Source organism: Podarcis liolepis, assembly GCF_965112155.1.
Source record: "Podarcis liolepis genome assembly, chromosome: 9".
NCBI classification, from domain to species: Eukaryota; Metazoa; Chordata; class Lepidosauria; order Squamata; family Lacertidae; genus Podarcis; species Podarcis liolepis.
In genome coordinates, this window is record NC_139564.1 from 25074506 (window position 1) to 25218684 (window position 144179).

General features: G+C 43.9%; 1 protein-coding gene and 1 long non-coding RNA gene across 5 annotated transcripts; both read right to left on the reverse strand.

Annotated features, from left to right (window-relative positions):
• Positions 1-15345: 15345 nt before the first annotated feature.
• Positions 15346-18300, reverse strand: LOC310686498. Its single transcript, XR_014515960.1, has 3 exons — positions 18251-18300; positions 17442-17522; positions 15346-16215 (listed from the first exon to the last, which is right to left on the reverse strand). It is a non-coding gene; the product is annotated as an uncharacterized lncRNA (long non-coding RNA).
• Positions 18301-19992: 1692 nt separating this feature from the next.
• PITX2 (paired like homeodomain 2) lies at positions 19993-54671 on the reverse strand. 4 transcript variants are annotated; one of them, XM_083459337.1, is made up of 6 exons: positions 54192-54671; positions 48795-48850; positions 47754-47891; positions 28311-28595; positions 25649-25854; positions 19993-21492 (listed from the first exon to the last, which is right to left on the reverse strand). In XM_083459337.1, exons 2-6 carry the CDS (start codon positions 48838-48840, stop codon positions 20929-20931), a joined length of 1239 nt encoding a protein of 412 aa, XP_083315463.1. In that variant the 5' UTR covers positions 48841-48850; positions 54192-54671; the 3' UTR covers positions 19993-20928. The 4 variants fall into 4 exon arrangements, with proteins under 4 accessions (XP_083315463.1, XP_083315460.1, XP_083315461.1 ...); XM_083459334.1 differs by lacking the exon at positions 28311-28595 and having other exon boundaries at positions 54192-54668; XM_083459335.1 differs by lacking the exon at positions 28311-28595 and having other exon boundaries at positions 47754-47852; positions 54192-54667.
• Between the last annotated feature and the right edge of the window lie 89508 nt (positions 54672-144179).

Below are 144179 nucleotides of genomic sequence, written 5' to 3' on the forward strand. Positions count from 1 at the left end.
TTTCTAAGGTTGGTTGAAAGCATATGAATGTGAACCAAAGTTATTTCAAGGGATGCCCAAACCTTCAAGTTAAAACTGGGCTATCTGCTTCACTGCTTCAGTGGATTTGCAGTATGCTTGAAAAAAACTTATTTTCCATGAAGATCATGCAGAGGGGGGGGGGGGGAACAGTTTTATCTTACCAACATTTTGCTAAAGTCCATCTTCTAGGCCACTGTTCTATCTTTTGTACTTATTGGCAGGGGCTCCAAATGTGCAGGGATGCAAAATCTGGGCATGAAAGTGAGATCTGATCTCTAGTAAGTCCCTTCTGTAATATTAATCTACAAAAAAGACTAGAGGTCATATGCTAAGCGAGCCATAAATGCCATGCTTTGTTTCAGTTTTGGAGCCTTTTGCTGGTCAGAAAGAAAGAAACCCTCCATTAAAAAGATGAGTAAGGACAATGCAACCCAAAGGAGGCTTAAAGACATGTGTTCTAGATGTGATCATACTGCATACCACCTAACTTTTTTGTTTGCTTGTTTAAAACTTTAAATGATGGCGCATTCAATGGGAGTTTCCCTTCTTTCCCTCTGCTTCTCACATGCCCTCAAAATCTACTCCTCGAGCTACTCCAAAGTAGGTTGCAGGATAGGGAGCCGAAGGCGAAAGGAAAGGAAGGGGTGCTCTCATTGAGCCAGCAGAAGTCTAGTCATGTAATGTGAGATTTCACCCATATGCTGGAGAAATTAAGCTTTTATTGGAAAACTCCCAAACTTGCTACATTTCTACCAAATGTTTTGACAGCAAAATCAGTAGAAAACCTTAAAGTACACGATTGATCGGTGAGCTATAAGAAGCATACAAAAGGCTTTGTGTGCTAAAACTTACAATTTACGCTCTCCCAGATAAAGGGAGCAATCTGGTGCACCAGAAGCTGGTGTAAATGAAGCTAAAGCTACATCCAGATCAAACTCTGCTCAGCAGCCGAGCTGCTTATATTCTGCCCAAACCTGGCAGAGGGAAAGCAAGCCTTTAAAATAGTCTTATGACAGATTGCCTGGTTACAATATCAAGCTGAATGGGTTTAGGATCTAGCCTAAGTACCCCCACTCTGGTCGCACCCATGCCACACACCCCAGAATGCCCATTTTGGAGGACTTCCACTGGCTTCCACTCAGCCGGTTGAAGCCCAGCTGAGCAAGTTATGCTGCGTATCTTGGGCTGAGCCAGAGTTAGGGCAGAGGAAAATTTAAGGGAGTGGGAGTGGTTCACCTGCACTGGGTGCCGAGCCAAGAGGGCACCACAAGGGCACTGCAACAATGATGAACAACGAAAGGTGAGAGGCAGGGGTGCGCTGAATTTTGGCACCACACAGGGTGCCGCAGAAATTCTAAAGCCCAAAGGCCACACTGGTTAGGGACTTAACACCAGCTGAGCCAGAGATCTGTTGCGTCCAAAGCTACTCATCCCAGAAGATCTCTTCATAAGATTGGCCCCTAAATTTCCCATTTTGGAACATAAAAGCATGCAGATAACAGGATCAATAGAGCGCAATGCCACTCTTTCAATCTCTGGATGGAGATTGACCAACCAAGACCACAAGATCAATCCCAGAACAAAAGCTGGACTGAAAGGACACTGGGGAACTCATGGCTTCCCAGCATACTTAAATGGGGTGGATAGAGACAGTTGCTCCTTTTATCAACCTTTCCCACACAAGGAAGTTGAGAAAAATATAGCTGCTTTTTAGCAGGCTATGGTAGAGGGGCTGTGATTTCCCTATACGTATTAGAATTCAGAAGTGCAATTTATTGACATCATTCAATATCCCCCGCCCAATCACTCTTTCCCATAACTAAGTGGCAAGAGACTACGTCCAAAAATAACACTTCAAAATAATGGATTTAGGATCCACATATTTTTCCAATGATTCAAATCCTTATTCTGAGCAAAGAGCCTCCAAAAGAAGTTTCTGCTTTCTGGGGGAAACCAAACCATCATGTTGTGCATGATATTTATGTCAGATAGATCTGAATTATGACTTGGATGAGGTACTAATCAGTAAGGACAGACATCTGACAACATAAATTATGGAGAAAGGCACGTTCCAGTCACGAAGGAACAACTGAAAACACAAGCCTGCATTTGGTGAATATAACTCATTGTTGTGCCCAAATGCATCGTACTTCACTGTAAGATCACGTAAATGGACTCCTTTGGTGTGAGAGCGATCAGTTATTTTGGAAGAGTCTTTTGGGAATGCTGCCAAAAGCAAGCAGTTTCACTCTTTCCTATTCAAAATTGCTGTGCTTTCCCCCATTTCTGGACTGTGGTTTCGTCACCAGTGAACCCTTGCATGCCCCCCTCCAAACAAAGTGACAAGGAAGTGACACCTATCTCAGATGGTTGGTCCCAACAACAAACCCCTCGGAACCATTTAGAAGAAGTCCTACCATACATCTCTGGCTATAGACCTGAGAAAGTATTATGCATGGCACTCCATTGATTCAGATTGCAATGCCTTTAGAACTGTGGACCATGGCACTACTGCCAGTGCCAATATGAGTCCAAGCTATCAGTTCTACCAGTAGGATTTATTGCCACATAATAGGCACAATCCAAATAATGTTAACTGAGCATTGCAATCCCGTTTATTTCCATGGGAACTTCTGGGTCTCATTCATTAGTCCATGTGCATATGGGACTTTTATTGCTAGGGGAGTGGGCCTCTAGTAATAACCATTCCCACAGATGCTGTTGAGTCCATTTCCACTGCTCCTGACAATGAGGAAATCCAGCTTGCATGGATGGAGCTCAAGTGCTGGACCATGGCCACAGCAGAAGGTATTCACTTTCTCTGTTTGTGCATGTTGAACATTCTATGTGTGCAAACATATCCCAGTCCCGTTCCCATTACAAAATGTGCATAACCCTCACAGTGCATCCAGCCTCCTGTATGGGTGAAAATAATTATCTGGTCTTTGTGCTTTGGTAACATCCAGGCTTGATGACTGCAATGTGTTATGCATAGGCTTGCCTCTGTTTGGAAACCTCAACGGTTTCACAAACTGGCAGTCTGCTTGTCGCCTCGCCAATACTTGTGCTTGCTCTTTTCACTTCTTTACAGCAAAATTATATCATACTAACGCTAAAACTTGTGGACATTCAATGAAGCCAAATGCTGCAAAATTCAATCTACACAAAAGAAAGCAGCAATGAAGCATATAAGAGGAAGAAAGGTGGTTGAGTGGAAAGGCTGATTCAAAGCTGAGTTGGAGAAGAATGTTTGGGTCTGTAACCCTAGCCTCATATTTGGGGTGAGCATTAGTGAGCTGCCAACATGTGTATTTCTGAGCCCGGAGTATTGCAAAGTGCCAGCATAAGCTGACTATAGCTGCTGTAAATCAGAGGGATGCAAAACTTATTCACTTCTGATGCATATCTGCTCTGAAGAAAGCCCCACCCAGCATCAAGGGGCTTACACCCAGGCAAGGGTAAAGGATCGGAGGGCAGTTCCATTCAAGCTGTCATTATACAGTACTTATAAAAACAACTCATTCTTTTCTTTTCATATGCTGGCTACATACCTTCTAAAGCGTGTTTGCTTTTGCAGAAAGGTTGCAGTAGCATTGTTTGTTTAAATCTCAGACCATTTTAGGCACTGTATACTCTAGCAACAAAGAATAAAACTACTGAAGAGGACTTTTGTGGGCTGTGTGGATAAAGTGTTATGCATAGAATGCATTTTGATAGTCCATGCTGGCTACTGACCTGTGTCGTGGAGTTTTCATCTGTAGGGTTAATCAGCCCTTACTAGGGTGTCAAGTAAAATATACTTAATATGGATTAAGAGAGCCTGTTTTGGGTTGAGCCAGTCTTAACCTTGTTTGAATAAGAGTCAAATGCAGTATGTTCACATTACTTTTGATCAGTGCTAAAACGGTCTGAATAGCCTTAAAATGGGCTAGCTAACCTAGATTAGCTAAACATAGCTTAATTACTCGTGGTGGTGGGCAAACCTTCCCTATAGACAAACCCTCTAATTATTAACTTAAAATGTGCATTAAATAGGCATTACTTAACCTACCAGAGCTAATTAACCTCCTGAGCTCAGAAAGTTAAGCTCCTAACCTTTGCTCAAAATAATCCTAGAGCGGGAAAGCAATGGAGGCTGTAACTCAAACTGGACCATATAAATACAGAGGAGGAAGCTAGTATTTGTTTGGGTTCTTTAAAAGCAAAATCTGCTTGCTTGCTTGCTTGCTTGGGGTCAAAATAAGAGCCTCTTTCACAACAGCTGCTGGAGAAATGCTCTTTTCTATAAGGAAGAGGACAAAGAGTGCTCTTATTCCTACTCTTCCTAGCAAAACAACGCCTCCTGGTTTTCCTACCTGTGGGTGGTCATCACCACATGACTGCTGCTTATTCCAAAGCAGGGGTGGATGCCAGAGAGAGCCAGGACCGTACATCCAGACCTAATAAACACACCAATTGTCTGTAGTTATAACACAGGTAGTAACCACTAATTAGATTCTATACTCTCCTGTCAGGAATGTTTATACAACCAAGCTCTGCACTCATTCATAGCCATTATAGTCTGTTAAAAAAATACTACCGTTTCTTATATACGTCATTGGTTTCAGTGAGCGAATCAACCCCTTGTTCATGGGGGATTATATAACACCTTTTTTTCATTATGACATTTTGTTTTTATTTTATTTATTTGTGTGTGGAGGGGGGTTTCTTTCATTACTAACCACTGTGGGATCATCTGGATGAATGATGAGATATAGGGAGAAAACTCTAAATTAATAAACTGTTGGTAAATATACATACCAATTAATGAAATTATTATATTGTTGGTAAATATGCAAGCCAGTGCTGCTAATGTGAATTCCACCTCTTTGATTTCATTCCTGTAAGAGGAGGCAAGGCTGTCACAATCTGTTTTTCTTTCCATGAAGACTTTATGCCTCTAAAAGCTCTGTGGCAGGTAGAAATTACACACAAGTGGGTGAAATTGTTCTCGCTTCTGCAATACATCTACTAAAATTGGGACAATTCAGGAAAAGCAAGAATGGCATACAATCAGGTAGCTCTCCCATCATCTAACTATTGAACACCTAGGAGAGCCTTGACAGAGGGATGCGCACAAGCAAATTTCTGTGTTATCCTCACTATTCTTTTTTAAGACCATTATTCATTTGCTAGTAGCAAGAGTGCTGAGCGTCAGGTAGTGTAGCTCTGTAGCAGAGCATATGTCTTGCATTTCAAAGACCCCAGAATTAATCCCTCCAGATCTACACTCCGGGTAGGGTAAAGAAAGTCCCCTGCTCGAAACCCCCCCCCCCCAGCTGCTGCCAGTCAGCGAAGATGCTGCCGAGCCAGGCAGGCCAATAGTCTACGGTAATTCCGTTTCTTGCGTGGAATGTAACCAATTTATTCACTGAAGGGGGGAATAAATAATAAAAGGAGGCAGGTTTGTATTTCCTGCTATCACCGTATTGGTGATTGGGTCATCTGCAGAAGATGCTTCTTCTGGAAAAAGAATGATGATGTGGGTATGCATACAAATACGAAGGAAGGAAGGAAGGAGCGAGCGAACCCGTCCATGGTGAAGGAATGAAGACAAGTTCCACGGAGGAACCAGCCACGCGGATAACTCTTACCTTGAACCAGGCTAGATTCTTAGCGGAAAGGTTTAGTCGAGCGATCCCGGGGAAGGATCAGGCCTTGCAGATGCAGGGGGCGGGTTGAGGAGGGAGACTTTCCTAATCCTAGCAATTTTAAGGAAGATCGGTCCGAGCTGTTGCAAAAAGAGGGAGAAGTTCCCCCATCTTCCGCCGGTTTCGCGCTGCAACTTTTTTCGCCGGGTGTGCGCGTGTGCGCGCGCCGGCGCTGAGTTCCCCTTTTCATGAATGGGTGGGCAAGTTCATGATAGAACGCTGGGGATAATTAATAAGGATGATGAAAAGAACGCGCCGCCCGGCAGTCAGCGCGAGCAGAGGAAACTTTCCCGGTCTCTTAAGGAAATGGAACTGCCCTTCCAAGTTCAGTTGATCGGCGGTCCAGCCAGACAGGATCGCTGGAGAAATCTGCTTTGTCCTTTGCCTGCTTAGGCTACAGCCCCATATCCACTTACTCGGGAATAAGCTCTGTCGGAAATCCGCAGGACTTACTTTCGAGTAGGCGTGTTTCGGATCGGATGGCGCCGTTACAAGCCTGTAATTCTTGAACGTCTTTTTCAAACGTGTCAGCGCCGATTACATCCCTAACTAACCTTGGGCTTTTAGAAGCTTGTTTTTCTCAGATGCGATGGGAGAAAACAGCTGGGAGGAATTTTACCGCTGAGTGTTATGCAGTAAATCTCGTTTTGTCCAAATAAATTGTGGATAGGATTGCGGTCCTCGGCGTGAGTGGGTCATTTTTAGGGAAAGGATGCGAGCATAGCAGATTTCTGAGCCCTGGCAGTAAAACCGAATTCCTCCGCGCAACGCAATCCTATGCAACTCAAAAATAATCCTCATGGTTTTGAATGGAACTTACTACCAGGTACTTACATCTGCACAGGAGCGCACCCTTGGTGTCCGTTTGCAATCCTATGCACACTGATTTGGGAGTAATCCCAAATGCAGAGCAAGCATTCATAGGATGCGAGTGGGTTGCAGCAAGACCCCATTCCCTAACTGCCTGATTAGAAGCACAAGTTTTCAGAGATGGAAGAGCCTCTGGGAGATCAGAAAGTCCACCTTTGGCTCCATGCAGGAGTCATCTGAAATATACAGTTCTTCAACTCTATATTCTGAGGTGAGCAGTCTTAACAAAAGTCAGTTTAGCTACTCTAGGAGAACCAATAATTTGAATCCAAGCTTTTTACGTTCATTCACAGAAGATGAAGGAATGATTCGCTCCCCCCGCCCAGGTCCCTGCAGACGAATCAGCAGTAATTCTTCTGAGTTAGGCAAAAGGCAATTCTGTGCGGGTTTATTCCGAATTAAAGTTCCCCCGAATTCAGCGCAATAAACCGGGCAGAGTTATGCACACTTGCAGGAGTGCAAGCCACAATCAACGGAGTGGGATTTGCTTCTGAGCAAACAGTTACAAGCGTTCACAGTTCATCCGGATTGCGAGTACGGGATCTTATGGAAGTACCCCGAAACAAAAGGGATGGGGGTTAGCAGAGAGAACTTTCCAAAAGGAATGGGGGGCAGACATTGAAATATTTGACGCCTTATGGTGCAGTTGTCTAGAACTGAAGCCACTACTATTACTCCAGAGGAACGAATTGGAGGAAAGGAAGGACACACTCCTTCTAAAGTGGTGGTGGTGAGTAGTCAGATGTGGACTGCCCTGTCTGCCTACTCTAGAGTAGCCCCAGGATCCTCTCTAGCCCATAATCCACTTCAATGCAATTCTCCGTCAGCATCGCTATGGTCCTCTGGGGTTTTAAATTTCATTTCCAGCTTATTGACTGTTGAGAAGCCTCCGTAAGACTTTTGTGCGTCTAAACGGAGCTGTGGTAGCGTTACTAGTGGTAATACTGATGGTGTCATTCAGCTATTGTGGCCTTAGTGGGACAAAACAACCTCAGACAGTCGTTTAATAGCGAGCAGCAACAGCAGCTTTCTTGTTTTTCGGGTGCAAATATTTAGTGGAAACGTAAGAAGTCAAGTCGAAAGGATTAAGTGCATACCAAGATTTATAGAGCTACTTTTATGGGACCTTTTACGAGAAACTTAGAGATGATTCATTTTTATATGTAACATTTTACACCGCAATGCAGCTCCCAGGCTGTTAATGTTCAACAGAGTTTGGGGGCTGGAGAGGAGCTCCGACGCACACGCGCGCGCGCGCGCACACACACACACACACTTTTTCTTTTCTTTTTTTACAGGTCGGCTTTTATTTCGCCTTGGAAACCATTTCAACTATCGGACTCCAGGAAAGGGTTAAGGGGTTAGCAAGACTGTGTTTTTCTTTTCCTCCCCCTGTGTTTACATGGCTGGCGGGTCCCCTCAAAGAGGAATTATGAAAAAGAAAATAGTTTCCACCTGTAAGCCTGAAGGCTGATCCTAAGGCTGCGGTCCCTGCGCACAAGAGAGGGAAGGGGGGTTCCACTGGGCTCTGAAGATTTCCTTCCTACTAAATATAGAAGCCTAGGATCTCATTGCGCGGCAATGTGAAATTAACGGGACACGCATTTTTTGCAGCTTCAGCCGTTGCGTGCTTACTCAATGCATTCAATAGGACTTACTTCTGAGTAGACATGCATAGGTTTTCAAGGCCTGTTGTAAGCCGTAGTGAGCGCAAGTGGGCTTACTTCCGAGTAGACACTCAAAGGAGCGGCTATAATTAGGAGTGTCCTTCTGCGCGGGTTCAAGTCCAATTGGAGGCGGGGGCACTTCGAAGTTAGGGCGCTTAGTAACATCAACTGACTTCGAAAGTAAGTTCCAGTGAAATTAAAGTGGCTTCGTCCCCAGGAACACGGCCAGGGTACAAAATGAGAAGTCAGTCTCTCCACCCAGTTCCGTAGGTGCTAGGGCGTCAGTCCCCCTGAATTCTCTGGGGCTTAACTTCTGAAGGCTGGATTGGTCTGACGGCTGCCAACCACTTTAAGCGACTTCTCTTTGAAACCAATGTCGGGGGTAAACAGATTATGATCGAGCTTAATTGGGAAACGCAATCCTTGGCGTGCATTATTGAGACTGTCCCATTAAATACTCTGGATTTGCCATAGAATCAGCATCCATTAAAATCCCAGTTGAGGGCGCCGGACGCCAGATGATTAAACCACGCGGTTGTATCATATGATTCCAGGTGCACGTTTACTTGGAAGTAAGTCCCGCTGCGTTCAGTGAGGCTTACTTCCAGGTAAGCCCAAACATTTATCTAATCAGAAACCAGCCTCGTTATTTTCATTAGGAGTTACTTGCCCAACTCAGCCCGATCCTATGTTTACTCGGAAGTAAGTTCCAATAAATACTCCGGGACTGCTTTCTAAGACACTTTGGGTAGGTTTGCAGCCTGCGCAATCCTATGCATGAGTACTCAGGAAGAAACCCCGTTGTGTTCGACGAGACTTACTTATAGGCAAATGTCCGTACAATCGCTGCCTTAGGTTAACCAAGCAAAATCGGTGCGTTAGATCCATTTGGTTGTTAGGGCTTCGATAGGACTGCGTACCTTTCCTGTCTCAGGCGATGGGAATGGGGTGGAAAGATTTACATTCCCCGAGAAAAATGACAGAAATCTGGCCAAACGTTTCACTCCAGGTCCACTCAGGAAACAATGTTCAGAAGAAAGTAACGTTAGACTCCGGCTACTACTATTGGAGCTACTACTATTGGAGCTACTACTATTGGAGCACATACTACTATTGGAGCACATTTTCTGGAATTAAATCGTAGCCTAGGCAAAGTCAGACAACTCTGAAGTAACATTATATCCCGCTGCTATGGCTATGGAGCAACTACAGACATAGCGCATAATTCGCGGGGAAGGTCTCCTGCGCAAGGCCCGTTGAAGTCCACGTGAACTGCCCAAGAAGTTCACACGTACGAAGAGCCTGCTGGATCGGGCCAATGGCCCATCTAGTCCAGCATCCTCTTCGCGGAGTGGCCAGCTAGACAGCACGTGGCGTCCACCGCTTACCTGGCTGCAGAGACAGAAATAATGTGGAAAGTTTTAATTTATTCCAGACAGAGCGTTGGAAACCTGAAGTCCCATTTGCCTCCCGATACAAACATTTAAATCTCCGCGGCTCTAATGGATTCCCTTCCCCATGAAAAGGCGCAGCTGGTCCGTACACATATACCAAACCCCGCAGAAAAAGGGGTGGGGTGGGGCGCGTTTAAGCCAATGTATTGCAATCGAGTTCCAGAATCACACCCCGAACTTGTGAGATCCAGGGGACGTTGATCTCAATGGAAAGATCAACTTGCAAGTTCAACAAAACACCGTAGGATTGCAACTTAACTGCGTAGTAAATTCCAGTAACTCCCTGGAGACTTACGTCGCAATCCTATGCATAGCTACTCAGTCTTAAGTCCTGCTAAGTACGATGAGACTGCCTGTGGATAGGACAGTAGCTTTACTCTTTGGTAAGTGCATTTAGGATTGCTGGCTGTGACTCATGCATTGGGAATTCGGCTGATAAGCTGTCTTGCTCCTCTGGAAACTTTTTTTAAAAACACCCCCCCCCAAAAAAAAAAACCACATCACCCTGTCAGTTTGGAAGAGGAGGAGGGCGGGAACGCAGAGGCGCCTCTTGGGCGGTCAAGAGATCGAGGCAAAAAGTCATTTCTGCTATGGGACTCGGTGTTTTGATTCTGGCGGAAGAAAGACGACCTGACTGCCGTCAAGACTAGGGTAATTCTGCACAAGACAGTCTTCAAATGTTAGGTACCCCCTTCCTTTCAGCTTAGGCAACAAGCTCTCGCTCGGAGTCTCTTTCTCTCTTCAAAGGCTTTCCCCTAAATTCTACTGGGCAAGAGAACCAAGTGTAGACCTCACATTTGGGGGGACTTGGGCTGTATTCCTATGCACGCGCAGTAGGGCCTGCTTCAGAGTAGATATGTAATGCAATGCATAGGAAAGCACACCATATAGCAACGGGATTTCTTGGTAAAAGCCCTCCAGTCTCAGGACTATCAGAGTCTGGACAGGGACCCAAATCCAGTGCAGCCCCGGCAGGCAACCTCAGGTTTCTGGCTAAATATAAGCCTCCAAGCCTCTCTAGCCAGCCCTCTGGAGATTTCTCAGGCCACACCCGCTGTTCGAGTCACACTTGTTTTTCCCTGCTGCACCTCACCAGCAGCAGAGACAGCCCTGCTCCAAGGCTCCTTGAGTGTTTTGGCCTGGCTGGAATGTGTCCTTGAACTGTGATAAAGCCTCTTGTTTACTTGGATGGAGAGAGGTGTTTGTAAAACACACACACACAGAGAGAGAGACTTTTGCATGGCTGGAATGCAGTCTGTTGTACAAAGGCACATCTGTTGCCCCACCCACTTTGCCTCTGGCCCCACCCACTGCTGGCAGGTACCTCCTCCCAAGAATGAGGCAATGCAGCCAGTGGATTCCATGCCCCTGCCATATAGTATGCCCCAAACTCACCAGCAACAATGCAATCTTTTACATTTCTATGCAGAAGGAAGTCCCATTGAATTCAGTAGAACTTACTCCCAGGCAAGGGGTAGTAGGATTGCACCATCTGTGTGCTAGGTGGTTGCTGTAGACAGCAGAAATGCCATGGCTCTGAGGTTTAAGATAAAAGACTGAAGAGTGCTCAGGAGTAGGTGAATGGAGTGTGGGGCAGAGGAAATTAGGGCCTATAGACATAACATCTGCCCAGAAGTAATAATGGAAACTATAGCTCTATAAGGGGGGATGGTAAGGGAACAGAGAAGTCTCCAAACTTTCATCAAACCATAGTATTCAAGGTTCTTCCTCAATGTGGCATAAACCTAGTATGTATAAGTTTGTGGTCTGCAGAGAGATGTGATACAGAAGTTGTTTAGGAAAGTCTTTCTTCAAGGGATTGCTCCTGAGAACTTAGAGCAGAAAACAGACACAGATGTATTAGTGGAAAAGAAGAGTATACTCTTGACATATGAGTTAAGGAGCTGGGAATCACAAGAGGGGAGCACTGTTGTGCTCATGGTTCTGCTTGATGGTTTCCCATAGGCATCTGATTGGCCACTGTGAGGACAGGATGCTGGACTAGACGAGCCTTTGGCCTGATCTAGCAGGGTTCTTCTTCTGTTCTTATGACTGAAGTCTCAGGGACAAACACCCATGGGTGAAAAGAGGGCAAGGAAGCATGGCAGTGGGAGGGATTTGGGAGAAATTTATGGAGGGAGGTTGCAAGAAGACCTCAGGTAAAAAGGTAAAGGAGAGGTAGAGTGCTTGCTATTAGTTATAGCAGGATAGTCAACATGGTGCCCTCCATATGTTATTGGACTCCACTTCCCATCATCTTTGACCACTGGCTATGCTGACTGGGGTTGATAGGAGTTGGATTCTAACAGCATCTAAAAGACACTGTGTTGGCTACCCAAATGCTATGCTTCTAAGCATGTTTAAAGCTGTAGTCTATACTTGCTTACCCAGAGTAAGACTCAGACTCAGCATTAGCCATTGGATTTGCAGCAGTCTTACTCCTGTTGTGAAGTCAAGTGGGAAGAGAAAATTGGTCCTGAGAAATGGCTTAAAGGTAAAGGTAAAGGGACCCCTGACCGTTAGGTCTAGTCGCGGGCGACTCTAAGGTTGTGGCGCTCATCTCACTTTACTGACCGAGGGAGCCAGCGTACAGCTTCCGGGTCATGTGGCCAGCATGACTAAGCCGCTTCTGGTGAACCAGAGCAGCGCACGGAAACGCCGTTTACCTTCCCGGAGCGGTACCTATTTATCTACTTGCACTTTGTGGTTTTGAACTGCTAGGTTGGCAGGAGCTGGGACCGAGCAACTGGAGCTCAACCCATCGTGGGGATTCGAACTGCCGACCTTCTGATTGGCAAGCCCGAGGCTCTATGGTTTAACCCACAGCGTCACCCATGTCCCAAGAAATAGCTTAGGTGTTTCCTATTCCATCCAGAATTGTTCCTGAATATCCCTACTTCCTCCAAACTCAACATTTCACCCTTCAGCTCACTACCTACTCTACAAAACCCTATTTCAATAAACAAGATCACTGATTTGTTTACAGGGCCATTGTTCTGCCCTTTGGCTTCAGGTTAGCCAAAGGAGACTCTATCTACTGGTTACTCAGAGATATGCTCATCATTTGTACAATTGAACCCAGGAAGAAACATCTTCTTGTTTGTACACCACATCAGAGGGCCTAAGCGATCAAGGGGCCACAGGACAATGTTCTTTACACCATGTAGGGCAAAGGTCTCCTCCTGGCAAGGCAAAGCAACTGGGAAGAACAATAGCAAGAAGAAAGAGGGGAAGGAGTAGGCATCAAATTTTTCTGTTTCAGTTGTCACAGTAGATTTTCTGATGGGGATCAGGGCCAGGCAGACTTCAGGCTTGTGGAAACTACTTTAAACACCCCCACACCCACCAGAGATCCACTAACTCTTAAGCCATACACACTGGTACAAAACAGTAGCTTAGGAGAGTGGCCAACATAATCTTAGAATAAGGAACTCGGTGCTCAGAATCAGTTTCCAAAACTGAGAGCTCCCAGTCTGTCACTCAAAAATCCACTCCTGGTTCTCCTCACCCCAACCTTTTTCATCTCAGCCACCTGATTTGGTGGAGAGAGGTGATTTGTTGCTGCTGCTCCTTGCTGTTCTACTTCAAACCACAGACTACCAGTAGATTCCAATCTACCTTCTGCCTAGGGCCTTTTAGATACGTGTACATAAAGCTCCTTTATTTCCATGGGACCAAAATGTCACATAGGTAGGGCATATGCAAAAGAGGAAAGGGCTCCTACCTCTTTCTGTGTTTTCTTGCGAGCTGGTAGTTTCTCTTCTCTATCACTACATCAGGTGCAGGAGCCCTGTTCATTTTTGCACCTGGCTACCTCAGTTCCATTCACAGTGGCAGTCAAATATTTGGATTTAACTCAATTTGATTTCACTCCAGATGTCCTTTTTATTGCCCAGTCATGATAATTTGTGCTCATGATGGTGAGTTTCCAGTTGTTGCATATCCACAACTTCTAAATGAAATCCTGTAATTTTTCATACCACATATGTTCCTTGGTTTTGTGCCACTTTTGCTGTATTGTAGCGCAAGAGGGCAATAATCCGGTAACATAGGGAAAGCATAGCAGAACAAAGACATCAATGGGATGGAGCGTGGACAATCTAGTCAAGATCCTCCATTACTATACTATTCCTGCATTAATGGTATGTTTCAGAATAGACTCACATGGAAAAGCACTGACAGCGAGGGGCCGCCCTAGATCCCATGGGTAGTACCTCATTCTTAACCTTTCTTTAACTTGAAAGAAAGTGCCATGAGTTCTAAGGGGGCTTACATCAGACTGTTAAAAGTTGCAGTCCCATGAATCTGGGAGGAAGTTGACAGAAATCATTATTACTTCTGAGTAAGCACTCATGCTTGGAGGGCTGGGCGGCTGACCCCCCCCTTTGTTCGCTTATTTGATACTAAATTGGCTTATCAGTGGTACTTACCTGCAGGTAAACGTGCATAGGATTGGGCTGCAAGGCAGCTAGCCTAAGTAGCTTCCTCTCTGGTATCTCCTTTATTACCTACCGGCTACGCCTTGACGTGAGTGGTCAGCGGGACTTATCTCCAGTAAACCTGGAAATAAATTTCATTGAAAGAAGATGTGGTGGGTGGGGTACAGCTCTACTTGGATTAAAATGGGAGAGGGGTGAGGCTAGATGTTTGCAATTTTTGTAGGAAAAGGACATACTTATTGGCATTGGGCAGTGATTGTCAACCTACGATTTAAAATCTGCTGCACTTAATTTGCGGACTGGGGAGGTGAGTGTTTGCAATGACTGGGCATTGCCGATTCATAATCGATCGATTCAAGTCATCCGCTTGAAGCCTCTCAGAGCTAAACCACCAGTCCACCTCCATCGGCTGAAGCGGGGTTGTTCGGTGGATCCCACACAGTGGCCGGCGTGTGAAATGCATTTTAGACAAAAGCGTAGGACAATCCGATCGTGCGCCTGTTTACTTAGTAACAAGACCAGCCGAGTTCAACGTGACTTAGTACACTGGCTTGGGACAGAAGGCTCCGATGTGAGAATAGGTAACCCTTATCTAAGCTGATTTGTGTCTTTTCACTTTAAGGAGTCTCAGTTCGCTTTAAGGAGTCTCAGTTCGCTTTAAATCTCTCTCCCTCTGTGTGTGTGAGTTTTGAGACTCACTGATTGGGACAGGAATGGTGCGTGTGTGTTCGGTAAGTGTTCTTGCTCACCCCGTGGGAGGGTGAGGAGGTTCAGCAATCTAATTAGCCGAGTCTTCGTACGGATCTGGAAAAGAGTAAATCTTTCCTGGTTCGTGGAAGATTAACTGTCCCGGCCTACCGGGGGCGACTATTGAGAGTTACGTCTGTCTAGTCTGCGTATCAAACCAGGCATTTAGCAAGCCAAATCATATGCCCTTAAAATATTTAACTATCACTGCATTAAATGCACCTTTAAAGTCAGTTTGCACAGCTGTGAATAGAAATTAGATTAAAGATTGGACACATATTTCTCCGGACATATATTTCTAATTGGGGTGGGAAGATTCTGCTAATAAGAATTGTATTTCGAGAGATACTCAGGTATGCATCCTGTATGTCTGTGTGTAGACATTGTGTGTGCCATGCACTGTTAAAGCTGACGTGAAAAGGTAATAAAACACAAAACCGCACATTCTTCTTCAGCGATATTCACTGACCGTCAATGAGATAACACAATTTGGGAACAATTCAGAGATTATATACGTACTTCATTTCCCGTGTCCAAAATTTGGAATTCTTGTAGATAGAGCTGGATAAAATATAGTTAAAGTTGTTGCCTGGTGAAACCTCCAGCGGGTGGGTGTGTATATCGTGGGAATGCAATGCACAATTTACATTTTTAATCCATTTAACAACCCAATGAAAAGTTCTCCTCGTCCCTCCCCTAATCCTTGCAAGTACGTTTTGTCCTTCGTAAAATAAATTCCCTGGCTTTCGCGGACTCTGTTCCTCTGGTTTTTCTTCCCTTTATTATCTGTTAGCTCTTAAAGCTCACTTTGACGTTTTACCTTCCGTTAAGTGCAGACTGTTAAAATGCCGAAGAACCGAAGCTGTAAAACAACAGCGAACAATAACACCGCTAAATTGTGAAGTGTGTTTCCAGGAACGTAATCCTAACAGTTTTACGGGCGAGGGACAAAGAGAGACCCAAAACTGGTTTCTCTTCGTGCTTTAGGATGCCTGAAGTGTGCCCCGATCCTAAGCACGTTTCCTCGGAGATAAGCCCCCTGTGTTCAACGAAGCTAACACCCCCTCCCAAGTGTGTGTACATACAAGCTTTAAAATATGATCTTAGTTTATTGATCCAGTAATCCAAGAAGGAGAGGAGGCGATCTTTCTTTCTTTCCGTCGTCAGGAGCAGGCGAATGCCAGGGAAGATGGAGGAATAGGCAGCCGCTCGCCGTTTGCCGCTGCAGAAACATCAAGAAGCCACCCAAGTCTCTTGGCTTTTTTTCTCCTTCCAGCTTTTAATTCCTTCCCCGACGAAACGTGCTGGGTTCAGCCGAGCCGAGCTCCTGAAGGCAATCAATAGCCCGTCTATATTCATAAAACTTTCAAAACATCCGCTCTTCTTACAGGCCCACTTCTGTCCATCCACACACGCACGCGGGGGGGGGGGCGTGCCAAGATCTCCCTTCAAACGCTGCCTGCCTACTTTACAGGGAAACCAGCGGGGGGGGGGCGGAGCGGGGAGCAGCGCGGAAAGTGACGCCCCTCGACGGGAAGGGAGGGGAAAGGAGTCGGGCTTCTTTTTTTGTGGATTGCGATGTGGATTCCTAGCCAGACAGCCCTGTTTGCTCGCACCCGCCTTTGGGGTCAGCCGCTCGAATCTCTCGCCGGCATTTCTAATAGAGTCCTCAAGAGAGAGAGAGAGAGAGAGAGAGAGAGAGAGAGAGAGAGAGAGATGCCACAAGTCCAGCCGGTTAATTTATGGCTTTGGGGCTTTAAGACCTGCAACTTGGGAAAGCGATGTTTTCTTCTTTTGAGCCAGCTTTCTTCTCTGGCCTTGCATATTCTCATTCTCTCTCTCTCTCTCTCTCTCTCTCACACACACACACACACACACACACACCCACACACCCACACACACACACACACACACACACCACGTCGTTTCTCGGTCTTACCTTTTGGGGTTTTTTTGTGGTGGTGGTTATTTTTTGGTTTTTGGTTTTGCTTTGAAACGTCAGAAACACAACCACCGGACGTCCAAGGCCCCCCTGTGATTTACTGCCTACTCCAAATATAATCTCATTATTATTATTTTCCTTTCTCAGGAAAAAACGAGCCCCCTCCCCGCTTTCCCTCGGGCTTTTATCTTATTAGACGGGGCAGAAGGAAGAGAAGAAATTCCACTCCCTCTCGGGAAGGGATTTAATTCAGGGGTTTTCTGGGATAGGCAAGGGGTACTTTCTCCCCCGATTTCTGGCTGAGCTGAGGAGCGCCAGAGGCTCCTGAGAGGGGAGATGTCGCTTGATGCGTGATGTGTTGTTGTTTTTTTTGTGTGGGGGGGAAATAACCACAGTAAAGGGTGTTGTGGAGAACGAGGGCATTTTCCCTTTCTGCCTAACAGTGGGGGGGCCCCGAGAAAGTGAGGGGGGCAGAAAATAAGTCTGGTGCGGTTCTCGCCAAGCTTACCTGGGGATTCAATGGGGCTTACTTCGAAGTAAACGTATGCAGAGTCCCCTTCTCTCCTCCCCCCCCCACACTCCCAAAGCAGAAGCAATTAAAAGGAACTTACTTCCGAGTAGTTCCGTGCGTAGCTCCAGAGATGACCCGATTTTCATCGTCAATCGGCCCGCCCGGAAATGAGATACGAAGTCTGTGGTCACGAAAATATTTTTGAATGCATGAACTGGCTAAAGAAAGGGCGAGAGCTCCGTCGGTTATCAAATGCAAGCTGGTAGTCGTTGAGAACAATTGGCTTAATAATTACCATTCGTTTAAACACAAAGGCGCACAAGCACGCACAGACACACACGGAGAAATGCCGCCAGGCTCCTCTCACGCTCCGGTCGGAAGTGTTGACCCGAGGAGAAGGACGATCGATTGAAAAACCTGGCCTTGGGTCAAGGACCTTGGCATGTTCGAAAGGCCCTTCGGCCCTCGCAAAGGAGGGAACAGGGGTTCCTTGGGCCTTGCAGGAAAGTCCTTATTTTGAGGGACTCCTTGGGCTTCTCTCTCTAAGAGAGAGAAGTAAGGAGACTGAGACGAATCCATTCCCTTCCCCGCCCCCCTTTTTTTGGAGGGGGGGGACATGAAAACAGATTGCTAAGATCCCAGTGTGGTTTAGAGGACAGCAGATAATTTGGGTGGTCTCCAGCTAAATCTTACTCGGATTAAACCCATCGAAATGAATACGCCTAATTTAGTCATGGGTCTACTCTGAGAAAAACTTAGTTGGCTTCCACCCTCTACTTCTGTTGGGTTTCAGTGGAACTGAACTTCCAAGTCAACCAGCCTGGTGGTGCAGTGAAAGCGTGCTTGGATCTTGTCCCCACGCTGCCATGAAGCTCACAGGGTGACCTCGGGCCTCTCACCCTATCCTACCTCATAGGGTCTTTGTGAGGATAAAATGGAGTTGAGGGAGAACCAGGAACTCTACCCTGAGCTGCTTGGAAAGAAGGTGCTGTTTGAATGAATAAGGCAAAATGTTTGGAGTCGCCTTGGATGCTTTAGTTGAGATTCCTGCATTGCAGAGGGTCAGACTAGATGACCCTCGGAGTCCCTTCCAGCTCTACGATCCTATGATTCTGTAAGTGAATTCAGGTGCACAGGCTCTTCCGAGTCCTCTTGACCCTTCCTTTATTACCTCTCTCTTCTCTGCAGTCTCCATGGGGTGGGGGCCTTTTGTAGACTTGAGGGATCTAGTGTAACGCCCTCTGCCCCCCAAAAGGAGAAAAGGGGGAGGGACGGAAAGGGGGAAAAAAGTTAATCTGCAGCTCCTGGCAACCATAAATTAAACGCATTATCTGGTATCTACGTTTTGAAACCGGGAAAACAAAGGCGCATTTGTGTGTTCTACCTATTGGTAAGGTTACAGCAGGGCGGGGGGGGGGGCGGGAGAGGAAGAGAGACAGAGAGACAGAGACTTGGGGAACGAGTGGGAGGGGGAAGAGGGTGGCCAGTAGCTTAACTCCTGAGATGCGCACCTAAGGAACCCTTTCCCACTCTTTTTAAACCATCTCTCCTCTCCCTCTCTACTGCTGCTGCCCGCTCCGGGCGCGCGCCGTAATTCATCTTGATTTGCTTACCCCCCACCCGCAGACTTGCAAAACTATAATCCCGTATCGTTTGGCGAACAAGCAGTTTGAGAATGAATGGGTCAATATCTCTACGCGCCCAACACAAAGAGCGCGACCTTTCCCCCTCGGCTACAGATTGCAGGACAAGCCTTCTGAAAGGAGCTGCTCCAGAACCAGCGACCCTCTCCCGGATTCCTCTGGCGGAGCTGGACGCGAGGCGCGGCGGCGCTTTTAGACACAGCAGGCTCTGGTTTCTCGGTTTCTGCAGGAGGGGTGGGGGTGATCCGTACAGGTTTAAGGAAAGAATTTCTGTTGGTTTGGTTTTTTTTAACTCTCAGAAAGGAACAGATGAGAGAAAGAGCGGTAGGAGCAGACAATGGAGAGACAGATAAGAAGATAACCTGGCCGTTTTATTGATTCAGTTGTTATTATTCGGCACAAATAAGGCAAAGTTAAACAAAGTTTAAGTCCCAGTGATTTCACTTGGATTTAAGAGCGTCGTTTAGAACTCTCCAGGAGAAGCTCTGAAGAGCAGTTGCCGGCCAGTACTGACGCAGCAATGGTCTGTCTCAGTATTCGGCAGCCACCTACGTAGGGCCTTAAGTCAACAGGGCTCAGAACAGAGGTGGATCGCGTTCGTGATCAGTTAGGTTAGGGCAGTAACAGCAGAACCCAGCTCCTTGGGAGGAGAACGATCACCTTATGGGGACGACCCTTGTAGAGATTGAACTTCTCACCCCCTTCCTACCTTCCTTTACACCGCCATCGACATATTTGGGCTGCAATCCTGTGCACAGCTCCATTTAACTCAGCTGGGCTTCCGTCTGAGTAGACATACATAGGACTGCACCAACAAGACTAAAAATGAAAGGCGTAGAAGACGTATTTGCTAGTAACAATGGACTTTTGTGGTTGTATACGAGCGAGGTGAGCAGGCAGGTTTCCTCCGCACTCACCAGAAGGGAGGCTGGAGATCAGCAGCCGGACAATATGTGGGGATATCCCTCTATGCGCTTCAACGGATTTAAAAAAAATTCCAGACCAAACTGTATGCAGTATATTTTACTCCCATGAAAGAAAACACATTTTTTTCCAATGTTGTCAGAAAAGGAAAACACTATTATACGAAATGTTATACACAGGGTATGTTTACATTGCAGTTTCAGCGTCGCCATTGCATCCACCAGAGGTACTATTCTAAAACCGATATTCACACAATGGGACTTCTTTTTTTTAATAATAATAATTAATAATATGTTAGAAACATACAGTCTCGCATTTAGTATATACATTCCCTTGCTCGCAAGCGGAAAAAAGAAAAAGAAAAGAAATCCCTAATGTCTTGTGTAACATGCTTTATTTTAAAGCCTAACTTTTAAAAACACTGTGGATATTTACTAAGAACTGCTTTTATAAAATTAATTTGACATTTCGATATATATATACATCCTTTCCCGTCATTTTTTTATTTTAATGTTAACAATGCTAAACATAAAAAATAACAAGCTTATAGGAACATTAAAATGTCATAGTATAGCGATTCAAACGTTTGTCCGTATTTTATATATATTTATAATATATGTCCTTGTAGATGTTGGAAATACTTTTTTCTTCTTCAGTGAAAGGTAGCAGGAGAATATCCTTTGAAAACAAAGGGACTCGCTAGTTTCAGTGGTATCTCTTGTGCCTCTCCCTAACCCTTCTCCTTCTGGTTTACATTTTGTCTCAATTCCGAAGTCACTCCGCTGTTTCCATCTCCCGTTCCCTTAGTGCCCATTTACTTTGGATTCGAACGTTCAAGTCCTTTGATTGCGGAAGCGAGGCCTCCTCCCTCGTCCATTCAGAATTGTGCGCCTGCTTGTTCCTGTGTCTCTGGGTTTGTTTGTTTTTTTAATGGGTGGGGGGGAGTTGTTTGTTTTCTGAACGCAACCACAACAACAACAAAACAAGGGACGAAAGGCGGCAGGCCTTGCTGTCTCTCTCTCACACGGGCCTGTCCACGGCGTACTGGCAGGCGCTCAGATTGGAGGCCGGGTTCTGGACGCTGGCGTAGCCGAAGCTGGAGTGCTGCTTAGCTTTGAGTCTCAGGCTCGCCAGGCTAGAGTTACACGTGTCCCGGTAAACGTAAGGAGGGGTCGGCGGGGCGTACGGGCAGGCGGGTGTGGGCACGGCCGAGTTGAGGGAGGGGTTGCTCAGGTTGTTCAAGTTGTTCAGGCTGTTGAGGCCGGAGCCGGGCACGCCGGTGACCGCCGAGGGCACCATGCTGGAAGACATGCTCATGGACGAGATGGAGTTGGGCGGCGAGAACATGCTCTGCGACGAGAGCGGGTTGACGTTCATGGAGTTGAAGAAGGGGAAGCTCTTGGTGGAGAGCGACGCCGACGTCAGGCCCTTGGCGGCCCAGTTGTTGTAGGAATAGCCCGGGTACATGTCGTCGTAAGGCTGCATCAGCCCGTTGAACTGCGGCCCGAAGCCGTTCTTGCACAGCTCCGCCTGCTGATTCCGCTCGCGTTTCCGCCATTTGGCCCGGCGGTTCTTGAACCAAACCTGCAGTGGAGGGGAGCGACGGGTGAACGGGAAGAGGGGGGCAACAAAACAAGGAGAAGGATGGGGAGGGGTGGGGGGAGAAAGCCGGTCACTGTAGGGAAGGCAAAGCAGACCCGCGCGCCGCACAAGCATCTCCAGAACTTTGAGGAGGACACCAGTAATGTTCTCCTCCTGGAGCCCTGGGGCTCCAGCAACTTTGGGGTACAGCATGAAGTGTAGAGGGAAGTCTAGAACCCGAGAAGAACCTGCTGGATGAGACCTAGCCTAACGTCCTGTTCTCACAGCGGCCTTCCACCACGCACAGTTGGCTCTTAACCCCCCCCCCCCAAACACACACTACTGCTGGGGAGTCGTGAAGCACTTTCCACGTACAAACTCGCAGTGAGCCATAAACCGGACGGTTTTGAAACAAGCCTCTAAGCCTGCTGCCTTGAAAAGTAATAACGCCATCAGACACAATTCGGGCAGAGAAAATACGTTGAGGATGGGAGCCTGCAGAAGATGCCTATGTTTATCTTCCAGAAATCTAACATGGGGGAGGTAGCTCCCCACAAAATGCACTTATGTCTCAACCTGCCCCGCCCCATGTTTTCCCCCCTTCCTGATGCTGCCACTGCAAATCATTGGAGCCTCGTTTACGATGCTATGGCTTCTTCTGTACTCTTACAGAGATTAGTTGGAAGTCATTGGGAATTGCTTCCCAGTTCCCAGAAAACACGTATAGGGGCCGACCTTGTGGCTGCCAGTCCAAGTTTATTGGCTTGGGAATAATCTCTGTTGACCCTCGGTGCCACTTACTTTCCGGTCAACGTGCATCGCATCGGGGTCTACGGCTGGCACCCAGAGCCTCTCAGAGGGACTTGCGCCCAGAAAATGTGCCCAGGATCCTCAGGTCTACATTCTTGCTTGGGTCCCGCTTAAATCGGCGATACTAACTCTCGAGTAAATCTGTTAAGGCTGGGGCACCAGAAACCGAAGCATAAGCCGGTCTTAAGAGCACCCCCCCCTTCTTTCTTAGCACGTTTTACAGCCTGATAAAGCAATTTACAGTGGCTGTGGGAACATATTTGATCGCGCATGCACTGGATCTACGCAATAGATCCCCGTTGTTTCTCTCTGGAGTGGCGGCCTCATTCCTTTCAGAGGGACGATAAACGCCTAACTGGGCCCTGGCTTAAGCTGCTTTTGAATATCTCCACCTATATATGACAAAATATCTCTTGTAGTGCAAATGCTCGTGTCATTCATCACAGGCTTTGACGCCCGGCCAAGGAAACGTCCTATATATTATCTATCTGCCGCTTTGGTTTCTGCTCGCTTGTAGGTGGAATCCTTCATTCGGTTCACACTCCATTCATTTTGTTTTTCAGGGAGATCGCGAACAAAGGGGATGGGCTCCTTCCCCCTCCTCCACCTTTCAGTTTCCCCCTCCCTCGATTTCCGACAAAGAAAGAAAACACTGAGTTTGCACCGAGAATCCAACTTTTAAAACCTCAGCCCTCTTTCCCAAACCGAGGAACAGAATGCATTTTAATCCCATCGATATCTCCTCTCTAGAAACAAGACGTAGGAACAATAATAATATTTTTGAAATAAAAATAACTGGGCAAGCCGTCATAAATCTTTACCTCAACAGCTTGTTAAAAGGACCAGTCCCTTTCATGTGCTAATCGCCAGTAAAGCCAAGCCACGTCCGCCCCATCTTGTCCTCTGCTCGTTTGGCAAAGTTGCCCTTTTCACTACGTGCTAAAGGGCAACAGCCTCCGCCGCGCAGACAATGGCGAAGGCGTGTGTCTCGCTCCAATCCACATCCCGCCGCCTGATTTGCCAGTCGGCCGCCTGCAAAGTTATTATGTGGATTCGAACCGTCGCGGGGCTCTTCCCGTTCTGTTTACACAGCCCGTGTTTTACGTTGCAAATCTCCCTTTCGACTGCACCGTTCGCTCGCAGACGCCTAATAAAACCCAATACCCAGCGCCCGCGAATACCACCACTTTCCCCCAAACATAACAAGCTACATTCCCCAAAGCACATACACGGCCGTCTCCAGGTTTCAAAGAAGTGGGGAAAATAAACCTGTAAATGGGGGAGGGGAGCTGTTCACCTCTCCACTGCCAGCGTTTTCAAAGTCATATTTTTAAAACGTTACAGGCCAGCACATTTGCAGGAGGGACTTGAGGGCAAGCTGACACTCCCCCCCCCCAAATACAAAAGCGCAAGCTTCTTATAGAAAAAGAGCCAGTTTTTCTACAATCGCATTTCCACATAAACTGACCTAGTTGCATCTCTTCCCCCTTAGAGACTGCTCTCCTATGCATCCTTACTGGAGAGCAGGCCACCCCAGCAGGCCACTGCGAGCTCTTCCCCGGTAAAACCACGGTTTGTAGAGAATTGCAAACCCCACTAAACCCAACTGCTTTGCCCGCTCAGTTACTTAGAACACCCACACACACCATGTAGGTAGCTTTGTTGATTTATTACAAAAAAATCAATAAATCTCAAAGCCACGGTATGGTAAAAACCTTAATTAGGCCTAACCAAAATGTCACAAAGTCGTGAGTGCGCTTACTTGCTTGCTTAGAAGTAAGTGCGGCAGATTTCAATAAAATTAAGCTCCTTTTGTTTTCGAGAGGGGAGGACTCTAAAGATAGGGCAGGAGGCTCCATCGGCTTAAATCTGGACATTTTCGTTTAAATGCGCGGCTATTGAATAGACACCCAGCCTGAATTGAGTCAACAGCCAACACAACCAGATTCCTCTGTGTCCCTTTAGATTTTTTTTTAATTACTCCTTGTTTATTTCCACTAAGCAGCTGAGCCCAAACTCTACAGACTCCCATATTTTTTAATTAAAATCTCTGGGATTTGTTTATTTCCAAAGCACTGTAGCAAAAACTGATTCCTCCAATGAATGCAACATTTCGCATTTCGCATTGGTCTAATCCAAAACCCCAATTTAAATTGTAGTTTATATATATATATATATAATTAAAGCATTATTATTTTTGCGCTGTTTACACCCAAGTCCTAATCGCATTTACTTGGGAATAAGAAACAGAGATATGAACGGGTCCTACATTAACTTAGGTACCAGGCGCTTTTTATTTTTTAGAAACGCTCTGATTCCCTACACACTTTCTTGGGAGTAAGTCTTGTTGACTACAAATGTCCTTATTCCAGGTAACATTTGTTTGGGAAGGCTTTCACGCTTCTAACCAAAACAAACATGGTTTACATTTGAGAAGGAGAAGGCCTTATTTTCTGTTTTATGTATTTATTTGTTGTTGTTTTTTAAAGAGAGTAAGCAACACCCTGAACATCCCCGCTCCTAGTTTCATGGATTGCGCTGGGACTTTCTTTAATCTCCTCAAATCTCCTGACCTCATAGCAATCCTAACGGAATTACTCTAAAGTAATTTAGCCACCAATTGCAGTTCTAAAGCTCTTTGCAAGCCGGCTAGGAGGGGGATATACCAAACTCGAAAGGTTTTAAAGGCCCACAGAGTTGCAACTTACTATCCCTACAGAGGGAAGCTTGTATGAGGGCACCCGCACTGCCTCTCTTTTCACGGGACTTTCTTCCATATATACAGACTTGGGGCTGTGATCTGGGTTTCCCCCCACTTTGATTTCCCGGAGACGGGACTGCACGATTCTGCTGCGTTTTAGCACTCTGATCGATCCATCAATCTTGGCAAGAAAGGGGTGGCGTGGGTGGGGAGAAAGCCACCGTTGTTGTGAAACCTGAGGGTGCTTGGGGCGAGCGAGGGGTGGGGAGAGGGAAGGAAGAATGCAAGGAAGGGCAAGTTTTGGGTGCCTTCGATGGAGTCAGAGGCCTCGTGTGTTGCGCATCTCGGGCTGCTGCGCACACGTCGGAGCCTGCCCCGGGAAGCTTTCTTGGCGGCGCTTCCCATAAAGTACACATCCAGTTCAGAACACGCCGCGCAGCCATCCATCATATTCGGAGAAGATGGCAGCCTGCCTCGGCCTGAGAGGGAAGCAGAGAGGCGCTGCACCGGGGCCAAAGCCCGCCTCGAAAAGGAGGCCAAATCGAAAGCGGCCAGCCAAGTTACTTAGGTTCGTTCGCCTCGCTGCTGCCAAAGGGCCCCAACATTCACACATACAGAACAAAGCAGATCGCTCGGGGCTCCCCTTACCCTGACTCTGGCCTCGGTGAGGTTGGTCCAGACGGCGATCTCCTCCCGAGTCGACATGTCCGGGTAGCGGTTCCTTTGGAAAGTGGCCTCGAGCTCCTGGAGCTGCTGGCTGGTGAAGTGCGTCCGCTGCCGCCGCTGCCGCTTCTTCTTGGACGGATCCTCGGCGCCCGCGTCCTCATTCTTGCTGGGCTGGCTTTTGTCTTTTTCTGCAAAGGAAAAGGCAGTCGCGGGTCAACAGGCTGGCGCGGATTGGGATTCGGGGGGCGGGGAGAAAAAGGGCGGGCGGAGGGAGAAGGGGATCAGCCCAAGCGTTCCGCGGCCCCGCTGAACCGGCCCGCGGCCCGCAGTCGGCGCTCTTCCCAAGGCGGTTGAGCCGAAGTAGCGGGGGGGGGGGACGGGACGGGTCGTTGCGAACCGGCGGAGAAACATGCGGTTCTAAGCGCACTTGTTTTGAAGCCAGTCGGCCTAATCGGAACGCAGAGTATCTACTTCCATAGACTTTATTTAAAGATCGAGGGGTGAACAAGCCCAATCCAAAAGCTGCTCTCCTAAAACTGTAATACAAATAAAGGCTACGGAAGTAGTTTCTTTGGAAGCAATGAGGTTTGCGCTGAAATAAACGCGCTTAGGATCCGAATGAAACACACACACACACACACACACACACACACCAGATAAATAGGAAAACCCAAGGCCATAAATTGAAAAGTAACCGTGCTTCGGACTGAAAAGTCAGGCTGTGTCCTTCAGCGCTATTAAAAACGTTGCCACTTATATCCCAGGAGTTAAGTTTTAGAATGTATATCGACTTCAATCCAAGTGCTTCCTTTTAAAAGTGTGCACCAATACAAGATTAATACAGCAAATCTGAAGGCCACCTTCTTACGCACACGGAAGTCCTTCAGTGATGTCACGGAAAGCTTTCCCCCCTCACACTACAAGAAGTATGGCACTCTGTTTCAGGATTGCCCTAAATTAATTCCAATTGAGCGTTACACCTAGATGCATTCGTTATATGTAACAGGTATAAAATGCCTCTTGCACTGACAGTACACGCTGTGCAGCTGCAGACTTCGTGTATATTGCATCTGTATCAATACAGCTGTGTGCACATGCACATCTTTAAAATCGAACACGGATCTGCATTTACTGAGGTTCTCCTCCGAAATACCTACAAAGATTGCAGCAATACTGGTGTACTATGCTACATCGTTCTCCTGTATCTAGACAAGGCCACTCTGGTGCTGATTCACGGATCGAGCATCCAGAAATTATGTTACAATAATGTGTCCTAAATCGGTGAGTCGGTCTAACTTCCACTCACATTGCATGGTATTCGGCCAAGTTTTACTCTGAGTAGATCTGTTGAAATCAATGGCCCAAACAAAGGCATGTTCATTCATTAAAGTGGGTCTGCTCGCAGTAAAACTTAGTTTAATGCCACCCATTGAAGTTAATGAGAGTGTGAAGTGTCTTTAAAGATGGAATAGATTTTCAGAACTAAATGTGTTTATCTCAAAGTTGTTGGGATTGCCTCCATTAAGCCCAGTGAAGACCCCTACATTCTCGCTCATGGTGATAGTTGCAGTCTCTGTAGCACATACGACTGCAATTCCTGGGCATGTTTTCATTAAGGCAAATAGCATTTATTTTAATCGGACATGTTTACTTGCGAGTAACCATGGGTAGGATCGGGTTGGATGAAGATATATGTCATTGCATCCTCGGTCAAGCAGAAGCACTTAAATTGAAGTAGCCAATCCTCCAGGCTCCACTCAGTTTAACGGAACAGTCATAGGTAGGTGTACTTCGGATTGCAATCAAACAGCCCAATCCTAAACACGCTTAACTCAGAAGCAAGTCCCAGTGTTTTCAACTAGGACTGGCTGGTTGAAGTGCGCCCCTGAAGTAGCAGTTTACCAGCCCACGCACGTTTACTCAGAAGTAACTCCCATTGATTCGAGTCGAACTTACTCCCAAGCAAGCGTGCAAAGGATCCTTTGACACCACGATCCTATGCATATTTCATCGGAATCCAATCCTACTATATTCAATAAGACTCACTGGAAGGAAACCACCATGGATAGATGGAAATCCATGGGCAAATCTGAACTCTCTTTTCCCCCAGGATCCTACAAGGTACCTTTATTGGAATTAAATTTCACCTACAGCTTCGACTACATTTGTACTAGATGCAGTAAGTGCTGTTATATAGAGAGCCCGCTTGTTTGTTTTTAAATACATTTCAGAGTGACAGGGTCAATCACCGCTCTTTTACTGAGATGGTCTGGCTAAATCACGACGGAGACTGCATTCCAGTTACAAGCCCGGGTCCTGCTGTCTTTCCTGCTAGGTTTCTATCTCTCAGTGACAAATGCCTGGATTTGCCGGGCGTCTGTGCAACTCTTCTGCCTCCCCGCGCACCCGCTGTTTCCCGACAGAAAAGGAGAAACCAAATGTTTCCCAGAATCTAGCTACAAAGGCAGTGCCATCTGCAATTATAGCTCCATTCCCTTCTCCTTCTAATCCCTCACTATGCGTCCTCAGCACAGGACTGGGACACCCAGTTTAATCCCCCAAGACTCTGTATTGATAAATCAGAATAATGAGATGATGTGGCGAGGGAAAGAGAAGCAGCGTGGAGCCGGCGGAGAACCCTTACCTGCGGCCTCGGGGCTAGAGGTGTCGGAGATGGTGTGCACCTCCAGCCGGTGCTTGGCAGAATCCAAGGCCGAGCGCGGCTGCCCGGGGGTCAGGGCTGAAGCCATGACCAGGGCCGGCTGGTGGTGGTGGTGGTGGTGGCAGGAGGAGGAGGAAGAGGCGGAGGAGGAGGTGGAGGAAGCGGAGGAAGGGGAGGTGGAGCAGCACAGTTTATTCCCGGCTACCAGCCGCTCCAGTCTCAGCGGCTCTTTCAGGCAGTTCATCGGGCTGCGGGAGCCAGCCCGAGCTGCCGGGGGCTGCACACTGGGTGTGGATGTGCGCGCTACGTGTGTGGACAGAGGCGCAGCCCTCGGCGCGGGAGACGCGGCCGGAGAAGCTCCTCCGCCGCCTCCTTGTCAGTTTCACTGTGTCAGTTTCACTTCTCCCGCAGCAGGCAGCCCTGCTCGGCTCTCAAGGCGACGCTGCTGCCCCCCGCCGTCGCTGCCCTCCTCCTCCACCTCCTCCCGACGGGCGGCCGCCCCGTCGCATGAGCCTCTGCGGGCGAAAGCAGGAGAAACCCCGAAGAAGAGCGAAGACACCCTCCGCCGTAGACTCCCGCGGCGGACCGCGCCGACCATGAATTAATCACCAGGCTGCCGACGGACTCGCGGGCCGGGCAAGAGTGACAGGCGCAGGTCGACTGTATTAGATCCAAGGCGTGGGCGGCTGCTGCAAGAGCAGGAGCCTCGACGGTCAGCTTTGCCTAGCTGCGCAAGCCCCTCTCGGTCGCTGCACGTCTCCCCTCGCTCCGGTCTACCCAGCCCAGGCAAGCGACGGACCCCGAGCAGCTCAGCAGCTTCCCTGTTTGCCTAACAACTTAAACCCAGAGGCGGCCTTCCCGGGGCGATGATATCACCCGGCCCCCTTCTCTGCCCTCCCTCCTGCCTCCCCCGCGTCCTAGACTCGCCGCTGAGACTCGGAGTGACGCGCGCCGCAGCCAATCAGGAGGCGCTACGCCCCGGCGAAGGCTATAATAAGACCACCCTATCAGAAACTTAGGGCAGGGCTAAATTAAAAGTCTTGCTCTCTTGTCTCCCCCCCTCCCCTACGGCTCTTCCAGTCAGGTCTTCTCTCAAAGCCTTGCATTGCAAGGGAGCAAAGTGGGGAGGTATAAAATAAGAACGAGGAAAGTCGTCTCCTATGGAAGCAATATTATTATGATTATTCACAAACACAATTTTATTCTGAAGGCGTCTGTAATTTGCAGAACGCTTTCCAACTCTTATTTTTTAAAACATCAGGAGACAGCTAGATGTGCCCCACAAATAACTTTGATAAAATGACTAGAAAACCGACACCTAACTCTCCGGGAGAGACAGTTTTTGCTGCATTGAGAAGACTCTTTCTCCTGCCTCGGAAGCTTCGTCTTAATGACTCAGAAAATAAATCGCACTTTAAGGAGAAAATCTTAAAAAATAAATGCGCCACCAAGCCCGTGGCAAGCCTTAAAAGCAGACTTGCCGGCTGGAAGCGTGAGGAAAGCACATCTCTTAAGGCGGCAAGTGTCTGAACGGCTCGCAGTCACGAATGAAAAAGTACTCGGGAAATATGCCATGTACACCGACACAAAACACGACCGTTTAAAATTTCCATTTTGGAAAACACGAATTACTACTAGTCCAAAGTAAGATATATGGAGAGAGACGGCCAGTTTTTCAATTGTCTATACATACCAGCCACAGAATTTGAAAGGGCGATATATAAACGTAATAAAAATATATACATGAATGCAAATTTTCATTCAAATTCAATACTTTTTATTTTTTAAAAAAATCAAAGAACCCATTAAACTATATTTCTATTTCTTATTTTGTAACTCAGTCCTAAGCATATTAATTTGCAAACCAATTATTGGGGAAAAGTTGGTGGAAAGTTCCGTGGGAAGTCCAAAAGGCTTGCTTTGAAATAAACGTGCAATAACATCGCGCGGTCAGTCCCATCATTTTCTTTATTTTCAGTTAAAATAACCCCCCAAATTAAATTATCCTCCGTTTATTTTAATATGCCAATATAATGTCATCCATACATTTATTCAAACGCTATGGGGGGACGGACTGGAGAAGAGGACCCTTTATATATATAATTTAAACAATGTAAATTATATTAAGTGAAAACCATATAAATAGACTATACGATCGATATGCTAGGTTAAATTTGATCCTTGTTTAAACTCTGATTTGAGGCACTAACACAACCCCACCACAAGTCTCACGGTAGCGGAACGCAACCCCAGGTAAGCGTTATTTAAAACCATTGGAGCCCCTTCCCAATAAATGTCTTCAGAATTCGTTCTTTACTATCGCATCCCCAATAAAGAAAACTTCCCTTCCTTCTCTCTCCCGGAATTATTTTCCCCACACGCACAATGTCACATTTTTGCCATGACGATAAAAGGACTTTGCTATATTCTTACGCACAAGAATATATGTCCATCCATCTATCTGTATTAGAGCGAGAGAGAAAGTTAGGTTAATTAAGACAATTCAGTACAAACAATGCCCTTGTATGAGCTTCCTATCGCGCTCTGCATGCGGGATTTGCTAATATTCTTCGGGTTTGGTTTTTTAAAGTGTGACAATATAGTACAATCTTTGCTGGAACGAAAACAGAATCGTTGGAAACAGAAATTTTGTTAACCATGCTGAGAGATCCTTTGCTTGGTCAGAATGCCCATTTAGATTAGAGATTCCCGAGAGAGGACGGAGGCTGTTATACCGACACAGGAAGAGAGAATTAATCCCAAAGCCTAAATAGTTAGAAGATGATAGAAAACACATCCGATCTAGTGGATTCCTCAGTGTTACGCACTTTGCCAAATTTCTCCCTGGCCCCAAGAATCATCTAAGCACCGCATATATACAACAGATCACAATCTTGCGCTCCCACATTCGTTAATACGAAATAACTACCTCTCTTGACTCCATATTCGCAGTTATCAACTCTGATTACTCCCGAGTAGAAGTACTCCTTTGCCATGGTTTAATTTTCCTGAGGGCCACGGCGAGGTTGAAGCTTCCATATGGTATCGCTAAAACCCGCCTTAGCTCATCTCAGAAGGCTTTTGGACAAGCTAAGGCGCAGTTCTCCAAATTGTGGAGATAAAAAGCACCCAGCTTGGCTGAGAGGGGGACTCTGCAAACCATCCCCAATATCACCACCACCCTCCTCCAGACTAATGGTGGTCCTCTGAATTCTCTGCCTCCATCTCATCCCTCCTCATTTCGCTTCGAGACCGCTAAACTAGTCTGCGTATTGTTTTAGCAGTCTGTTGGTAAAGAAGGTCAAATTAATTTACATTCTGCTCATTATCCCGGTGTTTAAATGACGTGGTTTATCCCTGCGATTTGACAAAGGCGCTCCCTCTCTGTCTCTCCCCTCCACCGCTTTCCTTAGACCCCACTGCGTTTCGATGGAGACAATATTCTTACATTTGTAGTGGATTTTAATCTGATAAGACTCTAATTTCCTTAAGTCTTTTAAATAGGGGTTTTTAAACGATTCTAGCCGTTTTCTTATTGAATTTCCTCTAATTCCCCCAAGATCATAAAGTATATGTGTAAAGTAAATAGTTTTTCCCACAGCACCGGCAGCAGATGACCTATAAGTAAGTCAATAAGAATCCAGCGCCTTTCTGCACAATTTGTTTACTAATCATATCCCGGTTTCTGCTTAACCTCCCGGGGGCGACTGGGGGGTTCACACTCCACGCAAATCCCCTGAGGCCCTTCTGAATCAATGGAAGCCGTTGCAGGAGGCAACCAGCCACTCCAGGCGCGGCGAGCGAGGATGGGAACGCAAGACCCACCCTGGGAGACAGGGCGGAAGCTTCCTCCACCTTCGCTGCAAAGCAAGCTGGACGGGATTGGGGAGAGAGAGTAAGGAAATGGACGATAGCCTGGAATGTCTGTTCCCATATAGACAAGATCAGCACTTTGATCCCGTTTCAAGAAATTCGGAATGCTACCCCCCTAAAGCGGATTACAGCCCCTCCTTGCCCTCTCGACAAGATCCATTTCAAGTGCAGTATGCTATCCATGTCTACCTGTCAGTAAGTGGGGCTTACTCTCAGGAAGAGTTGCTATAGGACTGCAGCCTCTTAACCCGAAAATAGCTTCCGTGTGCAGATGCGCAGTTAAAAAATGCGTTAAGGAACCATTCACCCGCGTTTTAAGCAAGCAAAAAATATGCACCTTGCTCCTGGAGTCCAGAAATCATAAAGATATAAAAACACAAACGAAGAGTTTGGCTAATGGACCTTATATGTCCATAGGAAGGCGATTAGGATATGCTCAGGTGTTTGAGGTATCTTTTCTATCCGTCCCCATTTCGTATACCACCCTAAACACCTTTGCTTGGCAAGGGAGGTCAGAGGAGAATTTGTGTGCTCTGAGCTAAAGCAAAGAGAAGTGCGTGTATTTTTGGGTAATGTAGAAGACAATGATTAGCCGCATAAAAACAACAACCCAACCCTAAACAGAATTGTTAGGAAGCAAATCCCATTGATTTCGATGGAACTGCCTTCCAAGAACCTTCAAGTGCAATCAATGGGAACTTCCAAGTCAATGTGTTTAAAATGGGTCAAAGCGGGATTAACTGTCCTGATAAGTAAACTACAGAATGAGACCTAGGCAGATTGCAAGGAACATGTGGGCTGTTGTGTGACTATCTGGGCGTTTCCCTAAATGAAAACTGCCCAGGTTTCGTCTTGCTGGGATAGTTAGGGATGCACCTTCTCCGGGACTTATCTGGGAGATTCTTCCATGCTAGGCCTTAGATGCTAGCTCTACGCAAAAGTCTTGGGGGGGGGGCTGTTCTGGAAAAGACCGAGAAAATAAATGGGGTGTGTGAATCGATAGGGAATTCATAAGTAACAATATTAAACAGAAACAAAATTAAACATAAAGACTGTAAAAAATGTAATGTGTCATAGCGTTTGCATGACTCACAAACCACCCACCGACCAAGGTGAATTACCCTCTCCGAGAATGTACCTGTCATAGACGCAAACAAAGATGTCTTATGCTGAGTCAGATCATTGCTCCATCCAGTCCAGGACTGTTTACTTTCTAGGGTTTCAGGCTTTCACACCACATGCTACATGAAACCTGGGACTTTCTTCACGTAAGCAGTACTCTGCCATTGAGGCATGGTCCATCCCCAGCTGTGGGCAAGATCTAAAGTGGTACCTCCAAAAGGAACATGAGAAAATTCCTGGTGGATCAGACCACTGGGCCATCTAGTAGGGTAGCTCGTTCAGGCCAACCAGATGTCTGCTGGAAGTCTGCAAGCAGGACCTGAGCGCACAGGACCTTCCCAGCAGCTGATATTCACAACCATCCTGCCTCCGGCAGAGGAGACAGAAGATGACCATTGTGGCTCATAGCCACTGGCAACTTTATCCTCCGTGAATTAATAGCCGTTTAAAGCCATCCAAGCTGGTGGCCCTCACTACAACTTGTGGGCTGCTCTCTCTAGATAAGGAATCAGGACAAGATCTGCAGGTGCTCTTAGGGGACATGGTGCTTCCGTAGGGGAGGCTTCTGGGACAGAAAAGTGTGTTTTTCGCGAGAGGTGTGTGGCGGCACTTTACTTTTATCCAATGCTAGATCAGGGCCTGTCGGTCGGCAGAGTTTTGTTTTGTAGTTCAGACTGGCCAAAGCCAACCTTTGGTTTTGGAAAGCGAAAGGAGACTACTCTTACGCTAGAAAGAGCGAAACTGTTCTGATTTCTTAAACTGTTTGTTCATCCGACCAACCCAACAAAATCTGCCCTCTCCCGAGTCCCACACCATTCCTTGCACTCTGAGTTGTTTATCGCTCTATTCCTGAGCAGGACGTGAAGGCGGGGGCGGGGGAGGCAGTCCAATATTCGCTAGAACGTATTTCCTGGTGAATGTGCGTAAGATTGCAACCTAAGGCAGGAACAAGGCGGCGTTTTCTTGCGCTACCACCCCCCCTCCATAAACTAGGACTTTCTTGCACAAGACCCATCAGACATTGCTCAAGTCCGATTCCTGGCAATGAGCAGAGTTCAGGATAATTTCCCGATGGCCGTTGCGTCGGCTGCAATCCTATACATTCTTACCCTTTTGAGTCAACAAATATAGGGTGAGTTTCTTTAAAGTAGGAACATCTTGTGGCCTTGGATGCAACAATGTCCAGCAGTTGCACGTTGCGCTTAGCAAATGATCCATCCAGTTCTATAAGTTTACCCTCGTTTCTGTTCCAACCCGCCTTTAGCATCGACTGCCATACCCGACTGAATTACTTGACCCCTTAACAGCAAGAAGGAAATGACTACTGCTTGCCAAGTACAACGCTGACAGGTTTAAATAAATTTGGGGAAACCAGGGTGCGTTCCTTGCTTTGTGGCCAGCGAAGACTCACATCCATCCATCCATCCAAATGACCATTCAAACGCTGAACTCGAAACGGGAGTCTGTTTAGATCTCACCTCTTCATCTGGTGACAATCTTTGCCTTATTAAATTAAATATTCCCTCACCACCGGTTGATAATCAAGGGGTCTGTCTCGCACCCTCTTCCAAGCGCTACATTTTGGGAACCACGTTGTTTCTTGGAAACAAATCTCATACTTTCAGTGATATTTCAATGACACTTCGATTTTCTAGGATACTTATAACCATAGCTAAGTGATAACCAATGATATTCTTAAGCGACTGTGGTTAATAAACCGCACAAGAGACAACGTCCCCTATGTTTTAAAGGAGCAAAAAGCCAATTTAAAAATCCAGAGTAAATTCAGGTATACGAGAGACTTAGCCCCCAGAATCAGCCGATCATTTTGAAGCAGAAGCTACGCTCCAGTAAGGCAAGCATTTGGCCATAAAGGGATGCATAGCTAAACTGAAGTGTTAGGATTTAAACCGGATTAGTTCCATTGATTCGGCTTAAAGTCTAATACTACGTCTTAACCGGTTTGTGGGTTGAGTTCTCTAATAGACAATAGAATTGTCCTGAAATAATTCCTATGGGTTTCCCTATACTTTACGAAGGAAGATCGCCAGAAATCAGTAAGCAAAGGTTCCAGTATCAGGATTCTGAGTTGTTGTAGTTCTTAATTGATTAACCAATTAGGAATAGAGTTATGGAATCAAGATATAAGAAGATACAAGAGGAGCCGCGTTGGATCAGAACAAAGGCCTGCTCAGACCACCATTCTCTATCCCTCAGCGGCCAGCTGGGTGTTTATAGGGAGCGCCTAAGCAGGACGTGAGCGCCAGAGCCCTCCATTAACCGCTGTTCTTCCCAGCCGTCTTTTCCTGGAGGTGAGATATCATTTAGCCATCGTGACTATAGCAGCAGGCATCACTTCAACAGGTTGGAGACGAACACAACGTTTGCACGCGCTTTTGAACTAACAAGAGGGAAGAGAATACCAGAATACCAGGAAGGATCTGCCAGAATCTTTGACGCCATGGGGCCTAAACGCTTCCAGAGCGATTCAGAATTGTCTACAATTGCCCCACCCACCCACCCACCCCGCTCTGCCTCCGTAGAGCCCACTTGAAATCTGAAAAGACTGTAGCGAAGGAGGCGCAAGACGGTACTTCGTTCTCCTTTCTTTCTCTCACCCCTCATTTCCTTGGTCCATTCATACTATCACTGCTACTGGAATTGCTGCTGCTACAACTGGAACAACATCATAAAGAAACAAATGGAATAAATATTCTTAACGATAATGCTGAAATGGAATGCGATTTGTTTGTTTGTTACATTTATATCTCGCCCTTCTGACCAAGGGAGGCCACTGCCACCAATGAGAAGAGTTGTTAAATAGAATAAATGCCGCTACTACCGTTGCTACTGTTACGACGACGACAACCACTTGGTGTTAGTTGTTGTTGTTGTTATTATTATTATTATTATTATTATTATTATTATTATTATTATTATTAGAAATATATTGGATCAATAAAAGGTTATCATTACCTTGATATTTAGTGGTCATCCCACCCACGCGTTTCCAAACGGCCTTTTTATCTCACAACAGCCTTGTGAGGTAGATCGGACCGATTGGCTCAGAGTTGCCCGAAAACCTGCATTCTCCACTCTGTGGCTGCAACCTTAGCCGCACACAGTGGGTCTCGGAGGCATTGGTTATTGGAGTTCCTCCCCGCCTGGTTTCCTGCTTCTCTCGCTCCACAGTCTGTTTAAGAAGAAGCCTTACGTGTGCGCAGCCATGTTCCTCTCTGCCACTCTCAGCATGCAAATATCCCGCTCTTTGCGCTCAGAAAAGTTATTCACAGATTGGTGGATCTAGCCCTGAGCATCTGAACCCTAAACGGAGTCCATTGACTTCCCTCTGGAACGTGTGTGCACCAACCTGGTGGGACTTGCGGACTTCCTCTTCAGTCTGCCAGAGATGGCTCACATCAACTGTCCAGCATAGTGTCCAACCTTAACACACGGAGGGCGCTGTCGGTATTTTCGAATGGAGTTCAATCACATACCGGCAAATTCTGGCTGCGCAATTAGAGTTGGACCCAAACTCCCCACCCCCAAAAAAGACGGGACTTCCAAAGGAAGCGACGGAGAAATGCACTGGAGAGTGTGGGACAGGCAGCGTGATGTAGTGGTTAGTGTCTCGAACTAGGAGCTGGGAGGCCAATGTTCAAACCCGCAACAACCATGAAACTCACTAGGACAACCTTGGTTCAACCACTGCCTCTCAGTCTGACCCACTTCACAGGGTTCTTGTGAAGATCACATAGGGAAAGGGAAGCCACCTCGAACCCTTTGGAGGAAAGGTGGACTATAAATGCGAAATAAATAATGATAGTAAACTGATGCAACGTTGTCTAATCTTCTCTCATACAAATCACTGTGGATGCTCGCTAAATAGGCAACGTTGTCTAACCTTCCCGCAAACAAATCAAGATGAATCTTCGGTAAGCAAGTCGTGGGGAACCCCGCCCCAACAACTGAGTTCATCTCAGATGTTTTGAAATGGAGATGTAGAAATCAGGAGCACACCTGCTCACTCATCCTCAGGCCATTGCATCCAGCATCCAAAATATGTAATAGTATTCAGGTTTCTTACAACTTGAACGAGGTCCCCCACTTTCTTTCTTTCTTAATCTCACCTTGGTTAAAATCTGGTAGCTTCTGCTCTGGCCCGATACATTTACTATGGTCCCTGGTCAAGGTTCCATCCTTGATCCGGCAACGGACCCAAGGGAGAGCAAATGGGGCCTGCTACTACTCAGATTCAGTCAAATTCATTCAGTCAAATTTAAATTTGTCAAGATCTAGAATTCTGCAATAACAAAAACTGCACCTTCTAGATCAACAGGCTTTTTAGCATCCCATAGGTGGATGTTCCTTAAATTCCCTCCCGCGGCCACTAATCTGGAATAAATAGGGACTCCGTTTCTCTGTGTTTACAGCCCCCCCCCCTCAATTCTACACCCGGGAAAAACCAGTTTTCTCTTGAAACCGCTGTAGGGAGAAAATAAAATTTAAAAAACAAATTCCAGCCATTTTATCCTGAGGTAACTGGTTGGGAGAAAGAAAAAAAAAAATCTTTTTTGCTGGAGCAGGTGAGCTTCCCACCAATTTCCATCTCACTAAAGCGCCCGGGTCTGCACTTCTGCAAAATGACTCGGTTGGCGCTCGGGCAGAGCCTCTGGATAGACCTGTTGTCGTTGTCTTTCTTTCTCTTTTTAAAACCCATTGGCTTGTTGTCTTTCGCCTGCCTCGGATTACCGACTATTCGCCTAGATGAAGAGCCATTAATTACCCATTCAGTCAATATTGGGAAGGCGACAAAGCTTTTTACATAGGATTAACGAGGCATCAGATTGTGCCATTAGTATATTCCTGCGCACGGCTAAAGCTTTCGTTATACATTGCTCCTTCCCTCCACCCGCAGTCGATCTGGCAACTGCTGCATATATTAGGGTCCGGTGACGGCGACGTGTGTGTGTGTGTGTGTGTGTGTGTGTGTGTGTGTGTGTGTGAGAGAGAGAGAGAGAGAGAGAGAGAGAGAGAGAGAGAGAGAGAGATTGAGAGAGAGAGAAAGCAAAGGTAACTTGTTATCTCCATTTGGAGTAGTATTGGAAGGCGACATTGGACTCGATTTTCGAACAGCTGGCCTGGGGAGATGGGATCAGGCTCTCCCGGCTGGGGACGGATATGTGGGCAAGTCTGCGTGTTATTTAGCACAGCGGACAGGTTTCGAGTTAGAAATAGGAGCACCCGCCCCTCTCCCCCCCCCATTCTCTTCCTGACTTCCCCTCCCTGCCTCGTCTGCAAATCCTCCAGGAGCTTTGCTCTCGGAAGATCCCTCTCAAGCCGAAAATAAAGTAAAATAAATCTAGTCTCTTACGCTCCACTCTTCTTAGCGTCAGGTGTACGGCTTTTCCTCCCTGCACAACGGTTCCTTAAATAAATTCCAAAGAAAGAAGATGAAATTGGGCTTTTTCATCACCACCGTCATCTTATCAGCAGTATTACCCGAAGCACTTTTCATGCGTACAAAAACGCTTCGTTCTGTCATCTGATTTCACCGCCCCCTCACAATAGCCTTGTAAGTCGGTGTGAGGTGGAAACTCCATGGTCAGGTGCAGTATATCACTGATTAACAGGTGTGTTGGAGAAAACCCAACAAGAGATGGCTTCTCAACTTTATTTTGAGCTTTTGAGAGGCATCTGATTGGCTACTGCCAATCACGGGAACATGTGAACCTGAAGATATTAGACTCCAATTCCCATCAGCTTCACCCAGGTTGGCCAATAATCAGGGATGCTGGGAGATGCAGTTTGGATAGGCATCGCTTCCCTATTTACCTAATATACCAAAGCGTGCCATAACTAGGGAAGTATTAACGTAGCAGATAATTAAACTCGGATTCCCTGTTCAGACTTAGCAGTTCGGCCGCTATTCAGGCTTAAAACTCCAGTTTGATGAATCACATTAATCTATGTACTTTTGTGGAGTCAGCCCAATACATTTTGCTCCCCTCCCATTCCTCGTGAAGAAGCCAGTTGGCCTGGCCTACATCACAGGGTTGTTGTGAGGATAAAACGGGCAAGGGAAGTACCATGTCGGCTACCTAGAGAGCTTGCTGGAGGAAAGACGTAACATTGAAATGAATGAGAGAGTATCTTCTAGCAAACTATGGCAAACTTCTTAGAGGTCTTTTATTCGAGTAAACGGTGTATACAGTTCAGAGCAACCTGAAGACGCTCGTAGTTGTGCTATGGTTGCCTGTACCTCCCCAGTCCTTTTGAAACTGCACTACAAGATACATAGCCTCATCCGCCGCCTTGGAAGCGAGTCCCCCTGGGTTCAGTGGGATGGATGTCAAAGCGAGGGGGTTCAGAAGTGCAGCCAGACCATCCCGGTAGACAAACAACAAAACAGAGCTAGGACAAGGAGCTGCAAGGATTCTCCCCCCCCCAACTCCTCCTCTCCTAGGCACGCACGCATTAGAGAGCAGCCACAATCCTGTGTACACTTACCTGGGATCAAGTCCCACTGGACTCAACGAGATTTATTTTTGATCTCTCTCTCTCTCTGTCTCTCTCTCTCACACACACGCGCGCGCGTGCGCGCTCACACACTTATACTGTCACTTTGGATTTTTAATTGGAAGCCGCTTTGTAAACCAACTTTGCGTGGGAAGCAGGGTTCACATATAACGAGGACGTGCTTTCCCACGACGCTGGACTTTGTTGCGTTGTGGAATGTGAACCACTTTGAAACTCTTCCGGGAATGAATAGCGACATCGAATTTATTTTAAGAAATAAACGAAATGTTGACTCGATGGGTTCCGAGTCCTCAAGAAAACGACTAGGCTGACAGAGCAATCCTCAACACGCTTTTTTTCCAGGAGTAGGTCCCACTGAGTTGAATGGAACTTACTACCTGGAAAAGGGCTCGACACGCGACTCCAGTTCTTTCCTGTTCACTAGATCCGAAAAAGGTTCCACAGGTCAGGCGTATTTGGACTGTAAACCTGCCCCGAGCTTCATAGCAATATTGATTTGATAGTCTTCTTGATCTAACTGTCCCGTCGTCCCCCTCCCCCGCCCTTGAATGGGTACCCTTGAGACAGAATTTAGCCCTTCTAAGTCCTCGTTAGAAGAACTGGAACCAGCGCCATTGACCTCAGTGGGACTAACTTCCTGGTAGGCATGGTTAGGTGGCAGACCCCACACAGATTTCAGTGGAAGAAATATTCAGCATGTGCCAGCACGAATGTGGAAGGAAGAGCCTTCAGTCTTGCAGAAGGTCCCAGATACAATGCCCGACATCTACAGGTAGGATTGGCGATGTCCCCTGTCTGAAGCCCCGGAGACTCATAGAACCATAAAACTGTAGAATTGGAAGGGATTGGGGAGGGGAGGGTCATCGAGTCCAACCCCCTGCAACACAGGAATCCTGCCCTGTCCCTGGGTGGGCTCGAACCACCAACCTTCTGTTTACAAGTCAGACCCACCCTGACCCATTGCGCCACAGGCTCCCTTCAGTGTAGACAGCATTGAGCTGAATGAACACAGAATAAGTTTTTCCCACTGAAATCAATGGAACATGCAGGACAATGACTCCGAGGTATTTGTACATTAGGACTACAGCGTTGGAAAGGAGTACAACGTTGGCTGTGCTTGGCTTTAAAAATTAGTGAACAACGGGTATCACTTATCAAGCAAATCCTAATCGATTGGTCGCATGTTTTCAGTCAACTAATCGACTAATGCAACCATTGAATCTTCATACGGGAAAAAAGCAATGGCTTTATATTAAAAAAACAATTTTGGCTTGTTTAAATGATGGACCCGTGTGAAGAATAGACTCCCTCTCACAAGGAACACAATGCCTCCCTTAAGACGGTGCTGATACTTGTATTTAAAATAATTATAAAGTTTTAAAACGGAGGTCTATTGATTAAGAAGGGCATATTTTTAGTGGATCACTGTGTCTAAAACTCAACTAATCTATCAGATCCTTGCCTAAATAATAACACTGCGGCCCCATTTAATGTTGTTGTTGTTGTTGTTGCTGCTGCTGCTGCTGTTAACTAAGTGTTTGGCCTTAGCTAAACTTTGAAGGTATGCATTTGTTTTTTTCTGAGACTTATATGCCGCTTTTCAGGGATCAGCCCTGCTATACTCCCTCCTCCAGCTGATCTGTCTAGCCCTAGGGATAGAGCTACCTTAGACCACCGGTCGGTTTAGCTCGGCATTGTCCACATTCACTGACAGGGAGGTTCCAAGCTTTCAGACAAGGGTCATCCCCAGCCCTAACCTGGAGGTGCCGGGACTGAACCTGGGACCTTCTGCATGCAAGGCAAAAGTATTACCACTGAACTATGGCCCTTCCTCGACTTGGCCCTGAAAGGTTTGATGAAGCTTCTGCCGGGCTCATATTTAAGCAAAGCGCTGCTTGCTTCCTAGGAAGCGGGTGACGGAAATGCCACATACAGTAGTCTTCCTGCAGCGAGATGTGGACAGACAGGGCTGTTCCTATGGGATCGAAAAACTACACAGGGGCCCCAGATCCTCTACACCTTTAATCGGAAAATAGACCCACTGTAGCCAGCCGAACTTGATTTCCCCTACCACGAATGTTCACACAGAAGTGCATCTTACACGCCTGAAAGAGGCTATTATTTATCTGACATACTGATCTATTATTATGCAAGAACCGACTTTCAGGATCGCAGCCGAGGTGTTGGGGTTAAACTAAATGAAACCCGGATCTACTTCAGTTTAATTGGATTTCGCATATGTATCTAATTCAACACCCCCACTTCAGTAAACAAATAATTGAATTAAATTAGCCTATCACGCATGAATTAACCAGGAACCGGCTGGCATACTGTACCCACTTACCTGGAAGTAAATCCTATTGAACTCAGGGGAACTTACTTCTGAGTAGATATGTATAGGTTTTAAACAATGACTACCTCCTTTTTAAAACAAGCAAACAAAAAACCCTACCATGTTGCCCTCATTTCGGAAAGTCAATAGATGAACTTGGTATGTTACTGTTACCTGGGAAATGCTACAAACTTTTAACCGGAAGTTTATGCAAGCATTTTCGTTGTTGTTTTTTTTAAAGCACCTACCCCCCAAATGCTTCTTGCTTTCCATCAACCATCCCGGACTTGTGGGTTAAAATATAAATAAATCCTCGCATTTTCAACGCCCTAATCTGCAGTGCCTAGGGTTGTGTTGGCTTTAACAAAACTACCTCGCAGAGGAAGTTTCAAGAAGCGAACTGAAAAGAGACATCCAGGCGACTGACAATTCACTCCTCTTTACTGAGGGACTCAAAACCCGATCCAGATAATCTCCACTCATTCCTTCTTTCCAAAATCAGCCGGGAAGCAGGGTTGAAATGAACGGAGACCACCCCACCTGACAAAAACACCAGTCATATCCAAGTCCCGTTGCACTAGACAACGTGGCAACTAGGCAACTTGGGAAGACAGGCAAACTAATGCCAGTGTACTGGAAGAAGCAACTATCACAAGTGTCGAAGCAATGATTCTTCAACATCAACTTCGTTGCTCGGATGCCTGATTATCGTTTGCCAAAGCAACTACTCTATTCCGAACCTAAAAATGGAAAGCATGAAGCTGGCGGCCAACAAAAGAGGTTTAAAGTCTCTCTCAAGGCAAACCTAAAAAAATGTAGCATAAATGCCGACAACTGGGAAATGCTGGCCTTGTGAGCGCTCCGATTGGAGAACAGGCTTTTTACCAAAGGTGTCATGGACTTTGAAGATGCTGGAACTCAGAACGAAAGGGAGAAACGTGCCAAGAGAAAGGCACGTTTGGTAAACCCTCACCGTTATCAACTCCCCCCCCAAAAAACCAAACCCCTATTTCCCCACTGTAGAAGGACGTGTGGATCCAGAATTGGCTTCCACAGTCACTTACGGACTCACTTCCATGTTCATGGAAGACAATCTTACTCGGCCATGAGTGATGCCAAAGAAGAAAAAGAAGTTGTTAGGCCAGGCCATCCTGCTCTGGTGGAGCCCCCGTTCATTTCAATGGGGCTTGCGCAGGAGACCTTCCTGGCAGATCCCGCGCTTTTGTAGTTGAAGCCCAACGCGTCTAGAGTTAGAAAAATCTATGAATACATTTGAGGATATCTTCGACGTGCCACAAGACTAGGCGTAGTTTTCCCTTTAACAGAGTGACACAGCTACCCTTCTGAAAGTCGTTTACTTGGGAGTAAGGATTTAATAAGCTGGCCAAGCCTTTCCAGTCCTCAATCAGTGGGACTTTTCTCTGGGAAAGAGCGTTTGGGGATGGTGTCCGCTCTTAAGCATGGCTGGTGTGTGTGTGTGGGGGGGGGGGTGGCAGGTGAAAAGGACACACTTTAATCTCACTTATTTAGCAATCAAAGCTAAACATTTGCGTCAAACTTTCTCACTTCAGGTTTGTGGGAGCTCCTTTCTCTCTTCGCAACCCAGAACGAGAGGTGCTATGTTCATTAAGGAACCGGGCACCCCGAGTGCATCTCAGCCAAGGACTTTGTTTTCAGTGTCAGAACTGAGGTCCCCATCCATAGACACACAAATCCATTCCAGGTTTTCTTCCCAAACTTCCTTACCCCCACCAGCCTAATTTGAAAACAATAACCACCAGCAGCAGAATCTGTTGTTATCCTTAATTCAGAAATCCTTGGCGATCTACTGCAAGTCGCCCAGAGACCGTCGATCCGGATCTACCTTTTGCCTAGCCATGCCTTAAAGGATCTGGCTGCTCGGTTTAGTTCTGTCATCTCCACACATTGGCCGGTCCCTTCCGCTATGAAGGTGGTCACCACTGAGAATCCATTGTACCAAAGGCCAATAGATAGCATTACTATTATACCGTGAAGGCCAATGGATTCCTTAGGTAGGACAGAACAGCCCAAAACTTACTTCAGCCGAAATATTCGGTCTGAAGCTGGTTTCGTGCCACTCTTTCCACTGCAACGAATCAACCTACAGTGCAGTCTTGTGAATGTCTACTCGAAAATGCCATTGAGTTGGGACTTATTACCAGGTAAGCGTGTATCGGATGGCAGCCGTTGAATCGAATTCGTAGGCTAAACTTGCGTGTCGGTGTGCTTTAACAACACCGCCCCACCAATGGTCTTCATTTGTTTACATAGCAATTTCCCTTCTGATTTCAGAGGGTGAAAAACAGACTCACGGATCATTGTGCAGGGCAGGAAATGTAACATGTAGATACAAAACCCCAGGCTCTTAATGAACGGTTAGAAAAATAGCCACTTGTTTCTCAGCGAGAAGAGTGAAAAGGTCACCAAGCATTTGGAAATGGTTCCAAATCTAAGCTCTCGCTCAGAAGTCGGATTGCTTGATGTCAGTGCAACTGGCGTTTGATGGAGCATCCCGGAATTACTTAAGGTGGACTACATGCTCCTCCTTCAGATTGGCTGAATAGCGGGTGTTTCCACGTGGAATTAGAAGGTCCTCATCTCACTTCGTAAATGCGGCCAATTAGCAGAGTCTATATTAATTAGTCAGCAATCAAAGATTCTGTTCTGAAGGTGGCACGAATACAGGCGCTGAGGAGCACATCTGGGCATCTGAATATATTAAACAGAACAGAGTCCTCCTTTTCAGTGGGGCTCCGATCGATCTACGACACCATATATGACACAACCCTCTTAGTCTGATGTCTCAGAAGAATGTCTCAGAAGAACGTCCCACAGAATTCAATAGGGTTCGCTCCCAAGCAAGTGTGTAGCTCAAATCACATCACGCCTCAACACCACGATCCTACGCATGTCTCCTCATAAGTAAGCCAAATTGGGCTCAATGGGGGTTACTCTCAGGTAAGTGCAAGTGCACTGGAAAAGACCCTGATGTTGGGAAACTGGAGGGCACAAGGAGAAGGGGACGACAGAGGACGAGATGGTTGGATAGTGTTCTCGAGGCTACCAGCATGAGTTTGAGCAGACTGCGGGAGGCAGTGGAAGACAGAAGTGCCTGGCGTGCTCTGGTCCATGGGGTCACGAAGAGTCGGACACGACTAAACGACTAAACAACAACAAAGTGCAAGTGCAGCCTAAAAAGTGACCTCCAACGTTAAGACTCTCATTTCCCTTGATAGACGGACGCTATAATACAGTGGTACCTCGGGTTACATACGCTTCAGGTTGCAGACTCCACTAACTCAGAAATAGTGCTTCAGGTTAATAACTTTGCTTCAGGATGAGAACAGAAATCTTGTTCCGGCGGCGCGGCAGCAGCAGGAGGCCCCATTAGCTAAAGTGGTGCTTCAGGTTAAGAACAGTTTCAGGTTAAGAACGGACCTCCGGAACGAATTAAGTACTTAACCTGAGGTACCACTGTAATCACCTGTTACTTGAATTGAAGAAGTGACTTTTCACTCATTGTTGGGTCTTTCACCACCAGATAAAACCGACCTGCTTCCAAGTAAAAGTGCACTAGGAAGGCTTTTGTCTTATCTTTCAATCACGATCAAAACCGGGATTTTAACACCTTGATTTCAATAGTAGGATGTAAAGCATCGAATCCTTACTGTAAAGTAGCTCTCTACCACCCCACCCCTCACTGCAGAAAATGCGATGGTTTTGTAATGCTGGTATAAGAACTGGGTGTGGTATGTATGGTATAGTAAGCGTGGTAGTAGCAGCGTATCTTGATCTATTACACAGAGCTTAAATCAGTGCGGCCACTCTATGCCACTTACCTCGGAATAAGCCCCAATGAAGTCAATAGGATTTACTTCTGAGTAGACATATAAAGGATTGTGTTTTGTATTTTATTTTAAATTGTGGAAAAATGCGTGTTTCTGACGGGATATACCTACCGGTCATCAAGAGGAAAGATTAAAACTAACCTCCCCCCCCCCCAGCTTTTAAAATTATACAAGGCTTTCAGTTTTCTATGTAAAAAGAACTGGTATCCAATCGGAGTCTAGGAAATCGGTGGATGTCGACTGAAAACAATTGACCATTGGGTGGGTGTGCGTTAGAGAGAGAGTCTATGTTACTTCATGCCACTGTTTATCACAGAAGTTACATTCTTAACACAGTCTCTTCTCCTTTAATGTTAATTTAGATTACTATATCTTATGCCAGCAAAATTAGGTTGGCATCATATAAGGCAGAAATCATGGCACCGCAATGTCTTTGTTTTCTAGCCTGGGAGATACTGTGTAACTCGTTCGCTCTAAGCTGCTCCAAGTAAAATCAAGCAGAGCTCACTTTGTGTCAGAGAGTTGTGGTGAGCTAAGGTCTATTATTTTGTAAGCATTTTGTATGGGGCCTCTCCAGTGGTGGCACCTCATTTGTAAGCCTGGAGCCTTTGATGGCTTTTTAAAGATCAAAAACATTTTATTTAACCCATCCACGCCAGGTCTTTGGTTCTTAACTGAGAGGCTACTAGTTATGCTTGCGGTCTTTTTTGGGTGGGTGGGTGCTCATTCTTTTAAGTGGGGTGGTATTTGTTCCACACACACACACACACACACACACACACACACACACACACATATATATATATATATATATATATATATATATATATATATATATATTCCAAGTAAACATTCAGAAGGATTGAGCTGCCTCGATTCCTGTTTCGGAAAGGAACATGCCAGCTTTTCTAATGATGTCAGGCAGCAAGCGAAGGGTACCTGACTGCGCCTTCGCGGATGCCTCCGGCCCTTCCCAGCTCTCTGACGTTGCCATGTTGCTCTTTTGCAAACACCACACGTCTAAGGCGAAGACGCCCCTGCCTTGAATTTAGTGAACGTTTGTATGGGAGTTTGGTTGAGGCGGCTGCTGTTTGGGGTGGGGGGAATCGCCCCCTGCTTCGGGAGAGGATTGCTGCTTACCGAGAACACCTCGGGACCACAGAGACAAGCGCAGTACAATTGTTACACCCTTCACGCGGAAAATCCCGAACCAAATTAACTTTGGCAAACAAGCCTTTTCGTCCAGAATTTACCCGCTCCCCCCCACACCCCGCACACAGACCGCGCTGCCCGCAGTTCCCATGGACCTGAGCAGCAGAGGGCGCTGTTGCACTTCCTTTAGGTCGAGGCGCAGCGCCGGCGATTAAAACAGAAAGAGGGGAGATTGGGCCAGGGAGGCGCACAAACATCACCAGGGCGGCCGCGTAGAATCCAGCAGCTGCTAAAGAAAGCTTTAAAAGGCAGACGCAATAGAAGTGCCCCGCCCCACCCGCGCACCGCTTTCCTGGCCCACACACAATACGCTATACATTGTGGTTGCAACTTGAATCTCGTTCGACTGGGCGCAGTGATACAAGATCGCACCTATCAACCTTTCCTAGGAGACACCGATGGGAATATGGGGGGGGGGGGGATAGGGGAGGCTAGATTCAAGTGCGAGGCTGACCAGAAAGGGGTGGGCAGACTCACCATTGGCGCTGGGGTGTTGCCTTCCGAACAGTTTGCTGCTAGAAGCTTCCTTCCTGCTCTCTGGAGAATCATTGAATTCTCCTTTTTTAATATCAGAGTCTTTGGAGAAAAGACATTCAACAGCAGAAGGTTGTACCCCTGAGAGAGAGGGAGAGGGAGAAAGAGAAAGAAAAAGAGGGTCGTGGATCGGGAGAAGGAAAGGCCAGGCAAGCAGGCAGAGAGAGCGACGGAAGGGGGACAAAGAAAGAGAGACAGCGAGTTAGGGAAAGTGCGTTTGGAAAGCAAGCACGCTTAGGACACGTTTGTGGAAAGGGCAGTCCCGTCTCATACCCCCCAGCCCAACCCAACCCTGGGACTCCCCGCTCCTCCGCTTTCTCTGCCTTGGACCCGGAGCAGCCACCCCAGCAGCCTGCCTTAGCCAGGCCAGTGGGCACCCTGGACTTTACACAGAGCTCTGCGTCAGAGATCAAAACACTGGATCTAGCAGGACGCCTCGAATCGAGGTGCCAGTATAGGAAATTCAAGGGCGCTGGAACCACAGTCCAGCTAAGCCGGAGTTCGAAGACTGAAAGCCAGGCTAGTCCCGATCCCTTCATGGAATCTTCACCCCTCCATTCCTACTCTCAACACAGAAGCATCAAATCTGCGTGGAAATACTGTGATAAAAATAAATAAATAAATTACGCAAGGCTAGCATATAATAAGAGTGATCAACCTTTGGCTCTTCGGAAATCGGTTATCTTCCCTGGCCTTTGGCTGATGGGAGCTGGGCTCCAGCAAACAGCCAGAAGGCCATAGGACACCCCCTCAACTGGATTAGGGATCGGGCTGCAAATGGGATGGGGATGGAAGTGGCCACTGGGGGGTGGTCCTCTTTGCCAGGACATCCTTGGGTAGATATTGTGCATACACCCGCGCGCATCACCCAGGTGCTTTAACAGACTTAAAAAAACACAACCCACCCACAAATCAAAACAAATGCACACCGCACGTCGACATCATTCTTGCGAAGTGTAAATCGATGGGAAATATCTCTCTTACCTAACTGAACGCAAGCCGATACAAGTTTACGACAGTTGGACTCCATAACCCGTTATCTGCAAAACATTAGATGCATATGGGCGTTAAGAAGACACACAGAATGAAGCCACCAACCTGACAGCTCGGCTAGGCGAACGGAGGATGCCGAGCGCCTCTTAAAAAGAAGTCTTAAGCGAAGGAAAGTAATACAAAACAAAACACGTACCACTTGCCTAGTTTACCATCGGGGTGTTTTTTTCCGGACTGGAGAAGAAAGGAGGTGAAAAGTGGGGGGCGGCAGATGTTTGGTTGGAGGGAGGTGCCTGCAATCCTAAACACATTCGGTGGGACTTAACTTCGTGGGCGGAGAGGGGAATATGGTTATGCTTGTGTTGTTGGTTTCTTTCCTCTTTGGACATTTAAAGGCAAGAGGAAGGGGAGGGCGGACATCTCTACGCGATTTTTTTTAGTCCCGACTCGCAGTCCAGGAAAATCGAGGTTTGTTTGTTTGTTTGTTTAAAATCGATTGAACCACATCTCCTGGAACTCAAAGACAGTCGGCTTGACTGGGTAGTGCGGTCCGGGCTTTTTGGTTTTGGAGAAAATTAATGTGGTACCTGGCCATTCAACTTCCCCCTTCCTTGTGTCTCAGTTTTGGTGTTGTAAAGACCCACTATGGAAGATACAAGGCAGAAAATAGTAGTAGTAATAGTAATAATACACAATTATCCTCATCCTCACCAATGCAAAACTAATGTAAATTAATGTGCATCATTTGACGCGTGGAATCTGAGTAATGCCCATCGCCTCTAGGGATATTTCTCACTTGACATAACCGTCTCAATTCAGAAACACTTGAAAGAATTATTATTGTGGGGAGGGGTGTTGGGATTGGACTTCCCTTAGGTGTGTAAAAAAAAAACCTGTGGCTGTAGTCAGGCGCTACCCACTCTGTGCCTTGCTGGGAAGACAGAGAGAGGAAATAGCTTTGCTCAGCTTGTCTAATGAAAATGTCTTTGAATGGAATTTACCCTTCTTCCTCTATAAAAAGCTTCGTTCAGTTTCACTAACCTACCAGGGGGACTTTCACTAGCCAAATTTGAAGCGACGCGCTGCTGTCAATGGGACTGGCCTATCCTGGTGATGTAGAATCCTGACCCTTTAATTCTTTGTTGTAAAAGCAGGCCCAAGTGAAACTCAATAGGATGCACTTCCGGTGCTCCGATCCCAGACACTTCCTGCACATCGAGAAAACAGGAGGATCGGGCGCATAAGGTTGAGCACTTACCTGGGAGCAAGTCGTACTAAACTTCCCGCGACTTAATTCCCAGTAAATGCAGGGTTAGGATCGGGCTGGCAGCTAATTAATGAGGCTCAGCCCGATCCTATGCCGAGCTAGGCGTCCCTAAACCCATTCAAATAAAGCAGCCAGCTGCTTCCCTGAATTGAAAATTAAAGCCTGCGCGGTCTTTCCTCTTTTGTCAGACTTTTAAAAAGTTGCCACCGTTTAAGTAAAGGAGGAGAAGGGATTTGGAGATTCGTAGCTCTCACTATAGAACTAATCTAGAAAAACAGCCGGGATGCAAAGTGGCCGGGTTTATTTTCAGGGACATGGGGGGGTGAGTGCATATTTACCTCCCGCCCCCCCCCCCCAGTGAGAGAAAAAAAATACACAAAATCAAAAAGAAAGAAGACATTCTCGTGAATGACTGTGCCGGGCAGTTCAGGGACTTTCCTTCTGCGGAAATTTTGGTGCCCCCGAATTTAAGGAGATTCCCTTAAAATGAGGGCTGAGTTCATCCCGATCAGAGACGGAGCATGTGCAATCCGTCGTGAGTTTTGGCGGAGAAATTGACCAGGATAAGCTCGCTGACTCCTTCAACCAGGTAGGTATACAGAACCTCCCGGTCCTATTCTTGAACCTCCCGGTCCTATTCTTTCGAAAACCGTTCTAAACACCTTCAGGGGAATTGGCTGATGACCCGCGGAGCGAGAGGAAAAGAGGGTCTCCCAGCGCAGACCACCGCCTAGCCAGGGCTCCCACCGAGCTTGGTTTACACGGAGGGCACCCTCAGGAGGCCTCCTTCGGAAGAGCTCTGGGGTGCCACATTTGGAAGCTGCGGGTTTTAGTAATTCTGAGTGTCCCCCCCCCCTTTCTTTAAAGGTGGGGAAAATCTCAGGATTAGTGCCTGATTGAGATGTCTGTTCGGGAGATATTACAAAAATCATTATCAGCGCTCTCTACTAACTCGATATGAAGTAACACAGATGGGATTTTATTAGTCCAGGCTTCAGATGTTTACTTATGATAATTTGGGTGAAAAATTTGCATGTCATCATCGTTTGGGTAATTTCCCCCTTTGAACCCCCCCTCCCCCATTTCAATGGCGCTCCTCTATTAGCCGGTGCTTATCCTCCTTTAGAAATCTGGATCGGATAAATAAATATGACTAAGAAGCGGGTTAAGATTTTAGAGGGGAGAACCGCCATCGACAGCATTTTTTTTTTTTGAAGATTCCGAATACGATCCATAATCGAATATCCTAATAGCATCACCCATATCCTGAGCGCGTTTGTTTGCAAACGCTTCCCGTTGCAATGCAACTTATTTTTCCCCCCATTGAAGGGTGCAATCCGTAGGTTCTTACTTAAGGGAGAAGTCTCACTCAGTTCCCTGGGACTTACTTCTGACCAAGCGCTCAGGATCAGGCTGCTCGTGGATTTAGGATCGCAGCCTTATTTCGAAGCCGATGGGCCTTCCTTTCAACTAACGGCCAGATCCTAAGCTTAATACCCAAGTGGGTCCCACTGAAATAAATGAGACATCATTCCAGGTAAATATGCAGAGGATCGGGGCGCCCGAAAGGTCAGTGAATGTTTATTTCTTGAGACAACTCTCAGAATTCTAATAGGGCCGAGCCATTTATATTCCCAGCTCCAGGGAGCCGAAAGAGGATGGCTCGCTGAGTGTATGAAACGCCCTTTCCAATAAAGAGGCCTAGTATGTGAGCTGTGGTGAAATTGTTAAGGAAGGCAATTAAGAAAACCCCCTAATTCCTCTCTGATGATCCTTAAACCGGTTCTGTCAAGACAAGCCTCGCATGACAAATTTGGTCGCCCTGTTTCAACGCCTACCTTGATGGCTAATTTATCTAACCACCTGAGACGCGCAATTTATTTTTCTCTGTTTTTAAGTCGCCTCCCCCCCCCTCCAACCTTCTTCCAAAATCTGGACAAGATTATATCCTGCAAAGACAGACATATAACCACCTGGAATGTCAACAGTTATAATTATCCACACTTTAAAAAAATCCTTCTGCCATTCATATGTATATTAATATTTATTTTATTACAGGGTTTCCAGGGCTCTTAAGAAATAAACAGTTTTGCAGCACAAACCTAAACACATTTATTGGGGTGGGGGGGGGAGTCACCACCGATTGTCAGGATTGCAGTGTGTGTTGTGGAGGTGGGGAGCACAATTTTTGCGCTGTAAATAAATTGTCACGCTAAATCGATTCTGAAAGACTCAGGTCCTAATTATATCCATAACTACATAACTATTTGTTTCTCCATATATCTACATCACAAAAACGGGGGGAGGTGAGTAATTCAGGCCGATTACATGGGATCTGTAGGAACTTTTCACGAGTAACTCCACAAGCTTTCCGCCATATTACTAATATCAGCTTCCTATGCTAAACTGATTTACGTGGAAGGAATCCTATTGATTAAATCAATGCGGCTTATTACAAAATCATTTGGGGGAGGGTAATAAGGTGATCAGAACTAAAACTAGATTCTTGTTCATTTGCAAATCCGATCTTTAACCCACTTTTGCTTGTCCCTTATTTAATTTTGTTGTATTATTATGATTTAAAATACTATTTTAGGCGTGTAGCAAAATTCGCACCATTTGAGACGCTGTTAACTATTTTACAAGTAAGCAACGCGAATCACAATTAAATAATAATAAAGATACCCTCCCCCACACTTTTAAAAATGGTTTGGCAAAAATATTTTTATCATGAACATGCAGCGAGGCATACAATTGAATGATAATTACCGAGAGAAAAATAAAATAAAATATTATTGATGGCATATTAGTAACCAGGATTTGGAGGGGCTTCTTTTCTGTCTTTCTAGGAAGTGAGGAAATTGAATTGGTGGCTGACTGCACGACAGCAGCAGAACCCTAACCGATTTTGTACACACATAAGTCAGTTTAAACTATTTTTTTTTTTAAAAATGCTAATTCGGGCCTTATTTTGTAACTGAAACAAGGCCCGGACCAAAAGGAGAACAAAAATATACAAGCGGCATATGCATAAGGCATCGCCTGTATTTATTTCCGTTACTTTAAGGATCTGCAAACCTTAAATGCGAGACAGACCGACAGAGAGAGAGAAACTGCAACATATATGACGTTTCCCTCCAGAGGAATACCGTTTACTTAGGCGCGCGCTGAGAAGAAACTTTTGCAAAACTAGACAAATTTCCTAGGAAAGCAGCACTTTCTTCTTGCCAGTGCAACCCCTTTGTTAATTATTAAACTTCTTTTTCTGATGCCTTTTAAAAAGAAAGGGGGGGGGAGAATAGGGAGGGTATGTGGGTGTAAAGAAAAATGATTCATTTTGCATTTGAAGAAGCAGTGAATTAACCTTTAGGCGTAGGGAGTGAAACTGGCCACGAACCTCTGGAGGTAGCTCGGTGTGTGTTTGTGTTAAATCCTAATATATTCTAACTAGTAACCTGCAGCTGGTATACTTAACTGGTAGCGCGTTAGTAGCTTTCTGGTGCAAATAGTCGTGGGAGTAGCTGCAGCACCCCTCATCATAGTGGTACTGATGGAGATGACTATTATGTTTACTGTTGTTACGCCAATTAGAAGACAAGGGTAATTTATTGTCTCTCCTTGGCGATCAGCGTTGGCTGACACTTCCAAGCCTAGCGAGAGCCCAGCCCTTCCAAACCGACGGCTCGCGAAAGGAAAGGTAGCCAATTGGGTCTACAAACGGCCCCAGATCAGAAAGGCCTGCAGCAGGTCCTTCGCCTCGACTCCTCTTTTCTTTCAACATCCCCCTCGAGGGAGGAGGCCGGTCCCCCAAGACGTCTGGTTTAAGCTGGAGTCCTTGGTTTAAACTGCGAGCGCGCGAAAAGGGGTGGGGTGGGGGGCACTGCTTTTGGCAAGCCCACAGCCAAACCTCCCCAAAGCCCCCCAGCCCACACACCGCATTTATAACTGCAAACACACACCCCAAGGTCTGCGGCCAGCCCAGACGGCCCCCTCCGCTCGCCCCCCAAACGCCACAAATCACCCTTCGGGGCGAGTCTGGCGAAGTGGAACCAATTGGCCGATTCACATTATCTCACACCGCCGGGCCAAAGGCAGCGACGGGCCTCCCTGGCTCTGCTTACCGGCTCCCTTTGCAAGCGCGCGTCGCTCTCTCTGTTTTCCCCCCTTCGCCCTCCCTGATCGCCGCCTTCTTCGTCGTCTTCTTCTGGGCCGAAGCTTTTAGCAAATCCCAGGCTCGAGATGAGAGTTGGTGGACGACTCGAGTCGCCCACAGACGCCTCCTCCGCCTCCTCCAGCAAGCGCAGCAGCAGCACCACTGCGGCCAGCCCGGGACGGCGAGGAAGCCGGAGCAAGGCAAGGATCCCCAAGGAGAAAGGAAGGCTGGCCGGCAGGCGAGCGGCGTTCCGTCGAGGGGGCCACGGCGGGAGGGAGCTGTTGGCCGCGGCTCGACGGCAGGCAGGCTGGCAAGCAGACTGGCAGGCAGTCAGGCTCCTGGCGGCTTCGCTGCGGGACCGCTGTGCTTTCCTGGGGCGGACACGCTGCCTGTGTCTCTCTGCCTTTCTTCGCCTCTCCTCGGGCTCCTCTCGCCTCGCTCTGCCTGGCCAGGGAGCCGCGTGACGTCAGCAGAGATTCCACCAAACTCAACTCCGCTGCATAGCAGAGAGACGACGGGGCGGGGGGGGAGCGAAGTGCAGGGGGCGCAGTTGGGAGAAGACCTGAGAGAGAGAGAGAGAGAGAGAGAGAGAGAGAGAGAGAGAGAGAGAGAGAAGGAGGAGGATGGATAGATGGACAGACGGATCGACCTGAAGCTAGGCTGGGCGGAGAGCAGAGAGTCAAACCATCAGTAGACCGAGGCGGCGATGCTCTGCGCGCTGCCTTGAGAGAGTAAGCCTTGTGGAAAGGCAAGGAAAGGCCCCGATCCTAGTCTACATTCCCCGAAATCCAGGTAGACACTGAAATAGCGCTAGGTGGAATCGAGGTGGTGGATGGCCTAAGAAACAAAAGGAGATGAGATCTCTGGGTCGAGGGAGAAACCGATGGTCCCAGGAATATGGACGTGACAAAGCCAACCCCCCACCCCCGACAGCCCACCACAAAGGGAAAGCAGAAAGGCGAAGGAGCTGCGTTAGGAGCGCGGGGGGTGCATGAAAGTGAGAGAGGTGCTTTCCAGGAAGGTTTCAGGGGAGCGATGTAAAGATCTTGAAAGGTTTATGTCCCCCCACCGCCCAAACACGTTGCCCTGTTACGCGCAAGTGGCCAGGATTTCTTTGACAAGGAGGCGAAAGGAGACCGAGCCGTAGCAAGGCGAAAGGGAAAGAGTGTGTGTGTGGATCCCCAGAGGGAAAATTGGTAGCGAAAGGAACAAAAGAGGCCAAGGAGAAGGTAAAGATCAAGACCCGAAAGGGAAAGGAAGCGGCGCAAGGAAAGTGGGAAGGAAATGTGGGGCTGCGAGCCAGCGCGAAGAGAGGCCGGGTCACTCTGCCGAGGACGCTCGCAAGAGTTCAAAGTCATTTCTAGCTAAAAAGAGGGAGCGGGAAGGGGAAAAAACAAAACATGTCCACGTTACAGTTTGCAGCTGGGAAAGTTGAGAGAGGGGAAAGGGAAGAGTCTCTGGCCACTTTTAAAGGAATGGATTGCGACGTACAAGCCCCAGATGCGCATTTAAGTGTAGAATTTCCTTTGCTGTATGGGCACCCATCAAGTTCACGTGGGGTCACTGATAACTCATTTTTTAAAATGACGAGGTTACGTTTGGGGGTGGGGTGGGGAGGAAAGAGAGAGAGAGAGAGAGGAGTGGAAGGCGGAAGATGCGATGCTTCAAAGCTCAGCAGCGTTTGGAGTCGTGTCTGCAGGAGTGGGTCTGTGGCCTACTCACGACTCGGGAGTAAGCCTTTTTGAGCTCTGTAGGATTTATGTCCGAGGGAAGGTCGATGACTCCACCTTCCTCCCTACTAAGAGTGCATATGTTCATCCCCCCAAAAAAAGTTTGTCATGTCGATTTATTACCTTGCTCATTAATATTTTGCATGTGTTAAACAGAAACACCAGGAAAGCTCGATGGAAGATGATGGCGGATATCTTTGACAAAAGTTAAACTGCACATATTAGATACAAAGACTACCAAAACTGGGTTGCCGTTTTTAAAAATGCTACTTGTATTTATTACTCACAATAAAATACGTTCAACTGTAAAAAACAAAACAAAAAACCACCAGCCTTTCCATTGTAAAAAGGAGTTTTAGTTTCCTATCATTAACAGCGTAATACGATTTTATTTCTTTTTTCTGCATTTCAGAAATTAGTAAAACTAAAATCTATACTAAACAAACAAATGTTACCTACGCACAAAGAAAACAAGCTGTTTTAGGATAGACGTTATTGCCATTACGTTACTTGGGAGGTGGTGGGAAATTTAACCAAATTGTTGATGCAAATAAGTGGACGCCATTTTGGTCGCTTCTGCCGTTAAAGCGTCCCAGAGACACGTGATTTACTTTTGAGTACTGGCACCTTAGTATAGATCATGCTCTAATATAATTTTCTCTCTCTAATTTTGTTGAGGATGAACACATTCCTATAACTTGTCTACAATCCTCGGCACACTTCCTTGAGAATATATCGCATTGAAATCAGAGGTTTCAAAGCACACCCGGGCACGACTGGGTTGTAACCTCGCTAATAATCGCGTTGGTAGAATCACGGTTCTTCCATCGCCACTTATTTACAACATTGCCAAAAAGTGAAAACGTCAACGCAAAACGTCCTAGGGTGGGACTACGTCAAGCGAAGGCGGTCTACTTGGAGAAGGGGCGATCGTGGCTCTGCCCACATCTTATTTTGCGCCGGAAATCTCTGGGTGTGTGAGATTATGTGCGTAATGTTGGACGGGGCGGACAGGCACGCATTTCTAGCAGGAAGACAAAACACCATAGAAGTGTGCGAAAACGATCCAAGGCAATCGCTCTTTCTTTCCATCCTACTGACGAGCGAAACAGGTTACAGTACATTTAATCGAGTTTTCCTAGCTCATTAAAGAAAGCCAGGACAACCCCCGTCCCACGGCGGGGAAAAAAAATAATCCAGCAGGGTTAACCTTAAACTCTATTTGTGTATGTGTGTGGAGGGGGTCAGAAATCCTTTTGTTTGGCCGTCAGCAGCTTCCAGACACCCCTTCGTCTCCTGAAATAAATTCATGCTTCCGTGTACCTAATTAATGTATGGACAGTACCGGGTAAAATAACAAAGGTAAACAGATCCGCTGTGTTGTGGCTGCTTTTGCTTTGAACCCGTCTGAAGAATGCGAGGGAGGCTCGTCCCCCCCCCCCCCGCGCGCCTCCGTCCAGAGAGACACATGCAAAGAGCCTCGCCTGTTCCTCACCACTTGCCTGTTCCAGAGACTTTAAATTAGGATCTGCCACAGACCTCCCTCCCCCAACCCCAACCCCTCTCCCTCTCTGTCTGTCTGAGCTGTGCGGGCCAGCCAGCCAGCCAGCGTGCAGTTGCTGCTGCTACTCCGCACTCCTCTGCCCGACGACCCGCTCTTCCTCCCTTGCTGCCGCCTCCGCCCCCCCGCCCGCCGCCAATACTGGGGGGGCTTCAGCCCCAGATCACGACTCGAAGCCGGGCACTTCCATCGCCGGTGCAGCTGAAGTGAGCAGCTGGTGGGAAATGCAAATGGCTTGTAGAGAAACATAAGATACAGAGTGATTTTCATTCCCTCCTCGAGTGTGTGGAAGGATCTGGACATACGTTTCACGCTCCTAATCCTTCTTTTACATTTTTAGTCATACTCCTATTAAACAACTAATTAATGCCCAGAACCACGGGGGAATACATTAGACATGCTGCCGCGGAACAGGGGTTCTAGGGTGTCTGGAAACGATGGAGCTGCTTTAATACACGGATTTCAATTTCTCTCTCTCCCTTCTCCCCGCCTCCCCCCACAGCACACTTTCTCCCTCTCTCAATAAATGAAATAGAATCCTAAGCTAGGTAAAGGCCCTTTCGCCTGTTTAGATTCCAGTTTTCCTCCCAGACAGCAACACCAGCAACTTTAAACAGATGGGCAGACGTAAACAAAATATTTGGCTTGACTAGTTTTCACTACTTGGGTTCCTAGAAGTTTACCTTTTATTTTAATCTTTGTCTGAAGCAATGTCTTTGCCGGATAACAATACATTTTCCCTCCCCAAATGCAAAGATTTTTTTAAAAATATTATTTTGTCGTCGTCCCCCCGCACTTCAGAGCATTCTGAAAACACCAGCCGAGTAATAGATGCATTCGATTAATGGAGAAGAGCATGATTCGGCTTCTCCAAGTCTGGCCTGCGATCCTGCCATCGGTCGTCAGTTAGGCAGGTTCCTCTAGGCATTGATTTCCATGAATGGAGAGATGAGAACAGGCAGGATTCTAGCCGAGGAACTGACTGAATGGCAGGGTTCCCCTCCCTTCAGAAGCTGAAGACTTCGTTGTGACCACCTTAGGAGCACCTCTTGATGAAGGCAATGTGTTCACCAGAATTTGCAACTCATTGTTTATCTGTCTCATTTAGCAAAAACAACAAAGCTAAACCAAATAGCTGGTTTCTTTAAATAGCATGTGTATTAAGAGAACCGACTGCAGTTTTGTTTAATAGTCTGGTTGCAACTCAGATAGTTAGACTAACTCAATCTTTGATCGGTTGTGGCAGTTATTGAAAAGAGCTCCTCATTTCTCCAGAGGTTTTACAGTTGTGAATCAAAACAGGCTAAATAAGAATTACACCCCTGGCTCTCGGAAATAAACGGGTGCAAAGTTTATTGTGATTTGTTGATCTGATTCAGGACATTATTTTCTTGGAGGACAGACACAACCTGTTGGAATTAATGCAAATTTCTCCTAGATCAATATGCACCCATATCCTGGGAGCCTAACACTTTGATCCTAACCGTGTTTCCTCGGAAGTAATTCCAATTAATTTCAGTTGGACTGACTTTCAGTGATGATTGGGATTGCAAACAAACAGCCATATCTTACGGACGTTTAGCCAGAAGTACATTTGTTTAAGTTCAATGGCACTTTCCCTAAATACATACTGTATTTATGGCATTGCAACCTAAGGCTGCAATCCTATACTTTCTTACCTAGAAGTAAATAACCTAATAGGACTTACTTCTGAGTGAGGGAGCCTAGGATTGCACAGTCCTAACAAGTATACCGAAAAGTAAGTCCTACTGTATTCATTGGGACTTATTCCCAGGTAAATGGGGTTAGGATTGCAGTCTAAATCTCTAACCTAGAAATTAATTCTATGTTAAGCCAATCACTTTCAGGAAAACGAGTGCACAAAACAGTTTTTAGTTTGGGAACGAACTGGGAAAAGTTGTTGTTCTATCTTAGAAGGCAGGAAAGTTTCCTGTTCCTCATAAGAACGCCCAAAGTCAATCGAAAGTTATGCGGGCCTGGGAATGCAATCCTAAACGCACTTAGAAAGAAGTAAGCTTGGTTATTTACCGAGAAAACATGCTAAGGACTGTACTGCAAATCTTGCAGAGCTAAGTGCACTTTAGAGGGAGTCAGATCCAATGGATTCTAGGGGAGTTACTTCTGAGTAAACATGAGTCTTAAGATCAGGCAGCACGTTTACAATTTTCGGCAAGCCTTGCTGGATGATGACGATGATGACGACGACGACGACGAAGATATGATTCCCATCCACCTAGTCTAATGAGAGAGCTGACATTGGGGATAATAATAGAAAGAGGTCCATTCATCTGGTAATTATTCCATTTTAGTTGAGATGTCTTACTCGTGAGTCTTTGTGGGAAGGGTGTGGGTCACCAATAACGAGAAAAATAACCCAGTGTCCAGACTCCAGTTTCTCCGTCGCTGGCCCTGAAAACAGGTGAACACCTAATTAATCCTCTTCAGAAGGCTTTGCTGAGCAGTGATAATCAGTCCTGAATTATTATTTTCAAATTTCTTCCCAATTATATTATTGTGAGTGTGTGAACAACTCCCCTCCGACCTTATTGATTCGCTGGCTTCTCGATTCGTCCCCCAACCCCTTTTATTTGGCCTGCCTCAGATTTTGTTTCCACTTCGCTCATCTTGATTCCAACGGTGCCAATACAAAAAATGGTGAAGGGGGAGGGGGAGAGCAGAGAGTTTCCCTCCCTCCAAACGGACCCATTGATTTGCATATAAATTAAAACCTGCCCCACTACCTCGTGTATTCCGGTGGTTTTATCATCACCGCGAAGCAACCGGCGCTTAACCACTTGAGCTAAAAGAATATATAAATGTCTGCATTGACTCAGCAATGAATTACTTCATTAAAACGTCCCGGGGATTGGATTTTTGTGGGGCTGGGGAGGGAGAGGGAAAATAAAGCTGATGGTAGAAGGAGCGAGAAGGGTGCGTTAGAAATACGGTTTGAATCCGGACTCATTAGGGGCGAAGCCAGCCGTGTGAACGCAATCCCCACTTATTTTCACTCTGCTTTAAACCACTTGGGGGGTGGATGGGGGAGGTGGGATGCCTCCCCAAAGCAAGCAGGAAGGAAAGACAATGGAGGCATGGAGGGCCTTTTCGACGGTATGGCATTTATTTTAGTCGTGGCGCCTAGCAGATCTCTGGTTTCTGCAGAAAGGGGAACGGGCGCTCTTTGGCCGCTGCCCTCGACATTTCGGCCGCTCTTCCCAGGCAAGGCAGCCCTTGGATGGAGAGCCACACAGGCAATAGAGAAAGGCTAACGGGGAGGGGGGGGGCACTTACCTCCTTCTTGAGCAGAGGCATAAAAGGCCAGCTCTTCCTAGAGGAGGCGAGACAGAGCAAAGGAATGCTACAAGTTCAGGAGAAGAAAGGGAGGGGAGGTGGAAAGAGAGGGAGAGAGACGGACGGGTGGAGAGGGGAGGCTGGCGGTGTGAAAATCTGTAGCCTGGGGGCCAAGCAACATCCCCCTTTCATTTCAAGCACTTATTGATTTGCTGTTGTCATCTTTGGCGACGCAGAAGGACACTTGAAAGAATTTCTGATCTGAGAAACGAGGTGACCTGACCGGGGCTCTCACCAAATTCTTAATTACCACATCAACTGCTTGGGAGAGGGGAGAGAGAAGAGGGCGGGGAGAGAAAGGGGGGGGAAGAGACCCTTGATAGCAACAGAGTTGCCTTATTCGCAACTTCTCCTAATTATTCAGAAACACCCCCCCTTTTTTTCTTTCTTTCCATTACCTTAGGTAAAAGAATTTAGGGAGGTTTTTCAACAGGCCTCCAGAAAAGTCCACTTGGATGAGGATGGAGAGAAAACAGAGGTGCGAGAAGGATTGATACGGATAGACCCCCCCCTCTAGAATCGGAGCTTGTTCCAAATGCAAGGTCTATGAAAGTAGAGAGAATGTATCTCTGGGCACATGTAGTGTGTTCAGGTCTGTGGCCACTGAATGACGGCAGCTGGCTCAGCCCATACCTTGGACTAAGACGTTGCTGACATCGGAAGGTCTGCAGTTCAGTTAGGTTTGTGTCCTGCGGTTTACTTTTCCGGCCCGTGGCTCTGCATCGGGCTCGTATGCAGAAGGTCCCAAACCCCAAATTCCATCCCGGGCATCAGGTAGGACTGCAACCCTAGGAGATACTGCAACCCTGGAGAGCCAAAGCAGTCAATACCCCTGCTAAATGGATTCGCGATCATCATCTGACTCAGTGTTTCTGTACCTACCTACTCAACACCCCCCCCCCGTTTGTTCCCTTAATCCCTTGTTCTTTTTCTCATGCACTTCGAAACTCTCCAGTTTCTACAAAGGGAAGACAGGGGAGCGCTTTTCAAGCCAGCGCACTCTTTCGAAGTTTTGGACAGATAAGAGAAAGTGTCTGTTTTCCCCCGCTTCTTCTCTTCCTCCCCACTCGCCACCAGCGCAATGCATTGTTTGGTGATTTTGCCCGGATTTTGCCCTCTTTGCCCAAGCTTCCCTTAGAAGCGAGGAAGGAAAGAGGCAACATGGATGGAGGACGGAAAGAACCGATGCTTTGTGAAAATGCATGACAAGATGCTGCCGAGTAAGGGAGTCCGATCGAACTTGAAAGGAACCAGAAAGGGTTTGAACTTCGTGGGAGATGTGGATGAACTCTACACCCTTAGCCAGCTGGGTACATCAGTCACTAAGGTCCGTGTTTCAGTGGTTGAGCATCTGCTTTCGATCTCCCAACATCTTCAGGTAGGTCTGGGAGTGTCTCCGGCTCGAATCTCTGCAGAGTCACTGCCAGTCAGTGTAGACAATACTGCGATCGATAGACCAATAGTCTGACCCTACGAGAAGGGAAATCTGTGTAGGAAACAAACAGACACAACTCAAGATCGAATCCACCACAATGACGTATGAGTTAAGTATCTTCAACTCGAATATATATTTGAGACTGGGAGGGCGAGGGGAAAGGTCCATCATGAAGTCCCATCCATTGTTTTACGTTGATGGCTATCCATGCATCTCCCCACTCCCTCTCTTCTTAATCCACACCCAGTTCAACAAAGCGCTTGGATTTAAATACTAGATGCCCGGATTTCACATTTGTACTTGAAAACAAGCCCCACCGCTATCAACGAAGTGCGCTCTGTCTCCGGCAAAGCCCCAAACTGAGCAATGAGAGACTGGAAAAGAACCCACTGGTGCTCTTCGCAGTACTTCAACAGTGGAACTATCTGGAGAGCAAGCAAAGCTGTTAACATTTCCCTTTGATTTCAGAGGGAAGTTGGTGCGTGTGAGTTGGTGTTTACCAAGGGCAAGGCAGCCCTGACGAGTTTTCCAGGAACGTCTCTCAGAAACTTGACTGCCTGAGTGAGTGGGGTGACTTGCCATTGTTTTCATGGTATGGCAATGATTGCATTTGTGACATGTTTGGTCAGGTTATTATCCCTTGGAGAGCAGTGCCTTCCTTTATATTAGCCCAGCTAGGTCCCTTGGCTGATGACGTGACTTGCATAACTTTGGGGCCAGACCAAACTAGGCGGGAGCCATGTTCTAGCATAGCAGGACCCAGGTGACTTTATTAACACATCTTGGCCAATGAAGAAGCTGCTGGCCTCCACCTTGCTTTGGTTCAGGTGGCCAGAAGAATATGGTAGGTACTAGCTCATCAGAAGTCAGGTGATATAAGAGGCATAACCAGGATTTTTGTTATGGGGGGGATTTTGTCAGGTGGGGCAGAACAGATGTGATTAGTCAGTTAGTTAAGTGTTTCTATTGTTTTACTTGATCTAGGAGAATAGCTGCCCCCCCCCCCTGGCTGGAATACATCATTGAACTCTGTCAATGCATCTTCCATGCCTGGTTGGAGGAGAGGTGCAACAAAAAGAAGTATCTCCTCATGGCATTCTCTCTTTTGGGCAGAGCATGCTAAAGAAATGCCAAATAATGGATTGGGAAGCATATACTCAACAGCAGATTTCTACCTCCTGAAGGTGGTTGGAAGTCACTTTGGGTTGTCCTGTGCAAGACAAAGTGACAAAACAAAGAAACAAACAAACAAAGGCATTAACATTTTGACCAGATTTTCTTCCCCTTATGATAGCCAAAGTTTTCGTTTTATTTGTTCATAAATGAGGTCTACCTTTCTTATTTTGAGATCAATCAAAAGATATCAAAAATAATGAAATTTACATCAGTGAATTTTAGTTTTATTCCACCTTGACATCTTTGTCAAGGAAATGGATGCCAGTTTCAGTGATTCCCGAGAACTCCTTTTATCTGTGTGGTACATGAGTTTCAACATTCCATGCTGGTGACTTGATCCACTGCTGAGTCCTGGCACTGGTATTAATAGTGTAAAAAGACCCTACTGGATCAAACCGAAGGTTGATTGAGTCCAGCACGAGGCAATGGCCTCCTGCTGTTCCTCAGCAACTGGTCCTCAGAGGCATGCTGCCTCTGAGACAGCACTGGAGGTTGCATATAACCACCATGAGTCGCAATCATTGATAACCTTATCCTACATGAATGTGACTAATCCCCTTTCAAAGTCAACCAAGTCAATGGTCACAAGCACATCTCGTGGTAACAAACACCACAGTTTCATGATGTGGGGTGTGCAGAAGTACTTATTTTTATCCATACTGAATCTCCCACTATTTCAGTTCATTGGATCATAGAATCATAGAACCATTGAACTGTAGAGTTGCAAGGAACTCTAACCCAAACTCCAGCAATAAAGGAATCTTTTGCCCAACACGGGGCTCAAACTTACAACTTGGATGGGTCTAGTTCTCAGATGATGATTAATGGTCAACAAGTAGCTTAAGTAGTGGCTCTTAGGATTTCTTAATAGTTATGCCTTAACCTGCCATAATTACACCTCTATCTTCTACAAGAGTAGTTAAAATGTGGTAAAAAAGTCAATTTTCTTCATTCTTCCAGCAGATAGTTAGGGATTGAATGGAGATCCTAATCTGTCAGCAGCTTTGAATGTGGAAGCAGGTAGGGATAACTGTTCCAGTTTAATTAATTGAACAATATGTTCCATATATGGTCTTGTGTACATGATGCAATTTGACAGTTTGTACATATGATTAAGTGTTACACTGAGTGAGACAACTGATCCATCTAACTCAGCATTGTCTACTCTGAATGGCCTCTCAGCCCAGGTTACCTGGGATTAATGAGAAAGTTCATGCATTGGACGTGATATTTTCTGCATGCAGACCATGTCCTCTGCCAATGAGCTCTGATTTTCCCCACTAGGAGAAGAACAGCATGAAAAGATAAGCTTTAGTGTGACCAATGATGTAACAATGGCTTGAACTTAATGAGAGAATATGGCTAGCTTTAATATCCATTGTGGGTTAAAGTTTAGGAAGCTCTTTGAAAAGCAATCATAGTGCCGTTATGCCATTTCAAATAAATTTACTTGTTTCACAGCAGAAATGATTTAACATTAATCGTGGTAATACCAGGGCTGCAATCCAAAAGACACTTCCAAGAGAGCAAGTGGCACGGAATACAATGGGACTGACTTCTGAGTAAACATGTATATATTTGCATAGGATTGAGTTGTTAGTAGAATTGTATTAGCAAGTAAAGAGAAAGAGACTGCTTAAATGAAATGAAAATTAACCCAGAGAAACAATAGCTCCATATATAATGATACAGGGTCACATCCTGCTCTGATGAATGAGATCATAAACACAGCCGAATCCTATGCAAGTTTGGTTAGAGGTAAGTCTCTCTGAATGTGTTTGCTTACTTACTGGTATTTCAAATATTTATATGGCAGCTTTCACGGTAAAACCTGTCAGAACATGCTTGGGAGGCACACACAGACCCTGGATTGAGACAAACCTCTCCGGGCATCTTCCTTGTGAAGCGCAGCCTGGGACGTTCATAAATCTTCGGTCCTGGTGTGCACCAGCGACACATATACCTACGGGACTGCCTCTCCTGGTATGTCCCACAGAGGAACTTACAGTCTTCAGACAAAAACATCTTGAAGGTCCCAGGCCACAGAGAAGTTAGGCTGACCTCAACTAGAGCCAGGGCTTTTTCGGCTGTGGCTCCAGTCTGGTGGAACGCTCTGTCACAAGAGACTAGGGCCCTGCGGGACTTGACATCTTTCCACAGGGCCTTCAAGACAGAGCTGTTCCACCAGGCCTTTGGTCAGGGCACAGCCTGACTCCCTCCTTTGGCAATCTTCACAGAACTCTAGCCCAATGGTTGCCATCAATTTGATTTGAATTAATTTTATAATGAAATGATTTTATAATGTTGTATTATTTTATTTTATATGCCTGTTGCCTTTGTCCACAGGCAAAGACATTAAAATTAAAAGACGCCTGCTCCTTGGGAGAAAGGCGATGGCAAACGTAGACAGCATCTTAAAAAGCAGAGACATCACCTTGCCAACAAAGGTTCGTATAGTTAAAGCCATGGTTTTCCCAGTAGTGATGTATGGAAGTGAGAGCTGAACCATAAAGAAGGCTGATCGCCAAAGAATTGATGCTTTTGAATTATGGTGCTGGAGGAGACTCTTGAGAGTCCCATGGACTGCAAGATGATCAAACGCATCCATTCTTAAGGAAATTAGCCTTGAGTGCTCACTGGAAGGACAGATCGTGAAGCTGAGGCTCCAATACATTGGCCACCTCATGAGAAGAGAAGACTCCCTGGAAAAGACCCTGATGTTGGGAAAGATTGAGGGCACAAGGAGAAGGGGACAACAGAGGACGAGATGGTTGGACAGTGTTCTTGAAGCTACAAACATGAGTCTGACTAAACTGTGGGAGGCAGTGGGAGACAGGAGTGCCTGGCGTGCTCTGGTCCTTGGGGTCACGAAGAGTTGGACACGACTAAACGACTAAACAACAATGAATTATTGTATTGTTGTTAGCCGCCCTGAGCCTGGCTTTGGCTGGGGAGGGCGGGATATAAATAAAATTTATTATTATTATTATATCCAAAGATATGTGCACACTCACTCATCAGAGTATAGCAGAAATGATGTGGAGCTTATGTGTGGCATTCTAAGTAATTTATTAAGCAATATATACAGGACAAAGCAATCATGGCGTCTTCTCACATCTTCTCCAAAAGAGAGAGAGAAAGTAAAAAGTACAAAAGTACAACACAGCGGAAGAGATAAGACTGACTTCCATTCTCACACTTTCCAAGCCTTGGAAAACAGACACAGACATGTGATGTAACAATCCCATATCTAGCAACGGGAGAATGAAAATGCTGACAAACCCTCTCAAAGCAGCTTGCTTAGATCAAAAGCGCAATACAGCAAATTTAAAAAGAAAATGTAAATATTTTTAAAAGTTACAATATTGTGACATTAACCAGTTAAAATAAATACATCCTAAAAAAACTGTTTGAAATAAAAAAAAATGTTTTCAGGATCTGTTCAAAATACTGTATAGTCAGAACCATGCTTATATATTCAGGGAAGAAGTTCTTACAATCTGGGGCCAGTATCAAGAAGGCCTTGTCTCTCATGTACATCAGTCAAAGGTGTCTTGATGGTGGGCTTGCAAACAAGATCTCTGAGGTCAATCTCAAGGCCTGGGCAGGTTCAAATGGGTGCAAAGAACCTGGTGCCAATAGGTTCCATGGGACTTACGCTGAGGTAAGTGGGTTCTGGATTGCAGCTTGTCAACTGATGACTTTAATGAAACTACTTACTTGTTGGAGGTGAGCAGGACGTGAACCAAAGTCTATGTGCTGTTTTAAAAGCTGACACTATTCCATGGAGACAGTTGTGGAAGAGAACTGTAATTCTCCCTTTCACTGTACATTGAAAGGGATAAAACATTAAGCGCCAATTGGGAAAAGCACTCTTTTAAGGGCAAATTCAGTGGCATGCAGTAGATTGCTTTTTGTCTGGGAGCTTTGCCAAGTTCTTTTACTCCCTATAATATACCATGTCAAAAAGTTGGCTCTTTATTATACAGTATTCTTTTCTCTTTTTCTTTTTTTTGAAAATGTGTTTCATCTGGAAGCAAAATGGTACATTTGCTTCTCCCGTGGAATACTCCTTTGCAAATTGCACTAGGTTTCATTTGGCAGCAAAATAGTAAATTTACTTTGCTGGCTGAATATGGCTTTCAAATCTTTTACTTTTATATGAATCCGTTCTGGCACCATCTGTCAAAACAATACACTTAAATGCTTTTAGAAAATATTTTTCTGATTAAATTTATTATGTGATGTCTTTGTATTTATGGTCGACTTAATGTGATAATATAGATAAAATAGCTCTCAATGACATGGTAGTTATCTGATAAAAGTGTGTGTTTTTGTGCTTGCTTGGAATCCACTGGGGCGCATATCTGAAAATGGATTGTGATGAAATAATGCATAGCATCCAACTGAAAGATCACCCAACTGAAAGATACTTGAGAGAAACTCATTCTAAAATAGTTTTCAATCCCCCAGGAAAGGTAGATTTAGGTCTTGATTTTGCAAACATCTACTTGCAGCAACTACAGTTATTTTAACTAAGTCTTACAGAAGCTTTTTTTTCCAGGATAGGATTGTCCATAATCATATCGTGGTGGGAACAACCAACCAACTATCCCTTACATAGGTAACCATGTCTTCAGCTGTTTTGTAGCAGAGAGGGTCATGGGATGAAGCCTTTAAATCAAGAATAAGGTTACTTTTGCCTTGCCACAGTTACTTCATAGGGTTGGACTAATCTGTCAGCTTGGTTCTCTAAAGTTTCTCATTTTTCCAGTCTTAAATTAAAATCTCTACATTTCTGCAGCAATTTGTCATTTTTATAAAGGAAAAAATATTGCAAGCATTTTCCTGCAAATGTCTCATAATAAAAACTTTTTTTGTAGTCAGTTTTGACAAAAGCATGTCTTTTTGAAAGCGGCTTCCTCTAATAGAATGCATTTTTGTATTATTTTCATTAAGATGTGCATTTAAACTCATTCCCGTAATATATACATTTTGTGCATATTGTTTAGTTGGAAAAACTGTGTCAGAAATTTTCAAGAAGTGTGCATTTTGAAGGATAGCTGTGTTTTGGTTTGCGTATTGGTTTAAAAAGTGTGAATTTGGGCAGTTTTCCATTAATATGCAACCAAATCAAATTTCTGTTCCATCTCTAGTTACTAGTAAATTTTGAAATCTTAAATATCTTCCCTGTTTCCCCTGGAACCGCTCCTCTCAAAACAGGCATTGCTAATATGTTTGCTGGGGAACTCATCTATTGCATTCATATTTGTCACACTTGGCTTACACTGTTTTTTCCAACTCCTGTTCTTGGCTGTCAGTACATGTCTCTTCTCTCTCACTTTGAGGTTAGCTGAAATGCTCCATTGCTTCACCCATACAACTCTCAGGAGTGACAGTCTAGCTCTGGGCTCTGGGCTCTGGGCTTCTGGCTGCTGTTACAACAGGCTTCACATTTTGAGTGAGATGTAGAAAACTGTTCCATTTTCAGTGCTTTTAGCAATCACTTTGCACTATATGCGTTGCAAATCTCAACTTTCTATCTGTTGGAGAAATATCTCCAGCCTGCCTCATTGAAAAAATCCATTTGCTCTGCTTCCTTTCTTAATAAGTCTTTCTGAAGTTTTGCTTACGTCACTTCCAGGACTGGTCCATGATATTTTGGCACCTGAGGCAAAAGACAAAATGGCGCCTCTCCCAGTTCCATGTTGAGAAGCCCTCTGAATTGGCAGCTGGCTCTTACTTCGATACTGATGACAGGATAGTGCTCTCCTCTACACCTGAAGCATCAGGCAAGTTAGAGCATCTGGCCGGGCTGTGCAGCTTATACAGCTCTCTTCTTCAGCAGAGATCAAGTCTGAGTGCCTACAGAGCTACAGCCAGGGAACTACCACTGCTACCTCCACGCTGTCTCAGCACCTGCTGCCTGAGGCAGGTGCCTCACTCTGCTTAACAATAGGGCTGGCCCTTTTCATTTTGTTTCATGCTCTAGGTATATTAAAAGTTCTAATTCGGTGAGAATGCTGCAGTTTAAGATGCTTATTCTTATGGTCAGTCTAGGCCTGTACAATTATAAGACACCAAGCAAGCCAAAATCACCCAGAATTGTAAGCAAACTCTACCAAAAACAGAAACTGACACAAATGTGGTATTGGGGGTGGGGTGGGGTCTGAACATGCCATGGTGGTTTGGGTGATGATTATTTATTTTCCTGTGAAACTCAATGGGAATAATCTCCCAATCAGCACTGCTGTTTATTCCCCTCTTCCACAGCACAAATCCCACACATGTCTCATTATGAAGAACAGAGTTTGCTCCACAGCAGTGCTGGGTAGATTGCACCAAATGGGTCAGCTGCTTTGCAGCTGGAGACCTCTGGTAACTCTAACCTCATCCTTTGCATTCTTGCGATGGATTGATATCTCAAACGTCTCATCCTCCTTTGTTTCTCTTTAATGCTTCTATCATCAAGGCTAAACCATTGTCACTTTGTGCAGTAATGTGAGGAAATACGGCTTCTGTTCAATGTAAATCTCAATTTTAGTCTATCATTGAGTTTTAAGGTAACATAAGACTCAAATAGCATTCAGATTTGAAGAAAGATCTTCCCTTAAGCTTGGAGTTTTAAATCATTGATCTGTTGTATTTATTAGAGGTATTATATAGTTGAATCAATTTTAAGTATTTGACAAATGTTTTTTTGAGACTAAAGCATGTCTGCATATCCTTGCTGGAATAAAAGAAAAGGATTGTGCTAATTCGTCACATACTGTTTGAAAAATCCTTTTGGAGGAGGTGTGGGTTAGAATATCAATGCTTTGCTTGTAGGATGCCATGGCTTGGATAGAGATTTGTTTAAATCACCAGAGATAAAGATGTGAACATTTTTTCCCTCTCGCCGCCCCCACCCCCATTTTTTACATTGCTTACAAGATGGCTGCATGCCCTCTCAAAGAGGATAAATATCCACATTTTACCTCAAAGTTATTTATTTATTTAATTGTTATTTTACCTTTCCACTTTATTTATAAAGTGCACCGGTGACAGGATGTGAAAGGGGACATGTCTCAGGGGCAGACTGTAGAAGGCCTTGGATCCAAAGTCCTGCCATTCCCCAGACATGTTCACAAAATGGCATAAAGCTACACCAGATCTGGAGCTGGCCTGACTGATATCCATTGGGAAGGAATTGAGCAAAATGGAAAAGAGCCTTCTGAAAAAAATTGGCCCCACTTTTCACTATGGCCAGAACAAGCTAGTTGGGCTTAGGAAATAGCAGTTACTCCACCAGGTGATCTCTTCCCCATACCATTTTAGGATTGTTCGGTATGTCAGTGGGGATGCTAGTTAGGCCAAAGATCTCCTGAATTAACAGGGTCTTCACACAGCATTTGAACTTGTTGTTGTTTAGTCGTTTAGTCGTGTCCGACTCTTTGTGACCCCATGAACCAGAGCATGCCAGGCACTCCTGTCTTCCACTGCCTCCCGCAGTTTGGTCAGACTCATGCTGGTAGCTTCAAGAACACTATCCAACCATCTCGTCCTCTGTCGTCCCCTTCTCCTTGTGCCCTCCATCTTTCCCAGCATCAGGGTCTTTTCCAGGGAGTCTTCTCTTCTCATGAGGTGGCCAAAGTATTGGAGCCTCAGCTTCACGATCTGTCCTTCCAGTGAGCACTCAGGGCTGATTTCCTTAAGAATGGATAGGTTTGATCTTCCTGCAGTCCATGGGACTCTCAAGAGTCTCCTCCAGCACCATAATTCAAAAGCATTTGAACTAGTGGGATGCTGAAGTCTGCCCTGTTTCTTGGAAGTTTTCCATTCTTTGTGAACAAGGCTTCGATTTTTCTGCCTCATTCTCAAGGAACTTAAACGTTCCTTTAGAGTTTCAGTCAGTGTGGGCTTTTGAGTTTGCAAGATGGCTCAGGGGTGTGTTTTCCCCCCTTCTAGTAAACATTTCTCCAGCACTATGTAACCTCTCTGGCTGCATGCCCTTCCGGATATGAAAAAACCCCTTAGGTGGAGTTGCCTCATGATGCCTTTCCCTGGAATTCCCACCCCTCAATCAATCAATATTCCATGACCATGGAGGATATTTGGCCTCCATTGTGCTGTTTTGGGGGTGTTTCCCTTGCCCCCCAAGAGTTTTTGTACTTCTTCAAACCTTGGGTTCTCTCAAGCCTGTTGATACTTCCCTTTTGAGTACTGGTGGTGGAGTTTTGGCTACAGACAGAACAGTATTTGGATAACTGAGTTTGCTTGCTATTCATAAATTACCCCTGAGGTGCAAATGGGTTTTGCTGGTTCACAAATGCAGGTTTCATCATCACTTAACGCTATCTTGCATGTGTGAATGTGCCCTCACATCCACTACTTTCATATCGGCCTCAGGCAAGCACTTTGCATGGAGTTAATTTTCACCTTCAACTGCGAGTCATTAAGTGATAAGAAGTCAAGTTATGAATGATGTATATATGAAGTAGTCTTTTGTTTCTTGGCAAACACAAAACATTGGCTTTTTTGCATTAGTAGTTTTCTCCTCTCACAGAAGGTAGGCCAGTTTTAGCCTGAGATTAATTTTTTCCTGTGACATTTGGGATGAATGGCTCAGCAGAACAAATTATTCAGTATGTTTTAGTTTCAAGCTTCTAAAGTGGAATTCAGGTTTTAACATCAGGATCCAATTAGCTGATAGTTGGATCTGACTGAAAAAAATTAATGGTCCAGAAGAGAAACTGTGTAGTATCTGTTGATGGTATTTTTGTGTGTGTGTTCTTATTTAGAGCCCTCCTGTTTCAAATATAAATCTGGACATTGCCCAGCAAAAAATAAAACTGTGTATCCCATTCAACAGCTGAACACACGGTCACACCCAAGTATATGACTATCTTATTGAACAATTGGTTCTTTGCTCTAGGCTGTGGGTTGGTGCTTGCCAGCATCTATGAACTTGGCCGCAACTGTAGTGGGATAATGCTGTGAAAGATTCTCCAGCTACTGATCTTTTGTCCTTTGGAGGGAATGTGATTTGTGCCTTTCTAAATAGCTGCTCTGTAAATACATCATCCATAGTAACTGTTAACCACAGCGAACTTCTATTTACATACCTTTCAGGTAATGTTGATTCCTCTCCCTTCCCTCCCTGTTAAACAGATAGAGACAGAATAAGTATCATGTCTAACTAGCACATTTACCACTACTTCACATGATGCATAATAGTGGCTTAGAAAACAACAGTGCAGGGGGTCTCCTTTTATACTGGTCAAAATGCTTTGGAACCTGTTTTGGCTACCATAAGACACCAACAAAATGAGCTATAAAAGCCAGGTTTATGTTTTTCTAAGCTTTTATCCTTACTACACAAACACACCACACAGCCTCACAACATACAATTAGCATAAGATTATCAGGACTGAAAAAGAAGAACATTAATCTTCATTTTCTATTTATTTTTTTATCTTCTCTGTCTTTCCCCCCAAACATATTGATTTTGAAGAAGCAATCTAGTTCCTTATTAAAGCCCATATGCCCAGTGACATCAAAACTTAGTTTCCATTGTGCACATTTCCCCCCATCTCCGCTACACTACAGAATAAGTATCCAGCTGCACACTGGAATAAACTCTGCATATATATATATCTGTTGCCACAGCAGTGAAAACAGGCAACATACATTTTTTTCAAGAAAAGATTCTCTTCTGGGAAATATTTTGCCAATCCCAAGGACCTTTTTGCACATTATATTTTAGGTGTAAAACAAAAAAGTAAAGTATGAATGCGATAAACTGCTCAATGAAAATGCATGTACTATGCTGGTACCTGGTACAGTGGTACCTCAGGTTACATACGCTTCAGGTTACATACGCTTCAGGTTACAGACTCCGCTAACCCAGAAATATTACCTCAGGTTAAGAACTTTGATTCAGGATGAGAACAGAAATTGTGCTCTGGCGGCACGGCGGCAGCAGGAGGCCCCATTAGCTAAAGTGGTGCTTCAGGTTAAGAACAGTTTCAGGTTAAGAATGGACCTCCGGAACGAATTAAGTACTTAACCCGAGGTACCACTGTACAGAGTAGAAAACCAGTATTGATTGGCTGTAGCTCCTTATTTAAAAGAGTGGAAAATCTAGATCTGTTATAATGTATGCAACCGCCATTGCCCCCTTAAGACTCAAGGAACCACCATCCATTGCTACTCTGAGAGACCCAGGAATTCCCATGCTAAGTGTCTCATCCAGTTCCCTTGTCCCAAGTCACACAAGTTTGTACTACTATAGTAGGGATGGATACCTTTTAGTGTTTAGAGGATGAATACTTTAGTACTGGCCTTAGAGTCTGGCTTTAAAGCCAGTGGAAGGCCAGCACCTGTAGCCTTGCATCAGTACTGGTACTCAGTTGTCAAATCCTATGGGCTTACATGCTTGCACTGTGGCTCACAAGATCAAAATCCCTTAAGCATTGTTTTCAAAGGAGAATGGTTACCAGGTTTTTGTTCGGCATAAGCAGCTGTTCATAGTAAGCACATAAAATCTAAGTCAGGTGCATTGTATACGGAATATTAATGTGGCACTTTGCATTCTTTATCACAGTCACCCTTGTGATAACCTTGTAAGGCATGTCAATATTCTTATGCCCATATTACAGAAGTGCGCCTGAAAGAAATAGGCTTGCTCATAGCTATGAAAGCTGAAATTTCAGAACTTGGGAAGCTTATTATTATTTTTATTAAAAAAATGGAACTAGTTCAAGCTCAAAAATGTCAAAAAATGAACTAATTCTAGTTCATCTTCATCCCTGTACGAAACGAGTTCATGTTCCGTTCCCAGTTCAATTCAAGTTCATCCAACTGCTCCATATTTTTCCAAAATTCAGATTGTTACAAGCTGCAGCACAAAATATACTTAAGAAAACACTAATAAAATATCAAAACAGTGGAGTGTGAATTGTTTAATTTATTTCCCCCAACAATTATGATCTTTCAGCCTAAAGGGCTGAAGAGTTTCAAGAGTTAAAGAGCACATGTAAAATAATTAAGCTGAAGATGAACTAGAAATTGGTCAGTGTTATACCACCAAATATAATCAATGCTAAACTATTTACAAATGTAATGTTTAACTGTATTATTTACATTGTATATGCACAGACTGTTTCTTGGGGAGTGGGAGTACATGGGAATTGTTTGTCATATGTATTTTTAGAAACAAAAAAATAAAGTTAAGATGTAAATGGTGGGGGCGGGGCGGGGCTGAGTTTTATACCCCCACAACTTAATTCACATTCATTATTCCCAGAAATGACGAGAACTATTTTTGGGTGTAGTTAACAGATTGTTGAACTAATTCAATGAACTTTGTTAAACTGAACTTGTTCATTCTAAGCTCCATACAATCCTATACATGCTTACAAATTCCTGTTGAGCTCAGTGGGACTTACATTGTGTAGATATGCATAGGATTACAATGCTAATGGATTCGCTTTGAATGTTTGAAATGGGACTTTTGCTCCTAACCATGAAATGCTCCCTCCGTGTTTTCCACTCATTTTTTCTCTTTATCTTGCTAACTCCACTTTCCTCTTTCTCTCTAGCCACCTGCCCTGTCATGTGGGCCACCAGTGGAGGTACTGATGGCTCTTGGTACAGGAATGAACTGATTGCTTGCAGGTGACTTTGCATATGAGGCCACCTATATCTCTTTCACTGAAGGAACCTCCACAACTTTAATAATCAGACACTTGGATGGATATGAATGATCTTTATGTGGGATTAAAGTGTCAAGAGGATATACAGTGGTACCTTGGTTCTTGAATTTAATCCGTTCTGGAAGTCCTTTCCTTTCCAAAACATTCCAAAACCAAGGTGCACTTTCCCATAGAAAGTAATGCAAAATGGATTAATCCATTCCAGGCTGTTGAAAAACTACCCCTAAAATGCTTCTCCCCACCTCCCCAATCAGCGCGATCTCTCTGTCTCTCTCTGTCTCTCTCTCTCTGTCTCTCTCCCCCCCTCTCCAAAGCAGCTGGGCAGGTTTGCGACGTTCGGGTTCTAAGTTGTTTGTGAACTAGGCTGTTCGAAAACCAAGGTACCACTGTATGAAGGACAAACATGGAACTTCTAGTACAGTTCTGCAGCTAATGCCCCCTGAAACAAGTGTTTTGCACCAAAAGGCAGTGAAGGTTCTGCTTTCAAGCTGGCTACAACTCAAGTACATCCGTAATTAATTTGCTTGCTACATTTAATCAGCCAGTCTTTTAGCCAACAGTGATTTCATGGCTTGTGATTACAGTCATATTTTGTAATGAAATTACTTTATCACTACTAGGAAATCTTTCAGTGTTTGCAAAGGATAAATTTGTCTTCACTCTGAAATTTTACTGCAATAAATACAAACTGTTTGGGATATATTTTTGATTTTTTAATTTAATTAATTGCTCTAATCCCTTCAATAAAAACAGGTTGAATATGTCTGTCCTTATGTGCAGAAAACTCCCATCAAAGGTGGCTTGATTATTGTGAGACCCAAGAACAGCTAGTGTGTTGAAATCTTTGCCCAGCAGAGTTAAAGACAAAGAAAATGCCTCTGTAGGGTTCAAGCTAAAACATTTTGAATAATAATTAATAACTTGGCACATGATTATTTAATAACTTAGCTGAAGCTCTAATTTGATCTCATTTCTGCCATGAATTCTCTAGGTGTCAAGGTTTAGCCATAGACAGCTATCAGAGGAGAGCCAGGAGCCATGAAATAGGACTCAGACTGGGAGACACACAGAATAACCAGGAAGCCCCATCACCAATATCCCTGTGTGTGTTGCCTACACACCCAACTCACACCCAACTCAGTCCCTGACCGTCTCTCTCTGTTGAATGGGGAAGGCTAGCATTAGGTTCCTAGTCACAAGCACATGGAACACAAGATGGATCCTCTCCATGGATGGGGACCCTCATTGCACAGAGGGTTCTAGTCTTGCCCCAATGAATGTGAGTCAAATTTCTTTGTAGACCTTCCCACACAGCACAGGAAGGTCAGGGACTTGCCTTATATGGATGCAGAACATTAAGTTTCTTTGAAGCAAGGCATGCTGCTGTCCACACTTGGAGTGTTTGTATGCTAAGTCAAATGCCCAAACTTGCCTCTTGTTCCTTAGACAAGGCCCCAGCCCAAACAAGAAATGTTTTATATTCTTTCCTACATAGAAAGGAGCCAATGGACATCCTGGGTGGGTGAAGCCCAACCAGTCCAGGGCCTGAGAATATTTCACTGCCAGGAAGAGGTGCCAAGATGCAGTTCTAGTGGCTCTTCATCTGGGGAAGCCACACCAAGTATTGAAGGTCCCTCATTCTAGCTTTGGAAGTTCCTGAAGCACTGTAGATTTTGGCAAGCCACTAGATGCTCACTCCATGTGCAATATGGGAATAAATAGTAACAGTAAGAATGAAAGTTGTATAGATGGTAGCGATAATCTACATCCAGATCTTTGTATGCTCACTAAATGCAAAGAGTTGGAATATTCTTCACTCTCCGTATATAGGCACTAACACAACTGCTTCAGCATATTGGGACTTGGTGAAGTGGGCTGAATATTGTAAAGAGAAGGGAAGCTGGATGTGATATTAAATGAGTCCTTGCAACAATTGTTGAAGTTTCTAAAAAAATGAAAATTGCATCAAGTAAGTGTGTGTGTGTGAGAGAGAGAGAGTGAGAGAGAGAGAGAGAGAGAGGACAAGATATCATTTTGGGTTCTTGTGTTTCTTTATATAATCAGCAATGGTGGAGAATGATAATTAACTCGATAAGAACAAACATGGAGGGAATATAACCCTTTCCTTCCTTGACATGGTCTTGAGGAAATTCCCTCCTCTGCATCTCCCCCAACCCTGGTTAGAGCTTACTGATTAACAGGACCACATAAGCAATTGAAAAAATAATTGCATCAGCGGCCTAAATGAATGAAGTCCAGAAATCAAAGATACAGCAATTTATGAATGTATCAGTATTATTTTGCAAAGCAAGTCATTTGCAACACCAAAATCCAGAGGGAAGTCTGAATGAGGAGAATTATGTAATTAAATCTACCTTGCAACTGAGGCTGAAAAGTGTTTCTATTTACGTTCCAGTCACCCCTATGCTTAGTGAGTGACTGTCTCCACATATTGGAAGCAGTCATGTGATTGAATCACACTTTGTTTGGCATGGTGTTTCCCTTGCATATCCCATGGTGGTTCCCTTATCCCTCCCCCACAATGCCTTATCTCAGCTTTTCGTGCATCCCTGAGAGAAAGTGCAAAGGAATGGGGAACTGAGTCAAGGCAAAGGCTAGGAAAGTGCAAATCTGACAATCTTGCTTTCTGCCAATTTCTCCTTTTTCCAGTCTTTAGCTCAGTTATCTACATTTCCACATCAGTGTGCAAATATTCTCTTTTTTATTTAAAAATATCCTCTTGAAAACTCATTAGCATTTTTATTTGGATTTCTCCTAAAATACATGTTATTATGTACAGTTCTGCCTAATATACACATTTTGGAAAGCAGTTTCCCCAGTGCAAAGTGTTTTTTTCATGCATTTTCATTAACGTATACCATATTCTGCAAATTCAAGCATATTCATTGCTATACACATTACTTGGCTAGATAATTACGTTGCAAAATTCAGAGAAGTGCGAATTCTGAAGGATGACTGTGTTTGGTGTATTGTTTTGGATGAGATCTGAATTGGGTTTCTCCCCCATTCCTAGCAAAGGCACTGAAAGGTTTGTGGGATAGCCAGGATCTCACCCTCTCTTTGGAAAGATTGCTTGGACATTATAGAATTTGAGATCAGGTACGGCATATATGTTAAGTCTGTGCTTTAAATCGGGGAGAGAATAAATGCATTGTTTTGGTACTGCACTGGTAACACATTTTTGTTATGGGATATAGCAATAGCAATCATAATCATCGCATGATGGAAAGCAGGCTGTGGTCAAAAAGGGCATGCTCTCTTGCAGCACATGTTGCTTTCTACAGCTCCTTAGTGACAGGCTTGCCCTTGCCTTGGTGAAACATGAGAACAGGAAGGGGAGAGGTAAGGGGTTTGGGCCATACAAGGGCAGACCAAAGATAGCTTTGTTCCATAGCTGGCAGCAGGCATAACTGGGGAAGGAGGCGTCATTCTCCATCTTCCCCACTGGACATGTGCACTTTTCATTCATTGCCTTCATGCTTCCCACTCTTTCAAGTGTCCACCTCTCAGACTGAGACTCTTAGGGAAGTTCCCGCTCTCCAAAACAGCCGTACTGCAACTGCTCTGCCCAGCTCCAATAAAAGATGTCAATCAAAATTCTTTCCCCTAATCCTCATCACAGATCTCTGCTGCATATTTTATATTTGTTCCATGTGTGGAACATTCACCAGCATCAATAAACCTGTGTGCTCAGAATAAGCACTGAATCAGAATGGAGAATTTAGCCTGATGAGAGGATGCATCAGATTGCTATGACAAACTGCATCAATATATACAGCTCTGCATATGGAGAACATGCGCAAAGAAGCTTCATGGAAGCCATGTCATTTTCCTACTGAAGATTCCTCCCTATCCTTTGCATAAGAGAGAGTGAAATGCAACTGTGAGATTATAGAAAGCATTATTTGGCAGCCGTTATAGCATTTTTCTTTTTTAAAAAATATATTTTTGGTGATCTTATTCTTTTGTATGATGCCCTGAAAACTTGTTAAAATGTGGGATAGGCTAAATATGGAAATAACCACCACCACCACCCTTTTTGTTTTAAAAGCTTTTAGAGTCATATGGACCTAGATATTGGGGCAGAACCTTCTGGTTAATATATGCTGTTTAGTCTGAAACACACAGTGTTGGTATTGTACTCTGTGTTATCAGCCACAAGCATATGGCCTGAGACTTGAACACTTCCACTGGTGAATTGTAGAAAGGTCTTCAGTGACGTCTAGTTGTGGAATAAGCAGGGAGAACAAATGAAGCAAGGAATAGGCATGGACCAACAGCGGCATTACTAGATAGTAGTGTTCTGATATGTTAAATTCCACTGTAGCCACTTGTTCTGCTGAAAAGGCTAACCACTTTTAGTTAAATAGGACTTTTACATGATGGCTATAATTACAGTGTAATTACAGCATAGTGTGGATTTCTGAGAAGACAAGTAGGAAAATGGTCCACAGTGCAACCAAGTTTAAGAATGATCAACCCAAGCTTTCAGTGACAAGATTATGCTCTTCAGCAGTGAATTCTGAATGCGGGTCTAATAACGCACATTTGAAGAATTTGTGAAGAACTGACAGACTATCAAAGGATTCATTTCTTGTCTGAATCATCTTTGGAATGTCAAGGAGAATTTTACTATATACCTGATGCTTGTGTGTATTAAAATAGTCAAAATCTGTATCCATATTTTGTTCTGTTTTTAAAATGGATGCATTTTTACCACCACCATCATCATTAAAAACAACAACAACAGCAATTTAGTGAGTCTTAAAACAAAAATAGAAACTCACTGAAGTGGTACTTGTGTGTTGCTATAAACTAATGAGCAGATTACAAATGAAGTAGTGATGAGCTTAGGGACATCAGCGTCAGACATCAGATAACCCACAGATTCTCTGAGGCAGTAATTTGGAGCCCAATCTGAAGGCTGCAGCTCAGCTTCAGGAAAGGGATTACAATTTCAACAGAATATGTACCGCCTGATGACATGCCTCTTAACAAAGTGGGGGACCAAATGTCAAACCTGAGCGGTAGGCAGGCTGTAAATTGTATTAAAATGCCTTTACAGCAAGTAATGAGTCATCTGGCAGTGTTCCCCAGTACACCCCAGCATATGGAAGCATCTTAGGAGGGCACAGCTAGGCAGGAGGTTAACATCACATCTGATTGTGCTGTGGGGAAAGTTGTCGGCGGAGGACAGAACTGACAACAGTGGAGAAAAATGTCTGACTTGTAACTTGCATTTGGTTCAAGTATTATTCCATATCCAAACCTGTAATGTGTATGGGTTGCTCGTGCGTAAGTTACTGCCTCTCCAGGCTTTGTTGCCTTGCTAAACCTTTCAGTCTGGGCAGCCCTTCACTTCGTGGCTGCCTCAGTCGCTAGCAGAATCCGTCAGTGGGCGTTTCTTAAATCTTTTCCAACATAAAAGTTGTTTGACACCCCGTCTCCTCCTACTCTCTCTGCGCGGAAGTCTTCTGCGCAGGGTGGGCGTGGGTAGCGGAGGACCCGTGCTCTCCCCGCTGGTGTCCGGTGAAGAGTCCTGGAGCCCTCTCGCCGATTCCCCTATCAGCCCCTCTATATCCCTGGTGTTGCGCTGATTGGCTTCCCCATCTGCGGAGCTGCCTCTCTCCCTGCTGGGCCCTTCTCCAGCATCATTTGAGAGCCTTCCCTCCGCCTCTAGCTCCGATGTCAGTTCCCTGACAAAACCCTTTCATCCCTCCCCACAAACCAAGTCCTAATTATACGTGCAGCAAAAGGACCTGATAGAGTTCTTGAGGTTCACACTACACCTCATGGACATTCACTGAAGCTGAATGTTGTAAGATGCAGGACTGACAAAAGAAAGTACTTCTTCACACAGGATACAGCGGGACCTCGGGTTAAGTACTTAATTCATTCCGGAGGTCCGTTCTTAACCTGAAACTGTTCTTAACCTGAAGCACCCCTTTAGCTAATGGGGCCTCCTGCTGCTGCCGTGCCAACGGAGCCCGATTTCTGTTCTTATCCTGAAGCACTATTTCTGGGTTCAGTGTGTAACCTGAAGCATATGTAACCTGAGGTACCACTGTATAATTAAACGATAGAATTTGTTCCGCCAATAAGTAGTAGCGATGGCCACCAACCTGGATGTCTTTGAAAGAGGATTTGGTAGATTCATGGTGGATAATTTAGCTAGGGTGGTACTTAAGCATTTCCAAAGAAGAGACAAAATGTACACACATGCACACACATGAGGGCAAAAGAAGATACAGATTTACATAAAAATGAGCACATGCTAATCTATATGTACAGATGCAAAGAAAGAAATAATGTGTATTTCTGTAAACCTTGGGGTTCCACCAAGTCTACTGATATTGGGTTCGGATGGCACCATTCTGGTTACATAAAGACTGGCATTTGGAGAATTAGTAGAGAGGATGAGCTGTTTGACAGGAAAAAGTAGAGTGGGAGGTTTGGGCAATGGCTCCAGCTCTACCACCTGAATTGCTGATTGGCGAAATCTTTAACATTTTAAAAATGGCTTTCATTCCGTGTTAGATCAGAGAAAGGAACTATACTTGTAAAACCCATTTGTGCTTCTCCATTTAGCTGGGGATAAGCATGCACAAGCCAACTTCCATGTGCAGCGTGCCTCTAGATAACTTGGGATGAGAGTGATGCATTAAGTATCTTTGCATATATTTGCTCTATTATATATTTGCATTATTTCTTCTGCCTCTGCTAGTGGTAGTGGAGGAAAAGTAAAGTCCCCTAATCATGATCAAAGCTGGCCCTAGCATTAGGCAAAGGGAGGCAATGGCCTCTGGTAGCAGTTCCTATCTCTCCCTGTTGTTTCTCCTAAGTCACTGAGCCATCCCTCTCTGGCTGCTGTACATGGCAAGTGGAAGAGGCAGCATTTTATCCTTTGCCCCAGGCTGCAAAATGTATTGGGCCATCCCTGCATCTGACTTGCAGGAAATGTTATATAGTTTCAGAGATTTCGCTGGCAATTCTCTAGTAAGATTTTCCTTCCCGTTTGGCAAGGTGACAACCTTTGGAAGTTGGTTTTGGTACTATTATCACCATTGCTCCTCCTCCTGACAACAAATTTACTAAACAATTGAAAGCACACACTGGTAATTATCATTTGGTAAATAGTTAGCCACATAAACCCATGAAGAATTGGTTGGCTGTCATAGCGACAGTGGTAACTACCTGCACAACTTTTTTTTGTAGGGACTTGACATTCTTCTTCTATATTTGTAGCTTTTCATGTTAAAACTATGTGATGAAGATTATGGAGTCCCATTAATTTCAGCAGGATTGCTCTGGCGTAAATGTTTTATCAGCACGACTTTCGAGTAACAGCTAGAAACAGGCTTGTGACTCCCAGAGAATCCAAGACTGATTCCCCTTGGCAATAGATCTCAGATTCCATCTCTCTCCTTGATAGTTTGTAGGTTCATTTTAGGCTGTTGCCTCAATACATCCTAATTTAATTTTTTATGGCTGAGTTATAAGCCCCAGAAAAACTGTCTTTTAATGGAAAGGGGGAGAGACCCTCACATTTAGGACAAGGCAAAGCTATAATTTTACAGGCATTAGGTATCTAAAATAACTTTGTATAAAGATTACACAGGGATTTGTCCTCAGTTTTGCAGAAAATACTTAACGTTGAACTATATTTTATGCACACAGAACGACTTACTTTATAAGACAAGTTGATCAGGGATTTACTTTCCAATATTCAACAATACTATTACCAAAGTGCTTTTTTGACTCTCATAATAGAGCTGTCATAAGCCATATATTTTAAAAACATCTCATAAACTACATTTATGTAAAAAGTGGTATGTGGAATAACAACTGTAAGCAGTCTAGATGGAAAGTATGCAAGACATATTTTTGAGACTGTTTAAGACTGAGTCTTTGAATAAAGACAGTAGGAGTTTTAAATGTGCACACACAATTAATAGGCAATCAATTATCTTTATTCTTATTTTTCTGCTTGAACAGTTATTATGTATATGGTGACTGGCAGGCATCCATGGAAACATGGAAAATATGGGTTTGCTTGGGGACTGGAAGGAATAACACTTCAATTGAATTTACTGAAGGCCATATTTTGTGGTGAGACTTCATGGCTTGTAAGTAGCAGTTGGGTTGGTTGTACAAACAGTTATGGAGGAAGAAGCACAGTGTAGATTCTGGTTGTGGACAGCAGGCATGTCTCAAGATTTTGCAATGTAGATCCTGTGATCAGGTGCAAGTACTGGTGAACCTGAAATCTGGAGTTCATACAATCTTGTAAATGGCTCAGATTTTGAAACAGTTTATTCAACAAGTGGGATCAAAAAAAAAATGTTGCATTATATTATCTGCCTAACATCATTATAATGTTATGGTAATATAGGCTATTTTGTTTGAAAAAACAAAAATGGGGTCATAAAATGGCATCTACACCACTATAATTATGTGTGTGCATTGCTGAATCAAAATTCCATCTATAAATATGTAAATAATAAGCAAATAAGCAAACAGCAAATCAGCCTGGAGGAAGCAACAACTATAGTGCTGGACTACATGGCCCTTTGGCCTTATCTAATAGAATTCTTTTTATGAGGGAAAGGGTGAAAGTCTGTGACTGGCAGTGGATTCCGGGCGTCATGGAGAAAATCCAGCCCAGAGGTTGTATGTGGGAGACATCTTCCAATGGAGGTGTGAGGAGAGATAATCTTCTACCAGAACATAAGGAGGTGTCTGTCAATGAGATTCTTTTCACTGAAGGATAGACAAGCTGGGAAACTAGGCTTAGGCAGGTGTCATTCTTCCCACAGAATTAAAAGAAGTCAAAAGAAGTAAATTTGCTGCTATGCATACAATAACTTTTTAAAAAAGTATATATTTCTGTTTATTTCTACACAGAGGTTGCCTAACACTGAATAAGAAGCGAGGCCAAAAAAAAAGTTCAGCAAGATATTCTGTGGAGATGGAGTTCTTGGAGGGAAAAACTGGGTGACCATTTTGCAATTGCTCCATAGGCGAACTTCTTCCTTCCTATGCCTTTGAAAAGGAAGTGTCATGTCAAAAGGCAACTGTTTGACTGGCTTGGGAATGTCTGTTAGTACAACCAGCACAGCACTTGCAACGGAGGAGGAACTCTCATTAGCTGAATATTTAAGTGAAGCATCTATTTAGCCATCCATAAATCTGGCAGCAGAGAATGTATAAAATACTGAAGCGATAACACCGTCCTCGAAATGACTGCCTTGGCCTCGTTCATATACTAGCAATTAATTATTTTCCAAAATGAGGAACGCAGGGGTGCTTAGATCATTAGTTTTAAAGGCAGAACAGCTCTCTGTGCGAACAAGTTATCTTTCCCTTTGTGAAAGGTTAACTGGGGAGCAGGAGGGAGGAAGGTGAATGTTAATAGGCAGTAGAGTACCTTCTCCTTAGGTTGAAATGGAGGCAGGAGCAAGTAAATGTGTATTTCCTTTAGTATCTTTTCCGGCTTTCATTTTGTCCTTGTAAAATAGTTGAGCTTTACAAAATTGTGTGGTAAAAATATTGGCAAAAGTCACAGATTTGGGGGGCTCCTTTCATTATTTAGTGTGAACTGGATGTTTTCTCCTTTGCCCAAAGTGAAATCATCAACTGGCTAGGAAAGACTGGAAGTATACTGGTGGCAATGAACAAATTCATGAATATAAAGTGGTTTGATTGGTTTTAAATTAGCTGTGGGGTGAATTTTTTTCTGTACTGTGAGCGAACTTGGGAAACTAACCTGTGCACAGTCCAAAATTAGAAGGGGATAGGGAAAACAGGAGAGCAAGAACACACACAACCTGTGGGATTTGGTAAATTTTCCTAGTCCTTTTGACATGCTCTATGCTCTCAATTTTGGACAGAAAATATCCATGGGATCTAGAGTAGTTTGTTCCCTTTATCCACTAAAAAAATAAAAGTAAAAGTAAAGGACCCCTGGATGAGTAAGCCCAGTCAAAGGCAACTACGGGAAGCAGTGCTCATCTCACTTCAGGACAAGGGAGCCGGGGTTTGTCCACAGACAGCTTGCAGGATCATGTGGCCAGCATGACTTAACTGCTTCTGGCACAATGGAACACCATGACGGAAGCCAGAGCGCTGTTTACCTTCCCACTGCAGTGGTACCTATTTATCTACTTGCATGGTATGTTTTTGAACTGCTAGGTTGGCAGGAGAAGGGACAGAGCAATGGGAGCTCACACCATCACACAAATTTGAACCTCAGACCTTCCGATCGGCAAGCCCAAGAGGCTCTGTGGTTTAGAATGCATCCCTTTATCCACTAGGCTATTGCTGGGAGACTGGTGCTAATCAGACCCAAAGCTGGTTTAAACATCAAGCTGACAGATCACTGTGTCCTGTGACTATAAGCATTCAATTTTTTAAAGTAAAAGTCAAGTTTCTTGTCCTCATGAATGTAGAATAAAAATATTAAGAAAGTCCTAAGTGTTAAAGAAAAGATAACACTTTGGAACAGAAACTGTATGACTGAAGGAGCGTCTCCACCCACATCGTTCAGCCCAGACATTGAGGTCCAGCTCCGAGGGCCTTCTGGTTGCTCCCTCACTGAAATAAGTAAGTTGCAGGGAACCAGGCAAAGGGGCTTCTTGATAGTGGTATCCGCCCTGTGGAACATCCTCCCACCAGATCTCAAAAAGATAATCAATTGTGTGACCTTCTGTAAACTTCTGAAGGTAGCCCTGTATCACGAAGTTTTTTCTGTTTAATGTATCATATTTTTTATATTTCATTGGAAGCTACCCAGAGTGACTGGGGCAACCCATATAAAAAAGAAAATAATTATTTATTATTAAACTGTGAATGCACTGGCTAAGGTGCTTATTTGTTTTTTTCCTTTATCATTACATTTATACCCCACCTTTCCTCCAAGTTACTATACAGTTTCCCACCTTCCCATTTGTATCCTCACAACACCTGAGGTAAGTTGGGCTTGGAGATCACGATTAGCCCAAGTTTACTTGGGGGGCTTTGTGGATGAATGGGGTCTCCCAGGTCTTCGTCCAGCACTTTAACCACTACGCTGCAGTGGTTCTCAAGCCAGTTCTATTATTTCCTCCAGCATTTGCTACTGGTTTCCAGGTGCTTATGTTATCAGGGACAATATCCTCCTTGATGTTCTAATGAGGCGTGTTTACTTTATTCAAACTGCTCAACTAAGCTGGCTTTCACAGAAGATGCTTAAATTGGTTTGTGATTTTCCTGCAGCTGCACCACGCTATCACAATGGCTGGTATTATGGATGTTCAGATGTTAACATTTTCATGCTTTCCAAAACACCAGGCCAAATATTTTCTAGGGCAGGGGAAGATGCTGTTTTTCTGCAGTACAGTTGGTTATCAGCAACCATGAATGTGCATCTCTGGGAGCTCAACTGTTCAGAGAAACAGGAAACCGGGCACCCTCCTGGCTATTTATATTAATAGCCACATTTCTCCAAACAATAATTCCAATCAAAATGTTTGTTTCTTCTGTTACAGACGGCATTAACCAATTAAAAATGCATTTGGGTGAAAAAGGCATGCAGCGTGAGTCGTGAAAACAGCTCGATTACTCTTCAGGCATCTAGAACGCCATTCAGCCTCTCCCATTCAGCGTCAACCCTCAATCAAATTAGATACTATTGTCAAATATTGAATGCCCTTCCCACTTGAGAAAAAGGTTAACAATTTTACTTTGCATACTGTTACAAAACAACAAAGGTTTGGTCAACCCACTGAAACATGTTGATTCCTTTACAGTGGATTGGATTACACGCTAAATATCCAATGATGAGCTCCCCATCTCATGTTGGCAATAAATGTGAAGAGCTACTCAGCTTGGCATAAACCTCTTCTCCAGGAAAATTAAACCAAGCAGCCAAAGGGAAGAATCACAAGCTTAGAAGGCCAGTAGCTGGCAAAGGTCTGGCAGACAAGAGCAGGCCAAACACTTAGAAAAGAATTCTCAGCTGCTTTTGAAGGCAAGACAGGGAACCATTAGTTTCATATGTTTTGTAACACGTCTTGTAAAACTGTAGGGTTATATATTGCTCTATTAACTTTTACTAAAAGCATAAAAACAATAATGGGCTTTGTTTAAGTGCCAGACTCAGAGATGGGAATTGGATTGGCTTTTACCTATGCTAGCTTGACAATCTGTCACTGGGAGCAAGTTCAATAGGCAAAAATGAAGACTTGCCAGCTTTTATATGCAAATCTACAAGGGATTTTTCTCTGGAGTTCAAAGCTCTGAGAAGAGGCTTTGCACAATAGCAATTAAAATTTACAGTGTATTTTTTAAAGAAAACCCTTTTCAAATGTCCAGCACTTGTTGGACAGAAATGTCATTATGAGAGTATCCTGATTTCAACATTCTATACCTAAAATACTTCAAAACCTGACAAAGATGACTATTTTAATGCTGTTGGAGAAGCATATATTTTAGCACTGGGAATTGCAACCTCACTCCAATATGTTTTACATTTATTTGCTGAAGGATACAATGCACTTGTGTTATTACACCAGTTTCATTCTTTGATGATTTCCCATTTGGCAGACCAGTGACACCTTTTCATTGGTTATTCATTCACATTATTGATTAACGCATAGAGAACCAATTTATTAGTCCCTCTGAATCCATTTTGAGTATCCAGGTTTTTAAATAGAGAAATATATTTTACCGAGTGCTAATACCGTATATACTTGTAAAACATGTTCAACCATTGTTTATTGCACAAAAGAGAGGTTTAGCAAAGAGCATAATTCAAAGCACAGTATTATCTGTCATATAAACAAACACCGTTTTACTTTTCAAATCTTACTTTCCCTATATCTCAGGAAAGCACCCAACTTGCCTTCCCCTGCGAATTTTGCATTGAGAACTCATGTTTAGTCCATTACAAATCAGATGACCAAGTGCAATAATATAGTTATTCAGTTGAAGCCCTTTAGAATCAGGTTTGGTTATATTTATCTCTTTCTCCCAAGACTCTGGCTTCATTTCCTGACCTGTGGAAACATTGGATGAGTTTTACTACGCACCAAGTTGGATTGATTGCCATGTCTGAGGTTAGGAAACTATTTGACAGTAGCACATGTCATTACTTTTATTTCTCTCTGGTCCTGACCACGGCTGGCCCTACCATTAGGTAGACAGAGGCAGCTGCCTTAGGCAGCAGATGTGGAGTGGTGAGGAAAGGGTTGGAGGACAGGGTTGTCTGTTCCGTGAGGCCCCTACCCTGTGTTTCCTAAGACAGCCTGCTGCCCTCAGACACAGTGGAGATCAGGCACACCAAGTCTAGGGGGCAAAGATGTCACCAGACCCTCAATATTCCTTACCAGGGGGCTCAGCCACCCCCAATAATGAGGGGGCAGAGGAGGCCAAACCACCAAGCTGAGTGTGACACAGCATCAAAGGCAGGCTCCTTCTGAGCATGAGGGAGGAGGAGCCACAGCCATTGAAGCTGTGGGGTGCTGGGTGAGGCCTCCTACCGATGATGCATCTCCTCCTGATGATGTGCTGTGCACTAGGTGTGTGGCACCATAGGTGCATGCCACACTGCTGGGACCCCCAAGGCAGCATCTCTGATGGTTAAACTGCCAGTCCAACCAGCTGTTGCACATGGAATACAAGTGAGGCACTATCTTGTCCTTCACCTCAGGTAGCAAAATGTTTTGAGCTGGCCCTGCCTCTGATGGTGGTGAAATGGGCATCTGTAGCTGGGTACGTGTCTGATCCTGCTAGGAATTTCCAGGTGATATTTCTGGATGTACAATGTAGACATGTCGACTACAGAGAAAAGGCTCTTCGGTTTCTTCATGGTCTCTTGGAAGTTACTGAAAAGTCCCTTATCTAGACTATTCCTGGTTGAAGAATAAGCAGGTGGACTTCCTGCATATTTTTAAGGCACCATAGCCCCAGGTTCTAGTGGGTCAATGAATGCTCAGAGGGCATCTCTACCATGCTTGAGCAGCTAAGAAAGTGAAGCATTTTCCTATAGTGATGTCAGCTGCCTCTAACATTTCCACAGTGAAATCACCCCCTTTGATTTCAACACATGCATTTAATAAAATGACAGGCTTGTCAACAGTCAGTGTTAAACATATGCACACCAGAAATTACTAGCTGCTAATTGCTAAATTATTGAAGGGCTGAAGAGATCACAAGACATTTTTGATTCCCACAACCTCAGTGGGCTGGGATCTGTGAGAGCTAAGGATGCTTGGAGATTTGAGGATAGAAAAAAGAAGAAGAGGAAGCTGTGTGACTACAAATGTGTGTCTCCAGTTACTGCAGCTCTCTCAAAAAGAACCCAGGTGGTGTCACATTTTCTTATATTGCTATGTTATACTATGTTATTGTTGATGGATTTACAATGGTGTAAAATCTGGGGGCTGGGGAAGGGTGGTATAAAGAGCATTCAGAAGGTCATTTTCTTTTTCTTCCCTTTCTTCTTGTTCTCTGGGTTTCAGAAGGCTACTTCAGCATGTGGTGTCTGCTAACACAGATGAATTGTTAGATAAATTCATGGAGGACAAGACTATCAGGGGTTACTAGTCATGGTGATGACTGTCTGTACCACCTCCAGGATCAGAAGCCTCTGAATACCAATTCCTAGGGATCACAAACAGAAGAAGGCTCTTGCCCTTATGTTCTGCTTGTGGACTTCCCAGAGGCATTGATTGGTCACTGTGGAAAACAGGCTACTGGACTAGTTAGGCCTTTGCTCTGTTCCACAGGGCTCCTCTTATGTTCTTCATTAGCGGCTGAACCTGTGCCAAAATGGAACAAGTGTTTGCTTACTAAAGTAAACAGGATTTGGCAAAAATAAGATGAGAAGCTCCTGGGCTTTTCACTAATGAAATATGGATTGGCCTCGGGGTGACTGGAGTTTAAAAGCTATGTATTGCCTAGGCTCAATATTAGTAGGTTTTTTATTAGGAACCAATGACCCATGCTACTAAACAATTTTGTAAATCGTATGAGGTTGCTCCTAGTGTTCAAGTAAGATGGTGGTTGGGATTCACCTGAAAAATGGGGCAAGTGTTTCCCTGAGGGCCAGTGGATGAATTGACACTGGGACCAGATTATGGCTTGCTATTTCTGAAAGATCCCTGTCTGTGCATTGCATTTCTGGAACTCCCATCTTCCACAACAGAAAAAAGGATCCAGATGTATACACAGAGCTCTTGGTTGTATCTATCTTGTGTTTGCTGCATCTATTGCTGGAGCTATTAGTTTTATCCTGTGTTGTTGCCACCTGGACCCACATTATTTGATAGATAGTCTCTCCTGGTTTTTACTACTAAACTACTACTAAGTTACCATCAGCAGTGGTAAAGGTCCACAGGTATAGTCACGTACCAGCACAAAGTTCATTGATTATACTAGACAGAAGTACCAACATAACAATATTTATGTATTTATGTATTTATTATAATTATTATAATTGATTTATTATAATTGATCGTGTTTTCATAATAATGTCAAGTTGGGACAGTGCTTACTTTTGGGTGGTTGGGGGCAAATGGATCTGTCATCTGCCAGGGACGAGAGCCCTGATCCTTAATTAATCATGTGGAAACAGGCTGCGCTTACAGAGTACGCATGCACATTCAACCGCCTAACAGCGTCTGCCTCACCCAAGAGAGAACAGTTACAGAGATAAGGAAATAAGAGTCATTCCATTGTCTGGAAAGGTCATTTCCTGGTTTTGCACAGAGCACTGGTGGAGGAAGAAGAGTGCGGGGAGAGCGCACCACCCCCGGCAGCGTGATCATGGTGGGGTGCCATTGTGGCTGCCCCCCTTCCCCGCTGGGCGCCCCGTCCCCAGGAGGCGTGCCCTGCCCCTGTGGGTGGCACACCCCACCCCCAGGACGTGCACTGGTCTCGCCCCCACCTGTTCTCCTCCCCCGTGCCAGAGCATGAAGCTCCGCCACTGGCACAGAGAAATCGCTTTTAACAGAGCCCAGCGATGGAAGTGTGCAGCTGTATTGAGGCAGAACTGGGTGCTGAAATTTTGCACCCTCAAAGAATTTTGTGCCTGGGGCAACCACCCCTATGGCTCCCCCACAACACACCACACTCTCATGTAGGAAGAGGGCTACTGCGTTCAGGTCCTGCGTTCTTGCGAGTTGCCCCTCTAGATGACCACTGTGAAGACAGCATGCTGTGCTGTTCTTATTTTGTTGTCTCCTGCAGAAGTAAGTCTCATTGATTCCCGTTGTGCTTACACCCAGGTAAGAGGGGATAGAATACACATGCACACATACGTGTAGGACTAACTTCCCCTATACTCAATGGAACTTACTTCAGACATGCGCAGACTTGCGCTGTTAAGTCTCTTACCCAAAGTTAGCTTAAGACTAATATTAAATAAATGTATTTTCTGTGGGGAAGAGGGTTCCGGTCTCCTCTCATTTATTTTTATTTTATTTTAATGCACACTGTGTTAATAATATAGAAGTGTGGCTTCCCTGTGCCTAGTGCTAAAAGCGAACTAATCCCTGTGTAAGAAATCAGTAAGTATGGTCTGCTTAATCTAGTCCCAATGTGAAACTGTTGACATTTGTTCTTTTTCTCCCCCCTTCCCCTATCATTATGTGACTGGGCCTGTTTTGTGCTGGATTAGGCACAAATCTCCCATACAGCACATTTGGCATGTTACTAGTAGTTTAACTTCATTAATAATGTATGAAGAAAATGTAATCCACGACAAGGGAAGGAAAATAAAGTTTTTTTCCTCCCTTTTTTTTCCTTTTTTACAAGCCACCAATTCCTTCGACATAGATAATTTATTCAGCCGTGGTCGTTTGATGTTGTCATTTCTACAACCGAGCTGCTGCCATAAATGTAACCGTAGTTGCGGCGTGCATTGCACAATTGTCTGTGTGTACCTAAAAATATGTAAAATTCTTTTAACTCTGTGCTGACCCTTTCACCTGTAACTTGAGTCATCCTTTAAGTTCTAGGTGTTGAATGTTGGAGGAAGGGGGGAGAGATTTTTTAAAAATTACTTTCTTTTGCATGCATACATGTTTTCTGAAAACGTATAAATGAGAGTAAGTGAATCAGAGCAAGGACAAATACGTTATGTGGATTTACATTGTGAGAAACTCCCCCCTGCCTCCGCTGCCGCAACACACACACACACAAGTTGTGCAACAACAAAAATTTAATTTTGAATATATTTGTTGCTATGTTGCCTTCCTTAGCTTAACCCATCAAGACTGAAAAGTGAATTAGTCTTATTTCAAGACCCAAACCATAGGGTATCGCTGTAGAAGAGATTTTATAGGGCAGGCATTTTGTTCTTCAAAGAACTTGCAGTTGACTTGTTTGCTGGCGCTCACAAGTTCCACACAAGTAGCTAAGAAGAATTCATAAATAATCTGTTTGGATAATTTAATATATTCAATTATAGTTAACATTTTTTCTCAGTAAGATATAGGACTGGCAAAGTAACAGTAGGATGAAACAAAATCCTCCTCCAGCAATGGTCCTTATTGAGGTCTATATTTTTCTTAATCTATCATTTCCTTAATCTTTCATTGATCATAGGGAACAATTTTGCACTTTGTAATTCATATATATATATAGCTGTCTTCATTTGTGTAAAATGTAATGGTATTTAAAGTTATTTGTTGTAAATCCCATCCAAATGAATTAATTTTGTTCAGGCTTGCAAAGAGAAATTTGCCAGCGGCCTACATTTATAGCTAGTAAACAATATTGGATATGTATGTGTGTGTACAAAAACACATAGACATTTTTGTTGAACAGCTGTATATTCTGTTTTTTTTTGCAAGAAAAATCACCACCAAATGCAAAGGAGCTATTTTCAAGGGAACTAATCACCGTTCACCAGAGAAAGAGGATGAAATTCTACATTTTCCTCCATTGCTTGAAGTTATTCAGTGTTGACCTTTGTGATAACTGGAAAGTTGCAAAGCAGCCCAGGGAACAGAAGCCAAGCTCCAAAGCAGTGGTCACTTAGAAGTACTTTTGCGCTCCGCACTCCTGTCACATTTGTGCTATCAGAGCAACAGCTGGGGAGACTTTTTCAACAAAGATGAGTGTCAGATAATCCTGATGAGATTCCACATCCAGCATCTTTTGTAATTATGTCACATTCGGCTGTAATGGAATAATTCAAGCTGAAAGGACAAGCTTTGATCCTTTCTTAAACCTTTCCCTGTGGACTGGCTATCTGAAAGATTCAAAGATATTTCTGTTACAAGATCTAGTGTTTCCTTGGGGAAGTCATGCTTCTGAAAGCAGCGGGATCTTGCAAAAAGCAATATCAAGTTTGCAGAGAGCGTTTTGGAGAGCATTTTTATATCAAACGGGGGATGTCAATAAAAGGATATCCTTCTATTTTCCTAATGGGGCACGCTACACTGTTTTTAATATCCCACGACTCAACCAGGCAGAGGCAAATAGATGCAAATACTTAAGAGAGGAATAGTACAAATATATTCACACTCAAGCACATGTATATTCTGAATGCATTTTTTGCTTTTAACATGTGCATTTGGTTGACTCATTTGTCAGAAATTTCCATTGAGTAGAACGGATTCAAACCTTTAGCCAAAGCATATAGCACAGTCTATAATGGATTGTATTACTTCATACAATTCACCCCCATTGTTTAGCCCGGACACTGAGATCCAGCGCCGAGGGCCTTCTGGCAGTTCCCTCATTGCGAGAAGTGAGGTTACAGGGAACCAGGCAGAGGGCCTTCTCGGTAGTGGCGCCTGCCCTGTGGAACACCCTCCCTTCAGATGTGAAGGAAATAAGCAGCTATCCTATCTTTAAAAGACATCTGAAGGCAGCCCTGTTCAGGGAAGTTTTTAATATTTAACACTGTACTGTTTTTAACACTTGATTGGGAGCCGCCCAGAGTGGTTGGGGAAACTCAGCCAGATGGGCGAGGTATAAATAATAAATTATTATTATTATTATTATTATTATTATTATTATTATTATTATTATTATTATTATTATTATTATTAGCATGTGGATGATTGTATAGCCATTTTGGATAATGCAGGAAGAAAGTGCGTAAGATCACGACAGCCAGCTAACTCTGGTCTTCTCAAAGATTAATGTTTGCAGCAACCACCATCACGCACATCCTTGCCCTTGGCCTCAGAATACTTGGAATTATTATTTATTAGAGGGAATGTGCCCCCCCCAGCCTCTCCACTTCTGGAGTTCCACAAGGTATTGCTGCTTGTCTTCTCCATCCAAAGGGCAGGGGAGATGAGCAGAAATGGGGCATGCTGGAATATTCTCCTTCTTGCTGAACTCTGAGAGAGGGGTGGTATTTTGCAAAGTGCTGCTGCTCATTTTCTCCATCCAACAGTGTACTTGAACATTAGGAGTCAATTTCTTCACTAGGTCACTGTTGATGAAAGCACTGACATGAAACTAAACCTCAAAAGGGGGACTATGGCACAGATTCATTGCCTTAAGTATTGGTGTATGATTTGATAGAATTATGTCATTCCGCAGTTTACACTGTGTGTGTCTTGGCTGTTTTCTCCCTCTGCTCCAACAGTATATGATAGACAGACAGATACAGATATAGTGTTGGGGAAATGTTGCTCTATTTTATCTTCAAAAGAGGTGAGAGGTTTTGTTGTGTTATTAAAAAATCCTATTCTTGTTTGATTACAGTTGAGCTGCTTTTCATATTTCTTGATTGTAGCAGCGACTGTTCCTGAGGTATCAGCTTTCATGTGTTTTGTCAGTGTAATAACTTCAACAATGTACTCCACGACATCTAGCTCTAAGGGCAACCTCGACATATGAATTACTAAATTAGTTTTACTCTTCAGCAACAAGTCCTGGGCCTCTTGTCAATTCATGATACTGTAGCAGTAATTTAAATACAGTAAAAGTCTATGCTTTGGCATTTGTAGAGATGGCATCATTACGTAAACTGTATTAAACAGTAGATCAAATGGGAACCAGCAAAATGCAGGAACTGGCGTTCAGAGATACTGTGTCTGCATGCCAACAGGAAAACGGAAGTGTCAATCTACCACATGTGATCAGGTTCCTTTTGTTCCTTTGGCTTATTTCTTGCAGCCTATGCTGTGGATAAAATGGTACTCCAGATTGCTAATCCAGATTTTAGAACCCTAAACATTTCTGAGCAATGTTTTCAGAGAGATGGCGGGTCACAAAATGAAGTAGGGAGTACCTGCTTCAAAGTCAGGAGTGCATTGGGTTGCCTTAGGGAAGCTGTTTTCGTCTAGCTTTAACAAACAGATGCCTGGTTTACAAGATGGAGATACAAGAAGGTAAGAAAATGTTATGTACTAAGTTGAATAGGATCCAAAATGCAGCAGTCTGATTGGTCCTAGAAAAATAGGATTCAGAATGCAGCAGTCTGATTGCAGCAGTATGATAGGTCTGCAGGAGCCACCCAATCCAGCTCCAGATGGAAGTAAATCCACAACCTGATTGGCCTACAGGAGAATCCCGGAATTAGCCAATCACGTGCAGCCCATTGTGTAAATAATGTATATAAAGCAGATACTTTGGGGGGACTTTCATTCCTCCTCACCACTATGAGCTGAATGTTGTTGTTGTTTAGTTGTTTAGTCGTGTCCGACTCTTCATGACCCCATGGACCAGAGCACGCCAGGCACTTCTGTCCTCCACTGCCTCCCGGAGTTTGGTCAAACTCATGCTGGTAGCTTCGAGAACACTGTCCAACCATCTTGTCCTCTGTCGTCCCCTTCTCCTTGTGCCCTCCATCTTTCCCAACATCAGGGTATTTTCCAGGGAGTCTTCTCTTCTCATGAGGTGACCAAAGTATTGGAGCCTTCATCTGTCCTTCCAGTGAGCACTCAGGGCTGATTTCCTTAAGAATGGAGAGATTTGATCTTCTTGCAGTCCATGGGACCCTCAAGAGTCTCCTCGAGCACCATAATTCAAAAGCATCAATTCTTCGGTGATCAGCCTTGTTTATGGTCCAGCTCTCACTTCCATACATCACTATGCATCACATGAGCTGAATAAAGAGTATGAAATCCACTCTTGACTCCGAGTATATTTCACTTGCTGAATCAGGCCAAAGCCCATCTAGCTCAACAACCTGTTCTCACAGTGGCCAACTGGATGACCATGGGAAGCCTGAAAGCAGGACCTGAGCACAGCAGCACTCTCCCCACTTGTGGTTCCCAGCAACTGCTATTCCAAGGTGTACTGCCTTCAACAGAGGAGGTGGAACATAGCTACCATGACTCGTAGCAATTGACAGCCTTCTTCTCAATGAATTTGGTCCTTTTTTAAAGCCACCCAGTGCACTTCGGTTTGCATTTTCATGAAAACTTACCTAATTTTGCACTTCCTAAAACAGTATGCAAACTGGAATGCAGCTATTCTATTTCCCCAGATTTTGTGACACAGTTCTCCATTCCAGTAAAGTGTATAAAATGTGCATATTCGGGAATAGTGTGCATAGAAACACATATATTAGTCAAAACAGTGTACAAAAATACATGGGATGATATTCCAACTACATTTTGCTCCGAATGGCTAAGTGAGGTCTATTCATTTCAATGGGTCTACTCTGAGTAAAACCTAGCTGAATGCCACCCCTTCTATTAAGGAAAATTGCTTTTGCAAAATGTGTCTTAGGAGAAATTTGCAGTAAAACGCTTATGAATTTTTATGAGTTAAACAAACAAACAATGGTAAACTAATGTAGAAATGTGGAGAACTGAACTTAAAGACTGGGGGGGGGGGGAATGAGAAATTGAGATAAAGCAAAATCAACAGGGTTGATCCACCCTTAGTTCATATTACAGCCCCTTGCATTTTCCTTACAATCTGCCTGAAATATTGTACCCAGTCCTGTATCCAGTCTCTTACTTCTTAGTAAAATGCTAATTTGTTTTAACCCTTAGAACTTGCCAGGGATAATTTATTGTAGGATATATTATGTACAATTGTATGGCAGACTCTAACCAGACAGAATCTGCAGTGAAGCCTATCAAACTACTGAGTGACCTTTCATGATACACAAATCATATGGATGATACAGGAATGTTCCTCTGTTGTTCTGAGGGTGCACATTTGCATAATTACATATTATTCAGTGAAAGCCCTATCCGCTTAGTAGGAAGAAAACAGCCCTTACTTTGCACAGCTGAAGTATTTCATGGGTATCAGAAATAATAGTGGTAGTCATCACTTTTTTCCTGCGGATCATCTTAGATAAGAAACGTAAATTACATTTTAGGTTACAAAAATGATGTTACAGCTAAGTTTTAGATGATCATTATAGATTATGCACACCAAATGTGCTTTAATACAGTATGGATTGGCCTATTGATTTTCAAATGGTCCTTGGTTCCTGCTTAAATTTTCTACGTTAGATTTTTTTTAAAGCTAAAATACAAAAGAATTAATAGGAATAAATCAGTCTGTGTCCATTCATATAAAGAACTTATGCAGCACTATGAATTACTTGGGATTCAAGTTTTAATCTGCATTATAACTTTGAAGCATCAGTAGACTAAACAGCAGGAGAAGTTTTAATCACAGAGGGCTTTGTCTTCAAACCAGGGGTGCCAACTTGAATAAAACGTTGGGAGAGCCCAGGTCTTGCCTTACAAAATGGATCCCAAGATGTAGCACACTCACACTATTTGAATGGCAATGCCTATCAATTGGGGGGCGGGGCGGCGACAAAGGGACCTTGGCTCCTTGGAGTTGACTCCTATGCTTCAAACAATTATCTTTTGTAAATTATTCTACATGTTCTCACCCCTCTTTATCTCTAAAAGGCACTTATGTTGCCATTTTGGTAATATAGCAATACAAATGGCACTGCTAGCAAAATGTTCCCATGCATTCTCACCTCTTAAAAGCAGTTCTCCTACTCAGGATTCCAGCTGGCTAGTCACACCCTCAGCCACCAGTCTGTTCCACTTTTCCCAAACCACTTCCCATTTTTCTTTCTCAACTGACAGTCTATATTCTGTGGCTATTGAGAATGCTGAGACCTAAGTGGCTGGTTTTTGAAGATTAACCCACACATTTTTATCTTTGTTTTAAATATATATTTCTTGTACTTCTGCAATCTTTGTGGTTCCCTTAGAATGCTGAAAACTTCCTCTTGTCATTGCTTTGGTCCTGTTTTGGCTCATTTCTTTTGGCACTCTTCCTATGACTTCACTATTAGGAGGAGTGAACAGTGCATCAGAAAAGCTGCTAGCTCAGGCCAACAGCCCATCTCGTCCTCACAGTGACCAAACAGATGCTTCTGAGAAACCTGCGAGCAGGATCCAAGCAGAGAAGCATTCTCCTCTCCTGCAGTTTCAGGCAACTGCTATTCATAAGCCTTTCTGTCTCCAACTTCGGAGGCACAGCATGACCATCATGACTAGTAACCACTGACAGCCCTCTCCACCATCAATTTGATATTTAGGTGTAATCAATTTTAAGTATTTAAATTCTTTTGGTCATGGCAAAAAGTTCCTTCTTCAAGCTAACAGCAGAGTGAAAGCCTCTTCAAACATCATTAGATCCAAATCATCGCCTGTAAATTTCATGCCATTTGGACAGAAACCAAGGAAGTTATGGACAGCAGAAGGCTGGTTGAGTCTCCCATTGTAATCGGTGGAAAACAAGTGAGTGAAAGAGCTCATGCAATGGCAAGGAATGAGAAATGAAACTCTAAATCCAAAAACAATGGAAAAATGAGTGATGTCCCCCCTTTTCATACATACCTAGTTAACCCCCCATCCACCTCCATTATACTTAAGAACAAACAATCATGCTTTCCTGACTTGACGACCAACTTTCACAAATTTTAAGCCATTCATTGTGGCTTAAAGCTCAGAAATGAGAACCAGAACTCCAAGTTGTTTGAGTAGGTGGAGGAGCAGCAAGAAGGGAGTCTCGAAACTCTTTTGTGGCCTTGTGTGTTCCAAGTAAATAAAAGTGCTGTTGTTACTTCATATGCCCCAGGGCTACAGTAGAAGTGCTAGAACATATTTCTCTCTCCCTGCTCCTGTTTTCCTCTAGCACTGGGAAAGCAATGACCGTACAAATGAATAATTATTTCCAATAAAAAAATGAAGTAATTCATGCTTGGAGAATTTAATTCAAGTTAATTGCTTTTTTATTATATTAAACCAGACTTGATTTGGGTGTAATGACGTTTGGAGAGGATCTCACTCTGCTGTTAACTTGAAGAAGGCACATTTCACAATGATCACGGAAAGTATTTAAAATCATAAAATTGTGCTGTCCCTTTGCCCTCCGGTGCTAAGAAGCAAAATCCTACCCAGATGATCACATTGATTTTTTAAAAAAGAAACTGAACTCTGGTCCTCAGTATTCCAACTGCACAATCCCATGATGATTGTCATTTTTTTTAACACAGTTTAGAGAAATATTTTCAATCAAAAATCCAAAGCATTTTAGCTATGACAGATCAGTAGAGAGAAAGATATGGGATATGTAGATTATATTACTGTGGTAATGCCTTATTGGGAACAGAGTAAATGGCATGCGTTTCAAAGACTTGCTCTTTTCCAAATTCAAATACATTTAAATGTAGGAAATAATAATCATTTATGGTACGTTTTAGAACAGTCAATTTATAATAGCAATAGAAGATGGGTTCTGGATTGCTACTAGCCCAAATATTACACCCAGCAAGGAATTCATAAAGAATGATAGTTAAAGGGACTACCCACTAGAGTAGTAAAATAAGATGCAGAATTAAAAGATACTTACCCTGATTCTTCAAGGTCAGGAAGTATCTGTTGGTAAGCGCTTGGTAACCTTAAGTGTGAGGTTCTTCCTTTCTGGACCAGGAAAGATTATGCTTTATAGTGGACAGAACGGTGAACTTCAATATTATCTACCTTCTGGACATCATGTTCTTGGCTTGGACACATCATTATCTTTCAAGTCCTCCTGAAGAATTGTTGGAATGATGATAATTTCATAACATGGCCATTGTCTTGAACTGGCAGAATGATGGGCAGGAGACAGAGGGAAAAAAGGACAGCAGTGAGGGGTGTAGCCAGGATTGGGACACACTGGGGCAAGCTGGGGATGGGGAAGGAGAGGTTGGTGTAGGAGGTACTCACAGGGTGATGCAGGATGGTGAAAGGGTGTGTGAGTGAGAATGCACAGGAAGCAGAGCAGCAGGACCCATCACCAGAGCCAGAGGAGCCCCTGTCTCCATGAACACATCAGGCTCTGAAGCATAGGGAGCAGCAGGAGTGGCACTCTAGGAGGCTGAGGCAGGCAAGGGCCCACAGCCCAGCTCCCTGGCCAGGTGGAGCTCGTTAGCTCTGGGAGGAGGGGTGCGATTCCTCAGCTGGAGTAGGCCTGGAACAGGTGAGGGTCACCTGCTTGGTCAAGCCCAGATGCTGCAACCAGCAGGCAAAGTACAAAAGGGAAGCAGAGCAGAGAGGCTGTGTCAGCTCAATTGCCCATGTTGATAGACCTTGGGCTGGATGCTTCTGGACTTTTGCAGGACTGCTTTAGGGTTTACTCTGGATTGTCTCCTGTCCTTTGGACTTGGCTACTTGGATTCACCCTGCAGATAGTGACAGCAGTCACGAAATTAAAAGATGCCTGCTCCTTGGGAGAAAGGCGATGGCAAACCTAGACAGTATATTAAAAAACAGAGACATCACCTTGCCAACAAAGGTCCGTATAGTTAAAGCCATGGTTTTCCCAGTAGTGATGTATGGAAGTGAGAGCTGGACCATAAAGAAGGCTGATCGCTGAAGAATTGATGCTTTTGAATTATTGTGCTGGAGGAGACTCTTGAGAGTCCCATGGACTGCAAGAAGATCAAACCTATCCATTCTTCAGGAAATCAGCTGTGCTGGTCCAGGGGGGAGGTTACCATGGGGCGAAGTCCAGGACCAGAGTTGAGGGTCGCCAGACAGTCCTCCTCGGGCAAAGCAGGGTCCACAGCGAGAAGCCGGGCAAGGACAGGAACTCTGGGGGAACAGGACTGGATGCTGGCCGAAACAGCTCATCAACGACATTGCTCCCGCAACCTGGGACCGGGCTGACTGGCCTTTATCTTCTCTGAGGTCAGGGGCGGTCCTGGCCCCCAGGAGACCCGCCTCTCCTGGCCTTAAGGCGAGCACTCCTCCTGGGGGAAACCAGTTCCCTTCGCCTCTCTGCCCTGAGCCTCTGCAGTTCAGGAGAGGCTGAAGGGTTACTGGACCCAGGGGGAGACTCACCTGTAGGCACTGAGTCCTCAACCACCTCCGGAGCCAGAGTGGATTCACCTGGTGCCTGCTCCTGAGGATCCGGCACAGGTGCAGGCACTTCAGAATCAAGGCCCTGCCCCAGTTCAGCTGGCCCTGGAGGCGGGGACTCCTGTGCAGGCTGGGATTCCTCCGGTTCAGCCTCTGAATCGGATTCCCAGGCCATCACATCAGCCCTGAGTGCTCACTGGAAGGACAGATCGTGAAGCTAAGACTCCAGTACTTTGGCCCCTCATGAGAAGAGAAGACTCCCTGGAAAAGACCCTGATGCTGGGAAAGATGGAGGGCACAAGGAGAAGGGGACGACAGAGGACGGGATGGTTGGACGGTGTTCTCGAAGCTACAAACATGAGTCTGACCAAACTGCAGGAGGCAGTGGAAGACAGGAATGCCTGGCGTGCTCTGGTCCATGGGGTCACGAAGTCGGACACGACTAAACGACTAAACAACAACTTGGATTGACCCGGGACTATGTTTCCTGAATTTTGTATTGTTCTTGTGTGGATTGACCCCTGGACTTTGAGCTTTGGACTTGACATACCCCAGGTAGGCCAGGGGTTCAGGATAGCCATGAGGACAAATGGGATGAAAATTGTACATGCTTGTACAGTTATGAGGGAGTTGGGTGTGTTTAGCCTGGAGAATAGACAACTGTGAGTTATGAGAGATATCTTCAAATATCTGAAGGGCTGTCACATGGAAGATGGAGCAAGCTTTTTTTCCTGCTGCTCCAATGTATTCCATGGTCATGCCTTAAGACCTTCAACTGAGGTGCTGTTACACATGCTATATAACTTGTTGCTGTGTGTTTATGCTTGCACATATTTTGGGGCCTTCACTTCAGATGCCCAATTGGCATCAGCATTAGTTTTTTGTTTTGTTTTACTCTTGGTTAAGAATTTCTTCCTTGCCCAAAGCGTCAGATTTGTCTTTGGTCTGGTGTTTTTTTTAAAAAGCTGCTACCTTTCATTTTTTGTTTTATGATGGTTTATGCTTTGCTGTTACTACTGTTGTTGTTGATATAATACACTGCCCTGAAAGCCATTTGGATGAAAGGGAAGTTTGGACATTTCTAAAATAAGATTTCAGCATAAAGGTCCAGGGTAGCTTACAATTCACAAACGAACAGAAATTGAGTTTTCCATTATGTATATATTTTCTGTCAAGTACAATGACCATGCATGCCTACTTGTTTTTGAAAATGTTGTAAGGTTTGTTTATAGTCAACTACCTGGACACAAAGTGTGACATTAACATATGAGAGTGCTGGAGGTGAAATAGTTAAACAGGTTACCCATTCAGAACCCAGGGGGGTGTAATCAGAGGGACTATAAAACCAGCTCTGGGAGCGGTGAAGGGGGGAGTTCGTAGGGAGTTGGGTGGTTGGTTGGTTGGAGTGGGAGTGAATTGGGATAGAGTTTGTAGGTAGGTTGAGTTAGTGTTGCGAAATAAGCCGAGTCAGGAATAGTTAGGGGCTAGGAAGACAAGTGAATATCTGAGAGGTGGTTTAGTGAGTGAGAGCAGGTAGTGGAAGTTATAGGTCTGGATAGGCACCCCATGATTGTAATTGACTGATACCGTTTATGAAACCACATACTTGTTAAACTGCAATAAATAAACAGAAGTTTATGTTCCAATTTAACCCTGACTGAACTCAGTATTGTACCAGGTAGGGCCTGGGTGGTGGCAGCGAGAAATAAAGTGGTGGCACAGGGATCAATAGACGGTGAAACGTCCGGGGACCCTGTGTGATCGCTACACCAAGCAATTGCTAATTTAAATGGTGGCCTATTAATCAAGACTTGCCTAAAATGAGCACCAATAATCCTGGATAGCAGTAGGAGCTTGTGTGGTAGGCAAAGCTGTGGAGATGGTGCTTCAATTTCCCTGGATGGGGCTGGAATGGGACAATGCAGTGGCCAGGTCAGAGGACTGCACTTGCAGAAAGGAAGCATCATTCCCTGGCTCAGTGCCATTCAGGTAAACTGCAGTAACACAGCTGTTGGAAGCTGTCTTTGCATCTTGGCCCTACCAAACTCTTCTCCCAGCTAGATGGTAATACTAGTCTGATGGCAGTGATATAATGGTAGGTTTTTAAGTTTGTCATGAAAGCCCCCATTGCTCTGGCCTCAAGGAAGGTCAAATGATGTAGGCAGCTATGTTAACTGGCAGCTTGTCCCCACCCTGAAAGCAGCAAGACATAGCATAATGCCCAACGAACTAGGTATCCCTATGTATAACTGAGTAAGATTGCATAACTGCAACCCTATGCATAGTTACTTGGTGGTAAGCTCTGGAGAGCTGTTGCTAGTTGGTGTAGACAATACTGGCCATCTTCAAAGGCAGTGCCACACAGAGTTCATCTCTGTAATCAATTCTCAACATGACTAGGGCATGAATGGTAGTGGCCAGGTCTGATTTGAGGAAAGGGTGAAAGCTATATATCAGCTGAAACTGATTAATGGCACCCCTGACCACTGCTGCCCCCTGGCTATCAAGAAACAGTTGATGCAGAGAAACACAGGGCAATGTGTGATTTGTTTCCTACTTATCTGCACAAGTCTATATTCAGCACTTGCTTCTCTGGAATGGTTGGGAGAGTTGTCTGGGAGCCTTTCCAAATGAGTGGCGTAAAGTGCACTTGGTGGTTTTCTTTGCTAATGGCAAAAGATTTAACAAGAAGTTGCATGAAAGTAAGATTTGAAGGGATTTTTTTTTTTAGGAGGCATAAGCCATGCCAAGTAGCTCATAGCATCTCTAAAGAAAGTGATCCATAAATTCCTTAATTACAGTAATCGCCTCTTGAGTTTATCCTTGCTTTTCTATTTTCCTATACAAAGAAAACTTGACCACAATGCTCAAATCTGTAAATACCATTCAAGTTTTTTACCATTTCTGTTTGCTGGATTATCTTTTATTTTTGTTTAATACGGGCTCTCTGTGCACACTGTTTTTCAAAAGAAAAGCCATGTTCTTTATCCACCAATTAAGTAGAATCACTTGTCTTATATGTATTAAAATGCTGAATCTGTTAATTTCATGAAGGAAATACTTCTGAACTACCTTGGAATAAAGGCTTATTAAGATAAGGTACTTAATGGCATTAGAACTGGTTCTTGCAAAGAAGGCACTGTGATCAGATTCACAATGCATTGCCAACCTTTTGGAAAAATTACTTCTAATTTCATCATAAATCCCACCTTCCTTTTCATCTATTCATGTTTGATTTTAAAGAGGAATCATTAGGTAATAAGAATATATAAATACAGATACAGCTGTAGCTGAGCAAATGCTAACATACCTGCATATCTCTCTCTCTCTCTCTCACACACACACACACACACACACACACACGTGTGTGTGTGTGTGTGTGTATATATATATATATATATATATATATATATATATATTTCCTTCAGCTATTGCTTTTTCTAAAAATAAAAAAGGATGGCAATGCCAATGGACGTGAGAAGGTTGGAAAGGTTCCCCTTTCTGTAGCAAACCTGGCCATTTCACTGGCCACCCCTAGTTGCAGGTCATTTATGAACAAGTTAAAAAGCACAGGTTTCAATACTGAACATGAGAGCCCTGCTGGATGAGCCCATGAAGTCCAGTATCCTGTTCTCACAGTGGCCAAATGCTTGCCTGTGGAAACTGACAAACGGGACCTGAGCGCAAGAACACTCTCACCCCATGGTTTCCAGCAACCTCTAGTTCTGCAGCCCAGCATACAATGCCCAAGGTTGTAATTATTTTTAAATAAATGAATGAAAATGGAGCAAAAAGACAAGTTGTGAACAGTGGCGGATTTAGCTGCATGGGTGCCCAGAGCGGCGGCCATGCTGTGCACCTGGGGGTGGAGTGAGCTGTGTGCCTTTTTGTCACCCCCCCCCCCATGGATGACACCCAGGGCAGCTGCCCCCACCCCGCCTTCCTACGGCCTGCATGTGAATGTAAACAATTCTATATTGGGTGAGCAAATCGTAACATCATAGTATCAAACCACCTGCACCTTTTAAAATAGGGGAGATTGAAAATAGTGTGGTGTGATAACACAAATGCAAATGGTAATGAGCTTTGCACCATGGCTGTGTTGCAGAGAACAGCTTTAGTGCCACGCAGATTCATTTTTAAATTGCAGAGTGTGTCGCCCAGATTTTACAGGGTTACATTATGCAAAGCCAACTTGAAAGTCAACCAATTTCCTGTTTCAATTCAGATACTCTGTGTGGCTCGATTTTTGGAAGCATAACTATCCAATCCCTGCAAACTAAGAGAAACAGCTGGATTTCCCCCAAGATCTGTGAATGTACCATGAAACTTTAGAAAGCTACAGGTGTCTCTAGACATTTTCAGACAGACGGGAGTTGTCTTCCAAACATGTGAAACCCCCATTTGAAGAGGAAACAATAGATGGTATGCACTTAGGCTTCCCACCCGCTCTTTGATGGGTGGGAGCTTTTGCAGATTCTGGGAATAATGACTTTCATATGAAATAACATTTGAGTAATTATCAAGTTATTTGCAGAAACCAGAAAGTGCTGCAAAGTTAAACCAACAAATACATGCAGACAAAAAACATTTGTATTGTGCCCAACAAATTCTTCTTTTCCAGTTGACAATGTCTGGATGTGTAAAAATAAACCACCAACCTTCAAAGGAAGGGTGGTTTTAGTTTTTGTGTAGGCCAGCAAAATCACGTTGTGAGGGCTAAGTATTTTGTGTGTGTAGGATTGGGTAAGAACATGGGGTGGAAGTATGGAACAGTTTTGATCAGTTTTTGGAACAGCTGGTAAAAAGCTCTCTTGGATGAATGCAATTAATAAGTAATTTACCAAATGCTTAAAAGAACCCACAATTATTATACAAACTGGGCTGCACACATAATGGGGTCATAGGCTCATAGGCAAAATAGGTTGTCTAGCATAATAATTCCAATTGTTAATAGCAATAATATTCAGAATCCACCCCCAAGCAGTGATTTTGTGTGTGTGTGTTGTATGATTTGCATTCGTTTGGGTAAACTCAAAGTGCACTCCAAACCCCTGCCCTTGTATGTATCTATGAACTGTGCAAAATGATCTGTTTCCATTTCTGTAAATGCTTCATGTCAAGTGAGTGGGCAGCACAGATGAACAAAAAGGTGGGCAAGGAATGCAAAATGGAGGTTATCTTTAATAAAAGGTACAAAATATCCAGTGCTGAAAACTTCATTGGAGGCAAAATAAAACATACAGGGCATTCCAGTAATGCTTATGAATCACCTGGTGAAATTCAAAACCTAAAGTTATTCATGCCCCTCGTGTGATTTCATTCCTATCACTTGTGTTTGTTCCACTTTCTCCAGACAGTCTCTGACTGGAGTATTACAAATGGCCACAGACAAATTAGACTGGCGATTCCCACACTCACACCAGAAGATAGAAATATATAATTGAATTTTTGGCCAGGACTTTGGGAGTAATAATATGTTTTTAAGAAGAGGATTCTGCAGTCAGGATTGGAAAGTACCACTAGCATAGTTGCCAACATTCATTAACTGATTTTTTGGTCGCTTTGGCCAGGATTCAACAAACATACTGAGGCATGCCCAAAGACTTGGGCATGGTATGATATTTTTGATTTCTCCATTTCCAAGGCAGCTTACAACTAGCAATGGATGGCTTTTTCTGCGTTTCCCCCCTCCCCCCCCCGCAGACTTTTCAAAAGAATGCGTAAGAGATGCGGATGCACAGTTTATGCATTTTGTTCACATCCTTTCCTTAAAATACATGTTTTTCAAAGTATTGCAGTGCATTTCACCTCTAAAGTATGCATTCTGTGAGATTGTGTTTTGTATTTGGCGGACAGAAAAGGCAATGCAGAATCTAGAGAAGTGTGTAATCTGGATAATCAGAATTGCATTCTGATCTGCAAGGAAATTGTCTCTGCATCCTCTGGTCTTGGTTCTCATCCTCCTTCCAGCGGCTGCCTGTTCACCTGTCCTTCACTGACAAGCAATGAAGAGATGAAATGCCACTCTGCACTTGCTGCGTGCTCTAGCTCTTTGTCTCTCTTTTGTGGTTGTGTGGATTTGATGTAGAGGGAGAGAGTGGTGGCATCGTTTTCTAATGGAAGAGACTCCCCCTTGCAAAAATGAGGGTACCTTTCCCAAGGGCTCCCCAAAACCTGGAGCTAGCACTATCAAGAACTAAACTGCAGCTTCTCGCCACTTTAATGATACACCATGGTTAAATAAAACCACAACCAGGCGTTTAGCAACAATACATCCATTAAGCAAGTAGGAATGTAGTGTTTGCATAAACATTCTTGTTGTGTTTTGGGGTTTATTCTATCCACATTTTTCTCTCCATACCTTAGAAAGTGTTTAAGTATTTAAAAAGCAGGATTACATTATAATTAAAAGCAACATATCTATAAAATAATAAAAAGCTATATACACAGTCACTCCAGAAATATTCCTTTTATTGGGTGAAATAATTATTGGATTATATGGTTACTTTAAAAAAATCACATCAGTGCTCAGAGTTACAAACCCCTGACAGACTTAATCTTTGTTTATATTCTTTTAAGTTGTGGTTTTGATCAGAGAATGGACTAAAAAATAAATAAAAGAATTTTAGTATGTGCGGATTTTCCCCTGGAATATTTTGCAGAGCGCATTCAATTTAAGCAGAGCTAACTATTTTTAACTGCTACCAAATTGGATTCATGTCAGTGTTTGCAAACTAGGTTTTGCTCTCTGTGGCTTTATATAGTAAATACATCACAACTAATCATGGTCAAGTATAAAAATTACGGTATCCAAAATTACAAGAGACTTTTATTGATGGTTCATGAAACTGTTTAGAACTTGGCATGCTCTGGGTCAACAGTGCTGACATGACGAAAAAGTCTGATTTTGTTATTAAAATAAGATGTTTGGAAGAGACAGGCAGTGCTCCTCATCTTAAACTGATGGCCAAAGACGAGTTCCAGATTGAATTATTTTGTACGTTCAAATCTAGAGGGAGGTGACCAGGAAATAGGAGATCTGCTTGTGAAATTTACTGTGACTCCTTTGGAAGCCAGAAAGAGGATAATTGCACTTGATAGAAAAGCAGACTGTAAAACAGAGAAAACATTTGCTAGCAAAATACAGAATGAATCTTGCATGTGCAAAGAAGATACTGTATGTTCCTGAATGCTACTAGAAACTCCTCATCCAAATCTGAGCATGGTTGAAGCATATGATTAGAGACTGACAAAATTATGGCTGGTTCAATGGTTGTTTATAGTCCTAACTCTGCAGTGGCTGGTACCATTTGGGACCATTGGGCATGGACCCCCAACAGATGGTTGAATGACATGTGGAGCCAACCAAGTACAGGTTTGTCTTTGCTGCAAAGGCAGAAGGAGGAAGGTGCCATGCCCTGTACTGGTTGTAAGTAAGAAGGCAGGTGGGTGGGGGCTGGATGAGGGCAGCTTGAAGTCGGTAGGGCACTGCCCCAGTGGCCCTAATAGATGAGCCCCCACTGCTCTAACTCCCACTGCAACCCCATGCCCCTCGCTTCTGGGACTCTCACTAGGGTAGACACAATATATTTTGTTGCCTGAGGTGAAAGACAGGGTGGTACCTCCCTCTATTTCATGTACGGAAGCTGACCATACTGGCAGCTGGATTTCATTTCCACCTTGGCTACTATGAAACCACTTAATGCCACCCCCCCCAATGCCACAGTGGCCCCTCAGTGAATAAGAGGAGCTGCTAGTTGCCTCCTACCCCTAGGGAGTAAATGGTAAAGGTTGCCCTTTGGGGTCTCCTGGGGTCTGCAGAGCAGGCCTCTTTGTGCCCATGATAGCCTTTGATTCCCAGTTCAACCACCAGTTAAGGTTGATTTGACCCCCCCCATTCCCTTTGTAGATCTTCACTTCCCTCTTGTTCCTCATGTAGATATTCACTTCCCCCTTCTTTCCTGGTGGGAGAGGGGCACCATTTAGTGGTTCACTTAGGGGCCAAAATGTCTTGGGCTGGTCCCACCTCTGAGGGGAATAGGAGTCTCCTAACAACCCTTAACAAACTCCATCTCCCAGAATTGTTTGGGAGAAGCCATAGCTGTTTAAAGTAGCATCATACCGCTTTAAATGGATTCTTAGGCCACATTCACACCATACAAGTCTGACTACTTCGCCCTTACTGTCTGTCTTCCTTTCCTCTTGCTTAGACTAGATTCCCTATGCATTTGCAATTTTGGCATTGTCAGATATTTCATGCAATCATGGCAAGCATTGTATCTTGCGCTAGGCTGAAAGAACCTTAATGACCTGGGCACAGATGATTTGCGTTACAGCCCAAGACAAAACACCAGGGAGCCCCGTGTAAACACAATAGTCCTTCGTCACATCAGCTAATTTTTTAAATGGTTCCTGTTGGCTGGGGTTTCCGGTTCAAATTGTATTACATTTTGCTGACCCAGAAACAGCATGGGCCAGCGGATTCCCTTTAAACCAATTAGCCGTCATGCTGGGAGGGCACAGTGTGTGTGTACATAACTCTTGTGCTGTTTCGGAGTGTGATTTGGGCCATTTAGATTCAGGTTATGAGGGGGCACTTTCCGCCAATCCTAATAGACTATAGTGGATGGGATTATTTAACATTTTTGTTCAAACTCTGCAATGCAAATGATGTCAAAGTCCCATTTCATCAGTGCATTATTCCTATGCCACCTCGTCTCAGGCTGATTCTGCTCAGATGCTCTTGAAAATGAGTCTTATGTGGTTAGAACTTTAATTGTGCACTTTCTACCTCTGTCCTGAGCCTAGAAGCTGGTCTACTGAACAGATGCAGGTTTCAATTAAAGAGCTCTATAACATAGGGATTTTTTTTGGTAATGGATTGAAGTTTCATTGTTGAAAGCACAAAAGAAACACATTGGGGGAAAACTAGGAAACACAGCTTCAAAGAATTGACAGTTGAAGAATATTAATAGCGTTAATGTAGCCCATGAGGAAAGAAGTTGGCAAGCAGTGTCTAGGAAGACAGCGAAGCAGAAGCTAGATTTTGGGGGAAGGAAACATGGATGGAAGAAGAGAGTCTAAAAAGGACAAACAGTGCTTGAGACACACTGGCAAGCAATTACCACCAAGCCTTGCTTCTTATGTTACCAGATGCATCTAAGTGGCCTTTGCTAGAAAGTTGGGCTACTAGATGTTCCTTTGGTCTGATTCAGTAAGGCAGTTTCTAAGGTCTTATGAAATATACCGGAAACAGACGGCAATGATTAAGTTACAAATGTTGCAGATTTTAATTGCTAAATGCTATATATGAATGCTGTGAACTGCATGCCAAAGAAACACTTGAATATTAGCCAGCGAAAGATCCAACCCTCTGAGATGTGACAAAGGCAAATACGCAGAGAGAAGGCACAAAGCTGGTGCCACAATAAGGATCATCTGATTCTTTGCGTTCCACCTCGATCACAGAGATCTCCTGATTGGGCACTTCCACTGGTTCCCCATGCTTCAGAGTTCAGCTGGACTGGCCATTGCAAGGCACTGAGCCTGCGGAACTCCCTGACAGTAGATGTTTGCCCCGAACCACCCCTTCCTTCATCCAGACATCTTCTGAAAACTTTGTAGCATCAATTTTCTTTTTTATCCAGTAGCTTGGATGTGCCCTTATTTTAACATGGCCTGCCCTGAAATCAGTTATGCTGGAGCACGGGCATAGTGTGGGGGTGCCAGAGGTGCCGTGGCCCCAGGCAGATTTTTTGAGGGGGCGTGAAGCAGGCACTCCCAGCAGAGACACTGAAAAGGGGGAGGGGTGGTATGCTCCTTCTGAAATTGACAAAATGTGGTCGCTCAGTTGCAAAAACTCATAGAAACAGAACAGAAGAAGAGGATATGCTCTGGAAACAGCCCACTATGACTATCGTCTGAAAATACAAAATTGCATTTGGGTGAAAATCTGTTTAAAAGATTGACTGCTGGACTCCCCTGCCAATTAAAATTAAAAATTAAAATCTTTGGTTTCAGCTTCCCCCACCCACCATGGTTCCCTATAGCTGAACCGTTGAGACTGTTTCATCTTCCTGACCTGTCAGGAAAAATGGTTAGAATGAAAGCATGCCATTCTCCCTCTCTTAAAATATGATGCAGCTATTTCTATATGCCATGGCTGAGATCCAAAGACCTACTTTTGGCACCAAGAAATCAGGCATGCATGCCTAGTGATGGAAGCGTAACTTGAACACCAGACCCCTGGGCTAGAGCACAGGCTGATTCTGAATTTCTCAGTTTCAAAAGCAGTTTGCCAAGGGGCAGGTGGAGAAGACTCTTGTTTCTTTGGTTGGATGCATCTAACAAGCTGTTAGGCAAGGGGGAGAAGTTTAATTCATTGTACACTTCCTGAAACGATACAGGAACCGGCATATAGCCATCCTTTGAAATGTGAACTTCTGCAAATTTCACGGTGTTCTCCTACTAATCATTGTTTCCAGAAATGCAAATATTAGGAGGTAGTGTGCATAAACATATGTTAATGAAACAACATACAGTACAAAAATAGCTTACCTTGTGGGGGAGGGATTGCTTTGCTAAAATGGGTATTGCATTAAATACCCATTATTTCACATTAAATAATGTGAACATTGTGTTAAAATATGCATATGAGGGAAAATTCACCCCAAACTACTGACAAATTTTCATAAGGATCCCTTACATTCAAATCTTAAATTGCTGCACAAATGTGGAAAACAAATTTAAGATTGGAAAGATGGGGAACTGAGGGTGAGGTTACCTTCTCAGCCCCGATTAGTGGAAGTCCTGCAGAGGAGCTTTCCTTTTGCACAATGGAGGCTTCCCGCTCTCCCACAGGGGCCTGCACCCCCCTGCAAATGGCTTAGGGTGTGTATGTTGGGGAAATCCCTCAAACAGCACTTGGGCGATGGGTGGGAGGAGAAGGGATTGTTCTATCTGGAAAGCTGAAATGCTTGCACAGATGAAACATTGTACAATGTGGAATTCCAGCCTAAGAGAATTGAAGATGGCAGATCCATTCATTCCCTGAAAGTTGCACAGTTCTTTCCATTTTTGCCTATGCATTTTATGAGATCCACAGACCCCAGGCTTCAGCACCTCATATGCTGGTGAAGCATTTTCTAGCAATTGTGAAAAGCCGCAACAGGGAATAATGGGTTAGATCGTAAGATAGGCAAGCAGCAGGAAGTTCATGGAAGGAAAGTGAACTCTTGCAGTTTCATACATCCTTGGGAAGCCTTTCTGAAGCTCTTTGGATGAATCTGGCTCTCTTGTATTTTTCTTGAACTACAGATGGATAAAAAATGGAGAGTCATAGCCCTGCTAATATGTCTAACAGCAGTGGCAGCAGTCCAAAAGATGTCATTTCTTCACTGAAATTGAAATTGTTAATACATTCAGTGATTATTATCTGAAAATAAGTGACACAATACTGCTAGAAACCCAAACAACACTTACTTCATTAGAACAAAATTTATGCCATATGATCTGTAGCGGAGGATGCCACCACGGAAAGCTTTTTGGAGATTTCCCTAACTTTACTGTTGCATTGAAGCTCAGTGTGAATGCCAACTACTTTATAGGACTTGCTTCCACCATTGACAGTTTATATATGCCAGTCCAACTGTGTTCAACACATCTTTGGAAGTGTTGGACATCCTTGCTCAGAGAGACATGGTGATTTCTCTCCCCCCCCCCCCAATCTCTTAAACACACCTCTGATACTGAGTAGGGCATAGCAACAATGGAAGTGGAGAGGCTATCACATTATGAAGAAGACTCCTCTGAACATGAAGCCCAGGATACCAGAACTCTACTCAGCTGCCTTGACTTGAACATGCTAGACAAGAACTGATGTCAAAATGAGAAGGGGAGCATTCCAATTGTTTGTCACAACTTGATGAAAGAAAAAAATCCCACAGCACCCTCCCATGTTGTTCACAAGAATAAGCTTTGAATGTAGCCCCTAATTGGCTTTGCCACACCAGGCATGCATCCTGGATGGAAAGGAAGGAATGTAAGTTAGCATCGTTGAATGAAACGGAAGAAAACAGCTTCTGAGAAGGTATGGCAAGAGGGCTAGGAGAGAGAAAGGAAGAGAGGTGCCCAGGGCTTCAATCAAAAACCATCACAGCTGTTATGCTGCCTCTATCATTGTTGCAAACCCAGGCCACTCTGATGTCATCACAATCTGGTATATGGCTCTGAGGCCTCCTCCATTTGCCTGAAGTGGCATGCCTCTGTGGTAACACTGGCACATACTTGTGTTGTGTGTGTGTGTATGGAGTGCTATTTGTGGGGGTGCATTGCCGGAGGACTGGGCTATTAGAGAGTTGTTGATGGGGAAATCCTTATTCTTCCTTTTCTGATTTAACCATTTATGCATAGCAAAGGATTCTGCTATGAAAGCTAATGGGTATAAAAGGGTGGGGGGAAGAGGGAAGAAAGCCTCTTATTTACATCTGTTCAGCATAGTGATGCAGATTGCAATTAATTAAGAAGTTTCTGGTGTGGTAAGAATAATCATACAGCTGGTATGCAAACACAGGACTTCCAAAGAGAATTTTATTCCAGATGGCTTTGCCCGCCCCAACAAACAAAGAATTAATTGCAACTTTAAAGAAGGCTTGTGTATGTCTGTATAAAAATAAAAAAAGTTTTCACTCACTACTGAGGAATTTGAAATGATTTCAATTTAACAATTTCTGTCTCTGCATCATTCGAGTTTGAGAGAGTGCTTTGATCAGGCCTCTGCGTTATTTAATTTATTAGAGCGAAGGGAAGAGACTAACCTTCAGATGTCTTCTGTGGTAAAACACTTTTTGTTAAAAATGTTAAATGTTTGCAGACTAAAGAGCATGTTTGGCTGGGAGGACCTAAAAAATGAATAAACAAAATGGGACATGCTTGATTTTGTTATTTATCCCCTAGTTAAAGGAAACCACAAGAAAAGTTAATATAAATCGTGCTTTATGATGTCTTATTCAAAATGTAGGCCTAGGTTTTCTGTAGCTAACCTCAGTGTGGTGGTATTTTGCCATATCATACATAATGGCAGTAGATATTTAGCTGGCTTTAGGGCTGTCAGTACAGCAATTTTGTTAAATCCTTGTAGCTTCTTAATATATACAATGCAAATCCTATAAAGGACACTTGTATATCCCTGGTGACATATGACATAGATTTTTCTATTCTGGAACACATCTGACAGCTACAATGACTGAAGACTTGCATGTGGATTAAGCATATTCCACAACACTGGATACAATTTTGTTTTAAATTTTGTATATATTTAACTATATCCACACATAGGAAAAGGAAAAGGAGGGACCTCCCCTCTCCCCTCAAAAAAAACCCAACAGATTAAAAATTTAAGGTTTGCTTGTAGCTCAGAAGAAAGCATCAAAAGAAGAAAATGTCAAAAGTTTTGTCTGTTATTATGCAACATGCATGTTTATTGATGGTACAATATCTATCTCTGCCAATAGTACACTTCACTTATTTTTTTGTTTGAAATGTGATGAAGTAATGAAAATTCAGCTCAAGCTGTAAACAGAATTGAACATGAGACAAATCAGCTGCAGGGACAAGCCCTATTTGGGTATGTGATGAAAAACACCACCACACTTCTCCCAATTTATCCATCTATTGGGAGCTTTTCTGTAAAGGGATTCCCAAACACAAGGGAAGTCTATGCACTTTTAGCAGACTTCATCCTGACAGCCAATGGATGAACAGAATGGAGGTGGGAGCAGCAGACAACACAGGGGTGGAGATGGAGACAGCACATACAGCCCTGCTCTCTCTCCCCCCCCCCCACATTCTTAGTGGTAAACAGCAAGTGGTTATTCACTTGATATTTCAGAAATAGCCACCAGGGGGCCTCAATTAGATGGGGACACTAACATGGAGGTATGGGGTTTTAAACCCTTTGCACCCTGCTGCAATATGGATTGGGACCCCTGCAGCTTCTATTTGCATGTGTGTATGTGGGGTGGAAATCTGCCACTGAAGGTTTTAGGGACTTCAAATAGCAGGTTTGGAAGGCCCAAAAGGGTTCAAGCCTCCATAACCCACATGCCCAAGTCCTGATCTGGATCAGAGGCCCTGCACCAGCTTTTCCTGAAACAAAAATCCTGCACTCAGGGACAAACCATGTGTTAAACATCATGTGGAGTTTGGCCCTTAATTGCATGGAAGGAATACTATCTGAATAACACTAAAGTGTTGGAGTGGGTGGGGTGGAGAGAATGTACTTATGTATGAGCACTGTGGCATTAGAGCATTCTCTAGTTTTTTAATGGCAGCTTCCCTCCAAAGTTTATTTACTTATACAGTGGTACCTTGGTTCTCAAACTTAATCCGTTCCAGAAGTCCATTCCAAAACCAAAGCGTTCCAAAACCAAGGCACACTTTCCCATAGAAAGTAATGCAAAATGAATTCATCCGTTCCAGACTTTAAAACCCCCCCAAAACAGCAATTTAACATGAATTGTACTATCTAATAAGACCATTGATCCATAAAATGAAAGCAATAATCAATGTACTGTACTATAAAATAAGACAGTCTTGTAGATGATAAAAATTAAAATTATTATTTTTACTTACCTGCACTGATGTGACATTGTTTGGATGGGGGGCTTTTACCCATTTCCACAGTCACGCAGTCAATCAGTAGCTGAACTGGGTTCCACACAGTCACAAAAACAAATTAATCGAAAAAGCCTCAAAAACAAAAACACAAAATAAATAGCAGAAACAAAAGCGCCAAATTTAATCAGTTCTGGAAGTCCATTTGACTTCCAAAATGTTCAAAAACCAAGGCGCAGCTTCTGAATAGTGCAGGTGCCGCAGAAAAAATAGCCAACAGCCGCATCGGATGTTCGGCTTCCCAAAACTGGAACACTTACTTCTGGGTTTTGGGAGTTTGAGAACCAAAGCGTTTGAAAACCAAGGTGTTTGAGAACCAAGATACCATTATACAGAAATATTGCCTCTGTTTTGAAAACACCAGCAGAGAGCAATGATGTTGGAAACAACTGTTGGTATGATGCAGCAATGCCATTAGTTTCGATTCCTCCCAAATATTGCTAGTCCTTTAAATGATACTGGGTTGATATACTCTCATTAGTGCTCCTGAGTCATCAGTGATGTGGAGTCACATTTGCCTGCTTCGGGTAATATATGAAAAAAAAATGCATCAAAATGCACATATTAGTTAAAATAATACATACAAATGCATTATATAAGGGGAAAATATGCCTTGCAAAAATGTGCATATTAAACAAAATTGCATATTAGGATAATTCACACTATAATGCTGATGAATTTTCATGAGGACCTTTTTAAAAAAATGTCAGACTGATGTGAAAATGTGGAGAATGGAACTTGAGACAGTGAAAATGGGGGAAAAAAATGAAATGGACAGAGTTGCCCATCCCTATTCCTGCATAGTTTATTTGGAGTCTGTTGTGCAGCACCATTTCTCCATGTATATTTCAGCCTCCAGGTTCCCTTTTTAAATGCAGGTGATGTCCTGTATTTCCCAAACTGCAAACATCAATTCAAGTGGAGGCAGAGGAGGAAGGCAAACCTGAGTAGCCAAGCCTATAATTGCCTGTCTATAGGTTATGATTGTGTTATCAGAGCAAAAGGGCATAGCTCAACACTTGTAATAAGCTGTGTGGCTACCAACAAAAATAAAATATCTGGCACAGCAGAAAATGCATCTGAGAAGATGGACAGCACATCTAGGAGGAAAAAGAAACAGGATCAATTTACAGCCACAAACCATCATCAGCCTGATCCTAGTGAAACAATTTCTTTTAATAGCAAAAAGAACCCATTTAAGATTCAACTCTAATTTGATGGACATGACATTTCCATTAGATTGTAATGAATTAGACTTGAGAACCATTGCCTTGTGCAGGGTCTAATTGAGCACCAATCAATCAGTCTTACTGAAATGTAATGTCATTATGAAATATAATAAAAAGCATTTGCTCTTTCAGAAAGGAAAGTAAACAATGAGACCAGGCATCTTGATGTTGTGAAGGGCACATACTAATAAGCAATGCTTGACAATTCCGCGCTGTCATTATGTAAATCCCAGGAACAGAAGAGACTACAGGGTTTCACATCACAATGTTTTAAATTCCCTCTAGTGGCCCCTTAATGGCAGAATCCGTGTGTGGGAAAGTGGCTTCTGAGATGGATATTGATAACATTTACACTGCTGCCATCCATTCCTCCTCACAACGGAGGATTTTATTTTTCACGAGAGATAATAACCAAATTATAACTTTTATCACCCTCCCTACAGTAAATGCGCAAATGCGGACATACAAGAAGATGCTGCAGCCTGGAGTGCTCTTCTTCAGTGTTGGTGCCAACCAGCCATTTTATCGATACTGATTTTCTATATTATTATTGCCTGGTTGAAATTTTCTTGAAGGCCCCTGGCTATGAGTAATGCTACAATGCAAGTCACAAGTCGTGATGCCACAGCTCAGGTTTGGTCTCATTCTTGACAAATGGAAGGGATGCTGTCAGGACCAGCCTATGGGGCTTAAGCCTGGGGCCTGCAGCCTCGGACTCCCCCCCTGCACCCCCCAACTACACCAAAGTGAAAGCAGTGGTGGCAGTAAGCTAGAGCAGCGCTGCCATCCACTGCCATAGTAAAAATTCCCCGAAGCAATGAGAGTAGCAGCGAGCTAAGAGTATTAAGATGCTGCTTTGGAGCCAACGAGGGCACCAAAGCAGCAAGGGGTGAGTTGAGCCAAGATGGCAGTGATGGCCAATGAGAAAGAGCCCCACTGGAAGGCGTCCTGAGTGGGAGGCGCCCTCTGATCTGGCAGCAGTTCTGAGCCCTGAGGCATCTTCAAAAATGTTGGAATCTATTCTGTCTCTAGTGAACTAAGGTAAACTATCAGGAAAGGTGGAGCATAGATACTTTAAATTAATAAATGACCATTTAACTTTTTATTTTATTTTAAAAATGCAGAATAAATCAATTTGTGTGCTTTATAGAGATTTACTGGTATAATAATAATAATAATAATAATAATAATAATAATAATAATAATAAAATTTATACCCCGCCCTCCCCAGCCAGAGCGGGCTTAGGGCAGCTAACACCAATAAAATCACAGTAAAAACATAATGGGGGGGGGGTGAACCAATTTAAAATGCAGCCTCATTTTAAAAGTATCTGATAGATCAAGACCATAAGGGGAGGGCAACATATAGACCCGTTCATCTAGAGTCTGGAGAGTGTAATCAATCGCAGCTGAAACAGTATGGAAAGTGTGAAGGAGCTGTAATGAAAGAGAATTAAAAAGTCTAGGCTTCATTAATAGAACCATCATTTCTAAGACCCCATCTACACTATAAATTTAAGGCAGCATCATAACATTTCAGTCGTGCTTCCTTCCCAATCCTGGGAACTGCAGTTTTATTAAGGGTGCTGGGAATTGTAAAAAGACTCCTGTTCACAGAGGTCCCTGGGAAGAGGGATTGAGCATTAAGCCACTCTGAGAATTATAGCTCTATACTATAAGGGGGTAGTGGTGATTGCTTAACAATTTTCAGCACCCTTAACAAACAGCAGCTCCTGGGATTCTTTGGGAGGAGCCATGACTGCTAAAAAGATATAGTACAGATAGGGTCCAAGTCACAGGAAAGAATAGCTCCATTTTATTCTGTACTTGCCAGGCATCTGGAGTCCTGTGTCTAGGTTTGAGTGCTGCACTTTAGCTGTTCCAGTTTGTCTATATCCATTGTAAACAGGAGAGCAATGAAGATGGTCAGTGGTATGAAAAATAAGTTCTGCAAGGGAAATGTTGATGGAACTGGCTGCATTTAGCCAGGGAGCAGAAGATGGAGAGGAAGCAATATACAGCACTCTTCAAAATACTTGAAGGGTTGTCACATAGGGCATCAAGGACTTGTGCTCTGCCGTTCCAGAAGGCAAGACGAGAGCTAATGGGCTGAGGTTGCAGAAGAACAGATTTCAGTTCTTTGTTATAAAACAGGTTGACAATGGGACCAATTATCTAGAAGGGTGTTGGGCTCTCCCTTTCAGATAGAGATGGGGAAGAAATTTGATTCAGTTTGCATTTAAAGGTGAACTGACCTAATTTGCACTTTCCAGAAAAAATGTGTAATGTGAAACACAAAGCATATTTCAAAATTTGCACTTCTCTGAATTTTGCAATGCTCCAACCAAGGAATTTGTACACAAATGCATTTAATAGGGTGAAGTGTGCATAATTTGGCGCTTTTATATTGTTGTAAACTGCTGTGATATATTTTTATGATATAGTGGTTTGTGATTCTCTAATAAAAAATTAAAATGAATATATTAGTGGAAATAACACAAAATCCATTCTTTTAGGAGGAATTGCTTTGCAAAACTGTCTATATTAGGCAAAATGGCATAGAAAACTATGTGTACAAAAGTGCTGGTGAACTTTCATGAGGACTTTTTTTAAAAAGTGCAAATTTATGTGGGAATGTGGAGAAGTGAATTTAAGATTGAAAAAAATGAAAAACTTAAGAGAGAACCTGAAACTGACAGATTTCCACATCCTTTTCTGTTGGGGGTGCTCTAACTCTAGATTTCCTGAATCAAGCAAGTGGTAGAACTAGATGGCCAGAAGACCCCTCTGATTCTTCACTTATATTTTAGGACATTAAAAGAGGGAGATTCAACCTTGTGGTTTAAATTCCACTATTGAAAACTAGCAACTTAATCCAAAAATAATTTTATTGTATAAGAGAGTAGCTTTTTGGCTGATAATCTGCTGCCACCAGTAGGAAGAATTTAGTGTGTGAGTGAACTTACCATAAGCAATGCAAGCAAATGAGATTAGTCCTTGCATCATTGCTCATAAATGGTCCCCATAAAAGCAACTGAGTACCTGCCCTTTCCCGTGTTTGAGATGCAGTAACAGATGTGGAGAAGCACTATGTTCTGAATGCTGCTGTGTCCAATTTGGAGCGGACATCCAAAGTATGTGGCTGTGAACTGGCCTCTGGAAAGTGTTGGCTGATGATCTGTTGGAGTGTACATTACAACCATGGGGGACAGGAATTCGTTTTCTTGATCACAGACAGTAACTGTTTAAATGCTCAGATCTGATTTTTCTTTTCTTTTTCTGCCATTCCACCCTGCTAGTGTGGTATACATGGTTCACCTCACCACTACCACCCACCCACACCTTGCTCTGAAGCAGTTTCTGAACTTGGTTCTTCCCAGTTTTATTCCAACACTCTCTAACCAAGACAGCATGTTAGTTCTTTCTTCTCACTGTCTCATTCACAGCAGCAGATACCCCCAAGTTTCACAGGGGTTTCACACTAAAGCCCCATCTGCACTATGTATTTAAAGCAATTTCATAGTGCTTTAAGAAGTCATGGCTTCCTCAAAATAATCCTGGGAACTGTAGTTTGTTAAGGGTGCTGAAAGTTGTTAGGAGACCCCTGTTCCCCTCACCGCGGGAGGCAGTGGAAGACAGGAGTGCCTGGTGTGCTCTGGTCCATGGGGTCACGAAGAGTCGGACATGACTAAACAACAAAACAACAACATCATTCCCCTCACAGAGCTAGAATTATCAGAGTGGTTTAATGATCAGTCTCTGTGAGGGGAATAAGGGTCTCCTAACAACTCTCAGCACCCTTAGCAAATTGCAGCCTTCAGGACCAACCCAATATGTTTTGCTTCCCAAGACAGAAGACAAAATGGCACCATCACCAGTCCAGGGACAGTAGTTGAAAAATCACATTGACACTGGCGATAAGACCACTGTGTAGCATGCTAATTTAGCAGGCTGTCTTCCAGTAGAGGGGACTGGCCGGTGGGAGCAAGGCTGCCACTCCTGCGCATATGCTACCTGAGGAAACTGCCCCTCTCTGCTCAATAATAGGGCAGGCCCTGCAAGCAAGTGCCCTTATACATACAATGACCAATCCCACCTCAACTTCCCATTGACCTCCTGTGACATTAACATGGCTGCTTCACCTGTGCGAGGGAAACAGATTTTTGCAGCATACCAGACTTCTCTCCTAGCTGGTTCTGTCTTGTTTCTCCACTCAAGCTGCAAGCACCATAATTCCCCATAAGCTTGGCAAATGTGGATGTATGGACAACAACAAGGAAAGAGAGAAATAAAATAACAGTAGAAGGTGGCAAGTTATAGTCATATTGGTGTTTTTTGGGGGAATGTTCAGCCTGTTAAAGGTCCATTGTTAAGGAGAAACATAAGGGAAAGGAATCATGTTTGGTGACAACAGCAGCAAGTGCCTATAGCAAGCATCATTTTTAAAGTATTATTTGTTGTTTGGAGCCAGAAGACAGATCTCAGGACTTACAACAAAGCTCTTCTAACAAAATGTTTGCTGACCTCCTCAAAGCACTGGAGCTTTTCTGAGCAAAGAATATAGCAATTGACTTGAGTATACCATTTGTGTGTGAAGGAAGGAATGCCAACTTCTTATGAGCAGCAAGAAATGCTCATCTTTTGCAATGCTCAGTGGCAGATTTATGGCCTACAGGGCCATGTGTCCTGCCCCTTTTGGGGGCCCTATTCATTCACCTAAATCAACATAACTATGTCAGAAAATATGATGCAGTGAAATGCAACAGTCAATAGCATTGGTTATCTTTTTTTTACTGTTGTATTATTAAACAGTGCTTTTGTTTCTATATGCATAGAGAGAGGTAAATAGAAAACACTTCTCTTCATCTGAAATTAACTTTATTTAAGGACTAAAATAAATGCAAATTCAAAGCTTATTGTTAAATATTTATAATGTTCATAAAATGCATACGTTTCCCCCCAAAATTTCTTTTGCACAAAATTGTTGATTAATTTGATACAATTTAGAACTTCAATGTAGAACTTTCAGTCACTGAAATTTCTGAGCTCATTAAATGCTTTTGAGATACAGTAGAACGCAAGTAATTCTTGACTCTTTTAAGATTATCGAACAGTCATTCACCAGTTGCATTTGATATGGGTAATATTTTATTAAAATTAAGAATTTGGAAACGTGTCACTCAAACCACCAATAATGTGCTTACAAAGTGTGGTGGGGGACTTCAATGATATAAAGGCGTCACAGTTGACAAAATGTAGTACATTTCCAGTAACTTTTGGATGTCCTCATCTCATTAACATTTTTTTAAAGCGCCAGGAATAAGACCAAAATTGATTAGGTATAATCTTTACTTTTTTCCAGCTGTGCAACTGATTCATCACAATTTGTGTTAACAGTCTCCACAATTAAATTTTGTTTCCCTCCTGAAACAGTTTCATTTAACACCTTCAGTTTCACCCGTGGAGTATTCTGAGCAGATGCACACCACGTTGCAACATTTTGTTCCATATTCCACTTGTTCTTATTTACCAAGAGTGAATTCCCCTGCTTGAAACCCTGGAGAGCTGTAGCCAGCTAGTGTAAGCTACGTAGAGCAGTGGTCTGATTCAGTATAAGGCACCTTCTCATGTAACTTTGTTTCAGTTATGACTCACTGTAGTTTTTCAAAGAGTTCTTCAAGTTGTACTCCCCTTACTCAGATCCCTAGAAATTAAGGGTGGCATTAAATGCCAGTCTTACTCAGAGTAGACCCATTGAAGTAAATCAACATAATGAATTTAGGTTCATTAATATTAATGGGTGTACATTGAGCAGGTCTTAGCTGAATACAACCCTACATCTTTGGCTTGGGTGAGGGACAGAGATGTATCAGCTCTACTACATCAGCACAGTACAGGACAAGACAAAACAGACTTAGCATTGCAGAGTACATGAATGCACTGTATAGTAGGCAGAGAGAAGACAGTCCAGCAATGTGTAATGGAAATGTTTTGTGCCCAGGCAGTGAGCCTTGGTGTGCGCGCATAGGAATGTAACAAGTACACATGTGTGTCCCTATTTTTCATCTGTGAAATATTAAGTGGTATGGGAGTTGGAGATGGTTTGGGTTAAGGATGCACATGTTCTGCATATGGATCCATGTGATCTTTTTCAGCTTCACATTTCTTGCATTCTTTTAGTGATGGGGATCTACACGATGAAGGCGGGCTGTGGGAGAAAGCTTGATCCTTATTACAGAATATGAATTCAACAAGTGAGGTTTTTTTTGGGTTTTTTTGTTTGTTTGTTTAGGAATACAAAAACAAAGAATTCATAAGGGGATAGACATAGTTCAGTGGTCTGCTTTGCATGCAGAAGGTAAGAAGTTCAATTCCCAGTATCTCCAGGTAGGACCAGTAGAGGCTGATTTAGGGCAGCTTGAGTGGTGTGGTCACACCTGTCACACAGCTGAAAAGGATGCCTTCCCAAAGCCCGGTAAGCTCTTGCCTAGGTTCAGAAAGGAGACATGGGGGTTCTTGAGTCTTCCTGGCTCCTTCTCACAGCTGGGCAAGTGCTTACTAGGCTTTGGAAAGGAGGTAGGAGGGCTCCAGAGCCAGTGAGAGCCAGTGTGATGAGAGCCAGTGTGGTGTAGTGGTTAAGAGCGGTAGACTCGTAATCTGGTGAACCGGGTTCGTGTCTCCACTCTTCCACATGCAGCTGCTGGGTGACCTTGGGCTAGTCACACTTCTTTGAAGTCTCTCAGCCTCACTCACCTCACAGAGTGTTTGTGTGGGGGAGGAAGGGAAAGGAGAATGTTAGCCGCTTTGAGACTCCTTCGGGTAGTGATAAAGCGGGATATTAAATCCAAACTCTTCTGTCAAATCCAATCTCTTCCAGGACCCTGACAGAACCTTGCACTTTCTTCCCAAAGCCCTGCTTAAGCTGGTGCTATGAGGGTTGGTGGGAGCGTTTCAAATGTTGGCCTCAGACTAGACAGCATTTTGACAAGGTCAGAGTATGAGGCTAGGAAAGGGTTTTGGCTGAAACCATGGAGATATGCTGTCAGTCAGCAGAGAAAAGACTGAATAGATGAACCAATGGTCTGACTCAGTATCAGCTTCCTGTGTTCCTATAATGGGAAGAAGCCAAATGATTGTGCCATTTCTTATGTGGCCTGGGACCTAACATTATTGAAATATCAATTTCATGTTATGCATCTTCCTACAATTAGAATATATTGATGCTGTAACTTGTACATTTTATGTCAAGCCATGATCCCCAAATCTGTTGGACCACTCCAATGATCACGTTAACAGGAATCTTTGGTGTGTTATAGCAATGTATAACCAATCAGAGCAAAGACTTTAGCAAAGTGTTACTTCTAAGTGGAAATAACTTCCATAGTCAATTAAATACACCCTGTGTCTAGGATACTGAGATTCATTTAAGCAACACAAAATTTTTACATTGTCTTCCCCTGCCTCTCCAAATGAATAAGCTACACACACATATTTGTTCATAAAAATACTTTAAAAGAGACCACAAATATGCTAAAAATGGTAATATGATAAATACAAATGTACTCTTACTAAGCAATTTTTAAAATCACGAATGAGTTCATGTCAGATCTACTACAGTCTAGCAATTTTAATTAGTAACACCAACAAAAACAACATTTTGTAACCCTATCAAAGTATTCTTTTTGGCAATGACATTTTCCTTGTAATCCTATTAAGAACCTCAGTTCACGCGAACATGTATCAACATTAGACAGTTGAGCAACAGCAGAGCAGACATCTAGATATGGAGTTTTTCTTTATGTGTAATGTTCCATTTCTGGATCTTTTTTGCTTTTGTGTTCTAAATCCCTCTACTCTAATTAGAATCGTCTTTCTAAAGTTTTTACTTAAATAATTGTTTTATTCCCAACACCTCAAAGCTGCCTTCTCCAATGATTATGCTGGCTTTGGCTGGTGGGAGTTGTAGTATTAGCAGGCATCAGAGGCAGGGTGACATTGCTCACCTTCCTTCCCAATTCTGGGTCCTGAGATGGGAAGGGGTGAGGCACAGGAAGCTCAGTGTGGTGCAGGCTCAGTTGCATAGCCAATCTGTTGTTCCTACCTGGCATTAAGCTCTCTTCACCTCACATCTCACAACGCCACTCTACTGTGCAGTCCCACCCACTGCTACTTAATTGTAGTCCAAAACATCTTGAGGGTACTAGATTGCGGAAGGCTGTCCCCACTCTCCCATTTATTTTTTGTTTGCTAACACATCCTACTTAGCAAATTTAGGCAAATTTTCACAGTCATTTCCACTCTCCCACCAGTGGAGAAACGGGTCTCTCTCACTAGCATCAGATTGTTGGGTAGAGATCCATGCAGATCAGGGATGGGAGACCCATCAGTTCCACTTGGCATGGTCAACAGCCAGGAATGAGGAAAGTTACAGCCTAGCAACCTCTGGAGGGCCAAAGTTCAGAGATCCCTGAAGCAGAGAAAGGTCTTGTGCTTATGCTGAAGACACACCTCTCTACCCTGGTCTTTGACACTTGAGAGAGAGATTTTAGGACCCACTCCAGTTGTGGTTTTAATTTGGTCTGAACTGTTTTTAGTGTTGTATTTTACATTGCTGTGACCAGCCCCAGCACCCTATGCTTAATGATGGGTAATATTAATAAGAGATTGATAATTTTGGCATCCCTAAAGTCTGCTGGGATCTCTTCTCTTTCCCAGATTTTTTCAATGAACTTGTGAAGTTGTTGTGTAAGTTCAATTCTGCCCACTTTTGAGATTTCAGCAGATATCCCATCAGGTCCACTGGCTTTGTTGTTTTTCATTTGGTTAATAGCTGTACACAACTCTCCCAGATTTGGAGATACTGCAAGCTCATCTCTAACTTGTTTTTGCGGAATTTGTGAAATCCAGCATTGCCTGAGCTCTGTGAGTGCAGCTTTCTCCTGACTGGAGTGCAGAGTGTTTGAGGACTGGGACATTCACAGGGAGACCAAAATGCTTGTTTACAAAGTTATTGTACTACCAACCTTACTATGTTTGTGAAACATGGACCACTTATAAACACCATCTCCAACTCCTCCAAAGATTCCACCAACGCCATCTCCGAAAAGTTTTACACATCGCTTGGGAAGACAGGCGAACTAATATCAGTGTACTGGAAGAAGCAAAGATCACCAGTGTTGAAGCAATGATTCTTCAACATCAACTTCGTTGGACTGGTCATGTTGTGCGGATGCCTGATGATCGTCTTCCAAAGCAACTACTCTATTCCGAATTTAAAAATGGAAAGTGTAATGCTGGTGGTCAACAAAAGAGGTTTAAAGACTGTCTCAAGGCAAATCTAAGAAAATGTAGTATAAATACTGACAATTGGGAAACACTGGCCTGCAACCACTCCAGTTAGAGAACAGCTTTTACCAAAGGTGTCATGGGCTTTGAAAACACTCAAACTCAGGACACAAGGAAGAAATGTGCTAAGAGGAATGCATGCTTGGCAAATCCACACCGTGATCAACTCCCACCCAGAAACCAATGTCACCACTATGGAAGGACATGTGGATCCAGAATTGGCCTCCATAGTCACTTACGGACTCATTGTTAAAACAGTGTTTGTGGAAGACAATCTTACTCAGCTATGAGTGATCACCAAAGAAGAAGAAGAAGAAGAAGAAGATTAATAAGGCTGCAATGTTCCAAAATATGGTTTGCTGGGTGCGTGATGGCCTGGCTACTAGGGTTCAGATCCCATAAATAATTTGGTTTGATGTGTATAAAGGTTGAGCATGTCTGGGGTAAGCTGTCTCCATAGTAAAGTAGTGTCCATGCTTACCATGCTGAACCCAGTTTTGATTGCTTGTGTGTTAAGTTGTGCTCATGATAAAGCTATATCTATGCCCAACCATGTCCATTTTGCTATATGAATGAAATGGGGTACATATATGTACAAGCTTTTAATGTGTGATGTTCTGCTGTGTTTTTGTACATTCTGTTGGAAGCTGCCCAGAGTGACTGGGGCAACCCAGTCAGATGGGCAGGGATACAAAACAAATTATTATTATATAGCAAACCCTCTAATTGAACAGCTTAAATGCGCATCTCCAGCACAATGCAACTGTTTCACCGGTCATTTGCCTTAATCCATAGATCAAGCCAAGCAGCTTATTTGCGTGTATAAATGAAGGGCAGTGTGTTGAAGAGATGTCTTGTATTTGTGGTTTTCTTCTTCAGTGCTTCTTGCAGTAACCTTGATTAAATCCATGCTTACTTAGATAACTTGTGCCCTTGTTAATAGGCAGCTTCAATCAGAAGATTGGGGTTGCATTGCCAACTGTAATTCAGTTGCTTTTAAGCAAAATAAAAAACACTCAACATATAGCATATGGTGAAATGGATATAAATGTATGATATTCTTTCATCAAAACCAGTGTAAGCCAATGATATTCACTTTTTGGCCAGAGGCCCAAATTTAGCCCAGGGGCACTGCTGGAGGCTGCATTAGTCATAGTTGTCATCTTGGCTTCTGATTTCCACCCACACAACTCCAGTATTTGAACTATGAGCATTTCAGATGGAGTAATAAAAAAGAGCAAAGCTTTACAAAGAAATGTGAAGGTGGAGAATCTGGTGCTGTCAATTTCAGCCCAGCTTTCATAGAAAATGCTTGTTATTTTTTTGAGAAAGCTAGTGAAACTCGGGGCACCAAAGCTTTCCTTGGCCAAAGTGTTTTATAAGAAACTGCAGATTACACCCTGGGGGGCGGGGTGTTAGTTAGCACTTTAAGGCTGAAATCCCCACCACACTCATTTGGGAACAATCCCCATTGAGCTCAATGGAACTAACTTCTGAGTGGATATGTATAGATTTGTATTGGTGGAAAACCTAAACCCTATGAGCCAATATCCAATCACCTATTAAAGGCAGGTTGGCCTATAAAGATAAGGGTCCAGATCCAAAGAACTGTCCAGGGCCCCACTCTGCAGAATGAGCAGGAGGGCCCTCAAGCACAGCATGGCTGGCTCATCACTTTTAAAGTCAGTGAAGTGATGCACATTATTGTCAAAAGGGGGAAAGAAGGCCATTATATCTACAGTTGCCTACCTGCACAGCTGTGTACAATTAGTCTCATGCTCTCAAGTGGGCTTAAGGCTTCTGTTTCTCAAACAGCAGCCCTTCAGACCATTCTAGGAGTTGGCATTAACCTATAATTAGGAAAGGACCATAGTTCAGCAAGAGAGCATCTGTTTCAATGCAGAAGCAGGGTCAGCCTGACCACCGTACCCATCATGCTGTCCTCACCACTGTTGGAGAAGCAGTGGAGGTAGCGTCTGTCAAGATCTTGCAAGATCTCACCAGACCCTGTTAGTTTGAAACAAAGTCCAACAGACACAGCACATAATGTAAACGCTGACTGCTGTATGGCGGGCTTAGCCCCACACCCAAGATCTGTGAATCCCCCCCCCCAATGCAAATTCACCCAGTGCCTGCTAGCAAAGGAGTCTGACCTTGGAGTCAGAAGCATGGTGCCATGGCGGGATATGATCCCCACCAGCAGCCTTTTCCTGTTCTTAAATCCAGTGCTGAATCCCTAACACTGGTTATACCAATTTTGGATAATGAGGCCACCCACAAGCAGCCGAAGACTGGCCGCCACACAATAATCCTCCATGACCGAGTAAGCTGCGTAAGTGCATTGACCGAATGGGAAGACCACAGGGATGGTTTAAAGTCCTCCATTTTGCTCTGCGCATAAGCCCCTGTGCTAGGCCATTAAACGTGGCAAATTCCCCTGCTCACATAGTATAGCTTTCCTTCCTTTATCATAAGTGCTGCCATATTTGTGCTTCTGGGGTTGCAACTCCCGTTACAGGATTTCAAAGCCCCATTGTGTAGAGCAATACGTAGATTAATTAGAGCTCATGTTTACATCTCCTGCATGCAGCTTTTCTCCACTTGATGGGCTGGGAATCAAGGAAGGAATCTCAAAGGGCTCTGGGTATGGAGCAAGGCGATATGCCATTTTCCTGCTGGATCATGCCAATTTGTGTGCATTTGGTTTGGCCTGCCATAGACTGATCCCCTGAGTTCTGTGACTATCTGGGGATTCCCCCCCCCGTAATATGTTACCTCCTCTTCCCCCCACCCTTTAACTTCAAAATAGTTTGCTGCCATACCAGCAGTGATACGGCTAACCTTAAACTCATAAATTGCTAATGTTAGACTGGTTCAATATGCAGCTTTTTGATATCCCTTACATGCTAAAAAGTACTCAGGCCTGTTGACAAAGCAAAGAAATGGTGTCAAAAATAATTTTAAAACCTTTTGACCTGCAAGGTTTAAGAGAATTAGGCACAGATTCTTGGCTTTAAGCCTCTTGGTGACAAGAAATATGGTCCTCTGCCAGCCGGTTTGACTGACAGCAGCGTTTGTAGTTTCAGCTGCTTCTCCAATGCACCCCTTGTATATTCTGAGCAAGTAAATATAGAAGACTATTTGTCACCTGGGCTGTTGGATTATGCATAAGTGAGACAATGCGGTTAAGATTCTAAGGCACAAATGAAAAAAGCACACACAAACTTTACATAACTCATAAAGTAGTGCTTAATACTCGTAATGAAGTCTCCTCATTTTAATCAAGGAAACTGTCAGGCTTCCAAATATGGACAATGAGCAATGTTTCATTTTAGAAAGTGGCTTGCTACAAACCTGCACCCAGGGGTTCTTGACAGGCATGATAAGATATATTGGGAAATTGATTAGTTTAAGCAACTTGTTAGAGCCAGCTGCTTTTATTTGTAAAAGTCACAAATTCACTCATTTTGGAATATCTCTCTCTCTCTCTCTCTCTCTCTCTCTCGGTGTAGAAGTGCAAGCAAGGAGGTGAAGATCCCACACAGGAAGCATACACTTATTTCAGCTTGCCAGATTTGGATTCGGTGTCCCCCATGCACAGACATTTAGTCACGCGGAAGCCTAGCTGAAATCGATGTGACACATCTCCGTGAGCTTGTCCCTTTGATTTTAACAAAACTTTGGTCTAACTTTACGGTGCAGAGCCAATTATGTACTAGCATCTTTAGCTGAACTCCATAACCGATTTCCTCGAGAATAGTTGCATTTAATGTTAGCAGGCCTCTCCTTGAGTTAGCCTGTAAGTTTATGGATGCTGTCATCACACCATATTTTGAAAAAACTTTCCCATAGAAAATAGCATGGTGCAACCCACTGTGCCAGTGCAACACGGAACAGCATGATGTGCCATGGATGGAGGAGAGGAAGACACAATTCTTTGGCTTGACTCATAGCCATAAAAACAATTTCCTGATGTGACAATAGACTTGGAATTATTATTTTTTAAATACTTCATTGGTGTTAAAAACAAAACAAAACAATATGCAATGATTAACAAAAGGCAATCCAAAATTAACACTCAGTACAAACAAAGAAAAGATTGAGTTCAGCCATCACAAAATCCAACATGACTTCCAATCCCCCCATTGTGATTCCTAAGTTACATTACAACTGCACACAACTTTATCTCTCCTAGGTTATTTGGTTGTGTTAATTCTGTAAAGTTCTCTTATTTCATGCAGAAATCAATAGACTTGGAATTAATCACGTGTACCAGTTTCCCTTGTAAAAATATGTGGCCAAGAGAGATATGTGGTCTGGCAACTAAGCACAGAACACCTTTTTATTGGCTTGGTTTCCCTCTGCCATGCTTAAGCAGAGCAGACCACTGCCAAAGGCAGATTTAGGGGAGGGAAGCATGGCCGGTTTGGTCACACTGGGCGCAGACCCTCGGGGGTGTGGCAACTCTGAAGTAGACTGGAAGGCAGGAGGGTGGGAATGGCAAATTTGGGCGCTGTACAGCACATTGCTGAAATTTGAAACCTCAAGGTGTGCCCCTTCTGCTACTGAATGGAGTCTGGATCTGGTGTAATTGTAGGCCAACTCAACTCACACTGACTTCCTTTACATCTTGTGCATAGGACTGAAGATGAGTGAAGTCTTGTTTTTTGGAAAATAGAATTTAAAAATATGCTCTTTCAGGGGAACTTGCTTGCAGAAATGGTTGCATCAGGCAATGTTGCAAAAGGATACAACAGGGACATTTCAGGATGACGTGTAAGAACTCCCTTATTGCCTTGATGATGCACAGCCAAATGTAGATAAGTTGTTTTAAAACAATAGAATTGCTTCAAGATTTCCTGTAAGTGGTTTGCTCTACATTTTCAATTTCAGAACTTTCTAGGGGAATAATTTTACACTGTTATTGATTCTTAAGATATTGAGAAGAGAGTTTGCTGTGGAAAGTGTATTACCACCTCTCAAAACATGTAGTAAAATTGGCATTTTCAGCATGCTGCTCTTATCTTTATTTGCTGATAGAGAAGGAATCCAGATTTTTCTCAGCTTTAAAGTAAAATGATACGGTTAAGTTCACATTACTCAGCCTTTAATAAAAGCAGTGTATGAGCATAAGGCACCACAGCAAAGCAAACTGGTTTAATGTGCTTCATAAAATCAGCTTGCATTTTCAGGCTCTGTCTGCATCTTAATTAGTCTTGCATTTACTTTTAAGAATATAGTACTCGGTGAATCTGTATGAATTCCTCCACCCAAGCTTTCGCTGATCAAGTGATAAAACTTTCACTGAAGAAATATATACTATTTGTTTCCTGGATACATATTAAAATATGATATAAAGCAGAATGAAAGGTACGATTTCTTTATTGTTTGTAGTAGTGCTCTTGCCTGTATTTGCAAAAAAGCTTCAGTATTTCTTCTTGACTAGTGTTATTATTACTAGTAGGTATAGCAGTAATAATAACAAAGTGTTGTTCCCTGCATACATCATTCAAAGCATTTAAATATTGAATTGGCAGACAGAGCACATGGTAAGTAGTATACAGTGCTCTTTTTTGTAGAAAAATAGGTGCCAGTACTCACCATGAAGTTGTTACAGTAAGTGTCACACTTTTTAACCAAACAAATGAGGTGCTGGTACTGCATACCCTTGAGTACCCCCTGAAAAAAATAGCACTGCTTGTATATAAGAAGGCAAAGTTACCACATATTTGACACCACACTTAACAAGTATTTTAAATTGCTACAGTAGCTTCATCCATATGCCACCATTTTAGCACAGGAGGCAAGACTGGAATGCTACATTGTTGAATTACTATCATGTTAGTTTGTGCATCTCCTATCCTGTTCCGTGAAATGCTAGAAGTTATTTGCAAACATGAGTTAGAAGTCAGAGGTTACATTTATGGCATTCTTTTTGATACCTATACCTATAACTTGAGAATATGAAGGGTTTGCTGAATGCTCAGACGCGGGAAAACATCCACAGAATGTAGCTATAATAAGATAGCACCAGACAGAAGGAAGCAGTCCAAGAACACAAGAACAGCCGTAACCATTTGCCCAGTATCCTGTCTCTGACAATAGCCAGATCCGATTGCTTTTAACAGCCCAGGACACTCCATTATGTCCTTACATAACTAGATCCACCAGCTATGGAGAAAAGGGGTCCATAGCTCAGTGATGGAGGCCATATTTTGCATGCATAATGTCCCAGGTGAATCTCCAGACATTTGGCTCGGGTTGTGGGTCTGTTATATAAAAATGGAATTTTAGTGTCATGATGGGAAAGGAACCTGGAGAACCACGACAAGCCAGAATAGAACTAAACAGACTGTTGGTCAGATCCGAATAGGGAAGAGGTGGGGAGGATTTCATCCTCCAAATGTTACTAGACTACAACTCCCTGTCATCTGTGACCTTGGTTATGTTGGCTGGGGCTGATGGGTCTGGAGTTCAGCAATATTTGAAGGGTTATATGTTGCCCCTGATTAAAGTCAATTCATTTATTGAGACAGACGCCTTGATCGCCCACCTCATCACTCTTGCTAGGATACTGTTTCTGTTGGTCTGAACTATATTCTTTGCCTTTTTGACTTTCAGTAGCAGAGATCAATTTCTCTGGGATGTCTGCAAGCCTTCCAAAGAACTCACGGGTGCCATGTACATCAAGTTTCCAACCTCCGGTTTCTACCTAGTCCCTTATAATTTCTGGAGCTGACATAAGCTCAACAGTTCATGCTGAGACACAAATCCTTGATGGGGTTCTGACAGCCCTTTCCCTTTCCTACTGACAGATATTAAAATATGATATAAAGCTGACAGGCAAAAAGGGTGCCAGTGGCAACTGCTTTTTATAGCACCCCATAATAACTGATCTGTGGAGAAGTGTTGATGTCAGCTTCTGAAACAACACTGTCCCCTGCTTCCCCAGGAAAATATGGCCCACTGTATGCACAAATGCATATTATGTGCGACAAATAAATAAAGGTCAGACCCACCCTTTAAATATGCAAGGCACTTCATAAATGTCATTGTATGTATTGTTAATTCTGTCTGGCAGCTGGGTGGAAATTGCTTACATGGAAAGAAACTGAGGCAGGAAATGTGGGCTTCAGATGAGGTTACTTATGGTTCTTAGGCTGTGTACACATTGTACATTTAACCCACAGGACTTCCCCTAAAGAATCATGGGAACTGTAGTTTACCACTTCACATCACTATAATTCCCAGCACCCTAAACAAACTGCAGTTCTCAGGATTCTTTGAAGGGTGGCATGTATTTTAAACATATGGTGTGTACGCAACCATGATAAGTCAGTCTGTAATATCAAGGGATAACAATTAGGGGATATTGCGAACTGCTCCCCATTAATATTGCACTGTTTGCAGATGGCAAAAAGGGGGACATGGCATAAAACCACAGACTTAGAGGAGACAGTTAGGCCACCTCTCTTACTTCCTGGAAACCCAGAGCTAGAGCATCTTCAATGGAGGGCTGCCCAACCACTGCTTCAAGACGCATTCAGTAATTTAATCAGCTCCACTTCAGGAAAGGAAACATAAATTAAAGACCAGTCAATTCAGGCTCCTAAATCCAGAGGGTAATTCAGATGGGGAGAATTTCAGAAGTATCTCTACAAGCAACACTTTGGGGAATGACAAGAGTGAGGCCAAGTTACTCAATGCCTCCATAAACCACAGAACACTCTTGTCCAACATTTTAGGAGGGTATTATGCACAGTTGTGCACACCTGTCATCCCGAAACTGTGCACATTTGTCAGAAATGTATGCTGCAAGCCAATGAGGTTCAAAGAATGCAAATCAGAGGGGAGGGGGAAGCATGACCTTTTGTTTGGAGGGAATAAACGGGAGGTGATGGGTGAAGAAGGAAGTGTGGGATGCGGAATTTCTTTCTATGCTCAAAAGCTTAAAGAGCTCTAGAAACCAAACAAACACATTCAGGTAGAATCTGGCTAGTATAAAAGAAGTGGAAGAGATGTCTATTATTTTATGTGTTTCTCCCCACCCCAACCCCCTTTTGCACATAGGTTTATTTCTGTAGGAATTGTTTAAGGTCTACAAATACCTTGGTTCACATAGTCATGAATAAGACCATGAGATTGGGGGCTCCTTGGTTCAGATAAATCTAAAGTCACCAAGCAGTGGATTATTATTTCAGCCAGAGGTTTGTGACAACTTTGCAGAGTTCTTGTAAAGATGACTGAAAAAAATGTAAGTGATACATGTAGAACTAAATACGTCCCCACCCCATGCACCTGTGAGTAGGCCTTTAAAAATAATAATAATTGTGTATCTTCCACTATGGAATGCCCTCCACCTTCCAGCAATGCCTTTCTGCATTCTGCAGTTCAGTCTCTATGCAGGAGGGACCCAAATCTGACATCAGAACTGACAATAATGGAAAACGAGTGGGGGACATTTCAACCTTCCAGAACTCTCTACATGTACTGATGGTAAGGGTGGTTGTACTTGAACAGAGGAGCTTCAGATGAAATTCCAATGATAAACTGCTGAGTTACAGGTTAGCAGGCAATTCAGTTCTGCACTTGTGGCTTGCATGGACATTAGCTCACCAATGCCAGGATGTTTGTGTTATCACCAGTGCTGGGCTGCCTTGTTAATTAGCTGCTGTCAGTATTTTGCTTTTAGTCATTGCCATGGTCTATCCTTTCCTTGTTTATTCACCTCCTGATCTCTCTCCTTTACACTTCCCCCTGACATTATGAATGTATGCCTGCCAATTTAAGATTACACTTCATGCATCTGATGAAGTGGATGGTTGTTCACAGAAGCTTCTACCACAATAAATTTGTTAGCCTGTAAGGTGCTCCAAGATTCTTCAAGATTCCACTGCCCCCCACCCACCCTGGCTGGTGCACAGGATAATACCAGAAAAATTCTTACAGGAAGGGAAGGGGAAACATCTTACAACCAAGGCAAGGGGGAAAGAGGGGGAGATGCTATTAAAGTCTCCTGCATCAGTACATGTTGACCCTGAATTGTGTCAATACAACATTGTGCATTAATGTGCCCTGATGCAAACATTACAGAACAAATGTCAGGACATCAATCCATTATTTCTGTGGCTTTTTCTGATGGCAATTGACTGTGAAGTGGCTCTCCAGCTATTAAAGGTTGAGTGCCACTAATCTTGAGGACCCGTTGATTGTGACAAAATTATCATACTGTTGAATTGATAAATACAACTTTTGGAAAGGAGGAACTGAAACTGAATTCCAAAAGAATAATTGCCAGCCTGTTGTTGCAAAAACAAGTGGCACGTGAAACTTTAAAGACTCATATCTTTTGTGGGCTTCATGGCCAAATTCACACTCACTGGATTCTGTACAGCTGCATTTTGTGTTTCGATTTCTTGTGAAATCAAACAGAGGAATTAACCTGTGGACGATGCAGAGAAAACGTTTCATAAGAATGGTAAAATGATAATGATTTTAATGTGGATAAGAATGATCTGGAAAGAGCCAGCTGTGTAAGAGGCAGAGTAGGAGGCTGGGAGAAGAAAGGGACGTTCCTGGGTGACCGTTGGGAAGATCCACTTCTTTCTATGTGAGACAAGGGGTTAAGATCTACCTGTGAGAGAGGACACTCTTCTTTCTTATTATTTTTCTGTTTTTGCTTAGGTTAGTTTGTTTTGTTTATTGCATTGTATTATGAAAAGCCTTTATTATTATTCTTTTCTAAAAGGAAAGAGCCAGCTTAAAGCATATGAACTTAGCTCCCTGGTGCCAGAAGTTCTCACCAAACTTCACAGCTTACACTTGCCCTTGTTTGAGATTAGGCTATTTCCCTCACTCTGTATGACATTTGGCCACAATAGCAGAGCTTATTTGAACTGACTCACAGAGTATCCAGCAGAGGTGGTGAACATTCCGTCTAGGAGCTGAATATGGTCCTTCAAGAACTCTACTGACACCACCTCCTCTCCTCAGTTCACATCCCTCACTGGCCCTGTTCTACATTCTCCTCAAGAGCTATTGTCTGACTGGAATACAGTGGTACCTCTGGTTGTGAACAGGATCCGTTCTGGAGGCCCGTTCGCAACATGAAAAGAGCGCAACCTGCAGCGGCGCGTCTGCGCATGCGTGGGTTGTGATTCACCGCTTCTGTGCATTCGTGTGACATCATTTCACGCTTCTGCGCATGCACGAGTGGCGAAACCCAGAAGTAACCCTTTCCGGTACTCCTGGGTTGCCGCAGGATGTAACCTGAAAGAACATAACATGAAGCGGACATAACATGAGGTATGACTGTATGTCTTTGAGCTGTGTGCAGGTGTGTATGTACGTACAAACCTCTGGATTTTGTGTGCATGGAATATAATCTGTTGCTCGGCTCGTATTTTCCTCTGGCCCTTTCAGTTTGTGCCCCTGGCTATAACCAGCAGCAACGTGCAGCTTGTAGAAAGTTGCCTGGAGGACAAGTGGCCCTCAGACTGGAAAAGGACTGCCAGCCTGATCTATGACACAGACACCAGCTGAACTGTATTATTTGTTTCCATATGTTACCTACCTTGTGGAACATTTCCCTAACTTAAAATCTTGTACCAAAGCATGATTAATTTCCAAGGAGATGAATCTTTATATATCACATTAAGACATAAGGTGAAGAGTTGCAATATGAGGCACAGTATCTCATTGGGAATCTTCAAATACTTACACTGCAGCAGAGATCCAATTGGTTGGAGTCATCTTCTACAAAAAGTAGCTTTCCAAATTTTTGGACTTCAACTCCCATCAGCCTCATCCAGCATTGTCAATGGTCAAGGATGATGGGAAATGTAATCCACAACACTTGGAGAGCCACAGGCTCTCCTGTTCTTCAGCTTTAATATTATCCTGTTTTTCTACTGCACAGCTCAATCATTTGTCTATACAGTATACACAGAAGTAAGTACTGATGAGTTCAACAGGATTTGAACCATGTTAATGGGCATGTGATTGTAGCTTTTGCTGATCACATGCTGCCTTGAAATTAGAATTTGGCATAAAACGATTAGGATATGTTTTAATGCCTCCCTCCCAATGCCTATATGTTGGCATAGTTCTAACTATCAACAGGTCTAATTTATTTCTAATTTTATTCTGGTGAGCTGACAGTGTGTGTTTGTTTGTATTGCCAGTTGGTAGGTGTCATAAAAATGTGATTGATCGAACAGTAAATCCCTAAAGGCTTCCCTTTGAAAGGTTCCCAAGTCCAGTGAGAGTGGAGACTCGTGGCCACATTTTTGCCTATTGTACAGGTTATCTGTGCTGCATTTTATACAGAGATGAAAACAGGACACACATTCTGACCTTTGAGCAACAGAGGGAAAAACAAAGCTTGGGCTGACTCTCAGAATGGTATTGGAGCCAATGCACAAAGCTTCTGAGAAGTTTGGTATAAATGGGAGGCTGCTGAGATGATGGGTATGAAAGGAGACTGGCCATTTTTGTTATAGTCTGCATTTATAATCAAATGATTTCTGGGAAAAAATGGTTCCAGTTTCTGGAGTATGTTGACTATAAAAGCTGATATGTTCAAGGCCTGCTAAACTCCATTTAGCTCAATTTACTTCTCACACAGCAGTGAACTATCACAGGAGCCACTAACTTGGATGGCTTTAAAAGAGGATTAGAGAAAAAGACAAGGCTTTCAAGGGCTACAAGCTATGCTCTACTTACACTGTCAGAGGCAACTAATCCAGAATGTGGCAGCTAGACTGGTGACTGGGAGTGGCCGCTGAGGCCATATAACACTGGTCGTGAAAGACATACATTGGCTCCCAGTACGTTTCAAAGTATTGGTGCTGACCTTTAAAGCCCTAAATGGCCTTGGCCCAGTATACCTGAAGGAGCGTCTCCACCCCCATCCTTCAACCTGGACACTGAGGTCCGGTGCTGAGGGCCTTCTGGTGGTTCCCTCACTGTGAGAAGTGAGGTTACAGGGAACCAGGCCTTCTTCGTAGTAGTGCCCACCCTGTGGAACACCCTCCCATCAGATGTCAAGGAAATAAACAACTATCTGACTTTTAGAAGACATCTGAAGGCAGCACTATTTAGGGAAGCTTTTAATGTTTGAAGTTTTATTCTGTTTTTAATGTTCTGTTGAAAGCAGCCCAGAGGGGCTGGGGAAACCCAGCCAGATGGGTGGGGTAGAAATAATGAATTCTTATTATTAATTCTTATTATTAGTAAGACTCTGAATACCAGTTGCTTAGAACTGCAGGACAGCAGAGTGTTGGTGTACCCATGTCCAGCCTGCAGGCTTCCCACAGGCATCTGGTCAGCCATTGGAAGACTGAATGGGCTATTTGCCTGACCCAGGAGAGACATTTTAGATCCCTGTGCTCTCAGTTCCCAGAAGTTTAATTTCTGGGACTACTGTGCAAAGGGTTAGGTTAACTTTGGAGGCTTGTACATTGTTGCTAAGAGTAGATTCACAGTGATTTTATAATCATATGGATGTATAAATCTGCCTTGTACTTAGTCAAACCATTGGTGCATTTCACACAGTGTTTTCTGCTCTGACTCTACAGTCCTATGTACAGTACTCATTGAACCACTGAGGCAACTTGGAGGTGGAGGAAATAGCTGGTCTGAATCCTGCTGTTCCACAGCACCACTGAGTGCTAGTTGGCCAAGAGGAATCAGGTGACCTGAGGATCCAATGGGGAACTTGCTGTTGCATCCTTGGCTGCCCAGTCTGAGAAGCTCATCTGCTTCTTCACCTGTCTTCACAAATCTGACCACTGGCTTCTTGTGAGTCACTTCCTCTTCCGCTTTTGCCCTTTGGACACTTTAACCCTTTGAACTTTGGTTTGCTAGCTTTTGGACTTGTCCACCAGTCTTTGGCCATTCCTCACAGATTGTTTTAGGAGGTAGCTGCAAAAAATCACTACATGGTGATGAGAGAAAAGACCTGTCTTGAATTTATCCTAGCAATCAGATGTTTTAATCATTGGAAATTCAGATGATGGCCACCCCTGCCTACTTGAATTATTATTTCAGTCTGGGATTACTCATAAGTGACAGGTGAGCTAATTATCCCTTAAACAGGCACATCTTGAGCTGCAGGATGGCAGCTTGACATGCTAATGAAACAATTGACTCCTTGCATAAGTCCAATACTTCGGCCTCATTCAACGTTATGACTCCCATGAGATGGGCACTAGAATGCTTCCATGTGGTGGTGGTAGATCCATGGCAGGGGCCATAACCTTGGAAAGTTGCTCAAAATGTGGATCGCCTCAGTTGCCTGAGGTTCTCTGTGCCAGCTGAGCACAAGCTCTGGCAACTGCTAGCGCTGGCATGGGACCTCTTCGCATGATTGTAGTAAATAGCTCCCAAGCCCTTCTATGGCTTCTGCATGGGGCTGTTATAATCCAGAAGCATTAGCAGGAGTCCACACATATTACCTTGGCTTAGTAGCCAGACATAGTTTCTACTAGCTATAGGGGAGTGGTTTTCTCACTTTCTAAACCACAAAGGCAAAGCGTACCCCTTTTGTACCTGCTGCCGGTTGTGTGTGTGTGTGGGGGGGGAGGTTTTTAGGAGAGAAACCCTTAAGTGTGTAAGTGTAGAAGTTCATCCCTCCTTATCCTTGATACTGGTGGTGCGTCCTGATGCCATTTGGAAAGATGCCTCTCTAGGACCACATTCACAACAAACATTGAAAGCACATGAAGCAGTCATGCCTTCCCCCAAAGAATTATGGGAGCTGTAGTTTGTGAAGGGTGCTGAGAGATTTTAGGAGACCTCCACATCCTCTGTAGAGTTACAGTTCTCAAAATGCCCCAGGGAAAGGGATTGATCCTGAAACCACGCTGAGAATTGTTGCTCTGTGACAGTCAGAAGGGTCTCCTAACATCTCTCAGTGGTATCATAGCAATTTAAATGTAAGCTGTGAATGTGGCCTAGATTGTAAGTAGTTTCTCTAAGAATTTGTTACTTCTGCAGTGGAATGCACTGGAGCCCTTAGCATTTGTTGAATTGGTTCAGAGCATTTTCCTCTGCCAACAGATGATTGCGGGTTCACAATTGGCTGCCCAGATGTGATGTGATCTTTCAAAAAGCCTCCTTGCCAAGAACATTAAAAGCAGGATCTTGAGACAAATTGGTCACTCCGTATTCAGATAATTACATATTTCAAATGTACGTATTTCAGAGAAAGCATGTATTATGCTAGAACATTATGTGAGAAGGGGGTGGGTGGGAATGAACGACTTTAAGTCTTTCCAGGCAATTAAAAAACAAGCAAACCAGGTTTTATCTGTAACAGTATTTTCATGGAATTCCTGAACCAGCAGCAGTAGTTTGATGTCCCATACAATACAATACAATACAATACAATACAATACAATACAATACAATACAATACAATACAATACAATACAATGAGAAAGGTAAATTTGGACAACCTTGCTATGGTGAATAGACCTAGTTGTGTGTACTGCAGCAAAAGGAAAGGGGATTACACAGCCTACAAATGAATGAATGACATGAAAGCTGGTGTGTGTGGGGGGGGGGGACACCACCAAAGCAAAAGGTTAATAAAATGAGAGGCTTTTGATGGAAAATGCTTAGTTTTCTGAATGGTTTGAGCAAACAAGAAGTTTCATAAACCTAGCAAACAGCATTGCAAAAATCCATGAGGCAAAAGACAACATGAAAATACCCAATAGACAAAATATGGGTGTAATGCTATTTACAGTGAAGGATGGTCTATTAGGGCAAAGAGGGCACTTCCTCCTGAAACCCAGCCTGCTGCCTTATAGCCAGTGCAGGGGCTGGCACTACCTGTCAGCTTCTTCCTTCAGAGTCTCAGATTTGCCTTTGTAGAACTCAGCAGGGAAAATGGTGGTTACAAAACTAGAACTGGGCTGCATTCACACATTCATACCAAACAGGTATGGAGCAGTATCTACATTATCTAAATAAAACAAAACCTTCCAGCTATCAATGTGGCCTAGAAGTACCTTAATTATTTCAGAGAGAACACAGAGGCTCTTTCTAACAGCCACATCTGTGTGTGAGTTATTTCCATGATTTTCTCCCATGCAAAAGTAGAAATATACATGAATAACAGCCAGACACATGATACATCAATATATGATTGCATCTTCCTTCCTTCCTTCCTTCCTTCCTTCCTTCCTTCCTTCCTTCCTCCCTCCCTCCCTCCCTCCCTCCCTCCCTCCCTCCCTCCTAATTGTACAAAACAATGATTTACCATATTTACTCCAATGTAATGCACACCTTTTTTGCCAAATTATGTCATGAAAATTAGGGTGCACATTAGGTTCGATGGCTCATTACATTCGAGTTAATATGGTATGCCTACCCTATTTCCTGAGAAATGTTGCAGGGCAGAGGCGCTAGATTGTGAAAGCAATTGGGGGGGGCAACGTCACACATGTGACGTTTTGTGCATGACATCAGGACAGTGGGAGGAGCTGAGGGCAGAGCTGAACACAGCAGCCATGCAGCCCAGTGGCTGGTGGCTCCTCCCCCTCCCCCTCCTCTTGCTGGTGCCATTGGTGGAAGGCTGCTTTGACCCTCATTCTGCTCAACGGCATAAGGATGACGAGAAGGAGCTGGCCACTGTTTAATCCCATTGTGCTGTCATATGTCTTATTGCTACCTGTGTTGTATTCAGCCCCCTTCCGCTCTTGGCTTCACTGCAGCTGGGCCTGCAAGGCATCTGCCTGATGTCATTAAGCCGGAAGTTCCAAGGTGTAGGTGCTGCTAGTACAATAGCGCCAGTTCCACAGATCATGGGGTAATGCAATCCCACAAGTAAACTGGTCCTAAGCTATTAAGGGCTTTATATACTAAAAGCAACACCTTGAACTAGACCCAGTAACTATTCGCAGCTAACGTAAATTTAGGAGCAAAGGTGTTCCATGTTGACAGTTCAGTCTGTACAGCTTGAGCAGAGCAATCTTTCCCATTGATCTTGGTGGTTTGTTGCGCCACGGCGCCGGCCTCTCAGGGGTGCCCTAGTGAGTGGGGGAGCTGCGCGGCTTTGCTGGTAGCCTCCCCTTTCCCTGCACGCCCGCCAGCAGCACCCTGCCAACTATATGGCTGGAGGGCATGCAGCTTCCCTCCCAAGCCTCTGCATCTGCTAAAGACGGGGTCGGGGTCGTGGTCCTCCTTCTGCTTCCTGGCAAAAGGCAGAGCACAGCCTTCCTGGGCTGCCTTCTCAGGCTCCCCGACAGAGAGCATGTCCGCCAGCACGTTTTCCTGCTTGATCGCCACCACGACTCTGGGGATTGGGGCGGTGAGGGAGGCAGAGGACATTTTCCACTGCTCCCTCCCTTTTTTTGGAGTTGCCGGGGGGGGGGCGCTGGAGGGATCTTTGTACCACAGCACTGGATATGCTTAAAACAGCCCTGAGCTTGAGACTGTTAATCTCAGGGTTGTGGGTTCAAAAGATTGCTGCATTGCAAGGAGATGGATTAGATGAGCCTTGCGATCCCTTCCAACTCTACAATTCTACGATTCTGTGACAGGGTCTCACCCCTGTCAGCAATCGTGCTGCAGCATTCTGCACTAACTGCTCTTTCTGAATACAGCACATTAATTCATTTGCAATTAAATCATTCAAAATGTATTTTAAAGGTAACCACAGACCCAGTGCCACCTCAAAACCCTGCAAACCTCATTTCAGCTACCGACTTCCTTGGAAACTCTGGACAGCCAGCTTCATATTAGTTCCAGTTCTCTCTGCCCCTTCTGTCTTACCCACTTTACCAAGATGTTGAAGGATTATCTATCTATCTATCTATCTATCTATCTATCTATCTATCTATCTATCTATCTATCATCTATCTATCTATCTATCTATCTATCTATCTATCTATCATCTATCTATATCCCACCAAGGAGCTCAATGTGGCATATATGGTTCTCTCCCTCCATAACAACCCTGTAGGTTAGGCTGAGAGACTATGACCGGCCTAAGATCACACTAAATGTGTATGAGGAACCTTAAAATAAGTGATTTATCCATGACTGCTACTTTTATTAAGTCTGTCGCTTTAAACAATTTGAAAAGCCATAACAAGCATTGCAAAGAACTGCAGAGTGTGGATCCATATTTGTAGGAATTTTGCTTCCCCTCTAATGAGGGACTGATCTGGAAATACATAGGCTTAAGTCACTGGTTTCTTTCCCTTTTTTATCCTCTGTACAGAACTATCTGTCACGTAATTTAAATGTCTCCATAAGTTTACTGTCATGTTACCATGGAATCTGTTTTGAATTTGAAACAGAAAGAAAAGATGATAAATTCTGTGTGTGTATGTGTGTTTTTTTCTTTATATTTTGTGAAGTTTATTGCATCAGTCAAAAAATATGACTGGGGCAATAAAATGTTACTGTTGCTCAGAG

Bases quoted from the DNA above. Each gene is read 5' to 3' on its own strand.
- PITX2 (XM_083459337.1), bottom strand. From the start codon at position 48,840: ATGGAGTCCAACTGTCGTAAACTTGTATCGGCTTGCGTTCAGTTAG. The intron at 47,892-48,794 runs GTAAGAGAGATA...CCTCTCTCTCAG, and splicing joins ATCGGCTTGCGTTCAGTTAG to GGGTACAACCTTCTGCTGTT. The intron at 25,855-28,310 runs GTAAGGGTTCTC...TTTCCTTTGCAG, and splicing joins CTCTAGCCCCGAGGCCGCAG to AAAAAGACAAAAGCCAGCCC.